Source organism: Pelophylax lessonae (genome assembly GCF_965119305.1).
Source record: "Pelophylax lessonae genome assembly, chromosome: 2".
In the NCBI taxonomy this organism is placed as follows: Eukaryota; Metazoa; Chordata; class Amphibia; order Anura; family Ranidae; genus Pelophylax; species Pelophylax lessonae.
In genome coordinates, this window is record NC_138769.1 from 648,690,152 (window position 1) to 648,834,330 (window position 144,179).

The 144,179-nt window shown below is 43.4% G+C and overlaps 1 protein-coding gene across 1 annotated transcript; it reads left to right on the forward strand.

Annotated features, from left to right (window-relative positions):
- The first annotated feature begins 41,243 nt into the window (after positions 1–41,243).
- UFM1 (ubiquitin fold modifier 1) lies at positions 41,244–110,855 on the forward strand. Its single transcript, XM_082246784.1, has 6 exons — positions 41,244–41,372; positions 58,333–58,389; positions 66,745–66,802; positions 82,241–82,280; positions 87,719–87,751; positions 110,005–110,855. Coding segments are annotated over exons 1-6 (258 nt in total). The 5' UTR covers positions 41,244–41,370; the 3' UTR covers positions 110,073–110,855.
- Positions 110,856–144,179: the final 33,324 nt, after the last annotated feature.

The following is a 144,179-nucleotide window of genomic DNA, read 5'->3' on the forward strand; positions in this document are numbered from 1 at the left end:
AACAGAAAAGACCCTAGTGGTCTCTTCTGCTATTAATGCCCCTCCCGGCCAATCAGCATTAATTAAATCTGCGCATCTCAGACCCCATTTATTGCACCATTGCTGTGCCATGGTGATGTGGTTCCTGCTCATTGGAGTGACATCATTGCTACCTGATCATTCAAGTGCCCCAAGAGATAGAACCCGAAAGGAAGACCGGGCAAAGATGAAAGAACCTGGGACCAGTGAAAATGGTGACAGCACTGGGGGCTCTGTGTTGACAGGTAAGTCTGCTATAATGTGCTAGTATGCAGTGCACACAAGCACATTATAGCATAAAATTGCAGGGGGTGCATTTTAAAAAAAAAAAATTTTTGCATAGTTTAATACTTCTTTAAAAAAAATGTTAAAGTTAGTATTTGTTTTAGCTTTGGATAGATTAGGGAAGGGTTAAAACCCCTGTCACTTTATTGTTGGCTGTGTCTCCTTGGAGGATTTCTCTTATCTTCCTGTTCCCAAGATTCAACAGGAAGTAAAAGAAAATTCCTACAAAATGAGAATTCCCAGCGCTGGACTAGGTCTGCCCTTTGGAACATTTAAAAACTAACTCCAAGTTTTCTTTCATTTTAAATAGTTCATTTGGACAAAGCTGGTCCAAACAACCAATTCCCTTCAACAATACATGTGCAAGTTGTCGTCAACTCAGTATAAACTGTATGTAGCATTTGCTACATACAGTATACAGTACAGCTCTATGTTCTTGTAGCAGTATGGGGAATTCCTGTCCCATACCAGAAACAAAGTCGAGTCGGGCTGAGCTCATCTGCCTGCCTCTCCGCCTCAGCCAGTTAGAGGAAACCTTGAATTCAGGAATGGAGCTGGAGCTGGATAAATACTTTTCAAGAGCCTGTTCATTGTATCCTCCCTCCCCCCGACACACTGACTGCAGGTTCAGTGCCCTGAAGGCTTCATTGCAAAAAAAGTACAGACCAACACTCCATTATTTGCATCTCTGGAGGAGAATATTAAGTCATGGGCTACGTATTCTTTATCGTAGATAGGTAGGATAGCAACGGTATTTTATTTTTTCTGCATGCTGCCCATCCCTATTCCCTCTTCACAACTGAAGAAATTCCAATCTAACATCTTTAAATTCATCTTAGGACCTAGAGGTTGCAGCGTATCCCCAAAAACGTTATATGCCAATAAATCCTCCGGGTAGTTTGAGTGTACCTCATCTGTTGCCATACTAAAGTAAAGAGCGGCTCAACTAGTTCCAATATTCGGTATATAAGCGTATTCCTGCAAACCAGATTGGGTCAGGATAAAATCGGAAGTGGGGTCCCCCCAACCCATAGATCCCCCTCATGTTGTTCCCTTCTAAACACCACAGAGCAATAGCGTACCCTACCCTCTCCTATTCCCTTCAAATCTGGGATACAACATGTAATTTATACCCACTTAAATTTACTCATACACCAGTCGCTCCCATCTTTAATAATCCCTAGTTCTCACCAGGATTAAATTCGCAATCTTTCTCATGGTGAATCAATAAGGGATTATACCAAATCAATCACTTTTTTGGAGTTGCTACCCTTGGAGGGGTTTCACTTACATCAAATACTTTACTTTGTCTGTAATCTCACAAATCACTACATGTACATCACTACATGTACACTATTTGAATCAAGATGTCTACATGACTCTGTCTGCAAGAGTAGCATTTCAATGTTATACAATTTTTTTTTACACCCACCACGAAAATGACCTACCAACTGGTGTGGGAAGCAGATTTGGGTATGGAGATACCAGCAAAAGATTGAACTAGGTGGTTAAAGCAAATTATAAGGTCCTCTTCAGGTGGTACCTGGTCCCCTCCAGACTTGTGAAGACATACCCCAGGGTATCCCCTCTTTGCTTTCAGGGGTGTGGACAGGAGGGCACCATGTATCATACATGGTGGACCTGCCCCAAAGTTTGGCAGTTCTTGATCAGAGAATTCACGCTTATCCACTCTGTGACCAATGTAAATTTACCTAAATGTGCCAGGGTGGCACTCCTGAAGGAGCCTGTTGCAGATTGACTCAAGCACACCCATTTTTTGTTTTTATGTTTCTGGCAGCAAAAATGACGATTGCCAAGTCATGGAAGAGCTCAGTGGTTCTACTGACTGCTGCCAAGAATGGGATTGTGATCCACAAGAAATTATCCAGCATCCTTTTAGATAAATAATTAAAATTTGAGAAGATCTGGAGACCTTGGCTTCAATTTGCAATGCACATACTGATACAGTGGGGGTGGCAGGACTTGGAGCCTAGTCCCGAAGGAGAGTTTACTAATAGGGAACACCCTTTCTACTCTAACTGCTTCTACTCTCCCCCCCCTTTCTTTCTTTTCTCCCCCCCCCCCTCCTTTTTACTTTTTCTTTTATCTTTCTCCTTGAGTTTTATTTTGACGATTGTTTATGAGGCATAGATACACCTCAAATTTTGGGCTGTAATTCCTTGTTTAGGAGGCTCTTTATATACAGATGTTATAACACTTTCTTTTTGGCTTAATTTATAGTGCTGTTTTGAAAACACAGTTTATGCCCCATTTAGGTGAACGTATTGTATGCAACGCTAGGGGGCTTTGAAACTTTGGATTTCGTACAATTTGCATACCCTGACGTTCCATGGCATTTTTACACATGTGACTCATATGGTTTAATGCTATATTCAGAACTATGTCTTCCTTTACATTTGTACTTTTTTGTACTTTTTCACAACAATAAAAAATATTGAAACAAAAAAAAACTAGCAGTGGCTTGTAGCCATCACAATTTATAGTCTATTTTAAAAAGGAACCCCATATTTTTTTCTATCCCTTTACCCGCTATGCAGTGTTGTCATTTATTCATATGCTCTCCTGGACAAATTAATCCCTGTTGCGAACCACCTCACCCCTGCCACATGCTGGGTCCTGCACCCCCTCTTCCTGGTTCAGAAAACAGCTCCCCTCTCTGGCTGCTCATTGTCTCTGCTCTTGCAGCCTCCTGGGATATGTGAAAAATATCCAGGGACTCGTCATTCTTGCCTAGGTGAGAATAGCAGCTGGAGTGGTGCGATATTTAAAAAGGAAAGATTAAAATGTAAGCAAACAACAGAAAAAAAGTCAGGCATTTATACTTTGGGGAGGGTTTTAACAAGAAACTTACCAAGCCGGGCTGTTAGATCATAAAAGTGTACAATAGCTTTTGTTTTTTTAAGGGTAACTCCACTTTCTTAGGAAAAAAAAATTTGCAAATTAAAAAAACAAAAAAAAAAAAATATATATATATATATATAACGTATGTAGGCCCACCCCGTATGCACGTATGTAGGGGCCGCTGGAAGATGACTGTCCCCAGAGGTTGCTCTGACCTTCAAGCCTCCTGACACCTCTGACACCCTGGGTTCTGACACTATTCAAAGAGAGGTTACGAATGTAAAAGACACCAGAGAAATATCAGAAATTACAAATGGATACTTTACTGGATATCATTGAGTTAACAAGGGAAAGAAAATGTAGAATGTGGGTTTTCCCCAAATTTCAACTTCCTTTGTTGGGCTGATTCCTTTGTGTGTTTGTGGGGGGCGGGGGGGGGGTGAAGAGTCCTTGAAGTTAAAGTATCCAAAATCTTCAGCTAGCTTGGAAGGGGCCCAAAGACGTTGCTGTGCAATGACGACCAGCAAAGGCGAATAGCATAAGCAAAGTGTTTTCCAGGGGAGGCCCTATAGTGTAGAAAGGGTAGGGTAAAGGTATCTGCATGTAGTGTCTTTGAATGTAATAGTTAGGTTGGGCTTCTGCCTGCTCACCAATCCTGGGGATACCAAGGTTTGTGGAAATAGGGTATCCAGGAACAGGCCCTTGAAGGATCTGCAACCATTTGAAGATGCCTGGCTGTCCACCTGACTATCCAAGGATTCAGCAGCGTCTGTGTGGGCGTAGGTGAAAGTGGCGCCAGATAGGCACTCTGCGATTGAGAAGCTGGAAACTGCAGACCTGCCTCCAGGAAAAAAGCTCACTAATGCAAAACAGTCCACTCACACCAACCTGGGGAGCCTAGCCCCTCGCTCCTGTAGCTGCAGGCCTCATGTCCCAAGAGAGCGAACCCCTTCCCAAACCATTCTATTTATCTGTTCACCCAGAATTCTTCCTCCCTCCAGCTAGCTGGAACTTGTAGTTTGCAGCAGCATTATATCCACTGAAATCTTGGCTTTCCGGATTACATGTCCCCCGATCCCATGCTTTCAGTAGTGGTCTCTCTCTCTTTCTCCAGTCAGGCAATGATGTCATAATCCCCTTGCTTGGCACTAGAGGGAACAAAGCTCAATGCAATCTTCTGTTAGGGAATGTCCCATGATGGCAAAAGCAATATAGCCAGCACTTAGCTAAAGTTATTTTTTTGGTGAGAAACTCCAAAAGGGCAATCATGTCTAAGGGGATATAGACCTTGCAGTTTTCTTCATTATAGCCCTGCAGGTGTAGTGACTGATAATTACATAACCACTCCCATTGGACTCACTCTGCACACGGACACAGCTTTGTCTTCAGAATAACAAAAGGTAGGAATCTGCAGCAAAGTTTGTTAAAATCCTTGCAATGTCCATAGATCACCCAGAGGGGAATGTTTTTTTTTTTCCTCAACAAAAAATGCAGAGAGGAAGGAGTGAGGAGTAAAAAGGCTATTCATGCTTGATTGACCTCCTTTAATTCAGTAGTCCATCTGACCAGGTGAGAGCATTGCCAGGAGTATGTGATGGGGATTTGGAGAGTGGACTAAGAAGAGTGTGTGCATGCACACTGGAAGATTGGATTTTTTTCTTGACACTCTTTGCACCTATTAGACTATTTGGACTATATTATGTCTCATAAAATGTTATATTTTGTGCACTGTGCAATTATTTTGTGCATCATATTATCTCAATCCAGCGATGGCCATGTGAGCCTTGCCTCTCCCAGGACTCACACTCCTGATTGGCTTTTGGCAGCTGTCAATCACAGTCAATCACAGGCAGTGAGCCAATCAGGAGATGGAGGGGGTGGGGACGTGCTGCGGCTCCATGTGTGGATGGACACACAGAGCCGCTGATCAAGAGCGTGCCTGCTTGGGTGCCCCCATTGCAAGCTGCTTGCTGTGGGGGCAGGAGGAAGGCAGCAGGGATTGGCGGGGGACCCAAGAAGAGGAGGATCCGGGCTGCTCTGTGCAAAACCAATGCACAGAGAAGGTAAATGTATCATATTTGTTATTTAAAAAAAAAGACTTTACAATCACTTTAATCACTGGAAGACTATCTGATTATATACATGTGCATATTTATATTTCTATTATTATACAGGATTTATATAGTGCCAACAGTTTGCACAGCACTTTACAATATAAAGGGGGACAGTACAATTACAATACAATTCAATACAGAAGGAACAGAAGAGCCTGCTAATGGAGCTTACAATCTAAAGGAAGGGGGAGGTGGTTCAAAAGGTGATAGCTGCAGGGGATGATCTGATGGAGGTGACTCAAGTACAGTCCTGAGGTGGGGTAGGCTTCCCTGAATAAATACGTTTTCAAAGATTACTTAGGACAGGGTTGGAGCTGACCGGACATTCTGGGGTAGGGAGTTCCAGAGGATGGGAGAAGTTCTGGAGAATTACTGGAGGCAAATATGGGAGGAGGTGACAAGGGAGCTATAGAGCAAGATGTCTTGGGAGGAGCAGAGAGGACGATTTGAATGATATCTGTAGATGAGGTTGGTGTTGTAGCTAGGGGTAGTGTTGTGGATGGCTTTGTACATTGTGGTTAGTATTCTTAATTTTATACGTCTAATAAAAGCCAGTGAAGGGATTGGCAGAGAGGGTTTAGCAGTAAGGCTGCATTCACATGTCAGCTTATAATCGCGGGCAGAACCGCCGCGGTTCCGCCCGCGATTCGGAGATTTATTGCAAATCGCGGGACGCCTAGCGTTGCCCGTTGATTTGCAATAGCCCCCCAAACGCCGAGCGATGTTGCCGCGATTTACGCCCGCCGAATCGCGGCAACATCGCGCAAACAAAATCGCGGGACGCAATACGCTCCAAAGAAGCTCTTGTACTTTTTTGGAGCGTATTGCGTCCCGCGATTTTGTTTGCGCGATGTTGCCGCGATTCGGCGGGCGTAAATCTCGGCAACATCGCTCGGCGTTTGGGGGGCTATTGCAAATCAACGGGCAACGCTAGGCGTCCCGCGATTTGCAATAAATCTCCGAATTGCGGGCGGAACCGCGGCGGTTCTGCCCGCGATTATAAGCTGACATGTGAATGCAGCCTCAGGGTTTATGTTTTTTTATGGCACTTATTGATACATGATTAAAGAATAATGGTTTAGGTATGGGTAGAGGGAGAGCTGCATTTGTTTATTCAATAATGTTTGGTTGTTTGTGTGAAGCACAATTTGCTGGTAGCAGCTCTCATTTAGGCTCCTTTCACACGGTCCGCTGTCCGGTGTGGACCGTTCTCTGCTCAGCGGGGATCGATCCGCCGATCCCCGATGAGCAGGTGGATGACAGCTCCGTCTCCGCACTGTGTGCGGAGTTGGAGGTTTCAGAGCCCCGCTGCTCTCTATGGGGGAATCAGATGAGAACGGACCGCCTGTCCGCTCTCATCCGATCCGATCCCCTGGACAGATGGAAAATAGGGTTTCCATCCATCCGGATTTCACGGACAGGATCGGATGCAGATGGCAGCGGGTGTCAGCGGACATGTCTCCGCTGACATCCGCTGCCCCATAGGGATGCATTGAGGATCCGATCAGATCCACCTAAAAAACTGACAGGTGGATCTGATCAGATCGTTCGTGTGAAAGGGGCCTTAGGGTGGATATAGAAGCGCAGAGATTCGTGAAGTTTTTTATTTTTATTTTTGTTAAGCTATAATGTCAACCAACATAATGTGATGAAGGGTGTGGGCAGTGATCATAGATATGTAGAGTGTGTTTCAAGACTGATAAGGTTGATCTCCAAAGGCAAACAGCTAATTACTTGGTGCCAAACCTGTGGCCTAAGGTCCATGTGGACCTTTGCTACTTACTGTACAGCAGGCACTTAGAGGCAAACAATACATTTAATAATGTATTCACTTTCACATAGATTCATTTATTTGCATATTATACAGCTACATGGAGTTTATTTTAGTTTTTTTCACACACAAATTGTAGTACAGAAGCATGCATTTTAGGCCCCCATGGACTTTTAAATGAGTGCCCCTGAAAAACTTGTGTTAACACCTGTTTTAAAAAAAACCTGCTGTGTGTTTACATTACAGGGATGGCAGGCTGATAAGATTCTGGCCTCCACAAAAAAAAAAAAAAAAAGGGGAAAGAAGACACGATTTCAGTGCCTCTATTGTGAATTTTGAAAATTCATTTATCCACAATGCCTTTTTCTGCATAGGTAAGTGGGGGCTCCTTTCAAAGTGCTTTTGCTGTCTGTTCAGAATAAATAAATATTTTATTGTGCATAATCTGGACATCCATTTACTTTAACTGCTGAGCTGCAAATCAACTGCTTTCCCATAACAAAGTGTTCAACTACTGCATTTCCTTTAATTTATTACACTATCTTGGCTTCAATAATTTAGAGTTCATCTTCTAATTATTGGCATAATTTCCTATGTAACTAAAGCTCCATGCCAGCCAACACACATACATCTGCTAGTACACTGCTGCATTATCCCAAGTGGTTAACAGAAGCTGATTTAGTATTCCATTCCTAATAATGCATTAAAATGTAAACTTAAGCAATGGAAGTATTGCTAAAGGTGATTTAAAAATGTTTCTTCCTAATGCAATGTGAAGTCTGCAGAACTGAGCTAGAACATTGCAGTTATCATTATTCTCTACTGTAGCAATGTTATATCACAGAAGTAAGAGGAAAAGAAAGTAATTCTCAGAGTCACTAAGATAACAAGGAGCAAGTCTGGGTTATCTATTGGCATTAAACCTAAATAACTTTTCTGCACTACACATACTCCTGGATTGGCCTGTCTTCTGGTATTTATTGCTGAGGCATAGGACATATGGCTGCTTCCTTTCAGCTAGCTTAAGAAAATGCTTCTAAATGAAAAATACCCATAGGATAAAACAAAAAAAAAATCCTTGAAGGGACTTTTCCTCTACATATAGTTTTCTCATCCTAAATGTGTTTATAATTAAAGAGCTCATGTCACCAGTTCACACATCTGAATTAGAATCTTTAATAATACATATTTGTGACCCCAATTGTTTTCTGACCTGTTTGTTCTCAGTTCATTTAAAAGTGTTTCAAAGTTAATAGGAATATGGCACCTCTGGGATCGTCAGATACTATTATCTGCCACTCCTCACCCTTCACTATGTCGCATCTCCCAGCAAAGCCTCGTGTTGAGACTGACAGTGGGAGCTTTCTTGCATATAGCTATAATGAGACAGAATTGTGTGGTAGTGGCTCTGGATCTCACTGATACTTACAGCCCTAAAGTGATATTAAATTCAAAACCAAAAAAGTAATATATTGCAGCTTACTAATTTCTTTTTTTTTTTTTTCTAAGCCCGTAGCGTGTGAAACACACTCAAAAGACTTCACCCGGTGCATAAAAAAGTGCACACACACAAACGTGAGGAGCACAAAAAGTGCACAGGGTGTGCAAACAAATGGTCTTCCCTCCGAAGAGGTAGGACCCGAACCTCGATCCCCCGGGGCACAAGACTCCTGACAGGGATTTAAGGTACTCATGGTCTGTCTGGCCGAAACCAGACTGACCCCGTTCTTCAGGGGGACTGCCGAAACAGCCCCCACCGAGTACTAAGTGGGGCTCCCCCGAAGGGAGACCCCATGAGAGAGGGCGGACCAAGCCAAAAGGCCATATCCACCCCCTCCCAAGACTCAAGGTAGGGCCCGAGGACCCACACCCTACAAGTCGTGCAGGTGGAAAAAAAAGGTGATAGAAAAGTGACAAACTACAAAGAAAAAAAACACACACAAACAAAAAGGTGGGGAAGGGGAAGTGGAGAGGTGAATTAGTGCCTAAGTGAAAAACAAAGGCAGGCCTTCCGGCCGGAATAAAAATTCCTCTGGTCGAAGCCAAAAGGCCTTGCCCAAGAGGCAGGTGCTTAAAAAAGTGTGCGTAGGTGCAGTGACCATGGTGCCGAAAAACTCAAGGCGAGCTGCCCCTCACCAGTGAGAATTAAGGCATCCCTGGGCTGCCACCCCAGGGGCACATACACTACGGGCTTTCTCTACCCCGGCCCAAAGGCCAGACCGAGTGTAGCCCTATCCTACCAGGAGGCATCAGAACTTTGGACAGCTTAGGGAGAACCTGCCTTCAACTGGGGACAAGCCTTTTGCAAGGCCAGATTCAACCCAGGAGGAAAGGCTCCCCCACCGCCACCGCCGTTCCTTACCAATCACATCCAGGAGCAGTACTAACTGGCCGCAGATCCAGTTTTCTCGCTCCCTTCAAACTGGTAGGGGCGGACCCATTCAAATCAGGAAGGCATTGGAACCCTCCGGCTTTCTCTGGTTTGGCCTACTCCGGTCCTCCAGTTACGCCCAGAGCGCCCCGGTTAACTTCGGCCACCACCGATACTAACCTTCAGGTTCCATTCCAACACTGATAAGAACAGATACTACACTTGATCTTAGCCAAAAGGCCGAGAAGCTTACTAATTATTAGATGTGGTGGCTGCATCTGTTTTCTTTTCTTTGGCTTTTGTCCCTCCGTTTTCACCTAGTGATCTAGTAACACACCTCCAGTATTAGTGAGACACCACTCTTGAGGAATGAGCACAGGGGGCACAGCAGACAGCAGTATTTTCAGTCTGGGGAGAGGGTATTGTTAAATGCATACAAAACCAGGAAGAGAATCTGAAAGAAGAGGTACTTAAAGGATAAGCAAAACCTAATTAACGCTAAACCTGCTCAGTGCCACATTCTAAACTTAATCTATATAACCCTATACAGCAAAAATCGCTGTACTTACCTTTTCTTCACCCAATCTGGTCCAGTCCGGTCCCCAGCGTTGGAAGCTGTGGGCAGGAGAGGACTGATAACCGCTTTGAAATTAATGGGAAGTGACATCACCCATAGACTTACTATGGGGCTTCCGTTGTCAAGTGCCTCTCCTGCACCCACCTCCACGCTGAAACCGCTGCTGACAGCTCAGCATGGAACCGGACCAGATCGGCTGCAGAATAACTAAGTACAGTGATTTTTGCTTTACAGGTTTAGAAAAATTAGGTTTAGAATGTGGCACAGGGCAGGTTTAGCGTTAGTCAGGTTTTGCCTGGACTTATCCTTTAACGAGATCCAAGTAGTTTGACTTCAAAAAATGTTGAGCCTGTTACACACTATTAGTTTTTCCATTCAACTCAGTGGGTTGAGCGATAAAAAAATGTTAGCTCCAGTCGGAGCCGCTGTACTAATGATCCGACGTTAGTGCAGCGATCTCCACTGCTGAGCTTTTGTGTTCTGACAGGGAGGCGGTCCCTCTCGCCAGAACACTCCGATCAGAGCTTTCCGCCATTGGCTGAGAACAATGATCGGGAGTCGGTTGGCCGCTGGTTTTTCAGCATGCTCGTCCCAGAGAAGCTGAGCAAACCGACCAAATGTCTTACAAACGGGCTGAAAGTCAGACAGTTTTTATTGAATTGGCTGATGTCGGCCGGCATTCGGCCCATGTGTACGAGATGTATTGAATCAATATGCAATATAACTGTTAATTAGGAAAAGCAAAACAACATAAGCCATAATTGCAAATACATCTCCACCCAACACTGGTATCGGTTCCTCAAGCCCCAGGTTCATATTGAGGTACAGATCTTTAGGTATGGAACTGGAGGAGGTAAACAATGGACTACAAGGTAGGTGATGTCATCACAATTGTGCTACATTATGATCTACCAGTCCCTCTGCCGCAGTGGTGGATAGGACTTGGAGTTTTTTCATTCACAGATCCTATAAATGACTGTGAATGAATAATGTGTCTGTGCAGGTGGAACCATAGAAAGCTGCACTAAATTTAAATAAAAAGGGGGCTCTGCAGAGAGAAGAACCTTGCAAAATCCTGGTCAGGGGTAGAGGACAGTTTAAAAATAGGGGGCTGGGAGTGTGAATGGATGTAACTAGAATACCATGATGTGTTTTAGCACAGTACAATGCCATATTTGTACCATATGTGTGTACTGGGTTGGAAAATAGTGGGCTGCACAGTGGCGAAGTGGTTAGCACTTTCACTTGGGAGCACTTGGGTTGCTGGTTCAAACCCCAAAGAATGGCACTACCTGCCTGGAGTTTGCATGTTCTCCCTGTGCCTGTGTGGGTTTCCTCCCACACTCCAAAGACATGTTGGTAGGTTAATTGGCTCCTGTCTTAATTGGCCCTAGTATGTATGGATATGAGTTAGGGACTTTATATTGTAAGCTCCCTGAGGGTGGGGAGAGTAAATGTACAATATATATGTGATGCACTGCATAAATTATTGGTACTATGTAAGTACCAGTAATAAATAATGGGAATTGATAGCCCATTCAAAATAGATACGCTGCTGTACAGCAACACATGATACCACAATAGTCTTTATGGGTCCTTACATACCCACACCTGCATTTGCTTATACTTATTTCCGTTTGTTCCCCCTCTAATTCATCATAGCCCTTTGTAGCTGCAGCTGGATAGACATGACAGTACCCAACATGACTATACTCAGGCTTGGGACTGGTACCAGGTATGTGAATAAAAGGGAAGTATATATGGATGTGGAGGGGTGAAGGTAGTAGTGAAGTGAACTTTTTACTTTAAATTTTGAGAAAGAAAAGGGCAACCAATAAATTAAGTCAAAGTAAATTAAAGCAATAGATGCATCTTGCCAGCAAGCTTAAAGTATAACTAAAAGGCAAAACTTTTTTTTTATAGTTTTAGATGGAGTGTAGAGGGATTAGAACTCCTGTCATTTTATATTGCTGTCTGTGTCCCTGTTAGGGAGATGCCCCCCTCTAAGGCTCCGTTCACATAGGGGCGACGCTACTTCGCACCGCGACCTCCGAGGTCGCGGTGCGAGCAGCGCGCCGCGACCTCGGAGCGGCCGCCACGGACTTCATAACATTGAAGTCTATGGCGGTCGCCTCCTGGTCGCCCCAAAGAAGCTCCGGACCCTTTTTCTAAGTCGGAGCGACTTGTGTAGCTCCTATTAGAACGGGTCCGCAGCTTCCCTATGGGAGGCGACCTACGGCGACCTGTGAGGCGACCAGGTCGCCTCACAGGTCGCCCTAGTGTGAACGGGGACTTATTGTCCTGTTTACTGTTATCATTGAAAGTGAAAGTAAAAGAAAATCCCAAATTTTTGGGTTGTCCCCAGAAAAGTAATAGAGGAGAAATCTTACAATAGGAACACTAGTTCTGGTGACCTGGGGGTCCTCAAGGAATTCCCTTAATTTGCTGGGATTTCTTCTCACTTCCTGTTTGACCATGGGATAGGAAGTGAAGGGAAATCTATGATATGGGACACAGATGGTGGAAAAAAAAATTGACAGGGGTATTAACCCTCCCTTATATCCAAAATGAGAAAAAAATAAAAAAGGTTTTGCCTATAGCTCTTCTTTAACATTTGGGCCTATGCTAGTAGAGAAATTCATGTCAGTTAAGAAATCAAAAACGTTTATTGCCCCTGACGAAGTCAATCATTACATAATGCAAAGGGCAGAGTAAGGAGACTGCGTGGGTGGAAGGACTCTTGGTATCTGCCAGAGGAGACTGTGAAATGATCTAGGAGTAGTTTTTGGGTATGTGGGAGATACTTGCGGCTTCCTGGAGTGAGCACTGACAGATACCTATGATTGTTTTATTACATCATGTGAGTGGGATGTTTATTTTTATTTAATAAATATATATTTTTAAGCATATGGAGAGCACTATGTTTTGTTAATATTTCTTTTTGAGTGCATCACTTGGTTAAGATCCATGTCTGGGGTGTTTTGATCATATATTGGCTACCATTGCATTTAAAGGGGACATGCTGTTTTGGCCTTTGGCAAGTCAAAGCTCCAAAGTGGTTGTAAGCTCAAAAAATTTAAATTAATTTGAATATTGTATCTAACTCAACAAAGCAGCAGAACCCTACTGTTCTCAGTTTGGCCAGAAAAAAGCATAATGTGAAATCCTCCCCGCTTTTCTACAGTAGTACATTCGACACCTGAAAAAAAAGAAAAGGTGATACCAAGCCCCCTTTCATTTGAGTGACAAACTCAAGTCCAGCTGCTAATTCACACTAGGGAGAATTCTAAGGGCACAGCAGAAGTAGTGAGACAGTCAACAGTAAATGGCTTCAAACATGCTTGGGACAAACATAAATCTATACTCAGATAATAAAGTTACCAAAAAAAAAAACACAAACAAAAACAAAAAAATGGGCAGACTCGATGGACTACTCTGACTTTTTTGCCGTCACTTTTTTATGTACAGTAAGAAAGGCAGCCCAGAAATTTCACTACTCTGCCGCCAGACCTCTGGACCATGTACGCACCCATAGATCGGTATATTTTCAACAGGCAAAGACAAGAAAAAGAAGAACACAAACTGTAAAGAGAGGTGAGTGATATTTGTTAGACATGGGGTTTACAACCATTTTAAGGTAAGACCATGCCCCCATGAGGATGGTGGAGGTCATTAGGAATATTAGCATGTTTATCAGCATAACAAGAAGAATTTTTTTTTTTCGCAATGCGGTTTACTGATTTATGGACAATGATTGGTTAAGCGGTTTTATTTACTGTGGATTTTATTGATTTTTGCACAATTATATAATTATTAGTAATGTGTACGCATTATTGTTTGTTTTATTTTTAACACCAAGACTAGGTTTGATAATTTAGACAAAGACTGCATACACACAAGCATGGCACATTTATTATCTATATATTTGGTAGAGTAGATGATCTAAGTAAACTCTTTAAGACTTTAAACTTTAGATCATAAGGAAGACCACTTTTACTTTTTCCTGAACATCTTTTGTGCTCTGCATATCCAAGTCACTGGTCACTGGGAGGGAGCACCCCCCCCCCCCCCCAAAGGAGGCGCAGACAACGATAAATACCTGACAAAGATTCAAACCCACTCCCACTTGACCAGAAATTAGAAAATAAAGTTTTGGCTAGTCTTATTCTTTCAAATAAACTGCGGACTGCTTAAAAAAACAATCACTCATAATAATTCCTAATAATCAGATTCTAAATTCCAATTGATAACCAGTACTAGGAAACCACCAGCTAGAACATGGGTGTCCAACCTTTTGGCTTCTCTGGGTCACATTGAAGGTAGAGAAATTTTCTCAGGCCGCATATAAAATATATACTATAGTTAAGGTTATTAAGTAATAAAACGCAGCCGTGCCCTTACCGTGCCACCGCGCCCCCCCCCCCCGCACTAATTTAACACAACTAGAGGATGATCAAATGAAATGGAGTCAGTATACAGAGGTTTACTTCTTCTGAGAGATATTAAAGGAACACTCTAACCACCATGACAACTTCAGTGATTTGAAGTGGTCATGGTGGTAGGAGTCAGAAACACTGCACATGCTGGGATATTTACAATTATGTGCTGGGGGGCTAGTTGCACCATGGGTATTTCTGACTGGTGCTGGCGGGTATTGCTGGTGGCAGGTACTGTTGGTGGGTATTGCTGGCTGGTGCTGGCAGGTATTGCTGGCTGTTACTGGCGGGTACTGTTGGTGGGTTCCCGACTCACCATTCCTGAGAATCAGCGTGACAGTTACAGGAGCCGCACTGTAGAAAGCAGAGCGGATGCTTCCTGTATAGCGCCGGCCGGCTACTGTCACAGGCGGAGTGCATTTGGTATCACTCCACCTGTGACAGGAGTCGGCAGGCGCTATAAAGGAAGCATCCGCTCTGCTTCCTCTAGTGCCGGCTTTGTTATTTACAGTGGTGTGATGCTCGGGGAAGGTGGGTCGGGAATCCGCAATCTGGGCTTTCCGACTCGCCATCCCAGAGCAGGAACGAAAGTCACCAAAATCTTCTCGGGGGGAGCAATTGCCCCCCCCCCCCTGGATCCGCCCCTGGTTGGACATGCCTGAGCTAGAATCTGAATGGCTTTCATACACTTTTAACACTAGTAGCTACTACTTTTCTTTCTTGCAGTCTGCAGCTGAGATGCGTTCAATCTGCCCGGTCAGTCATTTCCCCAAGATCCATTGTGCTTGCTGAGATCCTTGCCATATTGACCATGATAATCTAAAGTCCATGGCCAGCTTAAGTTATCTGTACTATCTATCACTCTAGAAATGTATAAATATGCCACACACACACTACAAAAAGAGCTAAAACAAATAAACCATTTTAAGAAAACCTTGAAAACTTTTTTTTTTTTTTTTTTTCCATTTTGAATAGAGCAAGGGAAGGTTTTTTTCGCCATCTGTGTCTCATTGCACATATTTCCCTTCACTTCCAGTCCCATAGCCAAACAGGAAGTGAGAAGAAATCCCTGTAAATCAAGGGAATTCTCTGGGGACCCCCAGGTCACCTGAACTAGTGTACTCATTGGAAGATTTCCTGGGAACAACCCAAAATTTGGATCATTTCTTTTACTTTCACTTTCAATAATAATGGTAAACAGGACAAATAGAGAGGTTGAGTCCCGGTTCAGACACATGCAATGCGAGAACCCTGCGAGTCCACTCATACCTTAAGCCCCCGTTCACACTAAGGCGGCCCGTGAGGCGACCTTCCATAGGGAAGCTGCGGACCCGTTCTAATAGGAGCGACACAAGTCGCTCCGACTTAGAAAAAGGGTCCGGAGCTTCTTTGGGGCGACCCGGAGGCGACCGCCATAGACTTCAATGTTATGAAGTCCGTGGCGGCCGCTCCGAGGTCGCGGCGCGCTGCTCGCACCGCGACCTCGGAGGTCGCCCCCCCGAAGTCGGATCGCCCCTATGTGAACGGGGCCTTAAAAATGTGTTTTAAATACCATTTATACATTGTTATTTAGTTTCCATCCAAAAATCTCACATACACAGAATAAATGTAAAAGAAAAAGATGTACAGATGTTACTTGGCAAACGCAAAGCGGTGTCTGTTCAAAGTGTTTACTCTATCGCCCCAGAAGCTTCTGAAATAAAATTTAAATGTCATCAACATCATTAGGATTGAAAGCATTGGTTTTAATTATTCCTAAATGATGAAGACATATGGTATAATAATTTTGTTATCAGCAGTAGCTGGTGTTCTCAGGCTTCAGGTTTTGCATATTTCAGTTCTACTATGATCCTGGTTATACATTACAAAAAAACTTCCTTATTTCAAACAATAAAATGTCAACTGTAAATAAATCTATGAGATTTGTATTTTGTAGACAATGATACATAATGCTGGAAGTGTGAAACAAAAATTAAAATAAAAGAAAAGTGAAGCATAAGCCCATACCCATCAGGCTTCATCTAGCAAATTAAATAAGGAATCTGAGTGTTTATATATGTTGGTGCATCTAATAATACTTAAAGGAGATCTATGGTCACAGCATACAATTTTATTTTATAGCATCAGCATTGTAAAGACAATATAAAGAATAATAATATTTGACAATCCAATATAATCTTACTTGAAAAATCTTTCATGTAGTGAGTGCTTCCTGCCTCTCCTGGCCATCTCTTTCCACTTCCACTTCTGGGATTCCCTGCATGCCTTGCAGCTTTTCCTCTGCTGTGTTCTTTCAGTTTATAAGGACTACATATCCCATGGTACCATCCCGCCTGAAAGTTGTGGTTCCTGTACTGACTCCCCCTCCTGAAACTACTCCTCTCAGCACCTCTTTAGAACAGAAGACAGGTTCTGTGAAATGTGTGACACAGCAGTGCCTACACACAGAGCATAGTGAATATGTGTCACAGAATTCAGGAAAGTAAATTTGTAGGAATCCTAACAAAGTAACTTTGCAAACTTCATTATTGTTCAGATTAATAGGAATATGCTAGAAACAATTGAAATACAACATAGAAATTAAAGTGCCATTAAGTCCAAAACCAAAATGTAATACAGTATCAGCTTACCAATTATAATATGTGGTGGCTGCATTCATTTTCTTTTCTTAGGCATTTTCCCTCTGCTTTTATTTGGTGATCTAACCAGTAACACACATGTATGCACCTGTATTAGTGAGACACATCTCTGGAGGAATGAGAATAGGAGGCACAACAGCACTGTCAGTCTGACCGGAAGGGGAGTGTTAAATGCGCTACACTAATTAAAACCAAATTGTAGGTTACCTATGATAAGGCTTACCTATAGGTACTGTAAATATCTCCTAAACGTGCACCGTTTAGGAGATACTTACTATTAATGCAGCTGATGATGTCATTGGCGCATGCGCTCTGAAGGAACGACCAACCCGGCCGTTCCTTCAGAGCCCCGTACTGTAAACTGCAGCTCCCCTGCGCATGCGTAGGAGTGACGTCATTGCGGCTCTGGCCAGTCACACAGCCAGAGTCCACGGACCTGGAAGAAGGACAGGTGAAGATGGAAGCTGTCTCCAGCGATGACATCCCATCGCTGGATTGCATTGTTTTCAGGTAAGTTACACATAATGTGCTAGTATGTGATGCATACTAGCACATTATTGCTTTACCTTGCAGGCCTGAAAATTAAAAAAAGGCACTCGGGTTTACAGCCTCTTTAATACAGCCATCACATCCAAGGATTGGTACGCTTTCACTAACTTTATGATTTTGCATGAATAACTTCCTGATATGTCACAATATACATGAACCGTATCTTTATTCATAAAGGTGTACTTTTTAGAATTAAAAAGTAATCCTTGAGCGCCAGTGACTTCACGTAGAAAATGATGTCATCAGTATACCGCAGGCAGGAGAAATCTCCTCCCAGTCACTCATCAGACTGCAATATCATAACTTTGTAGAAAGTCACAAGGTTAAAAGCTGCAGCAGGAGGCTGATCTGTGTCAGAGATCTGTGGACATAGGCAGGAATAGCAAAGGTACCAGTTTTTACATGATTGTTTTATCCATGAGCCAGTCCATAAAAAAACAGCTTCCACCATGCGCTTTATGAAAAACATGCACCATTTACTGTGTCTGCTGCAACAGTTCTAAACTTTGGGAAATGCCTGCAACACTCCTACAGTGCAGATAGGAAGGTAACAAAGTTTTGTATATTGAACCAAAAAAGTATGTCAGTGCTTAAAAGGATTGTAAAGGCAGACAGACTCAGCTGTCTGGGACACTCCCTTCTGATTGGCTGAGACAGCAGTGTGGTGCCATTGGCTCCCGCTGTTATCGATCAAAGTTGTCCAACCAATAAAGAGAGAAAGGGGGCAGGGCCGGGCTGCGGCTCCATGTCTGAATGGACATGGCACAGGTGCCCCCATAGCAAGCTGCTGGCTGTGGGGGCACTCAACAGGAGGGAGGAGCCAGGAGCACAGGAGAGGGACCCAAGAAGAGGAGGATCCAGGCTGCTCTGTGCAAAACTAACTGCACAGAGAGGTAAGTATAACATGTTTGTTATTTAAATAAAAAAAAAAAAAAAAAAAAAAAAAGACTTTACAATCAGTTTAATGGTACAAACAAGAGCTGCATGCAATAGGTGTAGATCCACAGAAAACATCCTCATAAAAAAATACATTTAAAAAATTGCAACACTCAAAAGGAACAAAAAGGATATTACACCCATACAAAATAAAAATGTCCAATTATACTGAAGAATAAAATAAAATAGTGCTATAAAAGTCCCGTGATGAGGGGATTCTAGACATATTGAGACGATCCTTTATCACAATAATTGATCCACCGTGTGTTGCCTTCACCTGTCCAGTCCCGGTTCACACTGAGGCGACCTGTGAGGCGACCTGGTCGCCTCACAGGTCGCCGTAGGTTGTCTCCCATAGGGAAGCTGCGGACCCGTTCTAATAGGAGCGACACAAGTCGCTCCGACTTAGAAAAAGGGTCCGGAGCTTCTTTGGGGCGACCAGGAGGCGACCGCCATAGACTTCAATGTTATGAAGTCCGTGGCGGCCGCTCCGAGGTCGTGGCGCGCTGCTCGCACCGCGACCTCGGAGGTCGCCACCCGAAGTAGCGTCGCTCGTATGTGAACGGGCACTAAGTAGGAATGTAAACTCGCTAAACACTGTTGCTGGCTAAGAATACAAGAATATGAGACGCAACCTGGAGTAGGAAAAGCAAAAAAATAAAAAACATCTTTGCAGGTGAGTATTGCGATCAGTAGCAGGAAAAAGCCCGGTATTGGTTACAGAGCAAGGCTTTCATACCACTTTAAGGGGGAGGCAACACACAGCAGATCAATTATTGTGGTGAAGGATTGTCTCAATATGTGTAGAATCACCTCATCACAGGACTATTATAGCACTATTTTATTTTATTCTGAAGTATAATTGAACACTTTTATTTTGCACAGGTGTAATACAGTGGTGGCCCGCCCATTGGGGGCGCAGGGGCGCCGCCCCCCCTATCCATGCGTCCGGATGCCTAATCTACATGCAGGGTGCCGGACGCATGTAGTTCAATGGGACTTTTTATTTTTTTTGAGCATGTAGTAAGAGCCAGATGCTCTAATAGGTTAAAAAATAGGGTGGGCCCTCGGGGCGCAGAGCACTGCACCCTGAGCCCACCCAGTTGTGTGACAATAGTGAATGAATATTCGCTATTGTCACACGGTGTGACGGTATCACTGTATCTCACCGCCTTGTAATTCCTTAATCCCCAATAGTTGAAGAATCCAAATAAGAAATCGCTGGTATCGCTGAATAATTCCACACATGAGCCAAAGCTGAATGCTGGAACACGACTTTACTGGAAGCCACACCAGGCATTCAAAAACTACAATTTCTTTTATGCCCTGCTCCCATGCAAGGGAGACACCCACAACAAATAAACATTAACCAATAACACAAAGGTTACAATGCACATAACCCCCCCCCCCCCCCCTCTGTCTGGGAGGTAATTATGGTACACAATGGTTAACATAATTATCACAGGCAGGGAAAAATGCAGTTTTACCCGCATGTAAAATGGCACGAATCAGACCAGGGGTTCAAAAGTTAGTAAAAAGTCTCTTTGGTCTGGCTGTACACATGGCTTGTCTGCCCAACACCAGTTCTACAGTCTTTTGTCCTGGAGACAATTGAGAGGTGATCCACTCATCTCCCAAGGACAGAGGCAAGACTCCATTAGCCACACTGTAGCAACAGACAGCAAAATACATGAAACTATATAACTATGCAGCTATTGCATAAAACAGGTACATATCCCCAGATAGCTTAGATCTGAGCGCACATTATTACTGAATGGCGCTCAGATCACATACGTACAGATTCAACAGCAGGGGAAGACAAACTGTTTCAACATGGGACCATAATCACATGGTAAGAGGCTGACAAGTAGTCCTCTCCAGGTACTCGTGGCAACTCAAAAGAGGGTAGTTTGTCACAGACATATAAATGAGTACTCAATATAGTCTTTTAAGCAGGGAGAGGAAACATGCGAACAGACATAGAAGGGCATCCTTCACACACGGATCCTCCTCCTGGCCAATCAGGAAGCAAGTCCCGAGACCCGTTTCCTGATTGGCCGAAAGGAGAAGCCATGAAATTGGCCATGGAGGAGGAGGGAGGAGATGCAGAAGACTGAGGGGGAAGAAGCTGCTGCTGCCTGCCCTCCCTCCACATGTCCAGGCAGGGTGAGTGAGCCGGCAACAGGGGGAGGGGGGGTGGGTATGGTGTGCGGCCTGGTGTGGGGGTGGTATGGTGCCGTCCGTCTGCCGCCCCCCCCCTGTCCCATGGAGCACCAGACGCTACTGGTGTAATATCCTTTTTGTTCCTTTTGAACGCTGCATTTTTTGATGAAGTTTAAAATATGGTAGAACTCTTCAAATAGACAAGGATTCAGCTATAACAGCTTCAACTCTTCTGGGAAGGCTGTCCACAAGGTTTAGGAGTGTGTCTATGGGAATATTTCACCATTCTTCCAGAAGCGTATTTATGAGGTCAGGCACTGAGGTGGATGAGAAGGCCTGGCTTGCACGCTCTGCTCGAATTCATCCAAAAGGTGTTTTATCGGGTTGAGATTAGGACCAGTCAAGTTCCTCCATCCTAAACTTGCTCATCCATGTCCTAATGGGCCTTGCTTTGTGCATTGGTGTGCAATTATATTGGAACAGGAAGGGACCATCTCCAAACGGTTCCCACAAAGTTGGGAGCATGAACTTGTCCAAAATATCTTGGTATGCTGACGCCTAAACTTCCTCTGCAAACACTACCTATAGGTAGTGTAAATATCTCCTAAATGTGTACCGTGTACTGATGTTGGATGAGAAGGCTTGGCTCACAGTCACCGCTACAATTTATCCCAAAGGTGTTCTGTTGAGTTGAGGTCAGAACTTTCTGCTAGCCAGTTAAGTTCCTCCACCCCAAACATACTCATCCATGTCTTTTTGAACCTTGCTTCGTGCACTGGTCCAAATTATTTGGTGGAGGGGGGATTATGGTGTGGGGTTGTTTTTCAGGGATTGGGCTTGAACCCTTAGTTCCAATCAAGGGAACTCCTAAAGAGGTTGTAAACTTTAAAAAAAATGAAAAAAATCCTGTAAGACAAAGACATAATGAGCTAGTATGCATTGCATACTAGCTCATTATGTAATACTTACCTTAGCACATCGGTGTCACTGCTAACATTTTCCACCAGAATTACTTCCGGGTTCGTGGCCTTCGTTGCTGTGATTGGCCGGAGCAGCGATGACATCACTCCCGCGCATGTGCGTGGGAGCCGCTGTTCATGGCACGGGGCTCAGAAGGAATGGCACCTGTGGCCGTTCGTTCAGAGGGCATGCACCAGTGATGTCACTGGCTGCATGTCATGTAAATATCTCCTAAACGGTACACATTTAGGAGATATTTACACAATCTATAGGTAAGCCTTATTATATTAAATGTTTGCAGATGAAGTTTACTTCCTCTTTAAGGTGTCAGCATACCAAGACATTTTGGACAATCTCATGCTCCCAACTTTGTGGGAACAGTTTGGGAGTGGCTGTGGAAGGGACAGAGTCTATCAGCAGGATATACAGAGTGTCACATGACACAAAGCCACAACTAAACTTGACTCTCCTCTGCCCCTCTCCCTCAGCAATGGGTGACATTAGATGACTGATGAGAAATGGAGGGAGAAGAGAAACATTGGAATACTAGTCAGTACCAGTGTGCAAAAGTGTATTTGCTTTGGAAGAATCAATCACCTCTAATGTTGGGTGTCCTATGTGTGGATGTTGCTGCATTGTGTAAAACTATTAGAATAGTTGTTTAAATTTTAGAATGGGGTGCCTCAAGACTGTCCATGATTTTAAAGGGTGCCTTGAGATCATCTAACATTTTAAAGGGTGCCTTGATTGAAAAAGGTTGAGAAACACTGACATAACACACCCCTGAACTCTGCACTCTATATGTAGCACACCGCTGAACTTTGCACTCGGTACGTAATGAACCCCTGAACTCTGCACTGTGTACATGATGAACTCCTGATTTCAGCACTCTGTGCATAGGGCACCCCTGGAACTTCACTCTGTATATAACACACCCCTGAACTCTGCACAATGTATGTAGCAAACCCCTTAGCTATGCACTCCACTCATAATGCACTCCAAGTATTTATTGCCCCATTAAGATCCTCCCACTGTTAGCGCAATTTGGCCAGACCCACTGTTCGATGCAGTTTGGCAGGGGAAGGGTGGTAGAGTGGGTTCCTTGACTTATTCTCTGAGAAAAAAAGCCCTGGATACAATACATTTATATAGTTTTATAGATACAACCGGCCCTTTGAGGGCAACCATAACGCTGATACAACCCACAATGAAATTAGGTTTGACCCCCCTGCTCTAGGGGGTGACAATGAACCAATCTACACCCCATCAAAAGAGCTGAGGGGTGGGAGGTAGGAGTGCTAGGGGGGGGGGGGGGGGGGTTACTGATATTTCAGTGGACCCTTCGCTCAGCAGTTTTCTAACTATACTAATATTTCCTGCTTACCATGATTTATACTCCAACAACCAACACAATTTTGAAGAGATAGGTTTGTTAGATATCAAGCATAACACTCATATGCCCATTCTCTTTAGGAGATGTAATGTTCCCAATCTGCCTGCTGTACATTATAGTGTAGTCATGTCTAATATCAAACTGCTTGTTACTTTTTTAAACATTTGGGTAGACACTTGTTATGATTGTAATTTTGTCATATCAGGATTTATGGTGTATGAATATTTTTTGAGAGCTGGGTTATAAGAAAAAGTAAAATGGGCACTCAAATTGGTATTGCTTAAAGCGGAAGAATACCCATCGATTTGATAGTTTCAAAAAACAGTTAACATTACCGGCATACTGGAAATGCTAGCTGTCACATTGGTTGTGCTCTCAACAAAACTGTCAAACCATCCAATGGCTAGTGTCCTAATGCAGTGGTCCTCAACCCTGGTCCTCAGGGCCCACTAACAGTCCAAGTTTGCAAGATAACTGAAATACATCCCAGGTGATATAATTTGCTACTCAGTGATTGCAGTACTCTAGTCTGCATCTCCCCAAGGTAATACTTAAAATCTGGCCTGTTAGTGGGCCCTGAGGTCCGGAGTTGAGGACCACTGTCCTAACGGATCACATGTGCAGCATCATGGCAGTTGCAGATTAAGCTGAGGCCAGGATAGGAAGGTTTACTTCCATTTTAAACTGCTCAGCTCAAGCAAATGCAACATGTATTAAAGCTGAATAGTGATGGGCCAAACACCCCCCTGTTCGGTTTGCACCAGAACATCTTGAACAGGGAAAAAGTTCTAGGGAACATGCGAACTCTATTAAAGTCTATGGGACACAAACATGAAAAATCAAAAGTCCTAATTTTAAAGGCTTATATGCCAGTTATTGCCATAAAAAGTGTATGGGAACCTGGGTACTGCCCTTGGGGGAACATGAATCAATGCCAAAAATTTTTTTTTTAAAAACAATCGTTTTTAAAGGAGCAGTGATTTTAATGATGCCTAAAGAGAAACAATAAAAATGAAAAATTCCTTTAGATATTGTGCCTGGGGGTCCCCTTAATGTGCCTGTAAAGTGGCGCATCTGTATGATGTATGGAGCCTGCTGCAGCAATACTGACATGTCTAAAGGAAAAAATGTAATTTAAACTTCCTCGCGGTTGTAATTTATTGTGGACTCCCGGCAAGATAGATAAAAAAAAAAATGAGAAAAACAGCGTAGGGTCCCCCCCCCCCCCCCACCCAGTTCATACCAGGCCCCATGCAAATTTAAAAAAAAATGGCATGCCCCCCTCCCCCCAAACCCATGCTAGACCCTTATCCGGGCATACAGCCTGAGAGGTCAGGAAAGGGGGGGGTGCCCTCAACATGGGGGGGGGGGTGCTTTGGAGCAGAGCCCATCCCTGAAGCTGAAGTCCAGCTTGTGTTAGGCTTTACATAGCTTGTTTGGGCCAGCTTGGCCCAAATGAACTATGTCCCTCACTAACATGTGAGACCACAATGTGTTCTAGCAGTGAATACAAAGGTTCCTCTGACTGGCCGAGTCAGAGGTTGTGAAATCAGCAGCCCATCTCTCTGATTCAGCCAATCTGAGGAAGCTTTGCATTCATTGCTAGAATACAACAATTTCTCTGAATGGCTGAGCGCCGCTGTGATAGACTCTACTGTGCTCTGGGTATGAAACAGGAAGTCTTGGCTCGGACCCGGAACACAGTGCGGTATGCTGTATGTTGCCTCAGCTACATACAGTTTATACCGCACATCCAGCAGCCTTACATTTCAGTAAGGGACATAGTTAGTTTTGGCCAAGCTGGACGAACCAAACTATGTAAAGTCTCAAAAAATATAGAGTTCAGCTTTAACCACTTGCCGACCGCCGCACGACTATCTACGTCGGCGGTCAGCCCCTCACAGGCAAACTAACGTAGGGCTACGTTGCTTGCTTGTGAGGGTCTAGGGAGCGAGCGCGCGCCCCCGGAGGCGCGCTCCCGCTCCCGAGTGGTCACGGACCCCCCCGCGCGTGTGACCAGCGGACCCGATGTCCGCCGGCCACTCGGCGATCGGCGGGGGAGAGGGAGAATGTCAGGCAGCTTGTGTAAACAAACTGCCTGTCATTCTCCTCGCTGCAAAGACACTGATCACTCGGATCTAGTATGTAGATCCGTTGATCAGTGTCCTTACAGCTAGAGCCACAGCCAATCACAGTAGAAACCACGCCCCTAGGGACACACACAGCCCCTCCCTTCCAAATAAAGTTAACCCCTTCACTACCAGTGTATTTTTACAGTAACAGTGCATATGTATAGCACTGATTACTGTAGAAATGTCACTGGTAACCCCAAAAGTGTCAAAAATGTCAGTCAAGGGTCCGATCTGTCCGCCGCAATGTCGCAGTACCGCAAAAAAATCGCAGATCGCCGCCATTACGCGTTAAAAAAAAAACAACAAAAATGACAAAAATCTTTCCCTTTGTTAGTAAACGCGATAACTTTTGCGCAAACCAATCAAAATACGCTTTTTGCGATTTTTTTTACCAAACATAGGTAGCATAAAACAAATTGGCCGAAAATTTTTAAAAATTTTGATTTTTACATTTTTTTTGGGGGGAATTTCATATAAAAAAATGTGAAAAATATTGCTATTTTTGCAAAATTGACGCTCTTTTTTTGTTTATAGCGCGTGATCAAAAAATCGCACAGGTGATCAAATACCACCAAAAGAAAGCTGTGTTTGTGGGAAGAAAAGGACGTCAAATTCGTTTAGGTACAGCATCGCACGACTGCGCAATTGTCCGTTAAATTCACGCAGTGCCGAATCGCAAAATACCCCCTGGTCGGAATGGGGGTAAAATCTTCCGGGGCTTAAGTGGTTAAGAGCTTCTGGTTATGGAGGTTTACAGTAGCTCTTAACCACTTACAAGAATATAAGTCCAAATGATGTTTCAGTGACTATTTACTGATTGGGCATCATTAAAAGTCTCTGACTCTAAAGATTTATGACCACAAATTATAGTCAGGATACATTAGAGTCTGTGGAATGCCCTGCTAGAGGTCATATGGGATGCAATTTTTCGACAGGGCTTAATGAGAAGTTGTTTGAGACTTACTGTTCGAGTTGAATAAACGCATTTACTTCCTTGAATTCTGTGACTCGCATTCATTATCTCCTTTTCGAGCTTGAGAATGAAGGACACCTCAAGAACAAAGAAGTGGACATGGATAAATTGTGTTGTATATTGGGCTTGGCTTAAAGAACATATATACAAAAGCCTGTGATATTGATACTTAACTGTGGCAAAAATAAACTAGAACTAGATGAGGGTGCGCTTCCCTACCTACCAAAAAGCCACTTAACTAAAATGTAACCTGTATTGTAAATCATAAAAGTTATGTAATTGATCATAACAGGTATACCTATACTGTAGGATGAGATCAAATGTCATTATATAATATTAACATAATACATATACATAATATTAACATCTACTAAGTTTAAATGGTGAAAATTCTCTTGCTATATACATATAGACAATATGAAGGGAATCTCCTCCTACATTCAATATAAGGGCTCCAGGTGGTTTAAACTCATGGTCTACTCACCAACACCAACTGGTATAAAAAGATGGGGTTATATCTGTCTCTCCTCCCATCTATTATCTATTGGCCACATATAAAAATGAGATGAACAGAAAAAGAGAAAGTATAATAGTAAATATTGTCTTACTGAAAATGTGGGCTTTCTGTCTTCCACCCTATGAAATTATCTATCTTTCAGATACTGTATGTAATGCAGGTACACTCATCCATGTGGACACAATTAACCACTGATGGATGAGCCCCATATATTACCATATCCACAAAAAAAAAAACATCTCTCCTAATCAAGACTGCATTGACACAAGGCACATCTCACCCCACAAAAAAGAAAAATGGCGTGGAGGGGGAAAAGAGGACAAAAATTATATCATTGTTACATAGCTAGTCAGGTTGAAAAAGACACAAGTCAATATGGCTCAACCAATAAATAACAAAAAAACTGTAAAGAAAACCTAACCATACAATCCCATATACACAATCCTATATCCGCAGTTGACTCACATGTGAACCTAAAAAAAAATAAAGCCAGAAGGTGCTCCCAAAAACAAATCACCCAAACCTAACATGTTTCACTCTTCAAATAGAGCTTTGCTGAAGGTAAAAAAATCTAAGAAAAGTGAAGAAAATGAGCAACCAAGAGTAGCTGACTGTCACATGGTGAAAAGAAAATGGTGTCTTTTGTTTGTAGTCCTTCTATTTATATCCTGACCATCTGAAATGGCCAAGATGGTGATAGGATTCCCCTCAGCAATCAGCACGTGGCAGGATTCCCCTCATTTAATGAATAAGAGAGAATTTTTTTTTCCGGCTCCCTAATCTACATGCAAGGCGCCGTATGCAAGGATTCCAATGGGGGGATTTTCTTTTTTTTTTTTTAAAGCACCTGATTAGGTGCCAGAGGCTCTAATAGGCTTCAAAAAAGAGCAGGCTGATCACACTGATTCTCCTCCCAGCCAATCAGGAAGCGGGTTGCGGGCCCCTTTCGCGATTGGCCAAAAGGAGAACTGATCTTGTTGGCCGAGGAAGAGGAGGAGGGAGGAGACGCACGGCCAGTGGAGACGCACTGGAATCACAGACCGAAACACCAGCTGCCACTGTCTCTAGGGATGGCTCACCCACAGCGGCTCAGCCATCCAGCACTCCCTGGTGATTTATGGGGCTCGTCCATCAGTGGTTAATTATGTCCAAATGGATGAGTGTACCCGTATTACACATCTGAGAGATAATTTCATAGGGTGGAGGTCAGATAGCCCACATCTTCAGTAAGACAGTATTTACTAGTATAATTTCTCTTTTTCTGTTCATCTCATTTTTATATGTGGCCAATAGATGGGATGAGAGACAGATATACCCCCATTTCTTTACACCAGTTGGTGTTGGTGAGTAGACCTTGAGTTTATCTATCCTCTAAACAGCCTGGAACCTTTATATTGAACGTACTGTAGGAGGAGATTATAACCTGCCTATTGTTTATATATACAGTATATACACAGTGCCTTGCAAAAGTATTTGGCCCCCTTGAACTTTTCGACCTTCTGCCACATTTCAGGCTTCAAACATAAAGATATAAAACTGTAATTTTTTTGTGAAGAATCAACAACAAGTGAAGTGGAACGAAATTTATTGGATATTTCAAACTTTTTTAACAAATAAAAAACTGAAAAATTGGGCGTGCAAAATTATTCAGCCCCCTTAAGTTAATACTTTGTAGCTCCACCTTTTGCTGCGATTACAGCTGTAAGTCGCTTGGGGTAGGTCTCTATCGGTTTTGCACATCGAGAGACTGAAATTTTTGCCCATTCCTCCTTGCAAAACAGCTCAAGCTCAGTGAGGTTGGATGGAGAGCGTTTGTGAACAGCAGTTTTCAGTTCTTTCCACAGATTCTCGATTGGATTCAGGTCTGGACTTTGACTTGGCTATTCTAACACCTGGATATGTTTATTTGTGCCATTCCATTGTAGATTTTGCTTTATGTTTTGGATCATTGTCTTGTTGGAAGACAAATCTCCGTCCCAGTCTCAGGTATTTTGCAGACTCCATCAGGTTTTCTTCCAGAATGGTCCTGTATTTGGCTCCATCCATCTTCGCATCAATTTTAACCATCTTCCCTGTCCCTGCTGAAGAAAAGCCGGCCCAAACCATGATGCTGCCACCACTATGTTTGACAGTGGGCATGGTGTGTTCAGGGTGATGAGCTGTGTTGCTTTCACGCCAAACATAACGTTTTGCATTGTTGCCAAAAAGTTCGATTTTGGTTTCATCTGACCAGAGCACCTTTTTCCACATGTTTGGTGTGTCTCCCAGGTAGCTTGTGGCAAACTTTAAACAACACTTTTTATGGATATCTTTAAGAAATGGCTTTCTTCTTGCCACTCTTCCATAAAGGCCAGATTTGTGCAGTATACGACTGATTGTTGTCCTATGGACAGAGTCTCCCACCTCAGCTGTAGATCTCTGCAGTTCATCCAGAGTGATCATGGGCCTCTTGGCTGCATCTCTGATCAGTCTTCTCCTTGTATGAGCTGAAAGTTTAGAGGGACGGCCAGGTGCTCGCAGTTTAGGTAAAAAAATCAATGAACTTGGGTCAATAATGGCATCTGAGAATGTAGATTTAGTGGCTGTTACGGAAACATGGTTTAATGAAAGAAATGACTGGGACATAACCATACCAGGATACTCTTTATACAGAAGAGACAGAGAAGGCAATAAAGGAGGAGGAGTGGCCCTGTATGTGAAAGATAGCATTAAATCTAACCTAATACAAGTTGGTGAGGCCAACATAGAGTCAGTTTGGGTTACGTTGCAGTTTGCTAATCATGCAGTAACTCGTGTAGGTGTGATATATAGACCACCTGGTCAAGTTAAAGAACTAGATGATCTACTAGTTGAAGAAATAGCTAAAATGACAATGAAAGGAGAAGTTATCATTATGGGAGATTTCAATCTTCCAGATATAAACTGGAAAACCAAAATAGCAAGTTCTACCAGGAGTACAGATATTCTAAATTCCCTACTGGGGTTGTCTCTGCAACAAGTGGTTGAGGAGCCAACCCGGAGGGAGGCCATTTTGGATTTGGTATTCACAAATGGGGATTCGGTATATGATGTCATTGTAGGCGAAACCTTGGGATCCAGTGATCACCAGTCAGTGTGGTTTAATATAAGAACTGTGAAAGAATCACACCACACAAAAACAAAAGTTTTAGATTTTAGAAAAACAGACTTTTCAAAAATGAAATTAGTCATAAATGAGTCCTTATCAGACTGGAACGGATTACATGGAGTCCAGGAGAAATGGGACTACTTAAAAGGTGCACTATTGAAGGCAACAGAAAATTGCATTAGACTTGTCAGTAAAAGCAAAAAAAGGAAGAGACCACTGTGGTACTCAGCAGAAGTGGCCCAAATCATTAAAAATAAAAAGCTAGCATTTTGTAATTATAAAAAAACCCAGAGCAATGAAGATAAGGAAATCTACAAGATTAGGCAGAAAAAGGCCAAGCAAGTTATAAGAACTTCTAAAGCGCAGGCAGAAGAAAAACTAGCTCAGTCTATGAAAAAGGGGGATAAGACATTCTTCAGATATATAAATGAAAAAAGGAAATTAAAACAAGGAATAACTAAATTAAAAACAAAGGACGGAAGGTATGTAGAAGAGAATAAAGGGCTAGCCGACTGCCTTAATGAATACTTCTGTTCAGTTTTTACAGAAGAAAAAGAAGGAGAAGGACCTCCACTTGAAAGGATGACTAATGAATCGTTTGATGCATGTGTCTTTACAGAGGAAGACGTTCTAAGATTGCTGTCTAAAGTGAAGACAAATAAGTCACAGGGTCCTGATGAGATACACCCAAAATTATTAAAAGAGCTTAGTGGTGAGCTGGCAAAACCATTAACAGATTTATTTAACCAATCATTAGTAACAGGAGTCGTCCCGGAAGATTGGAAATTGGCAAATGTCGTGCCCATTCACAAAAAAGGTAGTAGGGAGGAATCGAGCAACTATAGACCAGTGAGTCTGACATCAATAGTAGGCAAATTAATGGAAACCCTATTAAAGGATAGAATTGTGGAACATCTTAAATCCCATGGATTGCAAGATGAAAAACAACATGGGTTTACTTCAGGGAGATCATGTCAAACAAATCTTATAGATTTTTTTGACTGGGTGACTAAAATAATAGACGGTGGAGGTGCAGTAGACATTGCATATCTAGATTTTAGTAAGGCTTTTGACACTGTCCCACATAGAAGACTTATCAATAAACTACAGTCATTGAACATGGACTCCCATATTGTTGAGTGGATTAGGCAGTGGCTGAGTGACAGACAACAGAGGGTTGTAGTCAATGGAGAACATTCAGAACAAGGTCATGTTACCAGTGGGGTACCTCAGGGATCTGTACTGGGACCAATTTTGTTTAATATCTTCATAAGTGATATTGCAAAAGGCCTCGATGGTAAGGTTTGTCTTTTTGCTGATGACACAAAGATATGTAACAGGGTTGATGTTCCTGGAGGGAAATGCCAAATGGAAAAGGATTTAGGAAAACTAGAAGAATGGTCAGAACTCTGGCAACTGAAATTTAATGTGGATAAGTGCAAGATAATGCACCTGGGGCGTAAAAACCCAAGGGCAGAATATAGAATATTTGACACAGTCCTGACCTCAGTATCTGAGGAAAGGGATTTAGGAGTAATTATTTCAGAAGACTTAAAGGTGGGAGGACAATGTAATAGAGCAGCACGAAATGCCAGCAGAATGCTTGGATGTATAGGGAGAGGTATAAGCAGTAGAAAGAGAGAAGTGCTTATGCCGCTGTACAGAACACTGGTGAGACCTCACTTGGAGTATTGTGCGCAGTACTGGAGGCCATATCTCCAGAAGGATATAGATACTCTAGAGAGAGTTCAGAGAAGAGCTACTAAACTAGTACATGGATTACAGGAAAAAACTTACCAGGAAAGGTTAAAGGACCTTAACATGTATAGCTTGGAAGAAAGAAGAGACAGAGGGGATATGATAGAAACCTTTAAATACATAAAGGGAATCAACTCGGTAAAGGAGGAGAGCATATTTAAAAGAAGAAATACTACCACAAGAGGACACCGTTTTAAACTAGAGGGGCAAAGGTTTAAAAGTAATATGAGGAAGTATTACTTTACTGAGAGAGTAGTGGATGCATGGAATAACCTTCCTGCAGAAGTGGTAGCTGCAAATACAGTGAAGGAGTTTAAGCATGCATGGGATAGGCATAAGGCTATCCTTCATATAAGATAGGGCCAGGGACTATTCATAGGATTCAGATATATTGGGCAGACTAGATGGGCCAAATGGTTCTTATCTGCCGACACATTCTATGTTTCTATGTTTCTATGTCTTCATAGATTTGCAGTGGTCTGATACTCCTTCCATTTCAATATTATCGCTTGCAAAGTGCTCCTTGGGATGTTTAAAGCTTGGGAAATCTTTTTGTATCCAAATCCTGCTTTAAACTTCTCCAAAACAGTATCTCGGAGCTGCCTGGTTTGTTCCTTGTTCTTCATGATGCTCTCTGGCAAAAGGTCGAAAAGTTCAAGGGGGCCGAATATTTTCGCAAGGCACTGTGTATATATATATATATATATATATATATATATATATATATATATATCTATCAAGAGAAGTTTTACCATTTAAACTTGGTAGAAGTTAATATTACCACATAGAGATAGAATGTTGATTCATATATAATGGCTTTAACCTCATCCTACAGGTATACCTGTTATGATCAATTACATACTTTCATGATTTATAATAAAGGTTACGTTTTCATTAAGTGGCCTTTTGGTGCGTAGGGAAGCGCACCCTAGTCTAGTTCTAGTTTATCTTGGCTTAAAGATGCATGGTTAAGTAGAGTCTTAGGCTGCCCGTATAATGGTAACTTCTTTATTGATCAGCTAGCAAGCTGGATGCAGGAATTCTCACCGCTGTGATGCTGTATTCTGATGACAGGAATCCTCCGTTGTCAGAATGCACTTATCAGCGCTGCAGCCAGTTGGCTGCAACTGCTGATCAAATGAAAAATGTTCAACATTCCCATTCAACAGAGGTCAATCGTTGGGTCAACTTCTGTAGAGCAGGAATGGTCATAGACCGATTAAAATTCGCCATTCGCCAAAAGTCTCATCTTAACCAGCTGAATTTTGATCCACCTGTGGCCAGCTTAAACCTACATATGGTATGCACTGTACAAAGTCTGCAGGCCTTGTACCCACAACATTCTCCAAATTCTGTCATTTTGTGACAGTCTTATTTATATAAACCTTAAGGATCAATAAAAAAAATCCTGCCACATGTATAGACATCCACAGTGACAGAGAACAGTACATGTCCTTCCACGAGTGTAGATACAAATACAGTCAGTAGCTGAGGAACACTTTGTTGCCAATAAAAAAACATTCAGTGTGAAGTGTGAAAGGTTGTGCTATCCCCCCCCCCCCCCCCCCATTGCTGTCCAGCTGTCAGGAACTGGATCACCTGCTGATGGCACTGTGGTTCCTTGGGAGGAGAGTTGAAATTCAAGTGTCCACCAGCGGGTGTCTCCCAGTAATCATTTTGCAGCTGATGCTGGCTGTTGGGAGGGTATTTAGGTCATCCCCAGTTAGTGTCTCTTGCTCTAGTGTTTTTCTTGCTGACAGATACCTCTAGGAATTATCCAGCTCCTGCTCCTGCCCTTTATGCTGTACACCATATCATGCCGCCTTGTACCTGCTCTCTCTTGTTCCTGATCCTAGTGTTGGTTCCACTTCCCACCTTCTCCCTACTATTACATGACAGTATTAGGACAAAACTCCAGGCTCAAAAGCTTTCATTTTAAAAAAATAAATAACCTACTACAAAGGATAGAATTTTTTTTTGCGTGTACCAAATTACTTTAAAACCTCAGATATTACTTTGTAAAGGTAGCAGGGACATCATCACTGTGCCTAACCTATGAAGAAAACAGAGCTGTGGGAGGGGAACAGCAGCTCTATCAACTACAGGCTGTCTGCGGAAAACAACAGGAGGAGGTGGAGACAGGACCAGTCACCCTGCACAAAGAGAGTGCAGCAGTGACCAGTCTTTATTCCAGGAAGCTCCTGCACAGAGGTAAAATCCACACTGAAATACTGCAAAAATCTGGAAGAAATACACAAAGTACACAAAGATTTAAGGAAGAATACGTGTGAGTCTTGTATTTAGCAAATATTTGTTCAACATGGAGGTCAGCATTAACAAATTTCGGCTGTCACATCCCCAAATGGTTACACAGAATCTGGGACTGTGGGAGGTATGTCAATGTGGGGGGTTACAGCTTAAAGCCCTCAAACATTATATATTTTTAGGCAGAGGCCATGAAGAATAAAATGGTAGGTGTTGCAATTTTTTTTCGTCACAATATTTGCAGAGCCGTTTTTCAAACGCACATTTTTTGGTAAAAATGCACTTTAATGAATTTTAGTGAACACAAGCACAATATAATACTCAATTCTTTGATAAAATATAAAAGATGATGTCATGCTAAGTAAATAGATACCAAACATGTCATGCTTAACATTGAGCCCGCCAGTAGAGCAGCGACAAACAAACTACAGTACATTGAATTATCCATAGGCAACAGTTTAAAAGCCTTTACAGGTTACCAGTTTAGAGTTACACAGGAGATCTGGCCCTAGAATTATTGCGTCACTCTGTTGCGATTTCCGTTTACATATGCATGCGTGACCTACATGTGCGCTTGCTATTGCACATGAGCACAGGGAGTCAGGGGCACTTTATTTTTAATTTTATTTTACACTATCCCTTTATTTATCCTTTTTAACTTAGACTTAAAGCGAGGTTCCGGCCTCAAATACCTTTTTTAAATAAAAATACCCCTATAATACTAATCCATCGCCCTTTACAGAACCGCTATTCTCATACTTACAAGGTGTACAGTATTGGATTTTAGTCAAAATCTTACTTTTAAAAACACTGTCTGGGCGTGACCATCTTAGACGTGGGCATCTGAAGCCACGGTGTAATCTGCTGTGTCCTTCTTCCTGATTCCAGGGAGTGTTCTGGGAGTTCTTCCTGATTCCAGGGAGTGTTCTGGGAGTTCTTGCTGATTCCAGCCTCCTGGGAGTGATGACAAACAGCTCCCAGGATGCAATGCAAAGGCGGAAGTGATGTCGGTGGCCGTGACCACAGAGGGGGGAGGAAGGAGGAAGTGTAATAAAAAATGCCCTGAAAATAAGGTAAGGGACCCCCGAAATAAATTGAAAATGCCAAATTGTTGGTCAGCATAGCGAGCACTCCAGGAATCACTAAAGTTGCAAAATAGGCCGGAACTCCACTTTAACTGCAGACATGACACAAGAGACGGTTAGAAACTGCAGACATCCTGCGGGAGACTTTTAGAGAATGTGAGTATGCAATAGGAGTTGTTGAAGACTGGGGAAATACTTCAGTAGACAGTCATAGAGTGGAGACATAATAAAAGAGACTGTTAGTTAGCACACATTTTGCAAATACATGCGTAAGCGGCAGAGCCGCTCCAAGGCACCCTGATTTTTCTAAAGTCCTAACTCTTGTAAATTTTTGGAAGCACTTTTCTTTGATTTTGTTTTTGTAAATGACAAAAGCATTATATACAGCCATTTGAAATAAATAGACACCATTTTGTACCAGTGTCAAAAATAGTAAAAATCCCATCTCTGCCTTAAATATAACTTTCACCTTGGTTGTGCCCTTAACCAAACTATCAAACCATCCATCGGCTGGTGTCATAACTGATCACATGTGCACCATCATGGTAGTTGAGGATCAAACAGAGGCTAAGATAGCAGCTTCCTTGACTGAAAACGATAGGAGTGTTTAGTTCAGCTTTAAATAGTTTGTCTCAACCCTCAAACTGACACTTTTGTTTGGACATCTTGGTTGGTTAAAGGAAGTTGAAAAATAACAGACTTACTGGTAAAATCACCAGGTGAAATTTACTGAAAATAAAGATTAAAAGGATATCTAATGCAGCCGCCATCTCAGAACTGGCAAGAAAGAATATATATCACACTTTAAGGTTTAATACTTTTCTCAGTGTTGGGGCTGGTTTGCCCTTCAAAACATGGCTTCGGACACGCTTTATTAAAGCTCTCTTAACGCCAGTAAAAGCCCCTGTCACTAAATAAAATAGTTCGCTTACAGTCCTGTTTATACCTTGCATTTGGTTTGCTTCGGCTTCACTTTAAAAATGATAGCCCATGTCGCTTTAGTGATGCTTCAAAGTGTCTTGAAAGCCTCCAAAGAAGTCTATGGCAAAGCTTGCTTCAAGCACCTGCAGCTTTTGAGAGGCTTTAATTCAGCTTTAGCTTTGCTTTGTTTTGGAGAAATTGCAGGTATGAGATATCAACACACACAGGGAATCTGCCAAGCTTCATTAAAGCTTCAAAAAAGCACCACCGAAGCATCATTGAAGCACCACCAAAGCATCATTAACCACTTAAGCCCCGGAGGATTTGGCTGCTCAAAGACCAGGCCCTATTTTGCGATTCGGCACTGTGTGACTTCAATGGACAATTGCCCGGTCATGCGACGCTGTACCCAAATTAAATTGATGTCCTTTTTTTCCTTCAAACAGAGCTTTCTTTTAGTGGTATTTGATCACCTGTGCGATTTTTTTTTTTTGTGCTTTTGAAAAAATAACAATATGTTTCACATTTTTTTATATGAAATTCTCAAAAAAAAATGTCAAAATCCAAATTTTTTAACATTTTAGGGCAATTTGTTTTCTGCTACATATTTTTGGTAAAAAAAATCACAATAAGCGTATTTTTATTGGTTTGCGCAAAAGTTATTGCGTTTACTAACTACGGGAAAGATTTATGTAATTTTTATTGTTTTTTTTTTTAACTAGTAATGGCGGCGATCTGCGATTTTTTTTGCAGGACTGCAACATTGCGGCGGACAGATCGGACCCTTGACTGACATTTTGGACACTTTTGGGGGTACCAGTGACATTACTACAGTAATCAGTGCTATAAATATGCACTGTTACTGTAAAAATTACTCTGGAAGGGAAGGGGTTAACTTTATTGGTGATCAAGGGGTTAAGCGTGTCCCTAGGGGCGTGATTCTAACTGTTAGGGGGCGTGGCTAGTGAAGTATTTACAGAGACAAACGATCCTACATAGCAGGATTGCATAACCTCTGTCATTACTTCAGGGAGAATGACAGACGGCTGTGTTTACATCAGCCCACTGCCTTTCTCCCTCTCCTACGGGAGATCGCGAGTGGCCGCCGGACATCGGAGCCGCTGGTCACACGCACTGGCTAGGCAGGGAACAAGCGGGGGCGGGAGCGCGCCGGCGGCGGTGCGCGCTCGCCCCCTACAGGCTCGTGGGTGAGCAACATAGTACTACGTCACTTTGCCCAGGAGAGGCTGACTGCCGCAGTAAATAGTCGTGCGGCAGTCGGCAAGTGGTTAAAGCACCACGGAAGTATCACAGAAACATTGCAGAAGCATCAGATACGCATCAATAAAGCATGCTGAAGCGGTAGGTGCTTAGTTAGCTTATTTAGTAGAACACAAATCAACACAAGGGACATGACTTACTATCAGTGTAATGTTTTCCGTGTGCTGCTAACTTCAACCTTAGTAGAAATCTTGTGTCCATGCCCCCCGTACCCTCGGAAGCTGTAATCTTCTGTTGTGGCAGTGGTGACCAGAACTGGGCGAGCTGTCACAGACTCTCATCCAAAGTGCCAACAATGCCACCTTTTCCATCACCTCCTCCTTCATTCATAGCAGCCGTACTATCACTTACATTAATGAAAAGCAATCTTTTAATTGAGGATAGGGAAATTAATTATAGGCCCACCTCCTCCATTCATATATTTTGTTCAATTTTCAAAATCTGTAGTAGCGGCTCCTTTGAATGGAGGAGGGGGTTGAAAAGGACGGGCATAATTGGGCACTCTTGATGAGAGACTGTCACAGCTCCCTCTGTTCTATAAATCCTTGCCACTCTGGAAGATTACAGTAGTGGGGGCTCAGAATCAGGAGATATCACACTGAAGGTCAGTCCTGTCCCTTGTGTTGATTTATTTATTTTTTTTAACTTAGGCTTTAAGCTTAACGGTGCTGCAAGACAGCTCTCACGACAGTATCCAGCAGCTGTGAAGGACTTTAGGGAAGATTTTTAGCAGTAGCAGTCACCTGCATACAATTACACATTACTAATATACACTCACTGCCCACTTTATTAGGTACTGTACATCTGCTCAATTGGTTGGTAGCACAAATTGATAATCATCCAGTCACATGGCAGCAACTCAAAGCATTTAGTCATCTAGAGGTGGAGAAGACAACTTGCTAGAATTCAAACCAAGCATTAGAATTGGGAAGAAAGAGGATTTAAGTAACTTTGAACATGGCATGGTTGTTGGTGCCAGGCACACTGGTCTGAGAATTTCAAAAACCGCTGATCTACTGGGATTTTCATGCACAACCATCTCTAGCATTTACAGAGAATGGTCAAAAAATAAATAAAAATATCCAGTGAGCCTCAGTTGTGTGGATGAAAATACCTTGTTGATATCAGAGGTCAGAGGAGAATGGGCAGACTGGTTGGAGATGATAGAATGGCAACCGTAACTCAAAAAAGCACTTGTTACAACCAAGGTATGCAGAATACTATCTCTGAATGCACAACACATTGAGCCTTGAAGCAGATGGGCTACAGCAGCAGAAGACCACACCGGGTGCCACTCCTGTCATCTAAGAACAAGAAACTGAGGCTACAATTGGCACAGGATCACTAAAAGTGGACAATAGAAGATTGAAAAAAGTTGCCTGGTCTGATGCGACATTCAGATGCTAGGGTCAAAATTTGGCGTAAACAATATGAAATTATGGATGCACCTTTGGGATGTGGTGGAATGGGAGATTGCTATCATGGTTGTGAAGCCGACAAATCTGCAGCTATGATGCTATAATTTCTATATGGACCAAAATCTCTGAGGAATGTTTCCAACACCTTGTTGAATCTATGCCATAAAGAATTAAGGCAGTTCTGAAGGCAAAAGGGGGTCCACCCCGGTACTAGCAAGGTGTACAGTAAAACCCTGGATTGAGCCTCGGTTCACATTACTGCGGCTGCGGCGTTCGCATGTAATGTCGGAGCGCACTGCTCCTTTATTACATGCGATCGGCTGTGCGGTGCGAGTTTAGCCATACACTTTGTATGGCTAAATTCGCACCGCACCCGCAGCAAACACGCACAGGACCCTTTTTGGCAGCCGCATCAGGATCGGATCGCACAGCGGTTCACACTTGTGCGATCCGATCCTGTGCGAACTGCAAGATCGCACTGCGATATGCGATCAAACTGGGGGTGTCGTTAAGATTACATTGACACCCCCAGCGTATCACATATGGCAGTGTGCACTGCCGGGGGTGCATTTGCAATGCGGGAACAGGCTGCGGATTCGCAGCCTTCCCGCATCGCATAAGTGTGAACCGGGGCTAAGAGTAACTTGATTTGAAAGCATGTTGCAAGACAAGCAAAATGTTTTGATACATTTTAACTTGATAAACAAGTGATGTCTTGATATACAAGTAGAGCGTCACATCACAACTGAGTATAAAAGAGAAGAGCGGTGCCTCTAAGAGCCGGTTCACACTGCCACGACTTGTCAGGCGACTTGGTCGCCTGACAAGTCCTGCTCCATTCTGTGCAATGGACCCGTTCTAATCAGAGCGACTCAAGTCGCTCCGACTTAGAAAAAGGTTCCTGCACTACTTCGGGGCGACATCGGAGTGGCTTGCATTGACTTCTATTATAGAAGTCATTTGCAAGCCGCGATGAAGTCATACTGCACAGGGCGGCTCAAAGTTGGGACAAAGACTTTGAGTCACCCCAGTGTGAACCGGCTCTTAGTGTAGCAATATGGTTACATTTAATGGAGGTTCAACATTTAGCAGCTCACATGGTTGATGATTAAAACAGGCACATCTGAGTATGCAGGCATCCGGGATAAAGCTGTCCCCATAGACCATCCTCTGCACCACCATCAACGTCATCCCTTCCACACTGCGCTCCACGAGCGCTTCAAGCCTCACTTTCAGATTGCTATACTGCAGGGTCGTCTTCCCGGTCACGACTGCAGACGGTGGTGAGAGCCGGCTTGCAAAGGAACGGTCTTTGTGGACAGCTTTACCCTAGATGCCGTTGTAACGTTAGAAACCCCTACCTCATGAGAATTCCATACCCTCGTCACTTCCTGTTTACAGACATCAATGAACAGCTGAGCAGCATAGCAGTGCGCATGCCCACAGCTCCGGAGGGTAGGGAATTCTCACGGGGTAGACCGCATCAGCTGTTGCCGCGGTAACATTAAAACAGCTCTGCTGCAACATAAAATCATCTCCGCTCCTACCCCTGTCAGTTCCCTGATCTTGGCTACAAAATGTAAAAGCGGCAGGTGTATGAAAATATAAATCACGGAGATCTCGGTACCGTGATTTATATTTTCATAGACCCGCCGCCGCTTTTACATTTAGTAGCCGAGATCAGGGAAGTGACAGGGGTATGAGCGGAGATGATTTTATGTTGCAGCGGCAACAGCTGATGCGGTGTAACGTTTCAAAACTCTACCCATGAAAATTCCCTAGGAGCTCTGAGCATGCGCACTAGTAAGCTGCTCAGCTGTTCAATGACGTAGGTGCACCGGAAATGACGAGGGTAGGGAATTTTCACGGGTATGTTTTTTTCACAGAACACCGGCATTCTTCATCAGTTGATAAATTTTGTACCTTCATTAAATGAAACCATATTGCTACACCTCTCTTCTCTTTTATTGAGGCGCCTCTCTTCTCTTTTATACTCTGTAGCTCCTGTGGGATTTTGCTTCTAATTCTCTTGTGGAGGCGCCATTTGTGGATGCACATTTTATGGTTACACAACCTATCACATTGCAATAATCTTTTTATATGGATTATAAACTGAAGGACTCATAAATAAATTGTTGTGGAGCAAATCATCTGAGTTTACATTATTTCTTATGGGGAAATTTGCTTCGATATACACGCATGTTTCCGGAATGAATTTTGCTCGCAACCCAAGGTTTTACTGTACTTAATAAAGCAGCTGGTGAGTGTATATGGTTCTGTGTTCCAAAAAAATATGAATAAGAATAATACACTTCAACTTTTTTTTGTTTTCCAATAAACACTTTAGCTTTAAGCTGCCTTAGCTAGTATTAACTTCTACAGGTTTGTATTGAATATATATCTCCTCATTAAATCCTCTTCTACACAGATACAACTTCTGCCCTTATGAAATATGGCCGCGCCGTTCACACTGCTGTTGACGTCATGCCTTACAATGATTCATATTCTTATGAACACGTAGAAACATAGAAGGACCCCATGGGTCTTTCCGTGCCGGGTGCTGTTCTATAGCGCCTGCCAAATTGAAAACATATTGCGTTTTATTCTATTAAAGCTAAGCCGGTTGGAGAATTAATATCAGTCAGAGTATAGTACGATGAAGCTGGCGTGATAGGAAACGTCTCTTGTTATTGCAGTTATGCCGATGAAATAGGTCAGGCGTGTTTATGGGCAGCCCTGAAGTGAGGAAGCCTAGGCGGGTGACGTCAGTCCCGGTGTGGCAGCATCTTGTGTAGAGTGAGGAGAGGAGTGTGTACAAGATGTAAGTAATGGGGGGCTCTGAGGGGGAAGCCGGGCTGCTGTGGTGGATGAATGGAGGGGGGCACAGACATTCAGGCACAGCTGGGTAGGAGTGGAGCTCCCAGTCCGGACATCTGCTGCCTGCCCATGTCCTGGAATGTGGTGAACCTGCCAGGGGGCTGCCATTGCTATTTGCTCCTGTACTGTCATCTCCTTCCTTTCCAGCAAGCCCACATCCTGCAATTCACCAATGGCAGCCCTCACATTTACACTCACACTATGGTGGGCTGTGCTGGAGTTTATATGCAGCTGCAGATTGTTTTTATAGTTTTGAATAGTGTATGGAAGGGTTAACCCCCCCCCCCTTTTTTGTTTGTTTGTGCTGTCTGTGTCTATTTGGGAAATTTCCCCTCATTTCCTGTCTCAGATGCCACAGGAAGTTAGAGGAAATCAGGGTTGCACCGATGCTGTTTTTTCATCGGCGAGTACCAGTACCGACCGATACTTTGCAGTGCGATTTGCGTCAATACAGAATAAATGGGTGCAAATCACACTGCAAAGAATCGCTTGCGATTTGAACAGGAATGCGGTGCGATTCCTGTCCAAATCACATGAGATTTCCCCCACCGCTCCTGTGTGTATAGAAAGGGAAACGCCATCTTCAGCCCCAGAAAGGTTTCGCCCCCTTAATGACCAGGCCATTTTTTGCGTTTCGGCACTGCGTTGCTTTAACTGACAATTGCACGGACGTGCGACGATGTACCCAAATACAATTTATGTTCTTTTTTTGCCCACAAATAGAGCTTTTTTTTGGTGGTATTTGATCACATCTGCGGTTTTTAGATTTTGCGCTATAAACAAAAAAAGAGCGACAATTATGAAAACAAACAATTTTTTACTTTCTGCTAGAAAACATTCCCAATAAGAAAATGTAAAAAAATCAAATTTTCTTTATCGGTTTAGGCCAATTTGTATTCTGCTACATATTTTTGGTAACAAAAAGTCCCAAAAAGCGTATATTAATTGGTTTGCGCAAAAGTTATAGCGTTTACAAACTATGGGATAGATTTTTGGACTTTTTATTTTTTTGCTTTTATTAGTAATGGCGGCGATCAGCGATTTTTAGCGGGATTGCGGCGGACAAATATGACACTAAGTGACACATTTTGGGGACCAGTGACACCAATACAGTGATCAGTGTTAAATAATATGCACTGTTACTGGATAAATTATACTGGCAGGGAAGGGGTTAACACTGGGGGTGATCAAGGGGTTAAGTGTGAGCCTAGATTGTGCTTATTTAACTGTGGGGGGGGCTCTTTGAAAGGCACACAGAGACCGGTGTTTCAGCTTAGCGGAGACACTCAATTGTGCCTGTGTGACAGAAGAGCGGCCTGCTTTGTTTACATAGGCAGGCAGCTCTCCTGTCAGTTTCCCTGAAGATTGCGGGAGGCTGGTGGCGATCGCGCCCGCTCCTCCCGCTGTGTCTAATCACAGCGGGAGTGCGGCTCCGGCGGTGTGCGCGACGCTGAGACCACATTATTATTATTATTATTTCAGGTACTTATATAGCGCTGTCAATTTACACAGCGCTTTACATATACATTGCACATTCACATCAGTCCCTGCCCTCAAGGAGCTTACAATCTAAGGTCCCTAACTCACATTCATACATACACAGTAGGGCCAATTATTTTATACAGGATCCAATTAACCTACCAGCATGTCTTTGGAGTGTGGGAGGAAACCGGAGTACCCGGAGGAAACCCACGCAGGCACAGGGAGAACATGCAAACTCCAGGCAGGTAGTGTTGTGGTTGAGATTCGAACCAGCGACCCTCTTGCTAGGTGAAAGTGCTAACCACGACACTACTGTGCCGCCCACCACATGCACATATTCACTTAGATCTACGTGATTTTGCGCAGCCGAGCCGCCCTGCCACAGTAAATCTGCATGGGGCGGTCAGTAAGTGGTTAAATTTGTTGTAAACTGCTGCACTTTTTTTTTTTTTTTCTCTTACCTGCAAGGCAAAGGCATAGTGTCCTAGTATGCATCGCATACTAGGACATTATGTGAAATTTACCTCAAAACGAAGCATTCCAGCAATATAATGTCATCGCTCGAGATGGCTCCCATCTTCACTCGGTCTTCCTTCCGGGTTCGCAGACTCCGGCTCTGTGACTGGCCAGAGCCGCAATGACATCACTCCCGTGCTAACATGGTCATGGAACGGGCTGCCGTTCCTTCAGAGCGCATGCGCCAGTGATGTCACGTGGCTGCATGTACAGTAAATATCTCCTAAACAGTGCATGTTTAGGAGATGTTTACAGTGCCTATAGGTAAGCCTTATTATTGGCTTACCTATTGGTAAAACGTAAAGATGGAAGTTTAATTTCCCTTTAAATAATGTTATAACTCACATTAAGTACATATCTGCTCAAATGCAAAATCTGCATAGGTGTCCCGATCCCGCCGATAATAGAAAATGTAGGCGCTCACTATAGATGGGCTCAGGTGTGTTCGGGATCCCACCTGTCTGATCCTCCAGGAAGCCGGCACTGCACACGGCAATCACAGGCAGTTAACCCCCATACACACGATCAGATTATGGAACGATCTGTCGTCCGTTTCTTGTGGCATGCTAGTCTGATGTGGAAAGTGAAGTGGTTATTTTCATACGAATTTTCCCGTACGACAGAATTCTACTTCAGAAGTGATGTCATGTGTTGGATTGTTTTGTATGTGTTCTTTCATCTCTGAGCATGCCTAGTCTTGCTCATAAGATTTTTTTCCATCGAAATCTGTACTAATGAGACGAAAATCGGACGTTGTTTTGACGGACGACAAAAATGATATAGCCTGCACATCAGGACTTTGTCGGCCGAAAAGTCGGAGTCGGCTGTCGAAAGCACCATACTAACAATCCGAAAATCGGCAGATCGGTCGTCGGACGAATTTATCCTACAGATTTTCTTACTGTGTGTACGGGCCTTAAAGAGGTTGTAAACCCATACAACTTTTTTTTTTTTTTTTTTTTTGCAACCTGTAAGAGAAACACATAATGAGCTAGTATGCATACTTACCTTAGAACGAGCCCCCGCCATGCCGCCCGCTTACCTGTATCTGTCTTCCGGGATCGCTGCATCCGGCCATCTGATTGGCCGGAGCCGCGGTGACGTCACTCCCGCGCACGCGCGCGGGAGCCGACAGTCACGGCACGGGGCTCTGAAGAAACGGCACCAGCGGCCGTTCCTTCAGAGCGCATGCGCCAGTGACGTCACTGGCTGCATGTAAGGTAAATATCTCCTAAACGGTACATGTTTAGGAGATATTTACAGTACCTATAGGTAAAACTTATCATAGGCTTACCTATAGGTACAAGTGTCAGAGGAAGGTTTACTTCCTCTTTAAGACATTCCCTGATCTGTGCAGCTTTGGACCAAGAAATGTCTCCCTGCCTGTGATAAGCCATGTGCAGTGTCAGCTTCCTGGTGGAACCCTGAACATTCCCAAGCCCAATCCTAGTGCTCACAGGGCTGGAAGATAAGTTCTGGGACCCCTGTGGGTGTAGGGCGGAATTGATGTCAGCTTGGGGTGGACCACCTTTACATCTCCTCCAGCCCTGTGAGCGCTTAGAGCCGCTGTGATTTTCTATCAGCAGCAGGATGGGGATACTATGCAGATTTTGCATTTGACCAGATATGTACTTAATAGGAATTAAAACATTTTTAATAAACTGCCCACTAGCTTTCCATATACTGTGTGTGTGTGTGTGTATATATGTATGTGTATATATATATATATATATACACACACACACACGCGTACGCTGGGGTGAATCGCACCACATTTCTGATCAAATCACATGCAATTCTTTACAGTGCGTTTTGCGCCCATTCATTTTGTATTGACACAAATCGCACCCCAAAGCATCAGTAGCATTTGCTCAAGTATCTGTACTCGTGCAAATGCTCCCGAAATGGATACTTTGTGGTGCGGTTTGCATCAATACAAAATTAATGGGTGCAAATCGCACTACGTTGATACTCGCGTAAATGCTTGGTATCTGCACTGATACTGGTATTGGTGGATCCCTAGAGGAAATCTCCCACAGTCAAGGGAATGCCCCTCTTAGACAGGTGTCCCCATCCACAGATCTCCCCCAGAGTTCTGGAAACAACTCTAAGGTCCCTTTCACACTGGTGTGCTTAAAAACGCGGTATGCGTTTTCCAAAAACTTTTTTTTGATGAGTTTTCTGGATTCCTGACTTTTAGCATGCACCTGTGAAGCTCAGACATATGACAAAAAATGCACCGTGAGTGCATTTTTGATGTGTTTTGCATTAACTTCAGTGGGGAGGTGCGTTTTTGATGTGCGTTCTAAAAATGCAGCATGCAGAACTTTTGCATTGGTGTGAAGGGTTCCGTAGGATTTAAAGTAGGGATCGACCGATTATCGGCAACACCGATATATCGGGGGCCGATATGCACTTTCCCTGATATATCGGAATCAGCCCCGGAGTTTTGGCAAAGTGCTTGTACCGGAGTGATGCCTGCAGCTAGAGGCATCACCCCAGTACCGGTGTCCATAGCCGACAGTCGGATGACTTGTAATGACAACCGATGGGGCTGAGAATCCGCTCGGCTGTCATTACAAGGAGCGAGAGGGGACGTCCCCCCCTCCCGCTGCGGCTTGCCCGGGTCTCCCCTCCCACCGGGAGACCCAGGCATCCTTCCTCCACGGCCACCGAAGGGAAGACCCGATAAAAGCCGCATTCGGCTCTGATTGGGTCTCCATGTAAAAAACCTGGAAGTGATGTCATGACATCACTTCCGGGTACTCGGCGCCGAATTAAAAAAAAAAACAGCATTCAAAACAGCCAAACTTGGCGTTTTGAATGCTTTTAAGTGCAGAGGAGGGCTTTGAGGGTCTTTTACCCCCAGATCCCTCCACAACAGTACCTGTGAAAAAAAAAAATGTTTTAAATGTCTGAAAATATCAGCCGATACCGATATCGAATGACCAAAATATCGGTATCGGCATTAAAAAAAACGATATCGGTCGATCACTAATTTAAAGGATACATTTTTCATGCATTTTAGTTCAGCTTCAATACCAGGCACATTCACCCCCCCCCCCCTCCTGCCCAGGCCAATTTTTAGCTTTCAGTGCTATCGCACTTTGAATGACAATTGCACAGTCATGAAACACTAATCTCGTATGACATTTTTATAATTTTATTTTTACATACTTTCTTTTTCTTTTAAACACCACTGGGTTTTTATTTTTTGCTAAATAAACAAAAAAAGACCACACATTTTGTAAAAAGGTGTTTTTGTTAGTTTAGTAAAATTTTGCAAATAATCTTTCATCATAAATTTTGGCCAAAATGTATTCTGCTACATTTCTTTGGTGCATGTATAATATTTAGACTGTAGGAAAGGTATAGGGTCCACAAACTATGGTATATATCTGAAAATTGATCAGTCTTGATGAACTGACGGCCTATCTCATTTCTTGAGGTTCCAAAACGCCATGACAGTACAAATGTCTCCCAAATGACCCCTTTTTGGAAAGTAGACAGTCCAAGGTATTTAGTAAGAGGAATGGAAAGTTTTTTTGAAGTTGTCATTTTCTATCCCAATTTTTGGATAGCAAAGACATTTTAAGAAATTGTTTCCCCCCCCCCCCCTTTTTTTCTTTTTTCTTTTTTCTTTTTATACATACTGTCACCAGTGCAGTGCAGCATCATCATATAACTGGTGTAGTGGTGATCAGGAATACTGACTGGTGACAGTATGTAAACATTTTTTTTTTTAATACTGTGACCAGAGCACATTATGAATTCACTGGTATAAGCAACCATTTTCACTGAATGAAATGGATTCATTCAGTGTGTGTATGGTTGTGATTGGCCACGTTCAATCATATGGTACAGATGGGCTGTGATTGGCCTTGTATGTATCATGTGATCACAGTGACCAATCACAGATAGCAACACAATTGTACATAATTAATGGCATGAATCAAAGCTATTCATTGATCTGTCGTAATTGGTCACAACGTTCACATGGTACCAGCAGCAGGCCGGTACAGGGATCAGCCATTGGCTGTGTCCACTGACAGATCGTGCCGCAGCGCAACCCTTGGGGAGCGCGCGAGGTGCGTTCCAGGAGGACATCACATGATGTCCATCTGGGACGACAAAGGTACCGCTCAGCCATCGTTTCACAATAGGCTTGGTGGGGAGTGGCTGAACACCAGAAGCACATCAAAAACATCAATGGGAAAGGGCTCTAAGAGCTCATTTACACTAGCAGTTGGGGGACAGTGAAATGACACGACTGAGCCTTGTTTTTGCTTCCCCTCTACTGCCCCCCCCCTAGCTGGAAAGGCAGCACCGGGGGTGTACACATTCTGCAGCCACAAATCAAGTTATACTACAGATGTAAACACAGCTTTGGCCCTTACCTCCTCTGCCACCAATCCTCCCAATCTTTTTCCTTTTTCTGGAGCTGGTTTTTCTCCTGACTGGTCCTGTAAATCAGACTTCTCTCTCTGACCACCAACTAAATGAGGGAACACAGAGATCACTATTAAGCGGAGATAAGAGGGGCTAAAATATTAATAGAAAATCTGTAGAAACATCAGCATGTTTAGTTTTTTTTTTTTTATTGTAGAAAACTAAACTTCCAATTTACACTGATCAGCCATTACTTTATGACCACAGGTTAAGTGAATACCGTTGATTATGGCCTGACTGGGTCAGAGCTAATCCAAAATAGCATCTCTTGTAGGAAGTTCCCGGTCTGCAGTGGCCTGGGCCGACCGAAAGTGGTCTAAGGAAGATAAACCACTGACAGGGTCATTCATAGGTGGCCAAGGCTCATTAAAGCACACGTGGAGTAAAGGCTGACTCGGGTAGTCCAATGCAGTAGAAGAGCTACTGTGGTTCAATTTGCTGATTCTGAAAGAAAAGGTATCAGAACACACAATGCATTGTTGTTGTGTACGCAGTCACAGAGTGGTCAGGGTGCCCATGCTGACCAGTGTTCACGGCCAAAACCAGCTACAATGGGCACGTGAGAATCACAACTGGACCACAGAGCAATGGAAGAAGGTGGCCTGGTCTTCTAAAACACATTTTCTTTTACATTATGTGGATGGCTGGGTGTGTCGCTTACCTGGGAAAGAGATGGCACCAGGATGCAGTATGGGAAGAAGGCAAGCTGGCAGAGGCAGTGTGATGCTTTGGGCAATGTTTTGCTGGGAAACCTTGGGTCTTACTATTCATTTGCTTGTACCACCTACCTAAACATTGTTGCTGACCGACTACACCCCTTCATGGAAAGGATACTTCCCTAATGGCAGTGGCCTCTTTTAGCAGAATAATGCACCCTGCCACACTGCAAGAATGGTTTGAGGAACACAACGAGTTTGAGGCGATGACTTGGCCACCAAATTCTCCAGATCTCAATCCAATTAAACATCTGCGGGATATGCTGAAAAAAAACAAGTCTGATCCATGTAGGCCCCAACTCACAACTTAAAGAATCTGCTACTGATGGCTTGGTGCCACTTCAGATACCACAGCATACCTTTAGAGGTGTAGTGGTGTCCATGTCTCAATGGGTCAGGGCTTTTCTGGGGGGACCTACTCAATATTAGGTAGGCGGTCATAAAGTTATGGTTGATTGATGTATTTCAGTGTCTCTGATCATAAATAAATATTTTATATCTTTACAAAATCTTATTTTGTGGTAATAAAGTGGCTAGCTTTTAGACTGCAGATAATACAACAGCTAACACTTTATAAACAGTCACAGCAACAGTTTTAATGGACAGTTTGTTCACTTAACCACTTGAGCTCTGGAAGGTTTTACCCCCTTCATGACCAGGCCATTTTTGCTATTTAGCACTGCGCTACTTTAACTGGTAATTGCTCGGTCATGCAACACTGTACCCAGAGGAAATGTATATCATTTTTTTTTTCACACAGAGCTTTCTTTTGGTGGTATTTGATCACCACTGTTTTATTTTTTTTTTTATAGCGATATAAATGATAAAAGACAAATTTTGAAAAAACAAAACCAAAAAACAATACTTTTTTTCTTCCTGCTATAAAACATATCCAATAAAAAAAAATGTCTTCATAAAAAATTAAAGGAACATTTTTTAATCAGAGTATAGCAAAGTCAATTAAACTCCTGGGATATTGATCTGGTCAGTTAACCACTTCACGCCTGCCCTATAGGCAATTAACGGCGGAAGGTGGTTACCTTATCCTGACCTGCCGTCATATGACGTCAGCAGGATAATGCACTCTGCGCGCCCCCGTGGCGCATCTCCAATCTCGGTAAAGAGCCTACTGATGTAGGCTCTTTACCATGTGACCAGCTGTGTCCAATCACAGCTGGTCACATAGTAAATAGGAAGAGCCGTTGATCGGATTTCCTCAGTTCGTGCCTGACAGGCACGACTAGAGTAGAGCCAATCGGCGTCTCTCCTCACAGGGGTGGGTCTGCACAGGTAACCTCACAGGGGTGGGTCTGCACAGGTAATCGGAGCATTGATTACCAGTGCAGACCCTGGGGGGTGCCACTAGAGCCACCAGGGATGCCCACCATGGCCACCAGGGATGGCAATCAGGGCTCAGGGAGCCTGCCAGTGGTGCCCTCCCTATCATTGCTGCCCACCATTGCCATCTATCATTGCTGCCCACCAGTGCCTCCTATCAGTGCCCACCAGTGCCTCCTATCAGTGCCGCCCATCAGTGTTGCCTATCAGTGCCCGTCAGTGCCACCCATTAGTGCCCACCAGTGCTGCATATCAGTGCCACATATCAGTGCTGCATATCGGTGCCACCCCATCAGTGCCTCCTCATCAGTGCCTGTCAGTGCAGCCTCATCAGTGCTCATCGGTGCAGGAAAAACTTATCTATTTAGAAAATTTTATAACATAAGCAAAAAAAAACTTTTTTTTTTTTTTTTAACTTTTCGGTCTTTTTTTGTGTACCAAAAAAGAAAAAACCTTGCGGTGATCAAATACCACCAAAAGAAAGCTCTATTTGTGGGGAAAAAATGACATAAATTTGGTTTAGGTACAATGTTGCATGAACGCGCAATTGTCATTCAAAATGCAACAACGCTAAAAGCTGAAAATTGGCCTGGGCAGGAAGGGGGTGTAACTTTCCTATATTGAAGTGGTTAAGTATCACAGGGGGTTGTTAATCTGTAATTGATTCATATATTCATTATCAGGGTGTTCCTGGGGAATTGGATAACAAATTATAAACCTACTTAACTTTTGAAGTGTAATGCAAGGCAAGTGGTATGGATTAAGTAGTTGGACCCTGTAGAAAGCATTATAAAGTTTTGCTTTGGCTAAGTTACACATAGCTATGAGCTGACAAGCTTGAGCACTTTCTTAGCACCCTTGTACCTGTGAGCAAGGCTGCCATCATGAAGTATAAATGTATATTGTGCATCTCCCTACTTGGCTTGCAGGTTGACTTCTTGCAGTGTTGGAAATAAGCAGACACTTGTCTTATTTTCAAGATCTCTTCCCTGATTAGCTGCACTCAGTGGTCTAGAAAAGAGAGATTCAAATGTACATAGTAATCAGCAGAAGTCATCAAATTATATTTTTTATGTAATGTTGGATCTGATTGGAATATTTTATTAAAAAGTATTGCTTTAGGACAGACAGAAGGCATTTATACAAAATTGGATGCTGTTATGTTAACTACCAGCCTGTAAATCCCCTTCATTACCAGGCCAGAATTTAGTCTTTAGTACTTTGGCAGTTTCACGAAATATTACTTGTTCGTGCAACAATGAACCTAAATACATTTATATCATTTTTTGGAGACCGAGCTTTCTTTTGATGGTATTTAACCACTTGCTGACGGCAGCTCTGTGCAGAATTACATATATTTCTATCATATATATATATATATATATATATATATATATATATATATATATATATATATATATATATATATATATATATATATTCCAGCACTTCCGCCTGCAGGGGCCGCACGCGCACCGCCGGCTGACCGCTTCTGCTGTGATTTTTCACAGCAGAAGCTGATTTTAAGGTGCCAGGCACTCAATGTCCTACAGCACCCGCCAATGGTCGGTAGACAACACAGAATGGTGACCTGACCTGCCTAGGTAAACAAGGCAGAACTCCCTTCTGACAGAGGGGAAGGGATGGGTACTGTCACTGTGTTCCTGCAAAGCAGAGAATAAATTCCATCTCTTACCCTAGTAAAAGCAGCACATACAGTACATAAAAACACTGGCTATACACACAGTTAACCCTTGATGTTAACCCCTTCCCAGCCAGTGTCATTAGTACAGTGAAGGTCCATATTTTTAGCACTGATCACTGTATTGGTGTCACTGGTTCTTGCAAATTGTCAGTTAGTGTCCAATTGTCTGCTGCAATATTGCAGTGCCACTATAATTTGCTGATCACCGACATTACTGGTATAAAAAAATAAAAAATTACATAAATATATCCCACAGTTTGTAGACGTTATAATGTTTGCGTAAAACCAATCAGTTTTTTTTTTTTTAATTGTCTGCCTTTTTTTGTTTATAGCACAAAACATAAAAAATGCAGTGGTGATTAAATATCACCAAAAGAAAGCTCTAGTCATCAGAAAACAAATGACATACATTTTATTTGGGTACAGCGTCGCACTTCCGAGCAAATTCTCGTAAAAAATTGCCTGGTCATGCAGGGGAGTAAATCTTCCAGAGGTCAAGTGGTTAATAACTGCTGTTCTGTTTTTTTTCTTGTTTTTGTTTTTTACTGTATTTGGTTGTTTGTATCAAAGTCATAGTTTGACAGTTTGGTTGAGGACACAAGCAAATGTGACAGTTAGCATTCCAGGAATGTAAATTTTTTTGAAACTGTTAATTCGATGGGTTATTTCCGCTTTAATGTGCTGGTCACATACAATTTGAGGATAGTGGTGAAGGGGATAAATGACAGATGTGCAGGATAAGGGAGTTGGGGATTAATTTACAGGTCACATAGAGAGGCAAACTGAAGTTTAGATCTATAGGAGCCATCCGACTACAGCTCGCTTCACTGACAATAATAAGGTCTATTTCTGGAGAAGCGTTTATAAACGTCGCTCCAAAAATACACATCCACCTCCTTGCTACAGTGCTAGAAAAGTGGCTAAGAGTCCATTCATACTGCCGCCACTTGTGAGGCGACTTGTGTGCCCTCAAGTCGCCCCAAGTTGCTTGACATAAAAGCAATGTTAATCAATTAGTGCCGTCTTAATTGGCACTACTGAAGTCGCTCCGACTTCAGAAAAGGGTCCTGTACTACTTTGAGGCGACTTGTATCCGACTTGTCCCATAGACTTCAATGGGAGTCGCCTCCTTATCTTATTTGAAGCGTCTTGTGATCCGACTTTCCAGGAAGAAGGAAAATTAACCATGTATTCCCCACATTGCAGCCATGCCTAGAGTTCCTATATACCATTATCTCTGCCTGGTCTGTGTGAGTGGCACTGGTGGACACTGATACGTGGCACTGGTGGACACTGATACGTGGCACTAATACGTGGCACTGGTGGACACTGATTCGTGGCACTGGTGGGCAGTGGCACTGGTGGACACTGATTCGTGGCAATGGTGGACACTTAGTGTGAGGAAAGGGATATGCAGTGTAGTTAGGGTACTATATACTACTATTGTTAGATTCAATAATCTAGTTTCTGCATGGAAAGTGTTAAGGTGTCAGGGTGACCGTAGTGTAGTTTAGGGTGAACTGACTCTGACTGCTATGCCAGGGTGACCGAACTCATCCATGTCAGGGTGACCGCCATAAGAAAAAGATCATTTTTCTTAGAATTATTAATAGAGCAGGGTAGTGGCTCCGCTCCTTTTACACCTGGGCGTTTTTTGTTTCAGGCGTTTAGTGGAGCTTTTTTGTGGACGTCTTTGGAGGCAGGCATGACATCTGAACTTCTGTATAGGGGTGTATATATACACACACACATATATCTATATATACACATACACATATATAGGTTTTAAAAGGAGCGGAACCCTATCCATGCGCTAATTAAGTAATTTGCAGGGATATGGTTCCGCTCCTTTTAAAACCTATATGTGTGTATGTGTATATATACATATATGTGTGTGTGTACTGTATATATACCCCCCTATACAGAAGTTCAGATGTCATGCCTGCCTCCAAGGATGCAAAAAAAATGCCCAATAAACACCTGAAACAAAAACGCCCAGGTGTGACAGGAGCGGAGCCACTACCCTGCTCTATTAATAATTCTAAGAAATATGATCTTTTTTTTCTGGTTCTGGACATGCTACAGAGCTGAAACTTCACAGGTACACTTTTTAGACCCCCCAGACACTAAATCCAAAGAAATCTCTCTTTTTTTTTTTTTTTTTTTTAATTTTTTTCAATAATTATCTCTCTATCAAAAATGACAATTTTTAAGAATTTTTTTTGGTGGGCAATGAGGAAATGACAACACATCATATTCTGATTGGCCAAATACAAAGTCGTCTATCATACAAGTCGCGCTGAAGTAGCGCTAAGTCGCGCTAACAAGTCGCCCCTTAGACTTAGAGGTCGCGGTAGTGTGAACTGGCTCTAAAGCTGAACTTTTTACCTTCATGCGTTCTATGTGTGCGGCTCCTGAGTGTGAGTATCCCTCCTCATTGGCTGAGACCACAGTGAGAGCTCCCATTGCTGTCAATCAAAGCCAGAAAGCCAATAAGACGAGAGAGGGACAGGCTGAGCTATGGCTCTTTGTCTGAATAGACACGCAGACCAGCGGCTCGGAGCCCCCACAGCAAGCTGTTTGCTCTGGGGGCACTTGGCAGGAGGGAGGGGCCAGGAGCGCCTGGCAGCGGACCTGAGAAGAGGAGGATCCGGGCTGCTCTGTGCAAAACCATTACACAGAGCAGGTAAGTATAACATGTTTGTTATTTAAAAAACAAAGAACCTGGTTGACATACAACGGTCTGGAGTAATAATAAACATTCAGCTCGATGTTGACGAATGATATGTTTTTCCCTCAGATTTTATTTTCTTCAACTGAGCCTCATTGTTGTATGTTGTCCAAGTTGACACCATTTATGGTTTTTGTCAATCTATTTATATCTCTTTTTTGTTCCTTCTTAGCCCCCGTTCACACTAAGGCGACCTGTGAGGCGACCTGTGAGGCGACCTGGTCGCCGTAGGTCGCCTTCCATAGGGAAGCTGCGGACCTGTTCTAATAGGAGAGACACAAGTCGATCCGACTTAGAAAAAGCGTCCGGAGCTTCTTTGGGGCGACCCGGAGACGACCGCCATAGACTTCAATGTTATGAGGTCCGTGGCGGCCGCTCCGTGGTCGCGGCGCGCTGCTCGCACCGCGACCTCGGAGGTCGCCACCCGAAGTCGGATCGCCCCTATACGAACGGGGCCTTATATTACTTTGTTTTTACTTTTGAAAAATCAATAAAATTGTCAGTTTTCAAACAAAACCTTGCCTATAATATCACTTTAAAGAAACTCCGTTGCCAAAATAAAACTTTACAATCATGTGCATTGCATACTCATCTCTCTTGCTGCCCATACCGCTGATCTTTAAATTGGACCCATAGTACTACCCTGTGAACTCTGAGATTGTTATTGGTGATGGATGGCACTAAGTGTAACAATTTTACTTTTTCACTGACCCAGATCAAGTATGCAAAATGTGGACGCAGGCCGTCCTTATCTGCATTTTCATTCTGAGTTGAGGATTTAGAAAGACACCGTCACCAGATTATTCATTTTCAGCATCAATACTCTTATTATATTATTATTTGCACATTTGCCATATTTTAGGAATATCATTTTACCTGTAAAAGCCTCCCTCATTTACACATCCAAAAGCCCTGACACTGCTGCAATCGTGAATGATGTCAGCAGACTCAGCGCTGTACCTGAAATGACACTCTGTAGCATTTCCCTTCACTTCTCCCCCAGCAGCTATAGATGTGTGTATATATATATATATATATATATATATATATATATATATATATAAAGTTATGTAGGGAGGTGAGGGGGAAGGTTGGCCAGCACAGAAAATATTCAGACACTTCTAGAAGAGGACTATGATGTACAAGAAGGGAAAAGCTGTGCTAGGGAATTGACTCTTCCTGGGATATTCAAAATTTCCAGCAAGTTCAGAGGCACGTTGCAACTCAATAAAAATGCTTATGGAAATAAAAAATACTGCAAGTAACAATTTAGGCTACATTCACACCTGAGCGTAGCGTTTTCGCGCGATTTTTACCGCGATTTACAGGCGTTTTTTGTGCAGGCGTTTTTTGATTGAATAGATACCAATGGAAAACACCTGTAATCTGCCCAAAAAGAAGCTCATGTACTTTTTTGAGCGTTGGGCGTTTTGCTTACAGCGTCAAAACGCTCAGATGTGAACAGGGGCCATTGAAATGAATAGGATTTGTCTTGTTGGGCGTTTTGAGAGCTGATCCTAGAGCAGAAAAACTCCCCAAAAACGCCCCAAAACGCCTAGATGTGAACGGAGCCTTAGAATACTTGATTGAAAATCAAAGGAGCCAGGAAAAAAACTTGTGACTGAAAAGAGGTTGGGTCCGATCAGATGCAGCCACTGTTTGTAAGTTGGCTGCCAGCAGGGCCGACTTTTAAAATATACGAGGCACAGCGGGAGATGCGTTCATCTGAGCTGTATAGTGACGCTAGAGAAATCGTTTTTTTCCAGCCTACAGATGTATGGCCAGCTTTACTGGTTTCTTTTGAAACAAGAAAATACATGAAACAAACAAAAGTAAAATTCCCATTTCAATTTGCTAGCCAGTTTGCTTACCAACCAGATTAACCTGTCTAACAGTTTGCATCAAAACAGGGGTTTAGTTAGCACACATTTGCAAATGCATGGGAAAGCTGCAGGGCCACTTCACGGCTCCCTGTATATCTGCAGTCCTAAAGCCCCGTACACACACGCAGATTGTCGTCATACAAACGTCGGCGGACGAAAGATCTGCCGATTGTATGCGTGTTAGTATGGTGCCTCCGACAGATGTCTGCACACAATCCGCGGACAAGAGTCTTTCTTGCAAACATGAAAATTTTTGTCTGCAGACACCAGAACGGACGATTGTTCGCCTGTCAGTACAGAAATCAGCCGACAGACCGCAGATTTGCAAGACTGGGCATGCTCAGAAAATAAAAAACACAGGGAAAGTTAACCATTACATGACATCACTTCTGCAGTCAGCTGAAGTCTGCGGACAAAATTCTTGTGCTGTCCTTGTGCTGTCTTTGCACTTTTCAACAGACACCGACATCCCGGGGAGAAAAGACGAACATTTGTATGACGACGATCTGCGTGTGTGTACGGGGCTTTACTCTAATGAATTTATAAGAGTCTTCACAGTGGAAGCACATGCAAGCTAATGGATAGATAGGGGGCAGGTGAGCCTGGAGGTGGCCCATCCCTCCTAAAGGTAATTGGGGGCATAATGGAAGCCCAGCTGATAGTATTACAGCAAAGGCATCCAGTATGTCCACTCACCAGTACACATTAACAACAAAGAAAATGGCCTCTGCCCCCACCTATAACTGGCCTTCATAGCAAAGAACACATGGAAGGGCAACACATATGAAACAAACAAAAGTAAAATTCCCAGTTCAATTTGCTAGCCAGTTTGCTTACCAACCTTATCTTTTGAAAGAAGAAAATACATCTTTTATGATGCATGCATAACTGTTTATTTCTTGTTTTCTTTTTTGTTTGGTGATATAACTATCAAAATATTTTTCCTTATCTTATTATCCCCTTTTTTATTTTTTTATTTATTTTTTTAATGCACGCAGAAATCAGACTTAAAATGGAAGTGTATGATTTAGGCCTTGTAGAAATGTGGGCTTTAGGTTGTATAAGGGCTTTATTTACAAAGCATTAGAAAGCTTTAGACAAGCTACATAGTTCACCACCAGTCCTCTGCCCTCCACCCTGATTCCCCCTTGAGCCATGCCAAGCTTACAGAGGAGCAAGGTGAGCCCGAATACCCAAGGGGGGGGAGGGGGTTTAAACAGGTTGGGCAGGGCTGCTTTTGTCAGGTAGCTGGTAGAATCCCCAAGGGAGAACACTGGGTATAGCACGAGTGTGTGAATCACATAACAGACTGAGCAGAATTCCAGATGATTTGACAGGTGTACATTATTTCTGCCATGTGTTTAGCTGTTTGGTTCAATGTTGCATCACAAAACAAGATTGAAATGCCGCATTGTGGCAAAATTCTGTATAATATATATATATATTTTTTCTTAAGCAAAATGTTTTTGTATGTATATATTTTTTTTATATACGGTATGTCTTTGTGCTGATAAAGTTTTCACTGAAACACTTTCAATTAGTCAGGCTGTTCTAGTAGGCAGATGGTTATAGAAATTCAACAAAGTGGAGTCATTTTACACCTGTATTTGTTCTCTAAGTGTCGGTTCACACTATAGTGATGTCACATGCGATGTCTGTGCGCAGCAAATTCAGCCATACAAATTGTATGGCTGAACCCACATCGTATTCGGACCAAAGTTGTGCAGGACCCTTTTTTTTGGTCCGTACCAGAATCGGATCCCATGGCTGATTACATGTAATCCGATTCATGTCCGAATTGACAGTTCACACTGCAATATGTGAACTAATCTGGGGGTGTCATTAACTTTGTATTGACACTCCCAGCAGTTCGCATATGGCAGTGTGACCTGCCTTCGAGTCGCAGTGGATTTGCAGGGTTCCCGCATCGCACCAATGTGAACCGGCACTAAATTGCAGGTTTATAGTAAACTATGCAATGTTTGAGTTTTAAATGCCAGTTTATTTCAAGATTTTAGCACACAAGTGTTTGAAATTGTAGTTGACAATTGTCAGTCTAATGTATATTTTGTTTTTAATCTTAGGTCAAAAGTAACATTTAAAATTATACAAACTGCAGACCCCCGGCTTCCTTACAAAGTGTAAGTGTGTTTCTCTGTTATTCTGTTTATATATGTAAATTAAATATAATCTGCTATGGGGGCCAGATTAGTTTTTCCTGAGATGTGAATTATTACTGGGAATGCTAAAGGAACACACAAACTAGATAAAGGTGTAAGTGCCGGTCACATTTGTGTGATGCGGGAACGCTGGGAATATAAAGCGTGTTCCCGCATCACATCCGCACCCCTGGCAGTTCCCACTGCCATATGCGATACGCTGGGGGTGTCGATTAATAGTTAAAGACACCCACAGATCAGATCGCATATCGCAGTGCGATCTGAAAGTTTGCACAGAATCGAATCGCACTAGTGTGAACCACCATGCGATCTGATTCTGCTCCGGACCAAAAAAAGGGTCGTGTGCGTGTTCAGCGCGATTGCGGTGTATGGCTGAATTTGCACCGCACAGACATCGCATGTAGTTTTAGGAGCAGTGCGCTCCGAATTACATGCTATCTCTGTAATCGCATAAATGTGAACCGGCACTAAAGGTTTAGTTTAGGGCTGCAACTAATGAATTATTTTCATAATCGTTTAGTGGGCCAATTATTGTTTCGATTAATCGGATAATAACCTTAAAAAAAAGGGTGGTGTATAATTAAGTTAATATGTGAGGTTAAAAAAAAAAAAAAGGCAAATTATTCTTGCATATCTATATGCAGTGGTAAGAATAAATAACTAGCTATATGGTTAGGGAGCAAAATCTCTAATCCACTCTGAGAATATATAGGATATAGTACTATTAGAGGTTGAATCTGGTAAATATCATCAGACTCAGGGATCACATTTTTTATTGAAAGAAAAAAAAAAAAAAAGGAATGGCTGTTTTGCCGATTTTCAGACAGAGCTGTAATATATAATATGTATGACAGGCTCTTGTCATAGGCAGGTGGCTTGATAAAAGCTGCGCCTGCTGACATGTATGCTGGCCATACAAAAACAATGTCTTACTTCAAAAAGTACTTCATTTTAAGAACGTTTGCCTGATTTTCTAATCAGTAATGGGGTCAAATTGACGTTCGTTTTTAATCACAGTGACGGGAATATTTGAAGGAGCAGAATAGAAAACTTCTTGGTAGAAGGAATTTTCAGTCAGTGTATGTGGTTTTCGTTCAGAAATTTACAATCATTTTAAAACTGAATCTTAAAAGCAAGTGAAATTTTAAAAAAACATTCTTTCCTTCAGCGAATGTACAAAGATTTTTCGTATGAGTATTCTCGACCGCAAATCCATGCGTATATGGCCAGCAAAAGGCTCAGTTCACACCTATGCAGTTTGCTTTTGATCCGTTTTCTGCAGGTGCTTTTTGTTGTGCGTTTTTGTACATGCAATTTTTTATGCTTTTATTTTGCCCAGTTTGTTAGGCAGATTAAATCGCTGCAAAAGCACACTACATGTATTTTTGCAGCTTCTCCATTGAAGTCTATTGAACAAAAAAAAACACCATTTTGCATTGAAAAAAGTCCGCGACCCTTTCCAAATACGCAGCGGCTGAAAAAAGCATAGATGTGAACGTGCCCCATAGGAAACCATGTTAAGTGAACTGTAGTGCGTTTCTGCAAAAAGAACCAAAAAACGCATAGGTGTGAACCAGGCCTAAGACGTTTAGTACGGTAGCAGCAGCAGCATGTCTTTTTTTTTTTTTTTTGTATCACCTGTCATAATGGGGTTAAAAAAAACTAAAATGGTCCCTTTATAGTATAAAAAGAGCAGACAATCGCTTTTATAAGGGGTTCATTTACACTGTGAAACAGTGAAAGTAATAATATATATATATATGTGTGTGTGTGTGTATATATATATATATATATATATATATATATATATATATATATATAATACACCCAGAAGCAGGATATATGGGCATTTCAGCTATATGAAGGGTGGAAGGGAAATCTATATCTTTTATTTTAAATTAGTACTAAAAGCTGGGACTTTTTTTTTCCATGGATATGATCATTTTAAATACGAGGTACAATACTGGTAAAAGTTTACTTAAAAAAGAAATTGTAATGCCTTATATTACCTCCAGTCTACCAGCCTTCACCTTCTCTGGGTTCAGATGCTGATCTTCCCTGCACAGAGTCTTTAAGCAACAAACATGCCATACTTACCTGCTCTGTGTAATGGTTTTGCACAGAGCAGCTCTTATTCTCCTCTTCTGGGATCCCCCACTGACTCTTCTAGCTCCTCCTGCCTTCAGAGTGCCCCAATAACAAGCCGCAAAGTATAGTATAGAGTGCCCCTATAGCAAGGTAAAACAACTTCTGCCTTTAGAACCACTCCCTTTCTGCCCAGGACTACATGTCCCATGAGGCATTGCTTCTCACACATTCACAAGTTCTCAGGCACTTCCTGACATGTATGGACGGTGTACTGAGCTGTATGTTTGCTTCACTGTATTTCCTGATATGTAAACAAATATTGCATCCTGTATGCAGGCCAACTAATCGATTATGAAAATTGTTGACAACTATTTCTATAATTGATTAGTTGTTGATTAATCGATTAGTTGTTTTGGCCCTAGGTTAGTTCAGCTTTGCCAAAAAATTGCCTATGCAGGTTTGGGGCGTCTGTAGATAAAAATAAACTGCAGCTTTGACTAAGGTTGTATAATGTGCTTGTTATAGGTTTAGCCCATTTTTGTACCTCCCGAAGCCCAACTGAAAACTTCCTAAGATGGCATCATCCCATCCTGCCAATTGCTTGGATGTTGCTAAGACAACCCCAGTGGTTACTGCTCACCCCCTCCATCACAGGGGCGAGCTCTCGAACCCTTCACATGTGTGGTCCATTTCAGCATTGCTGAGCGCAGAGCTACTGCGTCCAGTGAGAGAGGACTTGCAAGGGGGGGTTGAATCAACTGGGAGTGTTTTAGCCTTGTCCTAGAAACAAAGCAGGACAGGATGATGCCATTTGTGGAAGTTTTTTGGACAGGCTTTAGGAGGTAAGTAAATGGCTTACACCAATAGCATCCTTTAACCTAGGTCAAAACTGCACAGTTTATTTTTCATCTACAGGCACCCCTTTCTGTATAAGTCAGTATTTGTCACATGTGAACTAACCCTTTAAAGCAAGGGTCTTCAAACTACGGCCCTCCAGCAGTTCAGGAACTACAATTCCCATCATGCCTTGTCATGTCTGTGAATGTCAGAGTTTTACAATGCCTCATGGGATGTGTAGTTCCGCAACAGCTGGAGGGCCGTAGTTTGAGGATTCCTGCTTTAATGGATAAGTTCATCTTCCAGGAACATGTTGCAACCTCTGCTGCAAACACTCCACTTTACTCCTTCATTAGAATAAGGCATAGAATCTTTTATATTAGCGAAATACTGGACAAAGTGATATTACATTCTACGTCGGTACTCCAGTTCATCCTTGCCTGTTTTCATTTTGTTGAATTTTACTTGATTATGTTATTTACTGGTTTCATATTCTTGCATTTTACTTTCTACCACAATAAAAAAAATATTTAACAAAAAAAAAAAAGAATAAGGCATATATAGAGGAAGTGACTCCACAGGAGACATAATTAAAAGGTTCCATAGTGTAGTATTTTATTAATTGGTGTTCAACTCATAAAACAAGGTTTTGCACTCACATGTATCAGTCCCTGTATGTGCCTTGTGTACAGCTTGTGTGGGTGTTTAAGGTTCCTCCGGCACTGGCGTGTAGTCCAAGCTTCGTTCTCACCACTATCCAAAAATTTTCACATGAGACCCGGCAGTGACGATTCCCCCTCACCGACCTAAGTTTCACTTTACGGACAAGCTTGTATGCACCAGTGGCGGTATACAGGCACCGATACATGTGCGTGCAATTTCATAATTTATGATTTTAACACCAGTTAATAAAATACTACACCGTGGAATCTTTTAATTATTAAACCAAACAACCAATGTAAAAGCCGCTCCCCGGAGCGCACACTGACAGCAATGGAATTAGTCTAAAAACGACCACGATTTATGTAAATGCACCTATAAACGGTGAGAAGCCCCTTTAAATTCCTCTGTACGAGAAAAAACCATCAAACTTAAAATACAACATATTTCAGCAGCGCCCAAAATTTAGCAAAGAATAAACAAATGCATAAAATAGGACATCTAACAATCGGCATATCTATCACTCTGTTGCACATAGAGTTAATAGTGCAACATATGTGTGAAAAGACAATGCGTGGAATGAGTAAAGTACAGCCGTGATCCAACTCTGAAGTCACCACCAAACATTACAAGCACCTACTTGGAAGTGTGTACAGGAAAAGACAATGCTTGGCTAACAGTGAGACACCAGGGCTATCAATAAGGAGTTGAGCTGAATCTACCCCCTGCATGGGAAGAAACTTGCTGTACAATGAAAGTAAGGTGTACAGTACTTGAATACCCAGAACTGAAGTTTGATTTTTCCCTCTCCTTGTTCTCCTGATGAAGCTGGATCTGTAAAAAAATTATTAAATGGAACCCCTGGATTAATTAACACATGTTGTAGCTAAACATATGGCGCTTTTCCACTGCATGGAACCGTACCGGTTCGGCGCGCTTTTGTGCTTTTCCACTGCTGGTACCGCATGGTATAGGGTCGGAACGGTTCGGTACGGTACGGTATAGGTTTGCTTTTCCACTGCATGGAACCGAACGGTACGGTACGGCTCTGAAAAAACAGTACCTACTCGATTGTGGTTCCAACAGGTACCAAACTGGTACCATATCCCACAATCCTTTGTATGCAGTCACTACTAGCCACTGATTGGTCAAAGAATCCCACCCACCTCGTTGTTATCCCGCCCACTTAACTTTAGTACTACTTTAGTGGAAAAGCAAACCTATACCGTACCGTACCGAACCGTTCCGACACTATACCATGCGGTACCAGCAGTGGAAAAGCAAACCGGGCCAAGCAGGGCCGAGTAGAGCCGAGCCGGTACGAGCCGGTACTTGCAGTGGAAAAGTGCCAATAACTACCCCTTTTAATCGATGAGAAGCAACTGGCATGGAAGTGGCTGAGACTCACCATTGTTACATGCCTGACACTTGCCTAATCGGGGTAAGAGATTAGCCTATAGGGAGCAGAACGCACTTGTGGTGTTTGGTGGTGACTTCACAGTTGGATCACGGCTGTACTTTACTCACAGATATCACAATTCCACAGATTGTCTTTTCACAGATATTTTGGACTATTAACTTTATGTGCATCTGATTGATAGATATGCCGATTGTTAGATGTCCTAATTTATGCATTAGTTTATTCTTTGCTAAATCTTGAGCGCTGCTGAACTATGTTCTATTTTAATTTTGACCTTTTAATTACGGTATGTCTCCTGTGGAGTCACTTCATCTATCTATGTCTTATTTGAATGAAGTAGTAAAGTGGAGTGTTTGCAGCAGCAGAATTCCAGCCTTGGGCATTCTAAGCACATTTTGACCTACCTGTAACAAGAGATCAAACACCTCTGGTGAGTGTACATCTACCACTTGAGCACCAGCAGTGAAGATAAAAGGGAACCTCCATATTAAAGCATCCTTATTGTTTTTTTCCTGATCTTTGTTTCTATATCATTTCATCATATTGTTAGCATTTCATCTATGCATTTATTTTTCTTCACTATGGTTGATTATACCAACATTGTATTCCACAACTATTCATGAGTTTTTTATTAAGTTGGCTTGGAAGAGCCAACTTACTGATATTGTATTTAAACTTATTATTATTCTTCTTCTTCTTATTATTTTTCTGGCCGGTAAATTTTTGGACACTATCTCCTCCTAGACCGTTCAAGCTACATACTCCAAACTCGGCACAGACCTTCATACTGTTCTGACTCGGTGTGCTATATCTTTTCGGACTGGTGTGAGTTACGGTTTTCCTAAAAATTCAAATTAAAAACCCAAAAAATGCCCATAGACTTTCATTGACAGGATGTTCAGATGACCCAAGCTCCAAATCCCATTAGACTCAATCAACATGCTAGTAACTTTGATAATCATGCTTGTCTTTAAAAAAACAAAAACAAATCCCATGACTTCTATTGCTGTCGCAAGGCAGACAGACAGACAGACAGACAGACAGACTGACCGCGGGTGGGGGGCGGTAAAAAATTTTTTTGTTTTTTTTGTTTTTTCTATTTAGCTTGTCTTTAAAAAAACAAAAACAAATCCGATGACTTCTATTGCTGTCGCAAGGCAGACAGACAGACAGACAGACCGCGGGTGGGGGGCGGTAAAATTTTTTTTATTTTGTTTTGTTTTTTCTATTTAGCTTGTATTTAAAAAAACAAAAACAAATCCGATGACTTCTATTGCTGTCGCAAGGCAGACAGACAGACAGACAGACAGACAGACAGACCGCGGGTGGGGGGCGGTAAAATTTTTATTTTTTTTTTCTATTTAGCTTGTCTTTAAAAAAACAAAAACAAATTCGATGACTTATATTGCTGTCGCAAGGCAGCCAGACCGACAGACAGACAGACCGCGGGTGGGGGGGCGGTAAATTTTTTTTTTTTTTTTTTCTATTTAGCTTGTCTTTAAAAAAAGCAAAAACAAATTCGATGACTTATATTGCTGTCGCAAGGCAGACAGACAGACCCCGCGGGTGGGGGCGGTAAAATTTTTTTTTTTTGTTTTTTCTATTTAGCTTGTATTTAAAAAAACAAAAACAAATTCGATGACTTATATTGCTGTCGCAAGGCAGCCAGACAGACAGACCGCGGGTGGGGGGGGCGGTAAATTTTTTTTTTTTTGTTTTGTTTTGTTTTTTCTATTTAGCTTGTCTTTAAAAAAACAAAAACAAATTCGATGACTTATATTGCTTTCGCAAGGCAGACAGACAGGCAGACAGACAGACCCCGCGGGTGGGGGGCGGTAAAATTTTTTTTTTTTGTTTTTTTTTTCTTTTTAGCTTGTCTTTAAAAAAACAAAAACAAATCCGATGACTTCTATTGCTGTCGCAAGGCAGCCAGACAGACAGACCGTGGGTGGGGGGCGGTAAAAAAAATTTCAAACCTTTTCTATCTATCTATCTATCTATCTATCTATCTATCTTCAAACCTTTTCTATCTATCGATCGATCGATCTAAACTTTTCAAACTTTCTGGTCAGGCTTTCTCAAGCCAACTTAAAGTTTGTCTCGACGAACTTTTTTTTCTAGTTATATGTATTGTACAACTACCATCAGCCACAGCGGCTGATGGCTCGTAGTTCTGAATGGACTGTGAGGGCGCTGATGAGAACTCTTGTAGTTTATTCACAAGTCCTGCAGCTTTTAAAAAGTCGGTCCGTATCGGAGGTATGGGCTGAAAACTGCAGAGCTTGCCTGCAGATGCCTGTCATTGTACCCCTGAGATCAGGGGTGCACTGCTATCCGACTCCTGCAGGGAACACAAACACAAAGAGATATTTGTATTGATGATGACATATGTAATTGTTTTTCTTTGGCATCATGTTGTGGATCCACCTGTATACAATTATACAGTCATTTCACCATTGTACATCCCAACCTTTTGCATGCACTTCACATAAAGTCCCAATTTTTCCCCCTCTTTTCCTTTATTCCCCTAGTGTTAGGGATGCTAGGCAATTGGCCTCTTGTACTATGTTACTATGTTGTGGAGTCCTTACAGCATTTGTTTTACCATATGCTACATATTATGCCGTTTGCCCTATGTACCTTTTAATCAATATTCCTTCCCCATTTTTTTCTTCCTGCAGGAAACAATAATGAATGCACATTGTTTTCTGCAAAAAATATGTGCATTTATTATTTTTTCCTTAAAAGTTAACTTATCCTTTAAATATTGCTGTTTAGTAAGTTTGACTAACTTGCAACTAGTTAGAACATTAGCATGTTTACATGGCTACACCATCCTTTAGCCATTTGCAGTGATTAAGGGCCATGTCACATTAGTCATCCTGATGCTGGCAAGAACTCGTCTTCAGCAGGATAGCTTTGGAGGACACATGCGGGCGGTAAAACACTAACCTGCATGTATGTGTTTCTCCCTCACCAGCTGGATGTGTAACACTGCACTCTTCTGCTGTTATTGCAGTAGTAGGAGAGCAATGCCTCACAGCTGATGCCAACAGGAAACCAACATATACCAAGTAGGCATGCATTGTCTTTGGATTTTCTAGCCATTCTATCACTTGCAAATTCTCGTTAGTTACTGGATCACTAGTGTGACGTGGTCCTAAATCTTCAGAGTCTGCAGGACATGACAGATGTTAAAAGCTAACAACATTACAGATGGTGCAAGAGTGCACAGACCTCCGCAAAACAAAGCAAACAATTACATGTCTGAAGTTAAATGTAATTATTATTTTTATTTTTTTTTTATTCAGCCTAAGTGTTCCTGAATGTACGCCGTTTACTGCAGTTTTAAAGTTTGCAGCAGAGGAGGTAAGCTTGTGTCTGTAATTGTATTAAACAATATTGCTTCTAGTTTTAGAGGAAAGTTGTCCCTGCCAACAGTTATAAGTTTCAGTTCTCACTGATGAATTTAATTAAACTTATGGAGAGTATATATATATATATATATATATATATATATATATATATATATATATATATATAAATGTGTGATATGGAAACGCTCAGAATCCCTCCTGTGTATATTGACAAGTGGCAGTACAAGGTGATGCTGAATCCTGAAAAATGCCTTGCAGCCATAAGAAGTGTCTGCAAAGAGGTCAAGAAGTCACTTATGAACTGTGATAGGTCTTCTCTTCTTTTTCTCTCCCAGAACAAGGAGGAAGGGTAATATGAGTAGAAGTAATAAGAATAACTGGAAATTGCATGTATTATATTGTGCATTATCAGTATATGGAGCAGTGAATCTTCCGATTGTCATTACTTATGCTGACATCTACATCTGAGAAATGACTGGCTTTATAAAGCCTTCCCTGAAAGGTTGGCTTGTGAATTTTTTGTGCTGTAAGCAAATATGAGTATTTTGACTGCACTGAATGTCATCTGCTCTGCCTCAGGCATCAGAGGGTTTTCTTCAGGAACTGTGCAATATATATGTACATTATGCAGCTTCAAGAGCCTCCATAGGAAATTCTGCATTATTAAAGTAATACTAAAGCCAAAAACTTTTTTTTTAACCTTAATTCATTCTTTGCATTAAGGTAGAAAAATGTTTTATATTTCTCTGCCCACCACCATCCCTATGTGAAGGGAAAGAGAGGGGAGAAGAGATCCAGCGCTGTGCATGGCTGCATCTCTTCTCCCCTCTCTTCCTCTTCACACAGGGACACGAAAAGCAGCAGGAGTCATTGGCTCTTGCTGCTGTCAATCAAATGCAGTGGTTAGGACGTGGGGGTGCAGATCTAAGCTCCGCTGTGTGTGTGTCTATGAAACGTGGCTCACTAGGCACACAACTCAGCAGCCATAGCAAATGGCTTGCTATGGGAACGCACAAAGAAGAGGAGGAGACAAGATCGCCATGGAGAAACCCGAGAAGAGGAGTATTGGGGCCAGAAGAGTATAACATTTTTGTTAAAAAAAAAAAAAAAACACATTTAGTAACACTTTTTAACAATTTTCTTTGCTTTAATGCGGTCAGAGCTATCGGGTTCATTTTAAATTTAATTGATTACTACATATATGAATAATATATCTTCTTAAGTAGGTTTATGTAAGTAAGCCTGCCCAGTCCTGCCATATTTTTGTTGTGGTGAGATGGTGATGGTTTGAGCCAACCACTGATTTTTTTTTTTTCTTTTGAGAGAGAGAGGGTACTACAGAGCTGACATTTTTTATGTTTTAGATGGTAGCTGTCCTACCTTGGCTATGGTATACGGTAATTCTCAGTTGTGAGAAAATATTGTAACAATTTTTTTGTATTTCTTTTTAATTGGATGCAGTCGTGTGAAAAGGTAAGTACACCCCATGGAAATTGTTGACTTGTTTTAACAAATTTGAACAGACAAACATTAGGTCTTCATTCAAACAGTTACAGAAAAAAAAAAATGGGTATAGAACCCAAAGAAAGTTGGTATAATGTGACCCCAGACGATGATACAGTATCAAAATGTATCAAATTTTATTGGACTCAATACAAAATAACTTTACAAAAAATCATTACATCCCTCCACCTATCACCACTATAACAACGTTGTTATAATATAATCCGCACACACTAGGGCCCATTGATAGCACACAGCAAGTGAGGGATAGCTTGTCTTCTATTCATGATGGGGACAGCGGTCACGTAGAAAGCTCAGCAGAGCAATATCAATCTACATTGCAAGCATTTAGCATAATTCTGTCCCTTCAGAATAGTGACAACCTTATAATAAACACTGTTCGGTTCAGGGGGGGGGGGGGTCAATAAATCTCAGTATCAAGATGAAGAGTAAGGTAGTCTAATAGATAGAAAGGACCCCCCTTGGGGGTGTGGGTAACAACAGGTTAACAGTTCATCCAGGAGTAGCATCTTAAGGAACTCTTAAGTGAATACTGCACAGTGGGATCCATGGGAATGATAACATCCTCTGCAGGAGATCACAGCGTCTATTAACTTGGCAGACTTACAGATAAGGACCAGACTGCTGGGGAATTTTTCACCCAAAGTGTGTGCAAGCATTGGTAGGAGCAGTGCTGCTAAAAAGCAGACTGGGAGTCAGTGACCGTAGCAGAAATCAGCTGGGGAATATTTATCAGGGATCTCAGAAGAAAAGACTTGCAGTTCGTTGATTAACCGTCCACATTGGGGGATCACTGTAGCCTGTGAGCGGGTGCCCTCGGCTGTTTGCACTGTCAGTCTCAACTATAAGACACCGATGTGTAGTCGATGTTCCTCTTGTGCAGTAGACTACTAGAATCCACGCTTATGATACATCTGTGCAGCCTTGAATCCTGCATGACTAACAGCTGTGATAGTTCCTAGAGTTCCTGGTTCCCATCACCCTTTCCAATGTAGTTGAGAGTGCTTCGTGGGCCGTAGGTGGTGCATCCCTTAGTTTACATGTTTCACCCGCCCATTTTTTGGCAAGCTTCTTCAGAACCACAAAAAAGTGGGCGGGCAAAACATGTCAACCAAGGGATGCACCATTTACGGCCCATGAAGCACTCTCCAATACATTGGAAAGGGTGATGGGAACTGGGAATTCTAGGCGCTATCACAGCTATTAGTCAGGACAAGGCTGCACAGATGTATCATAAGCATGGATTATTGTCCACTACTGCACAAGAGGAACATTGACTACACAGCGGTATCTTACTTGTCAGAGACTGACAGTACAAATAGCCGAGGGCACCCGCTCACAGGCTACAGTGATCCCCTGATATGTAAGTCTTTTCTAAGATCCCTGATAAGTATTTTCCAGCTGACTTCTGCTACACTCACTGACTCCCAGTCTGCTTTTTATCAACACTGCTCCTACCAATGCTTGCACACACTTTGGGAACAATTCCCCAGCAGTCTGGTCCTTATCTGTAAGTCTGGCAAGTTAATGAACACTTTGATGTCCTGCAAAGGATGTTATCATTCCCATGGATCCCACTGTGCAGTATTCACTTGAGAGGTCCTTAACCTCCTAGGCGGTAATCCCGAGCGTGACTCGGGGTTGAATTTTCATATCAAGAGCGGTAACCCCGAGTCACGCTCGGGGTAGAGTTGCAGAGTGCCAGCGGAGCCTCCCTTGGCTCCCAGAAGCATTCCACTTACCTTGTCCCGTCGATCCAGCGATGTCCTTCGCTCCGATCGCCGGGTGACCGGCATCTGACTTCCTGGTTCCGTTCCCTGCGAGCAGAGGCGGCGCACGGGAGCGGAACTGGGTGGGAGTTTTGAAAGTGAAACAAAATAAAAGAGGTGATACACTGTAATCTGATAGGATTACACTGTATCACCACAGATCACCTCAGATCTGACATTACAGTGCCCCTCTCTTCAGTAAACTTGTGATTTGTGCCCAAAAAAAAAAAATATATTATGGCATCAAAAAAGCGCCAGTCTAAACCGCTTTTGGACCAGCTGAGTGACAGCGACAGCGACCCAGAGGTGCTCGCGGAAGTGAGCGATAGCGAGTCATGCGGTGATTTGTCGTCCGACACTGACACTGACACGGATCTGGCAAGTGAGAACGGCGATGACCCTGACCTCAGCGATGTGCGCACCTTGTGCGCTATTGATTGCGATGCGGACCAGGTAGCGCCCCCAAGATTCCCCTTCACCGGATCACCTGGGATGAAGGTAGATGTCGAGCGTGACAATCCTCTGGCCTACCTGCAATTATTCCTCACTGAGGAGGTAATTGAATTAATTGTCGCCGAGACGAACCGCTACCAACAGCAGCAATCCGCAACGCTGCATGCCAGGCTTTCCCGAAGCAGAAGGTGGGAACCGGTAATGAAAGAGGACATGTGGCTGTTTATGGGACTCCTCTTTCTTCAGGGGTTGGTGGGGAAACCGTTCCAAAAATGGTACTGGACCACCAACAGGTTACTGGCCACACCGTTCTTTGGGACCGTGATGTCTGAGTATCTCTTCTCCCTGATTATGAAGTATTTCCACTTCACAAACAATGAGGAATTTGATGAGGCCACGCATCCTGCGCCCAAACTGAAAAAGATCTGGGAGGTATGGCAACTTATTGTGGGAAATTTCCAGCGGACCTACGTGCCAGAAAGGGACGTCAGCGTGGATGAGAGTTTGATGGCATACAAGGGTCGCCTAAGTTGGATTCAGTACATCGCATCAAAAAGAGCGCGGTTTGGCATCAAAACATATATGCTCTGCGAGTCATCCACGGGGTACATATGGAATTCCATAATTTACACCGGCAAAGGCACTAAATTCGACCCCAGGTACAGCAACTATGGGATTGCCACATCATCCGTCCTGACACTTCTTGACCCCTTGCTGAACCAGGGATATTGTTTGACGACGGACAACTTCTATACCTCCCCAGAACTATATGATGTTTTGCTACAAAATAGAACCGACGCATATGGTACCGTTCGGCCTAACCGTCGAGACATGCCATCTTTTTTTGCCAAAAAAAAACTAAAAACCGGAGAAATGGTTGCCTGGCAGAAGGGAAAGATGATGGCAATGAGATGGAGAGACAAGAAGGATGTGTGTCTTATGAGCACTGTTCACACTACCTCCACTGCCACGGTCCATACAAAACGTGGGACTGATGTGCTGAAACCACAGGTCTTAATTGACTATAACAAAACAATGGGAGGTGTGGACAGAGCCGATCAGGCCATGACCTTCTATCCCGCTGTACGAAAACAGCAAAAAAAATACTATAAAAAAATATTTAGACATCTTCTGGAACAATGTCTATGGAACGCTTACATCCTGCACAAAGCCAACAGTGAAAACCCTCTTGCTCATTCCGAGTTTGTCTGGAAGGTGGCTGAGCAGATTTTTGCAAAGTACCAGACACCATCAGGAGTTGAAAATAGACCTGGACGTCGCGCTGTTGACGTGGTCAACCCAGAGCGTCTGACCGGCCGTCACTTTGCAGACTATATTCCGCCAACTGCAAAAAAGGCAGCACCAACCAGGATGTGTGTTGTTTGCTGCTCGAAACGCGATAGAAATGGAAAGAAAGTCCGAAAGGAAACTAGGTTCCTTTGTCCTGACTGTGACGTTGGACTTTGTGTAGTTCCTTGTTTCAAGATTTATCACACGCAGCATTTGTATTGAATTTTCTTTCTTTGACAAATTTCCTTATTTACTGCATTATTGAATAAAATTACATTATTTATGAGATTATAATTCATGATTTTGTGTTTCAAAATTTATCACATCTGGGATGTCTACTAGAGTTTTGTTTTGCTCAAGTTTAAGTCAGCAATTAAGAATTGTAGGCCTATAATACATAACACCAAATTTCCATGAAAATAATTGTACCGCTTTTGGTATGAACTTCCAGACATAATCATACCGCCAGGGAGGTTAAGACGCTACTCCTGGATGAACTGTTAACCTGTTGTTACCCACACCCCAAGGGGGGACCTTTCTATCTATTAGACTACCTTACTCTCCATCTTGATACTGAGATTTCTTGAAAAATTCCCAAGAACCTAACGGTGTTTATTAGAAGGTTGTCACTATTCTGAAGGGACAGAATTATGCTAAATGCTTGCAATGTAGATTGATATTGCTCTGATGAGGTCTCTACATGACAGCTTGCCCCATCATGAATAGCAGACAAGTTATACTTCACTTGTTTTGTGTGTTATAAATGGGCCCTAGTGTGTGCTGATTTTATTAGAACAACGTTGTTATAGTGGTGATAGGTGGAGGGATGTAATGATTTTTTGTAAAGTTTATTTTGTATTGAGTCCAATAAAATTTGATACTTTTTGATACTGCATTATCATCTGGGGTCATATTATACCAACCTTCTTTGGGTTCTATGCCTACTTTATTTTCTGTAACTAGTAGTGTTTTGTTATGTAGACCCATCCTCCTCTGAGGTGGAATGGCGGATGCATAATTTTAGTCCCTCACTAATTCCCCTACTTAAAGGGTGAGTCTGTTCCTTTTTTAGTTTTGTTGCTTCGTTCAAACGGTGCCTACAAATAATGTTGATGTTTCCATGTGGTTTAGCTTTTTTTCACATGACTGTAAATGTGAAATCTAGCATGTTCACATTTGATATTTATCACTTATGCCCAGCAGGTGGTGAGCTGTGTGCTTTTTGAAGGCTCTTCCATACAGATATTGTGCAAAAAATAGGCTGCTAAAGGAAATTACAACCTGTGAAATGGGCCGGGACTTCGAAAAGCATGTTGGCAATGATGGACCTTCTAATTAGGCACGTCAGTTTTTTATTAAGCTGAGTGTCATTATCACACTCTGTAATGATTTTTTACTTTTTATTTAATAATTATATATGGCCTCATTTAAGCCTTCCATAAATTATGTGATTTTCTTTCCTGCAACCACAGAAAATTATTCGATTCCCCCATCAATACAGTCAGTTTTGATGGAGGAATCCCTCCCACAGAGCCACCCTGGCGATCGATGGTGCGGTGTGTTGCTCCGACACACCACATCTCCGATCTCAGTAAAAACCCTATGACGTATGCTCTTTACCACGTAATCTGCTGTGTCCAAGCACAGCTGATCACAGTGTAAATAGGAAATGCCAGTTATCGGCATTCCTCTACTCGCACTGACAAGGTGTGAGTAGAGGAGAGCCGATAAGCGGCAATCAGTGCAGCCCCATCAGCGATGCCTGCCAGTGCCCATCAGTAATGTCAATCAGTGCCTATCAGTGATGCCTGTCAGTGCCCATTTGCCAAATTTGTCATTTGTCAATTTTGGTTTATTGCTAGTACAGAGGAAATCTAAAATGAAAATGCCAGAAATGGAGGCTGCATTTTTAATGCACAGCTGACTTCTTGTTCAGGAATTCTATAGCCGAAAACTACCAATTAGCTTACTACCTTCTTTTTACTGACGTGGATGCTTCTGTACAGGTGTAAATGTTTAATACATGGTTTACTTATTTGTAGATGGTAATAGTGACTTTAAGTACAACCCCCCCCCCCCCATATCACTACGACATAAAACAAACAATGTGGGGGCCCCAGTTGACACCCCCAAAGCTGTAATCTGCCTTATGAGAATATCTTCCTATATCATTTTCAGCAGTTGTCAGCATGGTAAACTTTTTCATTTTATGCCAGTATTTTTTACAGCATTACTGTTCAAGTGACGCTGATTTGGTTTAGTCAGCTGTTAGTGGATACTCCTGCTATTCCTCTGTGTGCATTCCCTTTTGGGAACCCAATTTTCAGGATTATTTCCTATTGCATATTTGACTTTCTGTAATGTGGTTTTCTATGCGTACTTAGTAAATGAGGGAAGTCGGCTGTAAAGAATTGCTTCCTGGTCCCTTTTTGCCCGGCTGATTAAAATGTCAATGCAGGAGCGGGTTTCCATAGCAACCTCTATTGTGATGATGACATGAAGAACCCTGACAGCCTTCTCTCTACTTGCTCTTCCTGGGTTTGAATTTGTAACCTATTTGCCGTATCCAATTCTGTGCCTGTAATATTGTTACCGTGTCTATTCTTTGTGAATCCATGCAGAGCTTTATTCTCGTTGCAGGCTTGAACTATATTCCAGAATAAAATGTAATTTTTTTTTTCCCCCTGAAATATTTGCTACTTTAATTCTCATTTTATAAAAATGATCAAATCCTTACAAATATCAAAAGATTTATTTCTTGCGTTAAAGAAAATAATTCTCTAGTATAACAGAATAGCACTAAAAGGTACCATATACAACATTTTCATGCCTCTACTGACCATCTGAGCACAATAATTAAAATAAAGAATAAAAAATAGGAATGTTCCAGTTTTGGAACTGACTACACTGGGTTCCAGAGGATGGGCTGCTCACCTACCAAAAAAAGTTAGTGTATGTCTAGACAAAATAAAATAAAATGTTCGGCATGTCTCTGAAATCTGTACTCTTTCCTCTTTTTTTTTTTTTTTCTTTTTTTTTTTCTTTTTTTTTCATTCAAATTCCTGCAAGTACAAAAATATACCTTGTGATCCTGCCAGAAAACCAGTGAGTGTCTTCCTGTAGTGAGCTGACGTGTCTACCTCTGCTGCACTCAAATCACAAGCTACAATGCATCCAGATAGTACCGTATTTATTGGCGTATAACATGCACTTTTTCCCCTTAAAAATAGGGGGCAAGCTGTGTGCGCATGTTATATGCTTATATTGTACCTGGCTGCCTCGGAGGGGAAGGGGATGGGGCGAGCGCCGCGGCATAATACAAAGCCGGGGTCTCCTGCCTACCCGACGCTCGTAGTCACGCACAGTCCCGCCTCCTGGAACGGTTTTTAGGATAGACGTCACATGTCCTAGCATTGGACTAGTGTTCTGTCTATCATAAGAGCCGGCCAAGGAGGTGGAACTGTGTGTGACTGTGAGCACCGAGTGAACAGGGGATCCCTCTGTGTAATCTGGCACAGATAAGGCTGCAATGATGGGCACAGATCAAGCTGCAATGATGGGCACAGATCAGGCTGCAATGATGGGCACAGATCAAGCTGCAATGATGGGCACAGATCAAGCTGCAGTAGTGAGGCTGCAGATGGGCACTGATAAGGCTGCATTTATGGGCACTGACCCTATTTTGCTTCAAAGTCTTTTATTTCTGATGTACAGTACAGACCAAAAGTTTGGACACACCTTCTCATTCAAAGAGTTTTCTTTATTTTCATGACTATGAAAATTGTAGAGTCACACTTCAAGAGGTAGTCACCTGAAATGGTTTTCACTTCACAGGTCTGCCCTGTCAGGTTTAATAAGTGTGATTTCTTGCCTTATAAATAGGGTTGGGACCATCAGTTGTGTTGTGCAGAAGTCAGGTGGATACACAGCTGATAGTCCTACTGAATAGACTGTTAGAATTTGTATTATGGCAAGAAAAAAGCAGCTAAGTACAGTAAAACGAGTCGCCATCATTACTTTAAGAAATGAAGGTCAGTCAGTCCAAAAAATTGGGAAAACTTTGAGTGTCCCCAAGTGCAGTCACAAAAACCATCAAGTGTTACAAAGAAACTGGTTTACATGCGGACCGCCCCAAGAAAGGAAGACCAAGAGTCACCTCTGCTGCGGAGGATAAGTTCATCCGAGTCACCAGCCTCAGAAATCGCAGGTTAACAGCAGCTCAGATTAGAGACCAGGTCAATGGCACACGGAGTTCTAGCAGCAGACACATCTCTAGAACAACTGGTAAGAGGAGACTGTGTGAATCAGGCCTTCATGGTAGAATATCTGCTAGGAAACCACTGCTAAAGAAAGGCAACAAGCAGAAGAGACTTGTTTGGGCTAAAGAACACAAGGAATGGACATTAGACCAGTGGAAATCTGTGCTTTGGTCTGATGAGTCCAAATTTGAGATCTTTGGTTCCAACCACCGTGTCTTTGTGCGACGCAGAAAAGGTGAACGGATGGACTCTACATGCCTGGTTCCCACCATGAAGCATGGAGGAGGAGGTGTGATGGTGTGGGGATGCTTTGCTGGTGACACTATTGGGGATTTATTCAAAATTGAAGCCATACTGAACCAGCATGGCTACCACAGCATCTTGCAGCGGCATGCTATTCCATCCGGTTTGCGTTTAGTTGGACCATCATTTATTTTTCAACAGGACAATGACCCCAAACACACCTCCAGGCTGTGTAAGGGCTATTTGACCAAGAAGGAGAGTGATAGGGTGCTGCGCCAGATGACCTGGCCTCCACAGTCACCGGACCTGAACCCAATCGAGATGGTTTGGGGTGAGCTGGACCGCAGAGTGAAGGCAAAAGGGCCAACAAGTGCTAAGAATCTCTGGGAACTCCTTCAAGACTGTTGGAAGACCATTTCAGGTGACTACCTCTTGAAGCTCATCAAGAGAATGCCAAGAGTGTGCAAAGCAGTAATCAAAGCAAAAGGTGGCTACTTTGAAGAACCTAGAATATGACATATTTTCAGTTGTTTCACACCTTTTTGTTATGTATATAATTCCACATGTGTTAATTCATAGTTTTGATGCCTTCAGTGTGAATCTACAATTTTCATAGTCATGAAAATAAAGAAAACTCTTTGAATGAGAAGGAGTGTCCAAACTTTTGGTCTGTACTGTAAGTTTCTTTCTTTTTTTTTTCATGAAACTTCCCTAATAAAATTAGGGTGCATGTTATGCCGATAAATACGGTAATCACAGCACTTCGCTTTTTCCATATTTTATTATGTTGCAGCCTTATTCCAAAATTGATTAAATTCATTATTTTCCTCAAAATTCTACAAATACCTCATGATGACAACACGAAAGACGTTTGTTTAAAAACTTTGCAAATTAAAAAAAAAAAAAAAATCCCATGTACATAAGTATTCACGGCCTCTGCTCAATACTATGTGGAAGCACCTTTGGCCACAATTACAGCCTCAAGTCTTTTTGAGTATGATGCCATAAGCTTGGCACTCCTATTTTTGGGCAGTTTCTCCCTTTCTTCTTTGCAGGACCTCTCAAGCTCTATCAGGTTAAATGTGGAGCACCTGTGCACAGCCATTTTCAGATCTCTCCAGAGATGTTCAATTGGGTTTCATCCTGGGCTCTGGCTGGGCCTCTCAAGGACATTCAAAGAGTTGTCCCATAGTCACTCCTTTGTTCTATTGGCTGTGTGCTTAGGGTGGTTGTCCTGTTGGAAGATTACCCTTCACCCCATTATGAGGTCTAGAGTGCTCTGGAGCAGGTTTTCATCAAGGATGTCTCTGTACATTGCTGCATTCACCTTTTCCAGTCCCTGCTGCTGAAAAACATCCCCACAGCATGATGCTGCCACCATCATGCTTCACTGTAGGGATGGTATTGGCCAGGTGATGAGCGGTGCTTGGTTTCCTCCAGACATGATGCTTGTCATTCAGGCCAAAGAGTTTAATCCTTGCTTCATTAGACCAGAGAATTTTGTTTCTCATGGTCTGAGAATCCTTCAAGTGCCTTTTGGCAAACTCCAGGTGGGCTGTCATGTGCCTTTTACTGAGGAGTGGCTTCCGTCTGGCCACTCTACCATACAGGCCTGATTGTTGGAGTGCTGCAGAGATGGTTTCTTCTTCTGGAAGGTTCTCCTGTCTCCACAGAGAAACGCTGGCGCTCTGTCAGAGTGACCATTGGGTTCTTGATCACCTCCCTGACTGAGGCCCTTCTCCCCCGATCGCTCAGTTTGGCCAGGCAGTTCCCTCTAGGAAGAGTCCTGGTGGTTCCAAATTTCTTCCATTTACGGATGATGGAGGCCACTGTGCTCATTGGGACCTTCCCCAGATCTGTGCCTCAATACAATCTTGTTTCGGAGGTCTACAGACAATTCCTTGGACTTCATGGCCTGGTTTGTGCTCTGACATGCACTCTAAACTGTGGGATCTTCTATAGACAGGTGTGTGGAAATCCAAATTATGTCCAATCAACTGAATGGGTGGCCTCCAGTCAAGTTGTAGAAACATCTCAAGGATGAGAAGTGAAAACAGGGTGCACCTGAGCTCAATTTTGAGTGTCATGGCAAAGGCTGTGACTACTTTTTGTACATGTGAATTTTTTATTGTTAATACATGTACAAAGATTTCAAACAAACTTCTTTCACGTTATCATTATGGGGTATTGTAGAATTTTGAGGAAAATAACAATCTGTTTTGAAATAAGGCTGTACCATAACAAAATGTGGAAAAAGTTAATAGCTGTGAATACTTTTATATGCACTGTATGTTATCAGTCCTGTCCGAGTTATTCCTGCTGGACAGAAGAACATTCTTTGTTATGTTTCAGAGATGAGGAGGAGAGGGATAGGAATAAACCTCAGAGAGGGGTGAAATAACTTCTTGCATTTTCAGTGCAGCAGGGGGCACTGTGTTGTCAGCTCCCTATGGGAAGTTTGAAACTCTCTGCATTTCTAGCAGGATCAACAGGAATTTTTCTGTACTTGCAGCATATTTTAAAGAGATAAAATACTGGGAGTTGTCTGTATTGCATAAATGTACTGAGTATGTTTTCCCCAAACAATTTACAGTGCATTGCGAAAGTATTCGGCCCCCTTGAACTTTTCGACCTTTTGCCACATTTCAGGCTTCAAACATAAAGATATAAAACTGTAATTTTTTGTGAAGAATCAAGAACAAGTGGGACATAATCATGAAGTGGAACGAAATTTATTGGATATTTCAAACTTTTAAAAAAAACTGAAAAATTGGGCGTGCAAAATTATTCAGCCCCCTTAAGTTAATACTTTGTAGCGCCACCTTTTGCTGCGATTACAGCTGTAAGTCGCTTGGGGTATGTCTCTATCAGTTTTGCACATCGAGAGACTGACATTTTTGCCCATTCCTCCTTGTAAAACAGCTCGAGCTCAGTGAGGTTGGATGGAGAGCGTTTGTGAACAGCAGTTTTCAGTTCTTTCCACAGATTCTCGATTGGATTCAGGTCTGGACTTTGACTTGGCCATTCTAACACCTGGATATGTTTATTTGTGAACCATTTCATTGTAGATTTTGCTTTATGTTTTGGATCATTGTCTTGTTGGAAGACAAATCTCCGTCCCAGTCTCAGGTCTTTTGCAGACTCCATCAGGTTTTCTTCCAGAATGGTCCTGTATTTGGCTCCATCCATCTTCCCATCAATTTTAACCATCTTCCCTGTCCCTGCTGAAGAAAAGCAGGCCCAAACCATGATGCTGCCACCACCATGTCTGACAGTGGGGATGGTGTGTTCATGGTGATGAGCTGTGTTGCTTTTACGCCAAACATAACGTTTTGCATTGTTGCCAAAAAGTTTGATTTACATTTCATCTGACCAGAGCACCTTCTTCCACATGTTTGGTGTGTCTCCTAGGTCAGTGGTTCTCAATTCCGGTCCTCGGGACCCACTAACAGGCCAGATTTTAAGTATTACCTTGGGGGATGCAGACTAGAATACTGCAATCACTGAGCAGCAAATGAGATCACCTGTGATGTAATTTAGTTATCTTGCAAACCTGGCCTGTTGGTGGGTCCCGAGGACCGGAGTTGAGAACCACTGTCCTAGGTGGTTTGTGGCAAACTTAAAATTACACTTTTTATGGATATCTTTAAGAAATGGCTTTCTTCTTGCCACTCTTCCATAAAGGATTTTGTGCAGTATACGACTGATTGTTGTCCTATGGACAGAGTCTCCCACCTCAGCTGTAGATCTCTGCAGTTCATTCAGAGTGATCATGGGCCTCTTGGCTGCATCTCTGATCAGTCTTCTCCTTGTATGAGCTGAAAGTTTAGAGGGACGGCCAGGTCTTCGTAGATTTGCAGTGGTCTGATACTCCTTCCATTTCAATATTATTGCTTGTACAGTGCTCCTTGGGATGTTTAAAGCTTGGGAAAACTTTTTGTATCCAAATCCGTCTTTAAACTTCTCCACAACAGTATCTTGGACCTGCCTGGTGTGTTCCTTGTTCTTCATGATGCTCTCTGCGCTTTAAACGGACCTCTGAGACTATCACAGTGCAGGTGCATTTATACGGAGACTTGATTACACACAGGTGGATTCTATTTATCATTATTAGTCATTTAGGTCAACATTGGATCATTCAGAGATCCTCACTGAAATTCTGGAGAGAGTTTGCTGCACTGAAAGTAAAGGGGCTGAATAATTTTGCACGCCCAATTTTTCAGTTTTTTATTTGTTAAAAAAGTTTGAAATATCCAATAAATTTCGTACCACTTCATGATTGTGTCCCACTTGTTGTTGATTCTTCACAAAAAATTACAGTTTTATATCTTTATGTTTGAAGCCTGAAATGTGGCAAAAGGTCGCAAAGTTCAAGGGGGCCGAATACTTTCACAATGCACTGTAGGTCCTTGGTGCTGGAAAATGTTTTTGGCTGATGAGTACTCGGGGAACCCATTGCTGTCCATTGATTTCCAATAATCCTATTAGTTAAAGAAGAGTGACAGAGAATGTGGTTTGCTCACTACAGAACATTGCTCTGATTATACCACACTGGACATATTTTTTACATTTTATTAAATACAGAGTACAGTGCAGAGCCTGCAGTTTCCTGCACAGTGTTCTCTGCATAAATAATGCTGCAGAGAATCTTCCCAAATAGGAGGAGAATCCTATGAAATCCCACCTCTATTAGTTAGAATGAACGAGTCTTCTTCACCTACCTGTACTTTAGAGCCATGAAGCAGGCCAGGTGCAATTCATATTGGTGAAAAATATAGTTGTGCTTTTAAAATGTGCCAGAAATATTTTTTTGGCCACATAAGCTAGGAGCATTGATGATTGATTGGTGTATAACAACTAGCTGTCAAGTGAATGAAAATAAAGACTACTTTAAAGTTTGATTTAAAGGGCTAGTGGTACTAAAGGCTGAAGGTTTTGTTTTGTTTTTTTACCTTTTACGCAGTCTATGCTTGGAGGTAAAAAATCTTCATTGTTCAGCTCCCCTCCTTATACTCACCTGAGCCCGATCCAGCAATATGCACGAGAGAAGAAGATCTCCTGGATCTCCGCCTTCTTATTGGCTGAGACACAGCAGCGGGAGCCATTGGCTCCCACTTTTTTTAATCACAGCCAATGAGGAGAACGCAGAGGGCGGGGACAAGCTCTGTGTCTCTCATAGTGTGTGAGTGAGCATGCGCAAGTGCCCCCAGAGCAAGCGGCTTGCTATGGGGGGCACTCAGCAGAAGAGAGGGACCAGAAGCTCCAGAGAGGAACCCGAGAAGAGGAGGATGTGGTCTGCTCTGTGCAAAACCACTGCACAGAGCAGGTAAGTATAACATGTTTGTTTTTTTAAAAATGAACTTTACAAACACTTGGGCCCCTTTCACACAGGTGGACCGTTCAGATCCGCCTGTCCGTTTTTTTGGCGGATCTGAACAGTCCCCCCATGCATCTCTATGGGGCATCCGATGTCAGCGGAGACATGTCCGCTGACATCCGACCTGTCAAATCTGGACGGATGGAAACCCTATTTTCCATCCGTCCAGTGGATCGGATCGGATGAGAACGGACCGACGGTCCGTGCCCATCCGATTCCCTCATAGAGTTGCATGGGGCTCTGACAGCTGTGTCTCCGCACACAGTGCGGAGAACAGCTGTCATTCTCCTGCTCAGCGGGGGATCGGAGGATCGATCCCCCGCTGAGAAAAACGGACAGTGTGTGTGAAAGAGCCCTTAAGTGTTCCAAATGATTATATGAAACCTCTGTTCTTCATTTGATTGGATCTGGAACTGGGCTATGAAAAAATGTGATCCTGTTTTATTTTTCCTCTGGTAAAAATGAAAAAGCACATTGTGTTTATATTTTCTAAGTTATGTTTTTTGTTTCTTTAGTTTAAGGTTCCTCCAGAGACAAGTGCAATCATTACAAATGGTAAGTTGCTTTCCTGCCCTCTTGGTCACTGAATGCAGGATATCTCATTTGTAACCACTTATAGTAGATCTTGACCTCTAATGAGGTGACTATTTATTCCTAGTCAATAGTCTTGGTGTTGAACACATCAGATATTATATGGTGATCCCTGTCACGCCAAAATGCAGCTGTAAACATATCCCAATAGACTGTAAACCATAAAGATTGATTTTTTTATGTAATTATAATTTCATAAGTAGTGTTACCTGCTTGTACAATTATGAGAAAATACATTTTTCTCCTCACACCCTCCAAATTGAGAATTAATAAACATAAATTCTGTATCACCATTTGTAGGCATTTTCTGGTTCCTGGTTGGAAGCCGTCACATGAATTGATTTTCCCATTAGCCACACATGAGTACACTGTTATACATTTTTGAACACATTATTGCAGTTTGATAAAACACAGACATACATGACAATATATTTCCTTTTTACTACCAGCCGTATGGACCTGTAGAATAAAATATACAGAGCTGGGACAGGTGGTATGTTACACCAATACAGTGGACTTGCAGCTCCAGGACTTGGCTTCTGATCCAACCTAGGATACCATATGCATGGAGTTTGTAGTTTTTTCCAATCTGTGTAGGTTTCTTTCCACAGTCCTGAAACATTGTTACATTTTTTTGGCTTCTTCTCAAATTGCCTTTTGTGTTCATACAACTGTAGCAGTGTTCCTACATTGTGAGCTCCTAGGGGGGACAAGTGCTGATGCAAGTACTTCTATCATATGTTCTCTGGACACCACTGTGTAACACATCAGGGCTCTAATACTACTATAAATAAATATTCCATCACATCTTAGATTTTTTGTTACAACCCTCAGCACCTCCCCCCCCCCCCCCCCTCCGCTCCAACAAGCACACTTTTGTAAGTAAAATTTAAAGCCCAATTGTATTGATTGCTTGTTGTAAAGACTCACATATACCCAGTGAACTGACTGGTTTCAGGTAACTCACAGAGGGGAAACAAATCCTCCTACATAAATTGTACATGTTTATCTGCAGTCTTCTCTTCTTTACATCTGTTCAAAGTCCAGAATTTTTAAAGCTTGAGCTGTCAGAAAAAAAAGGGGTGGAGAGCTGTAGTTACACTAGGAGGAGAGTGCTGAGAGCTGATTGGAGGAAATGGACACACCCCCCTCCACACAGGAACAGAACTGAGGCAGTCAATGAGCTGGAGATCCCTTCCCTGTCACAATTTGTCTCTTGGTGTCAGGAAAACTTGTCAGAAGTGATTCATGCTGATAGCAGAAGAATGAAGTAGCAGACAGAAATTACACATAACGCTCTTATTTGAGACACACTATAGAGGGATATGCTTTATTCATATTTCATATCTGAAGTTTACAACCACTTTAAATGTCTGCTTTTTAAGGGCTCTTCCCACACCTTGCTAAAAGCCAGCAAACCCATTGAAAACAAACCCCTAAGGGGAGAGGGTTGGGGGAACAAAATCTTATACCTTCATTTCCTCTGGCTTCCATGGTGTCATCCTGCTAAAGGAGATCCTGGGGAATGGCTGCAGCACAATGCTGAGATTGTCTTCTCAGCAAGATTTGTAGTACTCGCCCTTCCCGATATCTCACCAGAAGAAGGATGATATTGACCTTACTTAGGTGCTGATTGCAGAAGTCAAGAGAAAGGTAAGTATGCTAACTTTTTCCCTCCTGCAGGTGTTTTTTTTTTTTTTTTGGTTTGCTCTTTAAGTTAAAGCTGTTTTTTATAAAGGGACAGCAGTCCTGTGCAAAGTCCACTTTGATGTCTTTTTTTCATAGTGCAAATAAATGCTGACTTTTTCCATTGTCTTATCTAATTACCATTAATGCAGTGGTATTGATTTGTGGCTGCTTGTATGAGAGATTAAGCTTAATCTACAAAGTGATGAATGTAGTTGATAATACATTGTAATTGAATAGTTAATTAGAGAGGAATGCATTTTTTTCAAGCTAGACATACGCTATACAATTTGACTATACAATCTGCTTTGGTCTGCCATCAGCTGTGTAGTACAAGGGCCTGTCTGATTTCATACTAGTTGAATGGATTGTTTAGATTTGTCCTCAAATTACATTTTTGTTAAAGCTGAAGTTTAGTAATTTTTTCTTCTTATGCTATTAAGCAGCAGGAACATCTAATGAATCATGTATGTCCATCTTCCCTTATTGATGACTGTTCCATGTCTGATTGGCTGCTGCATTGTTTGGAAATCATCTCCCCACTGCCTCTGGGTCCTCCTAACAATGCTGATCTTCTGCCCGGCATCATCCGCAGTGAGTATAAAAGAGTTGTGCTGCTTGCCATTTCTACCCTCCTCCTGCATTCGTATAACTCATCATAATCTTTCCCAGAATGCAGAGTGTTCTGTAATTGGAAGAGAAAGATCCTGTCATTCACTTTCCACTACTCCATTCACAGAATGCTTTGTATTCTGGAAAAAGACTAGTATGAGTTCTGTGAATGGAGGACGTGAGCGGAAGGGGTGGGCAAGTGTCGCAACTGTTTTACACTTACAGAATCTGATGTTAACTCTCGCAGTGCGTGAGGATCGGCGCTGTGGGCAGAAGATTTTTACAGTATGGAGCAGTCAGCTGGATGTGAGACACACTTCATTAGAGGTAAGTTACAGTGCATCCGGAAAGTATTCACAGCACTTCACTTTTTTCCACATTTTGTTATGTTACAGCCTTTATTTCAAAATGTATTAAATTCATTATTTTCCTCAAAATTCTTCAAACAATATCCCATAATGACAAAGTGAAATAGGTTTGTTTGAAATCTTTGAAAATGTATTAAGAATAAAAAATGAAAAAAATGCCATGTACATAAGTATTTGCAGCCTTTGCTCAATACTTTGTTAAAGCACTTTCGGCACCAATTACAGCCTCAAGTCTTTTTGCATATCCTTCAATGCTGCAGAAATGTTTCTATACTCTTCCCCAGATCTGTGCCTCGATACAATCCTGTCTCAGGGTCTAAAGACAATTCCTTGGACTTCATGGCTTGGTTTGTGCTCTGACATGCACTGTTAACTGTGGGACCTTATATAAACAGGAGTGTGCCTTTCCAAATCATGTCCAATCAACTGACTTTACCACAGGTGGACTTTAATCAAGTTGTAGAAACATCTCAAGGATAATCAGTGGAAACAGGATGCACCTGAGCTTAATTTCGACAATGTCATGGCAAAGGCTGGGAATACTTATACATGTGATTTTTTTTTTTCTTTAATAAATTTGCAAAGATAACTTCTTTCATGTTGTAATTATGGGGTATTGTTTGTAGAATTTTGTGGTTAATAATAAATTTAATCCATTATGGAATATGGCTGTAACATAACAAAATGTGGAAAAAGTGAAGCGCTGTGAATATTTTCTGGATGCACTGTATGTCCCTGGTGCTGTATAACAAAGGGAAAAATGTTTTACTAAACTTCAGCTTTAATCCAAAGTGTGTTGCCAGCTTTAGATTTATCAGTACAGATGTGGTTATAGCTGAGAATTCCAGTTTCATTCGATCACATTATTTTGCTTTTTTGTGTCCATTAAAGAAAATGAATTTGTGTTGCCATGAAATTGCAGCTTCTCAAAGGGCTCATTTACACTTGTGTTGATTAGTAACAGACAATAAAGCTCCTACTGCTCTAACCATCATTTTTATGTGTTTTTGATGTTTTAATGAAGCTTGCCAATTGCCCTGTGTGTATTGGCTTTCTATATTCTCCAATACATGAAATACAAAAAAAAAAAGATACGTCTGAATAAGAGCCTCACTACAGCCTTTTTCACATGGTGCTTCAGCTTCTATAACAGCAGTGTAAACCGCAAGCTTTGAAAAAGCATTTGCAGGGCTTTCAGCAAGCTTTATTGAAGCTTTTAATGCACCATTTAAAGCAGTAGTATACCGCTTTTTGTGATTCTTAACTACAGGTAAGCCTATAATAAGGCTTACCTGTAGGTACAATTAATATCTCCTAAACCTGCACGGTTTAGGAGATATTTGCGCTGCATGCAGCCGCTGACGTGAGCGGCGCATGCGCTCTGAAGGTCCGGCGGAGCTTCAGAGTTCCTTGCCGGGAAGTTGCCGGAAAATCACTCCCGCGCGCATGCGCTGGAGTGACATCATCGCGGCTCCGGCCAATCACCGCGCTGGAGCCGCCGAACTCGGAAGAGACGCAGAGGGATCATGTCCGCTCCCACAGCAGTGTCCGGGGGTCCGTGTCGGGGCTTCGTTCTAAGGTAAGTGTTTCATAATGAGCTTGTATGCGATGCATACTAGCTCATTATGCCTTTGTCTTGCAGGGTTTTTTTTTTTTTTTTTTTTTTTTTTCTTTGGGTATACTACCGCTTTAACTCCAGTTTGAAAATGTTGAACACAGATCCTAATGGTGATGTTGATTGCCACTTTAAGAAAGTTGCTAGCAGGCTTCAACCAGCTTTCAACAAGCTTCAATAAATGTGGCGGATGAAAACGGCAGGCGGTCCATTTTCACCTGATCTCCCATAAAGTAGAGCTGGGCTCTGACAGGTCCGTCTCAGCACAGTGAGAGGAGACAGACCTGTCATCCACCTGCTCATCGGGGATCAGCGGATCGATCCCCGCTGAGCAAAACTGAGTCCACCGGGCGGAAAGCCCGTGTGAAAGGATCCGAAGGGTCCTTTCACACGGGGCAGCCATTTTTTGATTCGCTCCGGCACTTTTTTTTTTTTACGGACACGGATGACACTTGTGTCATCCGGTCCATATGTCTGTTTATCATCCCATCCATTTGCGGATGATAAACGGAGATAATGCATGTCAATGGGATTGCGGATGTTAGCGGATGACACCGCTGACATCCGTTTTTGCGTCCGTTCCATTTTAAACGGAAGAAAAATAGGGTTCTCTTCCGTTCCAAGAAACGGAACTGATCGGAAAGGACGCAAATCGGATGTCAGCGGATGACCACATGCTTACATCCGCAATCCCATTGACATGCATTATGTCCGTTTTTCATCCGCAAAAAAAATGGGAGGAAAAACGGACATACGGACCGCCTGTGTGAAAGGACCCTAACTGGTATTTTATATCTTCACTGGACTAAATTATTTTCCCAGGTTTGTTTGCATATGGACTTGTAAACACTAGAGGTTTCAGTAATTTCCCATAAACGGTTAGTTGAGCAGGCATTTAATTTAGCTTCAGACTAGATGTTATGGGTAACTGCGTATCATTGCTCTTGAACAATGCATGTTTAGCAAAGCCTGCATTGTCTGAAAAGCTACACAGCCATAAAGAGAATTCAAAACTGTCAGTGTTGCAACCATTTTCCATCATTTTCTATTTTTTAGAACTTTAATTGCATATTTATTGTTTTTAATTTCAATGTATTTAACAATTTTAATTTATCTTACAGATGGAGTAGGGCTAAATCCAGCACAGACAGCTGGTAAGTAAAATTGTTTGTAATGAAGACATATTGCAAAGTAAATTGTATAAAGCTGTAATCACAAATTGATTTGAAGCAGGCCATACTCCAGTCGTTTTAACCCTTCCCCCACAAATTAACGAAGTAGGATAGTATCTCAACTGGTATATAATTAAAATGTGTTATTGGTACAGTATTGAGCACAGTAGAAGTATTTGGGTACATAGGGTTATGACGTTGCCTTTAGGAGATGTAAGAACAGCCCAGTATGACCCCTCCCATTCCCAGCATACCTGCTGCCCTAGGAGATTGGGCATCTTCTCTCATCGGAGAGAACCAAAACTCTTTTTATTTTTTTTTCTATTACCAAGTTACTATAGTGACTCTGGAGCTTAGTTTTGCAGCTTCCAGGTCAGCTAATCCTTGGCTTACCATGCACTCCATACACGATCCCCAGTGTAAAGAAGTAGAGCTGGTCTGTAATGTGCTTTCTGGGCACTAGACTCCACTAGACTAACTGTGTTAGGTACTTACCTAGGCAGCCTTGGTGTAGTGTGCTGAGTTAGGCACAGGAAGATTTTCAGGCTTAAGGCATTGGTACACCCACCTAGACATGGAAGTTCTTTTTAGAGCCGTGTTCTTTCTCGCAGGTCCTGTACTGCAATCCTCCATTGTAACCATGCCCATCTGCCAAATCTCAGGTCCATTGATACATTAGTTCCTGGTTCTATCCTGCGAACCCTTCTGTCTTCAGTCTCAGAACTTTCCCTTCTTTCTTCTGAGCAAATAGTTGATGCTGACAGCCAACATCCAACAGACTGTGCAGACCCCCACAGTTTTGGGTAGATTCTAAACCACAAGGAATTGGCTCTTGAACCATCTTATTGTTTTGGATATCTGGGTCTGGTCTTAAATATGGCCCTCTCCAAGGACTTTCTTCCCCTGGACAAACTGTAGACTCTCCATTCCTATGTTCAGACACTACAGTCCAGGAGCTTACCAACTCTCCGCTTTACGGAAAGGTTTTAAGCCTGATGGTAACCAATTTATTTCCATATGCCCAGATCCTCTCTAGACTATTGCTACTCAGGTTTTTGGCGGTGTGAGACCAGAATGCTAAGTCTTTGGGTTGGTCCCAGTCACCTGATAAACAAGACCAGACTTGCCCTAGCATGTTGGGTCTGAAGTTTGGTGCTGAAATTGGGATAGTCCCTTCTTCCAGTTGTTTGTAAGATTCTCACGACAGACATTGGCATGTTAAACTGCGGATGGGTTCTAAAAACCATCTCAGTATAAGGCACCTGGTCATGGGAGGAAGCTCATCCTACATTTATTTTGGGACTCAGGGTGCATTACTTATCCCTTAAACTCTTGACATCTGACCAGGATTCAATCAGACAGTGCCAGAGGGCAAATTATTGTCTCTGGGTTCAGGGAAGGGGTTCTGATTCTACCTTGAGCCGAAGGTTACAATACAGCAATGTTTGCTGTCCACATCTCAATCATGGAAAGTTGACAGGTACTTCCCCAGTTGACAACATCTGGGCTCCAAAGAATGGTCTCTTCACCCCCAGGTGTTTCAGCATCTCTGTCGCAGCTGGGGGACATGCCAGGCTTGGGCCTCCTGGCTTCTAGGTTCAACAACAAACTGAGCAGTCTTCTGATCCAGGTGTCCTCCGGGCCTTTGCAGTAGTTGTTGATGGTGAGTTAGTGGGATCAGTTCTACATGATCTATGCATTTCATCTGCTAAAACTCTTTCCTCACCTACTGCATAGAATCAATCTGGAGGGCATTCCAGTGAAACTGGATTGCTCTCCATCTCGGACTTTGTCAGTCTTCTGCCAGACTCTGTGGGCTCTTCTCTGTTGCTTGGTTTAATGGCCTAGCCTAGTGGCCTATCAGATTAGTTCATCCCTATGCTCTTGAAGGCTAGGAAATAGACTTCTCGCAAAGTTTACTATTATACTTGAAAGGCATATTTCTGCTGGTGTGATGTAAGGCAAGTTCATTCCAAGCAAGTTCTTTATGGGACAAACACTGTGTTTTCTCCATTCTGGTCTGGATCAATGTTTGGCATTGAGTACCCTCAAAGGTCACGTCTCGGCTTTAACTACTCTTTTTCAGAAACTTCTTGCCTCTCACTCCTTAGTTTTGGGCCTTCGCACAAGGTATCACTCACATTGTTCCTCCCATACCCAGTGTGGTCATGAGATCTCACTCTGATTGATTTTATTGCTGTCATTACTTCTGTGAAGTGGGTCTCTGAGTTAGCAGCCCAAAATGTGAACTCCATTCAGTCTTGCAGTTGTACAGGTCCCTCTGCTGTACTGAAAACATCTTCTGATTTCACTTCACTGTGAGTTTTTCACAATGTGAATTAGTAGCTGCAGCAAGTCAGATAGATCCCATCTCATTCCCTGGCTAGAGGATGCCCAGAATAGTTTAGTGCCCTTAGCCCCACCCCCTTAATTTATTGGGTTTCAGTTCTTTCAAATATCAAATATTACATCTGGTTGTTTCCTAGGATGGTCTTCTGTTTACAGGAAGCTTTCTACAGCCCTTTCCACCAGCCATTATGTGCCAGAATCACAGAGACCCAATGAGAATGTCACTGGGTCTAAAATAAGGCATGCCCTGAAAAAGGAAAGGTTTTATTTAAAAGGATCATTTGCATGTTGCTTAGGGGAGAGGGAGGGACCATGTAACTGAATACTTCTCCGGTATCCTGTAATAAACTCCAGAAGGGATTTTAGGTTAAGTAAAACATTTTTCTCTTACGTCCTCCGACAGTCGCCGCCTCTTCATATTCGTCACATATGGGGTATTAGACTTTGCTCCGAAGGAGTAGCTAGGCAACAGAATATGTTAACAATAAAGCTTTAACATATCCCACCCTCAAGGGGTGGTCCCCTCAGTCAATACCCTCCTACTTCCTGCAACCATATCTCAGTTTTAATGTCTAGCTTGTCAGGAGTGGCTGGCTCTCTCTGTGCTGGGACTTTTTGTCCCAGACTCTTTCTTCTTTTTAATATTTTATTTGAGTTTTTTCTCTACCTTTACTTAGCTATTGTTTTTGTCAGCATTAGTTAGTTCTTCGGACGAAGAGGATCATGCGGACTGGGTCTCGGGCTGATCCCCCTGATCGCAGGTCGTGGGTCAGTGGCTTCCCAGTCTGCCATCGAGCGTTCAGCCAGGTAACGCTCCTGGCACGGTGAACGACCCATCCCTGTTCGGTGCAGGGATGTTTGGTGAGGTGGCTACCTCACTGGACGCTGTGCGGTTTCTTAACCGCCATTGTGGGCGTCTTGAATTGCGACTCTCCCTGCCTCATGTGCAGCGGCTTGTTCGCCTGTGCGGGTTCCCCACGCCATGTGAGGTAAGTGTGTCTATGTGGGGACCTGTCTGTCTGGGGGGGGTCTCAGTCTGGGACTGTGTAACCTGCCTTTACATCACACTGCTTGTCTCCCTATCTCTCGGCTGCATGCTGTGGGCTGCAAGGGGGGGGGGAGCTGTATGACACTGTGTGTGTCTGGCTGGGCAGTGTGGGAAGCTGTGTGCTGTGGGGCATGTTTTTAATGGCATGTTGGGGCATATACAGCGATCGCTGCGGCGATCTAACATGTATCCATATAATGGGATGAAATTGTGTGTGTTTTTATGCACTGTGGAGCGGCGGTTTCGGCGCCAAACGACGCCATTTTACCGGCGCCCGCTCCGGCCGCATGGTTTACATGCACGGCGGCCATTTTCTTGTAGCCTCCATAGGCTTACATAGAGCGCCCTGGCAGCATCACTTCCTTTTTCCTGGAACACCGGTCGAGGCAGCAGCAGCAGCGGGGTCTCCTCAGGTTTTATCCTTCTATTCCTGTTGTCCATTGCCTGTATTCAGTCTGTATATTCCCTGTGGGGGTCTCATTGTGCCTGAGTGTGTGCGGTGGGCTGCGCTTACCGCGCTTGCTGAAAGGGGGCAGTTAACCCTTGGTTGTCTGGCGTACAGGGGCAATGGATTCTCAGGAGGGCAAGTTTCCCACAGTATTGGTGGAAAGCCAGGGGACCGCTGTTTCCCCCCCAGGGGGGGATTTAGCCACTATTGTGGCTGGCCTTGCTGCCCAGGTGCAAATGCTGGTGGCTGCTCAATCTACTAAACGGCCCAGAGTTACTCTGTCCTCCGATTCTGAGGGTGGAGGTGATGGGGCTGTTCTGGCAGGGACCTCCCTATCGGGGTCCCGCTCCTCTCTTGATCTAGTGGGGTCTGAGGTAGAGGCTGAGGTTGAGGGGGTTGATAATTCTCCCCCTGGCTCGCCTGAAGAGCTTGCAATCATGGATGAGTTGATTGCTTCCATTAAGCAGACGCTACGTTTGCAGGACGAAGTGTGTCCCCCCGCTGCCTTGGCGGCTTGTGGGACGCAGAGAAAACGCAGGACACCGCAGGTTTTTCCCTGCAATGCTGATTTTCAGCGCGCGGTATAGGATCAATGGCGCGATCTGCGCAAACCTTTTGCGGTACCAAGTAAATTCAAGCTGCGTTATCCTTTCTCCCCTGCCACTGATGAACGGTGGTGTGTGCCTCCACCAGTGGATCATGCAATTGCGGTTTTGAACAAAGCCACTGCGATTCCTGCAGAGGGATCCCCTGTTTTCCGTGATGCCACGGATAGGAGACTGGAGTCTCTTGCCCGTCATACTTATTCTGTTACGGGTTCTATGCTTAAAGCTCTATTTGCTTCTCTCATGGCGGCCCAGGCGATCGCAAGTTGGACGCAGATGCTTAGGCGCGTCCTAGTGGCCGATTCGGCCTCGGCGGCGACCCTGGACATGGTGGATCAGATCCACCAGGGTGTCATGTATCTGTGTGATGCGGACCTGGACCTGATTCCGTTGGCTGCACGTGTGCACAGCGTGGCGGTGTTGTCTCGCCGCCTGGTTTGGTTGAAATGTTGGTCGGTGGACCAATCTTCACGTAAAACCTTAGCCAATCTGCCTTATGATGGGTCTCGCCTTTTTGGGGAGTCCTTGGATGTGTTGATTAAGGGGATCACCGGGGGTAAGAGCACTCTCTTGCCCCATTTCCCCAAGGCTAAGGGGGCTTCTGGGAAGAAGCATGCGAATTTTCGGCCCCCTCAGGGGTCCTTTCGTGCCTTTCGGCCGCACTACAAGGGCAAACCGTTCAAGGGCCAGGGCTCTCAGAAGAAGCCCTGGTCTGGGAAACAGAAGTCCGGCCAATCCGGACCTGCGGCCCATAACAGTTCGGCCTGAAGGGGCGCCCTCACCCAGTTTTGGGGTGGGGGGACGCTTGCTCGGTTTTCTTCAACCCTGGTTGGCCCGTGTGCGGGACAGATGGGTTCTGGAAATCGTTCGATCTGGTTACAAGATCGAGTTTCTCTCTCGGCCGGAGAGCAGATTTTTTCCCTCAAATCTACAACTGTCTCCAGAGCGCCTGCGGGATCTGCACCTGGCGGTGCGGGACCTGAGGGCTCAGGGAGTGGTGGTTTCGGTGCCTCATCGGGACAGATTTCGGGGGTTTTATTCCAATCTGTTCACCGTGCCCAGAAAGGAGGGCAAGGTTCGTCCAATTCTGGACTTGAAAGCTCTGAACCGCTCTGTGCGGGTTCGCAAGTTCCGCATGGAATCCCTGCGCTCGGTGGTGGCTGCCCTGGTTCCGGGGGAATTCATGGCCTCCATCGATTTGAAGGATGCGTATCTTCACATCTCCATATTCGAGGGTCATCAGAGATACCTTCTATTTGCCATTGCGGAGGATCACTACCAGTTCGTGGCGTTGCCCTTTGGGCTCGCCTCGGCTCCGCGGGTCTTCACCAAGGTGCTTGCACCGGTTCTGGCATTATTGAGGGCCCAGGGCATTTCTGTCCTGGGGTATCTGGACGACATTCTGATTCGGTCTGCGACCAGTCAGGGTCTGGGGAAGGACCTGTCTGTCACGATGCAAACTCTGCAGGAGTTCGGTTGGACGATAAATGTTCCAAAGTCGACACTGAGTCCGTCGGTTCGTCTTCCCTATCTGGGAATGATACTGGACTCGGTGCAGGCGAAGGTCTTCCTGCCGGAAGACAAACTCAGGACTCTTCAGGAAGAAGTCAGGTCCCTCAGGGACGTTCCGAACTCGTCTCTGCGGACGTGTATGAGATGTCTGGGATTGATGGTCTCGGCTTTCGAGGCGATTCCTTTCGCGCAGTTTCACACGCGGGGTCTCCAGGCGGAGATCTTGTCCAAGTGGGACGGGCGACCTCAATCTCTGGATCTTCAGATCTCGTTGAGTCATCGCACCAGGGAAAACCTTCTGTGGTGGCTCCAGTCCCCGTTGGTGTCCGGGGGCAAGTCGTTTCGTCCGATCTCGTGGACGATAATCACCACGGATGCCAGCCTGTCGGGCTGGGGTGGTGTTCTGGGCGTTCTGTCCGCCCAGGGGACCTGGTCGGAGGGGGAGTCTTCCCTCCCGATCAACATTCTGGAATTGCGTGCGATAAGGCTCTGTCTTCATCGCTGGACGGACCGGCTGCAGGGCTGCCCGGTTCGGGTGCAGACGGACAATGCCACGGCGGTGGCCTACATCAACCACCAAGGGGGCACCAGGAGTGCCCGAGCGGCTCGAGAAGTGGCCGACATTCTGTCTTGGGCCGAGACTCATGTCCCGGCGATAACGGCGGTTCACATTCCGGGAGTGGAGAACTGGCAGGCGGACTATCTGAGTCGCCAGACCCTGGATCAGGGGGAATGGTCTCTCCATCCGGCTGTCTTCCAGATGTTGTGCGCGAAGTGGGGTCTTCCAGATGTGGACCTGTTCGCGTCCCGCCTCAACTACAAGGTGAAGAGGTTCGTGGCAAGGACGCGCGACCCTCGGGCAGACGCGTCGGACGCGTTAGTGGCCCCGTGGCATCAGTACAGGCTGATGTACGCGTTTCCACCGATTCAGTTGCTGTCCCGGTTCCTTCGCAGGTTACACTCGGAACGCAGCACGGTGATTCTTGTGGCACCGGACTGGCCTCGCCGGTCCTGGTACGCAGACCTCGTGAATCTGGCGGTCGACGCCCCCTGGCGTCTGCCTCTTCGGGACGATCTACTGTCTCAAGGACCGATTTACCATCCTGCTTTACAGTCGCTGGCTTTGACGGCCTGGCTGTTGAGACCGAGGTCCTGAAGGAGAAGGGTCTCTCTCCAGAGGTTGTTCATACCTTGATCAACGCGAGGAAGTCTTCCTCGGGAAAGGTTTATTACCTTACTTGGAAGGCCTATTTTGCCTGGTGTGAGTCCAGGGGGTTTTCACCCCGCACGTACTCGGTTTCCCGTGTGCTGTCTTTCCTTCAGACGGGTGTCGATCAGCGTTTGGCGCTGGCTACGATAAAGGGTCAGGTGTCTGCGCTGGCCGTTCTGTTTCAACGTCCCGTGGCTTCCAACTCCTTGGTTGGCACTTTTATTCAGGGTGTGCGGCATCTGGTTCCTCCTAGGAGGGATCCTTTGCCCCCTTGGGACTTGAATCTGGTCCTATCTGTGTTACAACGTGCTCCTTTTGAACAGATCAGGGAGATCTCGTTGTCTATGTTGGCCAAACAGGTCGCCTTTTTGGTGGCGATCACTTCGGCTCGCAGAGTGTCGGAACTGGCGGCTTTGTCCTGCAAGTCTCCGTACCTGGTTGTTCATTTGGATAAGGTGGTCTTGCGACCTAATCCTTCTTTTCTGCCGAAACGAGTTTCGGAATTCCATCTTAACGAGGATATTGTTTTGCCTTCGTTGTGCACGAAGCCTACACATCCAAAGGAGGTGAGATTGCATTCTCTGGATGTTGTTCGGGCGATTAGGGTTTACCTTAAATCGACTGAGTCTTTTCGAAAGACGGACTCCTTGTTTGTTCTTCCAGAGGGTCCTCGGAAGGGCATGGCGGCTTCCGCCTCTACCATTGCCAAATGGATCAGGCTGACCATTGAACAGGCCTATGCCTTGCAGGGGAAGGTTCCCCCTGTGCCTGTGAAGGCGCACTCTACTAGATCTCTGAGTACGTCTTGGGCCTGTCGTCATGGGGCTTCTGTAGCCCAGGTGTGTAAGGCGGCGACTTGGTCGACCGTACACACTTTCACAAAATTCTACAAAGTAGATGTTCAGGCATCGGCGGATGCTTCCTTTGGCCGCAAGGTTCTTAGTGCGGCTGTTCCCTAGGGTCCCTTGTTGGGGACTCCTGGCTGTTGGGATAAGTTTTGTATCCCCTGGTTTTTTGTCTTTTCCTGGGTTGTTGCTCCTGTTGAGCACTTATTTTTGCTGTTGCCCAGCTGGTTTCCTTCCTTTGGTAAGGTTCCTTTCTTTGATGTGGAGACTGCGTTGCCTTTCGGCGCGGATGCGTTTCCCACCCCTCATGTTTGCACTGCTTTGGGACGTCCCCATATGTGACGAATATGAAGAGGCGGCGACTGTCGGAGGACGTAAGAGAAAACGGAATTTTTGTAAAATCTTACCTGTAAAATTCCTTTCTCTGAGTCCTCCGACAGTCGCCGCCCCCGCCCCTCTTTTGGGGTTTGAATGTATACTCTACTGCTATTCCACTAAAACTGAGATATGGTTGCAGGAAGTAGGAGGGTATTGACTGAGGGGACCACCCCTTGAGGGTGGGATATGTTAAAGCTTTATTGTTAACATATTCTGTTGCCTAGCTACTCCTTCGGAGCAAAGTCTAATACCCCATATGTGACGAATATGAAGAGGCGGCGACTGTCGGAGGACTCAGAGAAAGGAATTTTACAGGTAAGATTTTACAAAAATTCCGTTTTTTTTCTATTTTCTCTTTCGTTCATTGACGGACACAGCTCCTGTCATTCTTGACCATTGGGTTATGCTGCCCCCTACAGGAGTAGGACACTAGGAAGAAAAACTTCTGGCTCCCCCCGGGCAGTTACAGGGGGTATACTCCCTCTTTCTGCTATAGTCACTGTTTTTTTTTTTTCTGCCTACCAGACGATCAACTGGTGGCAGCTCCTACCAGGCCCCCCCTGTCCTGCCTGACTCTGTCCTGAGGCCTGATCTCCCATTTTATGGGTCCCTGTAGGCCTTGTGGCGCCGCGCGGAGCTGCCATTTTGTTGTAACCTTGTGTATCCCTATACACGGCGGCCATGTTTGTGTAGTCTGGCCCTTTTCTTGTTGTTTGCATTGAAAATAGCAGCGACCATGACAGTGGAGCCGCATGGGCGGCATTTTCGGCAGCGGGAGCCCCTCCTTATCCCCCGGTGCTGACTCCTGGATCATTTAGCTTCCTGATTGCTGTATGTGTAGTGAAAATTCTCCTGGTGATTGCAGGTGCTTGTGTCGGCGGGTGGTGAGTCTAGTGGGGTCCTCTCCCTACAAAAATTTACATTGTTTGTCGCCATTGCACGGCGTGCACAGTTTTAATGTATCACGTGTTTGGTATCTATTTATGCAGTGTAACATGTTTTATATTTTTGCAAAAAAAAAAATAGGTTATGTGTTTTTTTTTTTTATATACAAAAATATTTTTCTCCAAAAAATTGCGTTTGAAAAACCACTGCTCACATATCGTGTGACATCAATTGCAACACTCACCAATTTATTCTCTAGGGCCTCTGCTTAAAAAAAAAAAATGTGTGTGTGTGTATATATATATATATATATATATAATGTTTGGGGGTTCTAAAAATGTTTCTTGCAAAAAATACTGATTGTTACATGTAAACAAAAAAAAAGTGCCAGAAATGGCCTGGGGGTAAAGTGGTTAACTTAAAGAAGTTGTAAAGGCAGAAAGGTTTTTGAATGCATTAAGATAAAAAGCCTTCTGTGTGAAGCACCCTCTAATATTTACCTGAGCCCAGTCTCTGTCCAGCAATGTCCATGAGTCCCTCGGCCGTCCAGGACTCTCCCTTCTGATTAGCTGAGACACAGCCTCTGCGCCATTGGCGCCCTTGATTGTCAATCAAAGTCAGTTAGCCATCAGGAGAGAGAGGGGGCGTGACCAAACCGCAGCTCTGTGTCTGAATGAAAACACGGAGCTGCAGCTCGGGTGCCCCCATAGCAAGCTGCTTGCTGTGGGGCACTCGACAGGAGGGAGGAGCCAGGAGCAGCGAAAAGGGACCCAAGAAGAGGGGGATCGGGGCTGCTCTATGCAAAACCACTTCAGAGGAGATAAGTATAACATGTTTGTTGTTTTTTTTTTTTTTTTAAATAAAAAAGATACTTTACAATCACTTTTCTCTAGCGCTCATTGACAGACGTAGTCCTCGGTGATACACCACCTTCGGGTTATGTTGCCTCCACAGGAGCAGGATTAGACAGGAAATTAAAAAGCTCTGGCCACACCCTAGGGGCAGTCCCAGAGGGTATATCCTCTCTCTCTCTGCCTCAGCAAATCAGTTATTTTCTGTCTAGTTAGGAGTAAGGACCTAGATACCTTGCTGGGATCTTAGGTCCTGGCAAGATTTTTTTCTTAAAGGATTTTTTAGACAGCTTTTTTTCTCCAGTGTTCCTGTGAGATCTTCAAGCAAGAAAGCTGAACTGGGCGACGGGCTGGATGTTGAGATCCGGTGGTCACCCCAGTTCAGCCTACGAGCGCGTGCAGGCCATAGCTCCGCGCTGGGTCGGCCGCAACAAAGTCCCATTAAAGGACTGACCCCGCGAGTTAAACGTCTCGCTGAAACGCCAAAGACCATGAGTCACGGCGTCCATATCGGTCGACAGCCCTCCCGCCCCGGTGGAGAGGGGTACTGTCAGGAGTTGGTGCCCGCCTGGTTCCGGTATGGTGAGTAGTATGTTCCCCCTTTTCCCCTGACGGGTCTTGTGGTGAACGCGGGCCCCTCTCTGTATGGTAAGATAGAGTCCCTCTCTATCCTATAAATGACACAGATCCTCCTACTTTGAGTGTGATTTTATGTGCAAAAAGCCAGGAGGCTTGGTTTGGGAGCTAACAGTCTAATTGTATACATGTTAAAAAGATTATAATCTGTGGCATTCTGGGAATCTTACGGTGATAAGAATAAGCTACCTACCAGTCAGAAGCCACGGACATGTAGACTGCCTTCCTAATCAGATCTCCAGCTATTAGCAGGCCTCCCGAATGGCCATGCGGTCCGCCAGGGCCGGTACCGCCAACCACGCCAAATCCCCATGCAGAGAGAGTGTTGTGTGCCCTGCAGCACACCGCTATTCAGTACAGGCCGCCGCCATTTTTTTTGCTGGATCGCACGAGCCGCCATTTTGGCGTAGCCTCGTGTCTCCAGCATGGGGGCGGCCATGTTTGAGGTGATCCAAACACCTCGTGGAGCTAGGGAAGGCGCCGGAAGGCGTGCAGAGGGGCGGAGCCGCCTCCTTTCTTCCTGGGCAGCCAGCCAAAAGACTTCCTGTTTGTCAAGACAGCGCTGTAACCTGTTGCAGTTAAACTCTGAGCATCAAGTGGTGAGCCTGGGGGTCTATCTCTCTCTCTCTCTCGATCGATAGGGATCCCTAGCAGGTAACACTAAGGGGCTTTTTGTGGCGCTGGGGGTCTGAAAAAAAAAAAAAAAAAAAGTTTTTTATTTTTGAATTATATTATCCAGGAAGTGACTGGAATTATCATGGACCCTGCCACACATATTCCCCCACCTGTTTCCCTCGAGGGGGCCACGGGACCCGCCGGTGCACAGAGTGTAGAGTCATTTACAGCAATTTTGGAGTCTATGGTGGCTCGGGTGGAGGCGGCCTGTCAGGGACGGGGGTCAAGGAAGCGACCCCCGCCTACCCCTATATTATCTGACACCTCTGACTCAGATTCAGAGATGGTCACTGCAGTTGCAGGTTCCTCTGCAAAGGCTGTTATCCCAGGTAAAGCCCCCTCAGACAGTGAGGAGGACGCTTCTTCTCCTGCTATAATTCAGGAAGAAGCATTGGTGGACGCACTAGTTGTGGCAGTGCAGGAAACCTTAAAACTTGAGGCTTTACCGGCAGAGGCAACTGAAACAGAGATTCCTTTTGGTACTAATAAGCCCATCAAAACGGTGAAGGTTTTTCCTGTACCCAAATGTTTCGGTAATCAGATTAAAGGAGAATGGGAGCATTCTAAACGTACCTTTACTATTTCCAAGCGTATTGCTAGACGCTATCCGTTTGAGGAATCCATCATTAAGAAATGGACGGTACCACCAGTGGTGGATCCACCTATTTCCAGGCTGAATAAAGCCACGGTTATCCCAGTGGAGGACACTTCGTCCTTTAAGGATCCGGTGGATCGAAAGAGGGAAGCAGAGTCCCGCACCATCTTCTCTCTGATAGGTTCAGCATTTAGACCAGTAATTGTTATTGGTCTAGTTTCCCAGACACTTACGGAATGGGCGAAAATGGTACGCCAAGACCTTAGGGGAAAAGATATTCCCCAGGAGACATCTGATTTGATGGAACAGATTATACAAGGGCTACAGTTTATCTGTGACGCAGCCTTGGACACTACTCCCTTATTAGGGCATGCATCTATGTCAGCGGTGATCCTCAGACGTGTGCTGTGGTTAAAATGCTGGTCAGCTGACCTAGGTTCCAAAAAGACCTTGACAAATCTCCCTTTTCAGGGGAATCGTCTATTTGGGGCCAACCTAGATGAAATCATCAAGGATGCCACTGGGGGCAAGAGCACTTTTTTGCCACAGGCTGCTAAAGCTAAGGGACCTCGCAACAAGCGAGGACCTTTCTTTACCGCCCATAAAGGGCGCCCGGCTGGTACTAGCGGGAAAGGCAAGACTCCTCCAGGAGGGTTCAAGAAGGGCTGGTCGGACAAGCAGAGGACCAACCCAGCCAAACCCGAAGCAAAGGAGTACACAGCCTGAAGGTGCGCCCCCACCCGGTTTCAGGGTGGGGGGACGTTTTCACCGGTATTCAGGACATTAGATCGAGCTTCTACCACTACCACCGGTGCGATTCTTCCCTTCCAACATTTAAGTACTACAGGAAGCGGTAGTTACCGTTCCCTGAATAGATCTTTTCCTTTACCTTTTCCTAAGATTAGTCCCTATACCTCACAGGAATCGGATCTGGTTGACCAGATAGGCCAAGTAGCCTCTAGTCGGGTGACTTCGGTCCCTGAGGTTCAACCAGAAAAGATCACCCTTCCTGATAACAATCAGGTATCTGATAAATGTGTGGGAACAGAAAACGACCAGACTTTCTCGGATGGTCGGGGCCAGATACCTCTAGGGACGCCTGGTTCAGATTCTATCAGCGCCAGTGGTCCTAGAAATTCTAGGCTGGCCTCCTCAAGCCGGCCTGGCCGACTTGGACATGCTAGTCGCAGACGTTCCGTGGGAACTTCATCTCAGGGAGTGTCTGTGGTCTCAAGGACCAATTTACCATCATGCTTTACAGTCGCTGGGTTTAATGGCCTGGCCATTGAGACCCAAGTACTGAAGGACAGAGGTTTGTCTACTTCAGTCATTCCTACCCTTATTAAAGCAAGGAAAGCGACTTCCAGCAAGGTCTATTATCACACATGGAAGACTTATATTGCGTGGTGCGAATCTTTAGGATTTCCTCCACGTACCTATTCGGTGACTCGAATATTGGCCTTTTTGCAACAAGGGGTTGAGCAGAAGCTAGCCTTGAGCACCATCAAGGGTCAAGTTTCAGCATTAGCAATCTTCTTTCAGAAACCTTTAGCTACCAAGTCCTTGGTGCGGAATTTCATCCAGGGGGTGTGGCACCTGGCTCCTCCAGTCCGCGCGCCCTTACCGCCCTGGGATCTTAATTTGGTTTTGTCGGTTCTACAGAAACCTCCCTTTGAAAACATCAGGGAGATTCCCTTGCTTACTTTATCCCAGAAGGTGGCCTTCTTGGTGGCTATTACTTCTGCTCGCAGGGTGTCAGAACTGGCTGCATTATCATGCCAGTCCCCATACCTAGTGATTCATAGGGATAAGGTAGTACTTCATCCTAAGCCATCTTTTCTTCCTAAGGTGGTTTCAGATTTTCATCTGAATGAAGATATTGTACTACCTTCCTTGTGTCCTCAGCCCAAGCATCATCGGGAACATGCGTTGCATTCCTTAGATGTGGTTCGGGCAATCAGGGTATACCTGAAAGCTACGGAATCATTCCGTAAGACGGATTCACTTTTTGTGATCACGGATGGCCCCAGAAAGGGTTTGCCTGCATCTGCCGCGACCATTGCCAAATGGATTAGACAAACGGTGGTACAGGCTTATTCTATTAAGGGTCAGAGTCCTCCGTTCCCTGTTAGGGCGCACTCCACTCGAGCGCTCAGTACTTCCTGGGCCTTTCGCCATCAGGCGTCAGTGGTCCAGGTATGTAAGGCGGCCACCTGGTCGTCGGTACATACCTTTACAAAATTCTATAAAATTGATGTGACGGCATCGGCGGATGCCTCATTTGGCCGCAAGGTTTTGCAGGCCGCAATTTAGGGAGACCGGTGGTCTACCTCGAGGGTTTTTTTCTGTTTGAAAAAAAAAAAATTTTTCTCTTTTTTGTTGAGTCTCATCATTAAGGATGAGCATTGTAAACTTCTAGTTGGCACCGGTTGGGCCTTCTAGATTGGGATTTGATTTCCATTTTCCCACCCCTCATTTGTGATACTGCTCTGGGACGTCCCGAAGGTGGTGTATCACCGAGGACTACGTCTGTCAATGAGCGCTAGAGAAAAATGGATTTTTGTAAAATCTTACCGTAAAATCCTTTTCTCTTAGCTCATTGACAGACGTAGTCCCCGCCCCTCTGTTTTTGAGTTGGGTTGGGTTAAAATCTCTAAAGACTGCTTTTTCACATAACTGATTTGCTGAGGCAGAGAGAGAGAGGATATACCCTCTGGGACTGCCCCTAGGGTGTGGCCAGAGCTTTTTAATTTCCTGTCTAGTCCTGCTCCTGTGGAGGCAACATAACCCGAAGGTGGTGTATCACCGAGGACTACGTCTGTCAATGAGCTAAGAGAAAAGGATTTTACGGTAAGATTTTACAAAAATCCATTTTTTTTTTTTTTTTTTAGCTCCCTTGGTCCTGGGAGTTATACAACAATATCTTGATCTGTTGGTGATATTTAAAGGGTCAGTCCATACAAATTTAAAATTATATTTGTAGTTTTATGTCAGGGAGTTCCCACTGATTTCTTCCATCTCCCCGTCTGGTTATATCCGCTCCGCCATGATGCCTTCTTCATTTTGTGCAACAATTGAAAAAATCTTTCATAGACATCAAGACTCCATTGGATGACTGTAATAGGTGGAAGATCTTAGAATTCAGGTGCAGCCTGTTAGCACTTTCTGAAATGACTGGTCAGTTTCTGGTGGGCTGTGTCCTAATATCATAAATATACATTTTGGTATTATACCTATCCAATTAGTAAGGGAACAGACATTTTTTTATCTGCTAGTGGCTCCTGGCGTGAACTGCCATGATTTTCCTATTATCAGCAATGCAAGAGGGGTCATTTAATTGTCTTTAATAGAGGCGTAGTGTACACGCGTGTTGCCAGTATTAATTGAAAACAAACATTGGATAAATTAAGACAAGCACATTCAATTACTTGTGTGTAGAATTGTATACTTTTGTAGCTTGTTGGAGGACATGGTAATTGACTTTAGCCGACACTATTTCCCTGAACCCACTAGTTGGGAGAATTAATTTTAGACCTTCTTATCTTGGATAATCTAAAATTCCTCCTGATGGTTTCTGCATATTGCTATTAAATATTTACTCTCGGCAACAGGGTGCAGCCTAGCAACAGTGGGCAAATGGCCCTGCAGATCAGATTAAAATGAAGATGTAATTTCAACATGCATGAACCAATTAATTCAGGCTTCTTGCTGGGTAATTAATATACCTGTCATTTAATTCCATAATGAACCTACCCGGTATTAAATGTACTGTAACGGATGGTATTTTTGTTCAGAAGAAAAGGTACAGGCAATAAAATATGTTTTTGTGCATAATCTTCCCCAGTACAACTGTTGTGTCTTTGCATACCATAATAATTATAAATGCTTGGATAGTTAAATGAGAAATGTTAGCATTTTTAGTTGGTATTGTAGAGTATAGACGTGGTAGATAATTGCCTGTAGATATATGCTTAATTACCAAGCTTTGCATTTCTATATCCTATGTGCAAATGAAAATTAAAATGAATTTGGAGCTTGCTTAATTCGATAATGTGATGTTTTAAATTCCCTTAATGCTTATGTTTAATCGTACATAATAGTTGTGTTATTGAATGTGGCATCCATTCATTTGGTTGTGAATAGGAGAATATGTGTAAATACAAACGATATGTAAATACAAAAAATTCTAGTAGCGCAAACAAGAATGATCAGCTCACTCCCCAATCACAATCACTGAAAACTTGATAAATCCAGTAAAGACTGTATAAAAATATAAATATATAAATAATAGTCCCAACATGGATCAGTCCACCAAAGCAGCGTAGAAAAACGTATGGCAAATAACGATAATCCACACTGATGTATCCCTTGAGAAATCCTAATCGGTGCAGAAATAAAGGATCACCTTGACCACCACCACTGTGCTCTGAAGGGGGGAAGGTATTGCACACTCACCGACTTCACTGGCCCAGTGATTCTCACCACTGAGCAAACAAGCCACAATACAGCCACTTCCGCTCAGGACTCCGGATTGGGACCAATCAGACCAATGAAAGGCTCTGCTGCATCCACTTGGGGTTCCGGGATAGGACCGATAATGGGCTCAATCAAATACAAGAGACATGCAAGGGAAGGAAGGAATAGAGCTCCACTAGTGTGATAACGTATAATACTGGCTTTATTCCAAAATACACAAAATATCACACTCACATGACATCAGTTGGATAATCGCGTCTGCCTGGTTGGGTAGAAGTGAGCTCGGTGGGCGTGTCTATGTTCGGGCAGAGTCTGGTAGAAGTTGTGTGGTAGTTTCCGGTGAGAAGTCTGAGGAGAACGGTGGTATCGATAAGCGGTTGGGCCTGGATTTGATTAGGGAGGTAGGTAAGCCTGGAGCGTGGAGTCAGGATACGGGTCCCGATGGGTACACACCTCCGGTCATGCGATTATCCAACTGATGTCATGTGAGTGTGATATTTTGTGTATTTTGGAATAAAGCCAGTATTATACGTTATCACACTAGTGGAGCTCTATTCCTTCCTTCCCTTGCATGTCTCTTGTATTTGATTGAGCCCATTATCGGTCCTATCCCGGAACCCCAAGTGGATGCAGCAGAGCCTTTCATTGGTCTGATTAGTCCCAATCCGGAGTCCCGAGCGGAAGTGGCTGTATTGTGGCTTGTTTGCTCAGTGGTGAGAATCACTGGGCCAGTGAAGTCGGTGAGTGTGCATTACCTTCCCCCCTTCAGAGCACAGTGGTGGTGGTCAAGGTGATCCTTTATTTCTGCACTGATTAGGATTTCTCAAGGGATACATCAGTGTGGATTATCGTTATTTGTCATACGTTTTTCTACGCTGCTTTGGTGGACTGATCCATGTTGGGACTATTATTTATATATTTATATTTTTATATAGTCTTTACTGGATTTATCAAGTTTTCAGTGATTGTGATTGGGGAGTGAGCTTATCATTCTTGTTTGCACTACTAGAATTTTTTGTATTTACATATCGTTTGTATTTACACATTCTCCTATTCATGGTATTTTATTAAGTAGCAGCATTTGTTATCACACCGTATTAGAGGTAGCTATCCTCTCTAAGCGCTTGGTTGCCTGCAAACTAGTGTTGGTTCCGGGTTGTGTGTAAACAATTTATACATTCGTTTGGTTGTTGTGTGGTGACTTTGCTGTATAGTTACTACATAAACAATGCAATTACAAATGCTTTTTTTTTTTCTTTTTTCTATAAATGGGGACATGTATTTAAAGGTTCTCATTTATACAGGTCATGGTAAAGCTAGTAATAGTAATTATATTTAAATGGGTTTGTTTTGTCATGTTAAAGCCATTTCAGTCATGTTTCTGGACGATCAGTGGCTTCCCTGACACATTTAATCGTGATTTGATTAACCGCTTCTATACTCTGCAAATTTCCGGCATTCCTCTCTTACAAAATCATAATTTCTTTTGCTAGAAAATTACTCAGAACCCCCAAACATTATATATATATATATATATATATATATATATATATATATATATATATATATAATGTGTGTGTATTTATTTTTTTTAACAGAGACCCTAGGGATTAAAATGGTGGTCATTGCGATTTTTTTATGTCACGCGGTATTTGCAAAGCAATTTTTCAAACTTACATGAAAAATAAAACAAAACAGTGAAGTTAGCCCAATTTTTTGTTTAATGTGAAAGATGATGTTACACTGAGTAAAAAATTACCTAACAGGTCACTCTTTAAAACTGCGCACACTCGTGGAATGGCGCCAAACTTTGATACCTAAAAATCTCCATAGGCTATGCTTTAAAATATATTAAATTTATTACAGGTTACCAATTTAGAGTTACAGAGGAGGTCTTGTACTAGAATTATTGCGCTCTCTCTCTAACGTTTGCGGCGGCATCACCTCACATGTGGACACTACCTACATATGCGTTTCCTTTAAATTTTTTTTTTTCTTTGATCAGTTTTATTCCTATTACAAGGATTGTAAACATCCCTTGTAATAGGAATAGGGCATGACAGGTCCTCTTTATGGAGAGATGTGGGGTCTATAAGACCCCACATCTCTCCTGTAGGCTGAAAGCCTGAGATAAAAAAGAAAAAAACTGCCGGGATTGGACGTGACGTCATAACATACCGCCTGGCCTCTGAGAGTCATAGAGATGTCTCGGGACCATCTGGCCTTTGGTCATCTCTTTGGTAAACTTCTGCTGTCGGCTGATTCCCTCTCCAAATCGCTTATTGCACTGGCGAGCCAGTAGAAGCACCAGAGGGCGGTGGGGGACGTTCCCCTCCTGACGCCTGTAAAATCAATCAAGCGGCTTAACTGCCACTATGATTGTTTTTGCTGTGCAGAGAATCGACGGCAGAAAAAAAAAAAGCGATCTGAATGATGCCCGTAGCTGCACCAATCATTCAGATATCCCCACCGAAAGCCCAGGACGTCACATGATGATCAGCAGTAAGCAGGTGGTTAAAGTAGTATTAAACCTCTCAACCCACTGGACAGATGGCGAATGTATCGCCATCTGTCAATTTTCAGCGGATCTTGTCGGATCGGATTCCAGACCGCCTCTCCATAGAGGAGAATGGGTGGCCCAATCAGGTCTGCCTGAAAAATGGACAGATGGACCTGATCGGTCCGATCGTGTGAAAGCGGCCTAACTGTCAGCAAACACTATTGGTTTGTCCCAATAAAAAGTACAAGAGCTACAATTGGCCACAAAAGAAAAAAATATATATTTTATTTGTGTTTGTATATATATATATATATAACTGGGAAATCTCTATTAAATGTTTGAAGCAGCTAGAAATGTATTAAAGTAGATTTCAGCCAATCCAACCTTTCCAATTCTCGTGGATACCATGGAAAGAATGCAGGGTCTTTACTGTGGCTTTCCTGATTGTGGCCCATCTTAAAATGGTAGTAAACTCTGTTTTATTATTTTTATCTACATGTAAGCTTATAATAAAACTTACCTGTAGGTAATATGAATCTCTCCTATACGTGCACCATTCAGGAGGTATTCTAGTGAGCAGCAGCTGGTGATGTAATCGGCGCATGCGCTCTCTAGGAACAGCATACCCATGCTATTCCTTCAGAGCTGTGTTCCGTGGCCGAGACTCCCGTGTGCATGCACAGGTGTGACGTCATTGTGGCTCCGCCAGTCAGAAGGCTGGAGTCCGCAAACCCAAAAAGGAGACCAGGTGAAGATAGAAGCCTCTGCAGTGGTGACAATGCGCCACTGGAGGGCTTTGTTTTAAAGGTAATTCTTTCATAATGTGCTAGCAAGCAATGCTTCCTGGCATACTATGATATTGCTTTGTAGGATGAAACTTTTTTTTTTTTTTACTTTACTAAAGCTTTAATCCCTTGGTGCTGGCTGCATGGTAAATATGCGGCCTCTCGGTGCTTGGAGCCGAGGAGCCGCATATTTGCTTTAATTGCTGCCCAAACAGCTGTGCCAAGAGCGGAAGAGTCCCGACACAGCCAGTCAAGGTGGGCACGTGCTCTTAAGCCGTCTTGGCTCCCAGTGTCATTAAATCAGAAGGCACTGGCGTGAAAAGGTTAAGTAATGTTGCTGCCGCCTCTCCTTTGTGAGGTTTCCATATACTTGGCTCATCTTATTTTAAGGAAATATTTGAATTTGTTTCATGTGCTCCTCCTGTGGCTTGCATATACCTCCTGGGGCTCATTAAGTGCATGAAACATGTCAAGATAACTACATCTAGCAATTTACTCTGTGGTTTAACTCAAAGCATCAAATAAATCCTAGAAATCATCATATATGTCTGTTTTTATATTTGGATGATTTTAACCACTTGCCTACCGGGCACTTTCACCCCCTTCCTGCCCAGGCCAATTTTCAGCTTTCAGCGCTCTCACGCTTTGAATGACAATTGCGTGGTCATGCTACACTATACCCATATGAAATTTTTATCATTTTTTTCACACAAATAGAGCTTTCTTTCGGTGGTATTTAATCACCTCTGGGTTTTTTATTTCTTACAAAGAAAAAAGACAGAAAATTGAGAAAAAAAAAAAGTTTTCTTATTTTCTGTGAGTAACTTTTGAAAATAAATACATTTTTTTCTCCTTCGCTGATGTGTGCTGATGAGGCGGCACTGATGGACACTGATAGGCTGCACTGATGGGCACTGATGAGGTGGCACTGATGAGGAGGTACTAATATGCCGCACTGATAGGTGGCACTGATAGGCGGCACTGATGAGCACTGAGAGGTGGCACTGAGAGGTGGCACTGCTGGGCACTGATGGGCGGCACTGATGGGCACTGAGAGGTGGCACTGATGGGCAGCACCATCAGTGCCCACACTCAGTGCCCATAGTGCTGCTAGTCAGTGCCCATCAGTGCCTAGATGAGCAGGCACTGATGGGCACTGACTGGCAGCACTATGGGCACTGATGGTAGGCCCTTATTGTATTTTATTTACCTCTTTTGTAATCAGGGCACTGGTGATCAGTGCCCTGATTACATTTTTCTGTGTCCCCTAACCGCTGATCGGCTCTGCTCTTCCTCACACGCAGTCTCTGTGTGAGGAAGGAGAGCTGGCAATGAGAGATGATCTCATATGTTTACATATGAGATCATCTCTCATTGCATGGTCCGATCACGTGGTAAATGGCCGCTGTGATTGGCCATTTACCACGATCTGTGATTGGCTGTGTCCAAGGGACACGGCCGACACAGATTTTCCCCGATGCGCGCTCCCGGGAGCGCGCGGGGAGCCTGTTACTGGGAGGCCGTTTAAAGACGGCCTCCCGGAAATTAGAGCCTGCGCTGTAGCCGTCTTTCGGGCGGCAAGAAGTTCAAATGTTGAATTGTTCTTATTGAAGGCTTAAATAAAATTCTTTAGTTTTTAGTGTGTTTTTTTTTTTTCTCTTATGTATGTGTTATTGACTGGCGCCTAAAAAATCCCACAAAAATATCTTTGTTCATTGGGGCCATTTATTGGGGATGTGACATAAAAACTATAAACAAAATTTTAGTTTTGGATGGACTGACCCTTTAAATAAGATCACCAACAAATCAAGATTCTGTTGTATACTGTAACTCTCAGGACGCAAAAAAAAAAAATTCTGTCTTTGTTAACCACTTTAACTTAAGGCCTTTTCTGGCACTTTTTGTTCACATGTAAAAATCTGTATTTTTTTTACTAGAATATTACTTAGAATCCCCAAACATTATGTATTTTTTATAAAGCGAAGGCCCTAGAGAATGAATCGGGGCATGTTGCAGTTTTTTTATGTCACACGGTATTTGCGCAGTGGATTTTCAAACGCAATTTGTTAGGAACAAATACACTTTCTTGAATTTTAATGCAAAAAAAACCACAATACATAACCCATTTGTTTTTGTAAAATATAAGAGTTTATGTTACACTGAGTAAATTGATACCAAACATGTCATGCTTTAAAATGTTGCATTGCCTTTACAGGTTACCACTTTAGATTTTCCCCATGAAAGCAAGTAAGCGGAAATCTCTAATGGAGTCCCGACTAGCAGCTAAAAACCTGACTGGAATTCTAATACTTCTCCACTATCCAAAACGAAATGATAAACATTTGACTGAATATGCACTTTAATTTCTCAAAGAATTCTCGTTGAATCTAGAATGTGTTGTTTTTGACCTACATTTTGTAATTCATTTTCTTTCCAGGAAATGTTTTCCTCAAACACGGCTCTGAACTCCGGCTCATTCCCAGGGACCGAGTGGGCAGCTCTTAATACCTTCTGGACGTCTTGCTTTCTGGAACATGGAAAGAACATATTTATTGAGGGCCTAAAAAAAGATCAGACTCTGAATTTTAATTTAGGATTTAATTCAGTCAGGCCCTGTTCTCCTTTAAAATCAAAGTGACTTTGAAGATTAAAGATTTGGAAGATTTAATTATGGCTTCAGATGTCTTTAAAACCATATAGCCCTGGCGCCTCTATATCTGTCAATGTTAATGTGTATAAAGAACGTACAGAGTATGTTTAAACTGTAACACTGACTGTGTACAGTAAATTGTAATACAGTCGACGAAGAGGAATATAACTTTTTATCTTGTGAAATTGGGTTACGTTTACTTATGTTTCCTTTTTCTTTTTCTTTTTTTTTTTTTTTGTTTAACCTACTAAAACTGCGCTGGTGGCACAGTTTTAATGATCCGACTTTCCACATTGATAAGTTGAGATCACTCCAGTTTTTTGCTGCTCACTAAATGAAAGGACCCAGAGATTAAATGATTTCTGTGTTTGTAAGGGACTATATATGTATAAAAATTGTGTCAGAAAATGTTGAAAGCAGGACTTCGAAATTTGTTCCTCAACAGTCAATATTTCATGCATTTTCCCTTATAGTCTTTGGTGTATTTGCCATTAATAGGATGTGAGTGTATTCTGCCTTCCACAGTTTTCTTCCACAACTTTTTAATGTGATTGGTTCACATACATAATTTAGAAGCTACTTTTCCACTGTTTTTGCTGTTCAGTTTTTTGTAGAGAAATAAAGTGGTGGAAAATAACTAGTTCTTTAGTCCTGCATTTGTTAGCATAGGATAAAAAAATCAGCAAAGCAAAAATATACAATTTCATACCCTGTATATGATACCCTATTGTCATTTAAAATACGTATGTCGCTATTACACAAAGAAGTGTCACCTGTAGTTCTTGAAGAGAAGGAATATTTCACTTACCATCCCCCAGACTGCATATTCTTTTAGTGGGTGCCTTGTCTTTAAAGGCTAAGTTCATTTAAAAATGAATAAATTATAATAAACTCACATTTTTTCCATGTAAAAAATGTGCATTTATTTATTTTTTTCTTGGGAGCCTGTAAAGCATTGCACCCCCAATCAGCAGATCTCAGGTGCAATGCCAAGCTCTTGCCTATACAGGCAGGCAGTTACTGAAGTCCAGGAAGCTCAATGGACTATGAGAGCACTCACCTGCATCCTTGCAGTTCATTGACATCTCTTTGAATAAATGACAAGACCGTGTGGGTGAAGCCCCCCACAAATGCGCTGTTTTCAAATTGTGACAGTGAGTGCGAGAAGGTCCCCCGCCCAATGACACATGGAGGGGGCAGATTGTGGTGAGGTGGTGGATGCTTAATATGTTACACCCTAATTATGAGTGTAACACGTTGAGAAAAGTGAACCCTTTAATCTTGTTTATGCTAGCGACAGTCACTTTAGAAAGTTTCATGCATGCAAAATCAGTCACTTCTAGAAGAATTTGCAAAAAAATGAACTTGTTGGAAGTCACATCTTTAATCCAGTAGAACATACCTGCATGTGTACTCCCCAATATAAATGATGGTTCGAGGATGAAACTGAACCTTCCCTTGATTTTTCCTTATTGTAGAAAATGTACTGTGTGAGGTACAGGGCTTAAAATTAGATTTCTTCTCACTTAAAGTATAAAAGGAGGAAATGGTGTTATCTGGATTTATTTTATGATTTCAAGAGTTCTTTGGTAAAAAAAAAAAAAAAAAAATCAGTTTTTTTCCATTAGACCAGCTTTCTTCTTTAATGCTTACAATACATTTCATCACTTGTATAAAGCAAAGCAATATATATATATTTCTCAAAGTAAGCAGCCCTTAATGTATTTGCTTCTAACGTGCTAATATGATTGAACATCTTCATAACCGAATATTATTACTTCTGCAGTATTTTCTTCTGAACTAATACCCATGAACACGGAGAAGGATTAGTAGGTGATTTTACTTTTCAAGTGACTCATGCAACTGAAATGATATAGAAAAAACATCTACCAGTAAAAGAAGGCTTTTAATACTTAACTATTCTGGCCACACTGACAATTTTTGTTGTCCTAAAGAAGCTTAATTGTCCAGTGTAATGACATAGGGGTTGGTAGGTGCTGAGCCCCGATGCCCAACCTGAGGCACTTTGATACTTATTGGGGTTGATTTACTAAAACTGGAGAGTGAAAAATCTGGTGCAGCTCTCTATAGAAAACAATCAGCTTCCAGGTTTTATTGCCAAAGCTTAATTGAACAAGCTTCATTTCTACGAGCTAAGGGGGGGATATGATCAACATGTATAAATGCATAAGGGGTCCATATAGTGAACTTGGTGTTGAGTTGTTTACTTTAAGGTCAACACAGAGGACAAGGGGGCACTCTTTACGTCTAGAGGAAAACAGAATGTTTGCCGTAATTAGTAGACGCGATAACTTTTGCGCAAACCAATCAAAATACGCTTATTGCAATTAATTTTTTTTATTTAAAATATGTAGCAGGAAAACAATAGACCTGAAATGTTAAAAAAAAATTTGGGAATGTCCTATTTCAGAATGTGAAAAATATTTTTTTTTTTTCAGAACTGTCTCTCTTTTTTTGTTTATGGCGCAAAAAATAAAAACCGCAGAGGTGATCAAATACCACCAAAAGAAAGCTATATTTGTGGGGAAAAAGGGATATCAATTTTATTTGGGTACAGCCTTGCACGATCGTGCAATTGTCCGTTAAAGTAACACAGTGCCGAATCGCAAAAAATGGCCTGGTCATTAAGGGGGCAAATCCTTCCAGGCCAGAAGTGGTTAAAGGAATATTTCACTTTATTATAATGTATATACATATATTTTTTACATAAATGTTATTAAAATTCTCAGTTTAATCTTCAGCTGTTGTAGTTCTCTAAAACGTTGCAAAAATGTGAATGTCCCCTCCTTGCACTATACAAAACCGCATGGAACACACTGACACCGAATGACAGCTGAAGCTGTCCATACTGGTAAATTTTCAAATAATGTTTGTTTGAAAAGTCTCATTGGTACATTTGATAATGCCAACAAAGACCCGATGAACATCGTTCTAAATTACTTCAAAATTTTGTTTGCTTTTTGCATTAGGATTTTAGATTATATGGAACTTTCCAAATGATAACCACATACACTGTTAGGAAAAGATTTCAAACCTGTTCCTTTGAGTTTTTCCACCACCACAGTCGATAGCAAATGTTGATTTGACCCCGCTGACCATGCAAAAGTTGAACAAAGGTTCTGGAAATAAACATTTTCAAACAAAATTCCACTAGTTTATGACCAGCTTGAAGAGGAGTTCCTCCCCGCCTCCGCCCCCCCAAAAAAAAAAAAATCAGCAGCTACAAAAAACTGGCATTTCGCAGATATTTTACAAGCAATTGTCACCATGTTGATTGCAGGATTTGTTCTAGCATTACCATTTGAATAACACTTATTTCATTTAGTCACTTGTTATATGATAAGCAGTCATCTCATTGTCTGCAGCGTGTTCCATACACTTTTTAACATGTGTTTGTCAGTTGCACATTGAAGTTTCAAATGTCACCATATGGAATCTATTAAGCAAATGTGTTAAGTCAACTGTAAACAGAATTACTTCCTGGTCCTTTATTCCACCTGCTGATTATTATTTCAGCAGTGGAGCCGGTTCCCTTGGCAACTCACACTGTGATGGTGACATGGAGGATGAACCCTGACAGACATCCCTGTATACATTCTTCCTGGGTTATAGTTTGTTAGAACTGGTTTGGTTCTAGTCATACAGACACTTTTTATCCATGATATTGATAGAACATGACTGACTGTCTAACCCATATTAGTTCATCATTATGTGATCTAGAGGAATGCAGGTACTGTCAGCCTTAAGAAACATCACTTCAATGCAATTACATTTTTGACCTGTCATTGTTAAACTATAACAATATAAACCTATCTCAATCTCTTAAAGGGTTTGGATGGAGGATGGAATATATCCTGTTTGTTATATTTCCCCTCTGGATATCTATTAAAATCAAGTGGTCGCAGTGGTATTTTGTAAAGCAAGATATTAAAGTGAATTACAATTTTGCCTGGGTATTGTCATGCCAAATGTATTCAGACCTTTAAAGGAGTTGTAAAGTCAGAAGGTTTTTTATTTTTTAAGGCTTTAAGATAAAAAACCTTCTGGCAGTGGCAGCCTGCCCTAATACTTCCCGGTACCCCATCTCTCTCCAGCGATATCCATGAGTCCCTCAGCCGCAGGGGACTCTCCCTCCTGATTGACTGTGACAAAGCAGTGGCACCATTGGCTCCTGTGGCTGTCAATCAAAGTCAGCCAATCGGGAAAGAGAGGGGGCGGAGCCAATTGGCAGCGCCCTGTCTGAATGGACACATGGCGCTGAAGCTCGGCTCGGGTGTCCCCATAGCAAGCTGCTTGCTGTGGGAGCACTCGATAGGAGGTAGGGGCCAGGAGCAGCAACGAGGGACCTGAGAAGAGGAGGATCCAGGCTGCTCTGTGCAAAACCAACTGCACAGAGGAGGTAAGTATAACATGTTTATTATTTAAAAAAAAAACAAGACTTTAAAATCATTTTTAAATAATTCTCTCACTTTCCTAACAACAACCCCTATACTTGAATGGTTTTCTTTTAATATTCTTATTTTAGAGCAGTGAAATTTAATGATCCATAGAGAAAACTTAGTAGAATGTTGTTAGCTTTAAAAAAATATAAAAATAAGGCCGCTGTTGCGGACCTCCTACTGCCTCCACATTATGCTTTTCTTTTTGCATCAAATGAGTTAAAAAGTATATGTATTTGGAAAGTCACAAAGTCAGAACTCCTTGTCACAAATTCTCAGTCTAGGTTAGTGACTCAATGTGTTCAAACACTAAAGTCAGCCATAGATGGTTCAAACCATGTATGGACAGGGTGAATGAACCCAAGTTGATTTATTGATCAACTTGAATACAACCAGCCTGCCAGATTTAACATGTGACACACCTGCTCCATGTGCTGTGCACTGTGTTGAATGGCACCCCAAGCATTATAAGTAGAGAATAATGCACCACAATGTGTCCACTGTGAGTTGTGTACTATGCTTTCAAACACTTCATCTCCGGAAAGGTTTAACCCCCTTTATGACCAGGCCATTTTTCTCTTACGTCCTCCGACAGTCGCCACCATCTTCATATTCGTCACAATGGGGTATTAGACTTTGCTCCGTAGGAGTAGCAAGGCAACAGAATATGTCAATATTAAAGCTTTTAACATATCCCCACCCCAGGGGGTGGTCCCCTCAGTCTATACCCTCCTGCTTCCTGTTTCCTGCTTCAGTTTCAATGTCTAGCTTGTCAGGAGTAGCTGGATGTCTCTATGCTGGGGCATTTTGTCTCAGCCTTCTCTCTTTTTTGATTTTATTTGAGTTTTTTCTCTCTTTCTTTATTTAGCTGTTATTTTTACCAGCAATAGTTAGATCTTCGGATGAAGAGGATAATGCGGGCTGCGTCTCGGGCTGACTCCCCTGGTCGCAGATTGTGGGTCAGTGGCCTCTCAGCCCACCATCGAGCGTTCAGTCAGGTACCGCTCCTGAGTTTTCTGAACGACCCATCCCTGTTCCGTGCAGGGATGCTAGGGTGAGGTGGCTACCTCACTGGACGCTGTGTGGTTTCTCAACCCACCTTCTGCTGCGTCCTGGATGCGACTCTCCCTGTCTCATGTACAGCGGCTTGTTCGCCTGTGCGGGTCCCCCACGCCATGTAAGAGGTAAGTGTATTCATGTGGGGACCTGTCTGTCTGGGGGGTGTCAGTCTGGGACTGTGTTACCTTGCCCTGTGTTCACACTATTGATGTTTCCCTATCTCTCACACTGCATGCTGTGGGCTGCAAGGAGGGGGGGCTGTGCTGCACTTCTGTGTCAGTCTGAGTGTGTGAACGGCTGTGTGCTGTGGAACTTGATGCTATCATGTTTGGGGCACATTACAGCGCCGCTGCGGCGGTCCACCATGTTCTTTATAACTATGTGGTGTATTTTTATTCCACCTTCATGAGGTGGGGGAGCGGCGGTTTCGGCGCCAAACGGCGCCATTTTGGCTGTACTCGCTCCGGCCGCATGGTACACATGCATGGCGGCCATTTTCTTGTAGCCTCCCATGGGCTTTAATGGAGCGCCCTGAATATCAGCAATTCCTTTTCTACAGGAGCACCGATCTGGCCAGCAGCAGCAGCGGTCTCTCCAGGTTTTTTCCCTCTATTCTCTGTATCCTTGCCTGAGTATAACTTCTCCCTGTGGGGGTCCCTGGTGTGGGTGTGCTTGTGTGGCGGTGGGCTACGTTCGCAGCGCCTTATTTGAAGGGGCAGTCACCCATTTTATTTTACTCATTTTGGGGCATGGATTCTCAGGAAAGCAAATTTCCTGTCACATTGGTGGGAAGCCAGGGGACTGCGGTTTTCCCCCACGGGGGGGGGATTTGGCTGCGATTGTGGCTAGCCTTGCGACTCAGGTGCAATTGCTGATGGCTCAATCCTCAAAAAGGCCCAGAGTTTTCAATTTCCTCTGATTCAGAGGGTGTTGGTGATGGGGCTGCTGTTGCTGGGGTCTCCTTGTCGGGGTCCCGTTCCTCCCTGGACCTTGTAGGGTCAGAAATGGAGGCTGAGGTTGAGGGGGTTGATATTTCTCCCCCTGGCTCGTCTGAAGAGCTTGCACTCATGGATGACTTGGTTGCTTCTATCAAGCAAACACTGCGTTTACAGGATGAACCTTGTCCTCCTGATGCCTTGGCGGCTTATGGGACGCAAAAAAGACGCAAAACATCGCAGGTATTTCCCTGCACTGATGATTTTCAATGCGCTGTAAAGGAACATTGGCGTAATATACGCAAGCCTTTTGCTATACCAAGTAGGTTTAAGCTGCGCTATCCTTTTACGCCCGCTACTGATGGGCGTTGGTGTGTCCCACCTCCGGTGGATCACGCGATAGCGGTTCTGAATAAGCCCACTGCGATTCCTGCTGAGGATATCCCGGTGTTCTGGGATGCCACGGACAAACGGACGGAGTCCCTTGCCCGTCATGCCTATTCTATTATGGGTTCTATGCTGAACGCTTTATTTGCTTCACTTATGGCGGCCCAGGCTGTCGCGAGCTGGACGCAGGTGCTTAATCGCGTCCTGGTGGCTGATTCTGCCCTCCAGGCGACTTTGGATATGGTGGATAAAATCCACCAGGGTGTCATGTATTTGTGTGATGCGGACCTGGATATGGTTCCGTTGGCTGCACGTGTACATGGTGTGGCGGTATTGTCTCGCCGTTTTGGTTTGGTTGAAGTGTTGGTCGGTGGACCAATCTTCGCATAAGACCTTGGCTAATCTGCCCTATGATGGTTTTTGCCTTTTCTGGTGAGTCCCTAGATACGTTAATTAGGGGGATCACGGGTGGTAAGAGCACGCTCTTACCCTAATCCCACAAGGCTAAGACGGCTCCTGGTAAGAAGCCGTGGACTGGTAAGCAAAAGTCCGGCCAGTCCGGTTCAGCGGCCCACAACAGTGCGGCCTGAAGGGGCGCCCTCACCCGACTCTGGGGTGGGGGGACGCTTGCTCGGTTTCCTTCAGCCATGGCTGTCCCGGGTTCAGGACAGGTGGGTTCAGGAAATCGTTCGATCTGGTTACGAGATCGAGTTTCTCTATAGGCCGGAGCGCAGATTTTTTCCCTCAAATCTTCTACTGTCCCCGGAGCGTTTGCGAGATCTGCATCTAGCGGTGCAGGACCTGAGGGCTCAGGGAGTGGTGATCCCGGTGCCTCATCGGGACAGGTTTCGGGGGTTCTATTCCAATCTGTTCACCGTGCCCGGGAAGGAGGGCAAGGTACGTCCGATTCTGGACTTAAAGGCGCTGAACCGCTTTGTGCGGGTGTGCAAGTTCTGCATGGAATCTCTGCGGTCGGTGGTGGCTGCCCTGGTTCCGGGGGAGTTCATGGCTTCCATCGACTTGAAGGGTGCGTATCTTCACATCCCGAATTTCGAGGGTCACCAGAGGTACCTTCGATTCGCCATAGCGGAGGATCACTACCAATTTGTGGCGTTGCCCTTTGGTCTCGCCTCGGCTCCACGGGTGTTCACCAAGGCGCGGGCACCGGTTTTGGCTTTGTTGAGAGCCCAGGGCGTCTCTGTCCTAGGGTATCTGGACGATATTCTGGTTCGGTCTGTGACCAGCCAGGGTCTGGAGAAGGCTCTGTCCGTTACGATGCAGTCTCTGCAGGAGTTTGGTTGGACGATAACTTTTCCAAAGTCAGCACTGTGCCCATCGGTTCGTCTCCCTTACCTGGGAATGGTTCTGGACTCTGTCCAGGCGAAGGTCTTCCTACCGGACGACAAACTCAGGACTCTTCAGGAAGGAAGTCAGGTCCCTCCGGGACGCTCCGTCCTCGTCCACTCGGACGTGCATGAGATGTCTGGGATTGATGGTCTCGGCTTTCGAGGCGATTCCCTTCGCCCAGTTTCACACGCGGGGTCTCCAAGCGGAGATCCTGTCCAGGTGGGACGGGCGACCGCGATCTCTGGATCCGGATTTCGTTGGGCCATCGCACCAGAAGGGTTCTTCTGTGGTGGCTCCTGTCCCCGCCGGTGTCAGGGGGCAAGTCTTTTCGTCCTCTCTCATGGACGGTGGTCACCACGGATGCCAGCCTGTCGGGCTGGGGTGGTGTTCTGGGCGTTCTGTCCGCCCAGGGAACTTGGTCGGCAGGGGGAATCCTCCCTTCCGGTCAGCATTCTGGAATTGCGTGCAATGATTCTCTGCCTTCAACGTTGGCCGGACAGGCTGCAGGGCTGTCCGGTTCGGGTGCAGACGGACATTGCCACGGCGGTGGCTTACGTCATTCGCCAAGGGGACACCAAGAGGGCCCGGGTGGCTCGGGAAGTGGCCAACATTCTGTCTTGGGCCGAGACGCATGTCCCGGCGATATCGGCGGTTCACATTCCAGGGGTTAGAGAACTGGCGGGCGGATTATCTGATGCCGCCAGTCCCTGGACCAGGGGGAATGGCCCCTCCGTCCGGGTGTTCTCCAGATGTTGTGCGCGACGTGGGGTCTTCCGGAGGTGGACCTGTTCGCGTCTCGTCTGTACAGCAAGGTGTACAGGTTCGTGGCAAGGCCACGCGATCCTCGGGCAGACGCGTCAGACGCGTTGGTAGCTCCGTGGCATCAGTACCGACTGATGTATGCGTTTTCACTGTTTCAATTGCTGCCCAGGTTCCTTCGCAGGTTGGTCTCGGAACCAAAACACGGTGATTCTTGTGACACCGGACTGGCCTCGCTGGTCCTGGTACGCAGACCTCGTGCATTTGGCGGTCGACGCCCCGTGGTGTCTGCCTCTTCGGGAAGATCTCTGGTCTCAAGGGCTGATATTTCATCCTGCCTTGCAGTCGCTGGCTTTGCCGGACTGGCTGTTGAAACCGAGGCCCTGAGGGATAGGGGTCTCTCCCCTGAGGTCATTCACACTTTGATCGACGCAAGGTATTTTTTCCTCGGGGTAGGTCTTTTACCGTATTTCGGAGGCCAATTTTGCCTGGTGTGAGTTCAGGGGGTCTTCACCTCGCCCGTGGTCGGTGTCTGGGGTGTTGTCCTTCCTTCGAAAGGGTGTTGACAGCGTTTGGCGCTGGCTATGATCAAGGGTCAGGTGTCTGCGATGGCCGTTCTTTTTTCAACGTCCTATGGCATCTATCTCCTTGATTGGCACTTTTGTTTGGGGGCATCTGGTCCCTCCTAGGAGGGTGCCTCTGCCTCCTTGGGACTGGAATCTTGTTCTGTCCGTGTTACAACATGGTTCTTTTTTGAACGGATCGGGTAGATCTCGTTGTCTATGTTGTCCTAGAAGGTCACCTTTTTTGGTGGCGATCAATTCGGCTCGCAGAGTGTCGGAGCTGGCAGCCTGTCCTGCCATTGTCCGTATCTGGTCAATCACTTGGTTAAGGTGGTCTTGCGACTTAACCCTTCTTTTTTTCCGAAGAGGGTTTCGGAATTTCACCTCAATGAGGACATTGTCTTGCCTTCGCCTTGCGCGAAGTCTAAACATTCGGAGGAGGTGGTGTTGCACTCCTTGGATGCTGTTCATGGCGATTAGGGTTTACCTAAAATCGTCTGAATCTTTTCACAAGTCGGATTCTTTGTTTGTCCTTCCGGGGGTCCTCGGAAGGGCGTGGCGGCGTCGGCTTCTGCCGTCGCCAATTGGTTCAGACAGGCCGTTGAACAGGCCTATGCTTTGCGGGGAAAGTTTCCCTTATGTCTGTGAGGGCGCACTCTACCAGATCTCGGAGTACGTCTTGGGCCTGTCGTCATGGGGCTTCTGTGGCCCAGGTGTGTAGGGCGGCGACTTGGTCGACCGTGCACACCTTCACTCTGTTCCACAGAGTGGATGTTCAAGCATCGGCAGATGCTTCTTTTGGCCGCAAGGTTCTTAGTGCGGCGGTCCCTTAGGGTCCCTGGTTTTGGTCCTTTGGGCTGTTTGGGATTTCTTTGTATCCCTGGGTTATTTGTTTTTTTCCTGGGTTATTGCTCCCGTTGAGCAAATTTTTTCTCGTGTTGCCCAGCTGGTTTCCTTCCTTTGGTAAGGTTACTTTCTTGATGTGGAGACTGCGTTGCCTTTAGGCGCGGCTGCGTTTCCCACCCCTCATGTTTGCACTGCTTTGGGACGTCCCCATTGTGACGAATATGAAGATGGCGGCGACTGTCGGAGGACGTAAGAGAAAACGGAATTTTTGTAAAATCTTACCTGTAAAATTCCTTTCTCTGAGTCCTCCGACAGTCGCCGCCCCCGCCCTTCTTTTGGGGTTTAGGTACTCTACTGCTATTCCACTGAAACTGAAGCAGGAAACAGGAAGCAGGAGGGTATAGACTGAGGGGACCACCCCCTGGGGTGGGGATATGTTAAAAGCTTTAATATTGACATATTCTGTTGCCTAGCTACTCCTACGGAGCAAAGTCTAATACCCTATTGTGACGAATATGAAGATGGCGGCGACTGTCGGAGGACTCAGAGAAAGGAATTTTACAGGTAAGATTTTACAAAAATTCAGTTTTTGCGGTACGGCACTGCATTACTTTAACTGACAATTGCATAGTCGTGCAACGCTGTACCCAAAAAAATTTATGTCCTTTTTTCCCCACAACTAAAGCTTTCTTTTGGTGGTATTTAATCACCACTGTGGTTTTTATTTTTTGCGCTATAAACAAAAATGTAACTAATTATAAAGGGCTTCTCCCTAAGGCCTTTTTCACACTTGCTGCTCCGTCGGCGGACTCAATTTATCTCAGCGGGGAATCCATCCGCCGATTCCCCGCTGAGCAGGTGGATGGCAGCTCTGTCTCCGCACTGTGTGCGGTGACAGAGATATTATGTCCCCACTCTTCTCTATGGGGAATCGGATGAGAACGGGCCGCCTGTCCGTTCTCATCCGATCCGCCAGACGGATGGAAAATAGGGTTTCCATCAGTCCAGATTTGAGGGATCGGATGTCAGCGGACATGTCTCCGCTGACATCCGATGCCCCATAGGCATCCGTTTAGATCTGCCTGAAAAACTGACAGAGGGATCTGAACGGTCCACAAGTGTGAAAGGGGCCTAAATTCCAGTGAGTAAAGCTGTCATCAGATTTGGTAACCCACCAAACAATAAATACGTGTTGGTTATTCGTTTTTTCCAAGATAGATCAGCAAAAGACCATCGAGCAAGACCCTGGGCTGGGTATCAGGAAGTATAGATCTCACATCCACAGCAGGATGTTTACTTGCCACATGATTCCCAAAAATACAAAATGTGAAGCCAAACAATCGTGCAATATCGTTTTATTAATTAAAAAGTATAAAAGTCAAAACATAAAAACTCACATTTAAATGTGCATCGAAGCGGCACTCAATGAGCCAGGATCATTAGAAATGCTGCTCGACTTCCGTGTGCATTCCACCTGCGTTCATGACTTCCTAATGAAGCGATATTGCGAAATGCATTGAGGTCTAACACAGCGACATCATTTCCAGTTTGGTCACATCCGCCCCAGTGGAACGCAGGTGGAATGTACGCAGAAGACCTGAGCGATCCCTGTGAGAGCTGGAAATCACTGTTGTAGACGTCGCTATTACAGAGATTCCAGGGCTGAGAGACTGCCTTTTTGCACAGAGGGTCACTTGCTTGGCACTATTGCCATTCACAGAGTGCCTTGTATTTTTTTGGTATTCTGTGATTGGATGAGATAGAGACTGTGACGTCACCATCCCACCACTGATCTGGTCCATTCAGAAAATGGCTTGTGTTTGTTAAAATACAATACAAGTTCTGTGAATGTATTGTTTTCTCAGCGCAGTGCTATCTTATGATATGTGATCAAACGTGCTCAAAATATAAAACAATACCAAATTCCATCAATAAGATATTCGCTTTAACAACATGCCTAATGTCCTTCTTTATAAACAAATGTCATTAATCCAACCATAAGTGCTGTATAGTCCCCCTATGTAGTCTGTGTAGCTCAAACAATTAGTGCTGATATATAAACACGTGTAAAATAATGTTATTCATATCCTAATTAATTCATTCAGATTGATCAATTAATGTGCAGTTCATATATTTCACTCTTGATTGTTCCACCAACTGTAGTGCTCTTCCCTTCACAGACAAATATTCATACCCTCACCTCCAGTATTTGACCCCAAATAAAATTAGGTCAAATAACACCTTTCCCTTTAAACTGGGTAAGTGTAAGTTCAGATGTTTCTCCAGATCCAATTCTCTCAGGAATCCAATCCATCGCCATCCTTTTTCATCATATCATATTTCTTCCAGCAAAATTCAAATGAAGATAGAGTATCATAGCGTAAAATGTTTTCCAATAGTATTTACTAAAAAGTTAACTAAAAACTCAAATTTAAAAGTGCATATGTGATGCACTGCAAACAAGCCTCTTTTCCTTTAAGGGTCCTGGTCTCCAGACCCTCACAAGATGGTAGATTGCGTACTTCTTGTTGTGCGGCTTGACATCATCAGCCCCTCCCTATGTGTTACATCACTGAAGACGTGACTTCAGGGGATCAGATTTAGGAATTGTTCTGTGAATGGCGGCAGTGCACCGGACCTGGAATATCAATGCAGTAGTGGCAACTTCTACAGTGATTTTCTGCTCTGGTATGAGAGATGCATTCTTACATTGGTCTAAGCCAAGAGTCTCCAATCTTTGTAAACAAAGTGCCAGTTTACTGTCCTTCAGACTTTAGGGGGTCTGGACTGTTGGCAGTGGAAGTAAATAATGCCCCATCTTTGATATTAGGGAGTGAAATACTGCCCCATCATTGGCGTCAGTGGGATGAATAGTGCCCAGTTGTTGGTGTCAATGGCAGGAATAGTGCCTCAAGGGCCGGATAAAGGCAAGAAAAGGGCTACACCTGGAGCGCAGTTTGGAGACCACCGGTCCAAGCTGTATAAAATTCATACTTAAACATTAGCTTTCATATATTTCCAGACTTAGAGATGCATTTTCTAAATGGGTATTTTAAAAGTAACCTATGGCGCTTTTCCACTGCATGAAACCCAACGGTTCGGCTCGCTTTTGTGCTTTTCCACTGCTGGTACCGCACGGTATAGTGTAGGAACGGTACGGTACGGCTGCACTTTTCCACTGCATGGAACCGAACGGTACGGCTCTCAAAAACAGTACCACCTCGATTGTGGTTCCAAGAGGTACCATACCCGGTACCATATCCCACAATCCTTTGCATGCAGTCACTACTAGCCACTGATTGTTCAGAGAATCCCATCCACCCCGTTGTTATCCCACCCACTTAACTTTAGTACTACTTTAGTGGAAAAGCAAACCACACCGTACCGAACCGTTCCAACACCGTACCAGCAGTGGAAAAGCAAACTGGGCCGAGTAGAGCCGAGCCGGTACTTGCAGTGGAAAAGTGCCACTAGAGATCAGGGCTACAGTGACACAGAAAAGTATTTTAAAGTGCTAGTCACATTCCAATGATCCATCAATTGCTACGTTAAAAGAAAAAGGTCACTCTTCTTTTCAGATTGTAGTGGCTGGAAACTGCCCTATATATAAGAACAAAAACAGAAAAATGTTTCCAGGTCTGGCATCTCCTTTGCTAAAGCACATCACAACAAATTAAGCACCACATAATTGTTTTAAATATAAAATGTTGTATTTTACCGAGCTATCTTGTGGATATAATCGGAATGACAGATAATGATAATACAGTGGACAATGGTTAAGGTAATCCTATTATTTGAGCCAAGGACATTATTGGGAACCTAGGGCAAAGATAATGGAAGATAGGAATAAAATGTGAATTTCTGAAAAAGCATTCCTACATCTTGAAATCTCAGTATTGTAATTAAAATAGGAAGCTAATCAAATACAAAAAAAGACTTATTACCAAGTTGGAACAAATTGTGTATCTGAAATCACAGGAGTAGATATCATCCCTTGCCTGGGCTCAAGAGATTAATGATTGGTCAAGGAAAGTGACGTGAGTTGCCTGAATGACAAACTATGCACTATATTGCACATGGAACTTTTTTCCGGTAAAGGCAGAGTAGGCAGCAGTAAGCAATGTACATTTGTTCTTATTTTGAATAAACATATTATTGGACATTGATATGACATACACTGTGTGTGTGTGTGTGTGTATATATATATATATATATATATATATATATATATATATACATATACACACACACCTCATTCAACGACCTACATGTTCAATGACTGCATGGACTTACAGCCAGCTCTCCGACCAGTTGTTCTTGCATGGTGCACAAGAACTTTGGTCATGGAAATGGCAACACAGTGGGGAATATTTACTAAATCTGCAACACTAAGAATCTGGTACAGCTGTGCATAGTAGCCAATCAGCTTTTAACTTCAGCTTGTTCAATTAAGTTTTGACAATAAATTGTGAAAGCTGATTAGTTTCTATGGACAACTGCACCAGATTTTGCATTCTCCAGTTTTAGTAAATCTCTCCCAGTGTCTCAGCATTAAGCGTCTCATCTTACATCACCCTTTGGTCTCATGCACACTGCAGCTCCAAAAAGAAAGCTGATTTTACAGACATTTGAGCTTTTATTTCTCTGCCTAAAAAGCTTAAAGAAGCTTGTGGTTTTTTTTTTTTTTTGCTCTTTTTTAATTGAACTTTTTTGAGCATACGCATTTTTTCCACAAACCCTCCCCTCAGCTTATTTTATCTTTTTTTTTTTTTTTTTTTTGGTACATTTTGGAGCTTCTTAGTGCTTTTTAATGCTTTTTGGATACTTAGGCGTCTTTTCTGTTCAAAAGCTCCTCTCAGAAACATCAGGTTGGTGGGGGGTTTTTCTGCCTGTGAGAACATATGCCTGTAAACTCCTTAAAGACCCCCAACTCACTTAGCCATGTCTTTATGGAACTTGCTTTGTGCACAGGTCCAAATCATTTGGTGGAAGGGGGGTTATGGTGTAGGGTTGTTTTTCAGGGGTTGGGCTTGGCCCTTTAGTTCCAGTAAAGGGAACTCTTAAGGCATCAGCATACCAAGACATTTTGGACAATTTCATGCTCCTAACTTTGTTGGAACAGTTTGGGGAAGACCCCTTCCTGTTCCAACATGACTGTGCACCAGTGCACATAGCAAGGTCCATAGAACACCTTTGGGATGAATTAGAGTGGAGACTGTGAGTCAGGCCTTCTCGTCCATATCAGTGCCTGACCTCACAAATGCGCTTCTGGAATAATGGTGAAACATTCCCATAGGCACACTCCTAAACCTTGTGGACAGCCTTCCCAGATGAGTTTAGGCGGGTATAGGTGCAAGGGGTGGGCAAACTCAATATTGAACCTATGGATTAAGACTGCGATGCCATGTTCATGTGCGTGTAAAGGCACATGTGCCAATACTTTTCGTAATATAGTGTGTACATATAGTTACATAGTTACATAGTTAGTGAGGTTGAAAAAAGACACAAGTCCATCCAGTTCAACCCATGATGCGTGTGTGTTTGCTTTTAACCGTACATTGTGTACCCCTGTATGTTGTGGTCTTTAAGGTGTACATCTAATAGTTTTTTGAAACTATCTATGCTCCCCGCTGATACGACTGCTTGTGGAAGAGAATTCCACATCCTTACCGCTCTTACAGTGAAGAACCCCTTACGCACTTTAAGGTTAAACCGCCTTTCCTCAAGTTTTAGTGAGTGGCCACGTGTCTTATTGTATTCCCTTTCTCTGAATAGTTTGTTCCTTATGCTAGGGTCGCCAGTACAGTATTTGTACATTGATATCATATCCCCCCTCAATCGTCTCTTCTCCAGAGAGAATAGGTTCAGTGCTTGTAGTCTTTCCTCATAGCCGATGTCCTCCATTCCCCTAATTATTTTTGTTGCCCTCCTCTGGACTTTCTCCAGTTCCAGCACATCCTTCCTGCGGACCGGTGCCCAGAACTGGACAGCATACTCCAGATGTGGCCGGACCAGAGTCTTGTAGAGCGGGAGAATAATCTCTTTATTTCTGGAGTGAATCCCCCTTTTTATACATCCCAGTATTCTGTTGGCTTTGCTTGCGGCGGCTTGGCATTGCATGCCACTGCCAAGCCTGTTGTCTACCAGTACCCCCAAGTCCTTTTCCATCCTAGACTCACCCAGAGGTTCACCCCCTAGTGAATAGCTTGCTTTCTGGTTTCTGGCACCCAAGTGCATTACTTTACATTTTTCTACATTAAACCTCATCTGCCATGTGGTTGCCCACCCCGTTATTTTGTTCAGGTCTGCTTGCAAGATTTCCACATCCTGCATAGAAGATATTGGCATGCCTAATTTAGTATCATCTGCAAATACTGAGATTGTACTAGATATCCCCTCCTCTAGATCATTTATGAATAAATTAAACAGGATTGGTCCCAGGACAGAACCCTGGGGGACCCCACTTTCCACACCCGCCCAATCCGAGTACTCCCCATTAATCACCAATTACATATATGTAGCACCCTACAGATAGGTGCTAGGTAAAACTATAGTGGGCCTTGTCTGCCTAACAGCAGGACTGTGATTTATCTAGTCAGGGTTTCCAGATGTGCCTGCTGAGGGGAGAAGTATCCCCGCTGGCTCCTGTGAGAGGCTTATCATAGGGCAGTGTGGGAAGCCCAATCAGGGGACACATCCCAGCTTGTAACTACCCCAGAAGGCAGATTACGCTGCAAGGGATTCTGGGAGTGGGTATAAGTTTGGGGGGGGGGAGTGTGCGTGGCACGATGTCTTTGGGGGGAGCAGAGTCCCAGGAAGGAGAGTGCGACTGTCTCTCCTCCTGTCTGAGGAAGGTGGATATCTCGGGGTGTCGCCTGAGTGTCCAGAAAGTGCTGAGTTGAGCTGAGTGGATCTGGTGTGCCTAGAGCCTGCGGAGAGAGAGAGGGGTCAAGTCCCAGGAAAACCTACACAGGTCATGAGTACTGCCTATTGCCCCTGGGGGTCTGCCTAGAGTCATAGGGGACCACTCCGGAAGGGGTTCTGGGATCCAGTGTCAGCTAGCTGTAAAGGGGGTACCTAGGTTGAGGACCCTGAAGTTGTAAAGGGGGTACATAGTCAGTGGACCCTGAAGAGTTCAAGGAGTAAAGGGGGCACCTGCAGTCTGGACCCTGAATTGAATTGCGTGTGCCAGTTACAGTGATAGTTATTTGGAGTTCTACAAAATACTACCTTAAGCTGTGCCAGGTGGGGGAAAGTATTCAGAGACTTAAAAGGTGTCAGGAGTACTACAGTTCTCAGTCTTGGATCTACTGGACTACAAGTCGGGAATTCAACACTTCATCTGTTATACAGAGTGTTCTCAGAGCCAGTGAGCGTTGGCTGGCGCCGGCTGTCGCCAAGGAAGCGCCAACGGGCATTTTCAGGATCGAAGTCCCAATTGTAATTAGTTCAAGCTGAAAGGAGTATCCCACTCATTCCCTTCTCCCACCCCCTTAATTTATATATATATATACTGCTTATCAAGCAGGGGCCTTATTTCATCTACATGCAGCATGCTTAAAAAAGCACAAAGGATGCTTGTATATAGAGTTCTATTTCCAGCCCCATCATTATTTTAGTGTTGGCCGCCTTCCCCCTGAAAAAACTTTTCATTGCTTCTTATTTTAAAAGAACACAACAGCCCAGGGGAAAATTGTTTGTAATATTTTCATAAGAGAACCATGTAGAAAATCCAAGCTAAGCTTTGCTAAAACCCTCACTATTACTTATTTATATAGCGCCGTCATGTCCCATGGCGCTATACAAAGTACACATTATAACAAAGAAGGTTAGTAGAGGTAATACAATACATTGTTCCAAAGGCTAGTACATACAGTTGTTAAGTAAAATGTAGCAAAAAAAGGAAGCAGCACTTTAAATATTTAGCACCGAAGAGAAATACAACAGATGATTATGAATGTCAATGCAAGCATTGTGTGTTGTTTTGTAGTATAGCCTGCTAGGGGCATGTATTAACAATGTGAAATTAATGAAAGCCAATTGCACTCAGTTCTTGTGAAATGGTCAGCCAGCTGTGTAGGATTGCATTGTCTGCTCTCGTCTCTGTACTCATTCGGAGCATTTTCCCCAGCAGTCAAGTGATTTAATAAATGTTCCGAGGCTATTGAAATGACAAAGTGATAAGCAATCTTCTTGACAGGTGTTCAGTTAAAGAAAGCTAAACGTTACACAACACACGATCGAGAGAAAAAAAACAGAATTAATCAGACAAATTGATATTTTTTTTTTTCATAAGATAGCTTTTTGGTTGCAGGCTGTACCAGCATAGTCCTTCATAAAAGAAAAGTATTGATTCTTTCTCTTATCTAAGTATTCTGACTGAATTCTTACCTGAAAGGATGGCACAAAAGAGCAATAATTCACGATCTCTCATGATATGCTGGTCATGACCTAATGAATTATTAATGTTTTCTTTCCAACTGAATAGTTTTTTTTTTTACAAACTTTGTTGTTTTTGAACTTTGTAAAAGGAAAACTCTACTTTTACTACAAGAAAAAAAAAACTGATACAATTGCTTCACAAGCTACTGTGTAATTAAGGCCTCATGCGCACAGGGTGTTTTTACAGCTGCTGTTAGGAGCGTCAGACATTTTTTTTTTGTTTGCAGCTTAACTACTTCTGGAGCGGAAGGATTTGCCCCCTTAATTACCACATCTTTTGACAGGACACAGGCCCAGTGTCATTAAAGATAACCAGAGCAAAGGCTAATAGTGTAGTGTGTTTAAAAAAGTGTTTATTGTAAAAAATAAATAATAATATGAACTCACAAATACAGTCGAGGTGCAAGGCAAATAACCACTAGGGCAGAATGGACCACACAAGCATTGCAGATACCAGAGATAAGTAAACTGCGCAGGGATGGAGCAGGATGGACAACTCTGCACAAACTAAAGCTGTCGAGTTGCAGGAAGAGGAGGAAAGCCTCTGGCCAGTGGAAGTGTGCCCACCAAGAAGAAATAATGATGGAGTGGTATCGGGGGTCCAGAGGTAGGCTGAGGAAAGAGGCAATCCCTCAGAAACCTGTCCCGATCTTCAGCACCAGCATGGACAGCATAAGGCTAAACAATATCATGTTTCTGAGGTTTTTAGGCCCCATTCACACCAGAGTGTTTTGCATATTGAAGCTCGAAAAGGCTTAACATACAAAATCTAAGGCTGCATTCACATTTTACGTTTTTGCACCATATATATAGGGCAGCCCATTGTTTTTATTGCTTCAAGCTATTTTAGCCCCAACAGACTTCAAAGAAGGCACCTTAAAAACACATGAGAACACCTTTATAGCATGTTTTTATTACCTCGTTACATGCTTTCCATCTGCTAAAGATAAAAAAAAAACCTCAAGCCTCAGACACCCACAAAAATTAGCAAAAATATTTGTACAAACACTCGAAAAAAGTCTGCAAAATGATCAAAGGTGCTTAACTCATGTATAAATACATACAAAAAAGGAGAAAGGCTGGTGCCATGGACATCAGCTAAAACATTGTTTTATTGTAGCATGTACACAACAGTTAATAAAAAATCCAATGTGTTTCAGCCATCAGGCCTTTATGGCTCATGACAAAATGCGTTGGCTTTTTATTTGACTGTTGTTCACATGTCACAATAAAACAATGTTTTAGCCAATGTCCATGGCACTAGCCTTTTTCCTTTTTTGTATGGATTACATTGAGGTTTATATAGACCTTACAGGCTGGGTGCTGTGTTCTTGAGGCTCACCAGGCATTGCACATGGGGAAGTAACTCGGATGCACCTGTTCCATGTATGAATACAACCTTATGTATTTTGAAATATTCTAACTATAACTGCCTATAGTCTGTTTTTAAGTTCTGTCCTTACAAATTACATTCTGAGATGTCTTAGCATTGTTAAGCTAACATGCAGTATTTAATTTATTGGCATTAGCAGCTAGACAGAGAAATGAGGACTCAAAACTGATGCTAATGCAGTTTATAGGGTAAAAAAAAAATTATCTACTGCACAGAAATGCAATTATTATGTCAGGTAAGTAATTCTAAGTGCTGTATGTATTTCAGCTGTGTATTTAGCTTTTTGGCTGGAAGTCTGCTTTAACACAGAACAACATTGCATTTGAGCACCAGAAAATCCCAATTTATTTATTTTTAATAGTCAAAGCAATCTCACCCACCCATCCATGTCTCCATGCTTTATCTTGCTGAGAAATCAACCCCCTAGCATTTCTGTCTGTGGTCATCTTGAGTAAGGGCATATGATTTATGTTGCATTTAGTTCCTGGAATCCATCTGCCCTTAGCTCACGCATGCAAGCAGGAAGGTATGCTTAGCTGAGAAAACCCCTCCTCCCCTCCTGAAGACTCCTGGGATGTATGACGTAATTTGCCTAGGCATGGAAACCAGAAAATAACTAAAGAAAAGTAAAAACAAACATTGAAACAAGTACATATAATACATTTTCCTATATATTTACTAGTGCTAGCAGCATAAAGGATTACAAAAAGTCAATGTTGATTGAGAGAGTGAAGCACTTTACCCATGGCCTCAGAAATGTCTTGGCTCAGATTTCACATTATACAGTGTAATTTTGGTGTGCGTAATAGTTGGAGCTTGGAATCTTATTCCTTTAGTAGACTGGAAGGATTTCACATATGTGTGCCCATCAGAGAGATGTAGAATTGAAGGTAATTATGTGCCTTCTATACAATCAGTACAAGCGTTTATACAAAACAAATGTACAGGTGTTACTGGTAAACGTGATTGTAAAGACAGAAGTTTTTTTTTATCCTAATGCATTCTATTCAAAAGTTCCTCGTAGGCTGAAGAAGTGCCGGGTTCCAGGCAAAATGCCCCACTCCCAGGATCCAAGAATAGGCAAAGTGTCCCACTGCCTGGGTCAGGTGGCTGACTGGGGACCCCACCACTAGGGTCAAGAAACTAGATGGGTGTCCTGCTGGCCAGATCCACTGAGATGTGCAGAATTTGATACTCCAAGTCCCTTAAACAGCAGGTATCCCAATACTGGGGTCCCACGAGTTATCTGCAGACTGAGCCCTGGGGTCATGTGACAATACCAGAACTCTGACACCGAAGTGTCTCATAACCAAGTAGCTTGCCTTTTTTCCAGGACTTATTCTGCACTTCAAAAGCCACCTAGGTATTCCTGAGGCACTGGTTACCCAACCCGGGTCCCCTAGTGCACCCAGAGCTGTGGCCATTGCATCCTGACCATGGCAAGGCACAGATAATACTCTGCCATTCCCTGGGAGCTTACCATGACCAGGGCCATGAAGGCAAATGCAGCTTCTTGTTACCAAGGAAAAGCCTGGACCACCAGGCTTGGAGCCATAGGAACAACACGCTGCCAGTTCAACTGAGCAACTGGTATTGAGTCAGTAGAACCCGACTGGGTGGTAGGTAGAAGAGAATTAAGATCGGGCTGGTCAATGGTAAGAAAATCATCAGAGGCAGGCTGGACATCTGGCACTGGATCAGAGGCAGAGGAAGGGGGGTCATCAGACAGCAGATCATCATGGGTAGATTTGTCATTGAGCAGCAGACCATCAAAGGCAGGCAGGTTGTTGGGGACAGGACCTCTAGAAGCAGGCTGGGCATTGGGCACCGGCCCATCAGGCTGGGCAGAAGGCACCCGATCATCAGGCTGGGCAGCAGGCACCGGATCATCAAGCTGGGCAGCAGGCACCTGATCATTAAGCTGGGCAGAAGGCACCGGATCATTAAGCTGGGCAGAAGGCACCCGATCATCAGGCTGGACAGCAGGCACCAGGTCATCAAGCTGGGCAGAAGGCACCCGATCATCAGGCTGGGCAGCAGGCACTGGATCATCAAGCTGGGCAGCAGGCAACGGATCATCAAGCTGGGCAGCAGGCACCAGATCATTAAGCTGGGCAGAAGGCACCTGATCATCAGGCTGGGCAGCAGGCACTGGATCATTAAGCTGGGCAGAAGGCACCCGATCATCAGGCTGGGCTGCAGGCACCAGGTCATCAAGCTGGGCAGCACGCCCCAGATCATTAAGCTGGGCAGCAGGCACCGGATCATCAAGCTGGGTAGCCGTCGACAGCTCATCAAGCTGGGCAGCAGGCACAGGATCATTAAGCTGGGCAGCAGGCAGAGGCACATCAGGCTGGGCAGCAGGCAGAGACACCTCAGGCTGGGCAGCAGGCAGAGGCACATCAGGATGGGCAGAAGGCACCGGATCATCAGGCTGGAGCAGATCAGTCGGCTTCCAAGCGGACTGTGCAGATGGGCTGGCGTGGAAGCAGGATTGGATAATGGCAGGATTGTGCAAGTTGTGAAAAACGTTTGTTTCTTTTTGGTTTTAGCCACTGAAGTTCTGCATGTGAATGCAGGGCTGTGAGTAGGGGGAGCAGCTGATGAAGGAGAAGAGAAGAGCTGAGGAATGGTGAAAACGAGGGAGAAGTTGCTAAGGAGGGTTTTTTGTGGGATTGTCGCAGACAGCGGTGAAGGAGGTTATCTTCAATGGTTTAAAGGCAGGGTAGGTGCAGCAAATGGGAACAGTGAACTGACAAATAGTTTGTAGCAGGGTATACCGGACTGCAACTGTGGTTGCTGTGGGTGATGGAGAAGGAGATACTTGAGAAAGTGGGTGTCTATCAGCAGGAACGGGTTGTTGAAAGCTGACTAAGGCGCAATATTTCTGACCATGCGTGTAGTAATGGTTGAACAAAATTCAGTTTTCACTCTACTTTTCTGACAAGAGACTGCACTGCGTTAATATACTCTACTAGCACCTGTTGAGAACACGCTGAATAGTGCTCAAAGAAATAAGCTGAGTCATCCTACAATTACCATACAAGCTGTGACGGTGGCGGGTATCAGACCCCTGGCCTTCTCATCCAACTCATGACCAAAGACTAGGCAATCTCACACCCTGCCGTCACTTGCGTAACAATGCCACTCTCAGCTGCACCCGGCAAACATTTTCTAGCTTGCGGAACCACAATCTAGATGCCAGCAGGCTGAGAGTGATTGTCACCGGGCTAATTAAGCAATTAACCCTTTCTCTGCCACCACCTCTACGTTATGATGAGCCCAGAGGACGCTCGTAATTTTAGAAATGCCCATTATGATTTTAGAATTATCATCTGTAACCGCAGACAGGAGTGTCCAGAGGATTCTATTCTAGACAGTAGCGCTCTTCAAGAGACAGGTTCTTTGGGTAGCTTGGCATTAAGAGCTTAGTGACAAGATTAACACTTTTCAAAATAAGGTTTAATAAAAAGGTTAAAATTGGTGCAAATAAAAATATTTACAGAAAAATGGGTTACAAAGAAATAGAGACACGATTCAGCAATTTAAAATAGATAAAGAATTAGAAATGAAAATACTTGCAGCCAATGTCCTTGTATTATCAGAGTTCCAGAAGCTGAGCATGTGTGATCGGTTCTTCCCTTGAGCGATGTTACTGCTTGATGTTAAAATGAGAACTGAGAACTCCATCAGCTTCTCTCTTTTTCTCTGACCCGCAGGGGGTGTCACCAGAGGTCCTTGACCAATAAACACAGGGGCCATGGGCGGTCCTGAGGCTCATAAACTGCTAAGGGACCTCCCGTTTAGACAGATTTATAACAGAATTCATATCTTGAAAAATGTAAGGGTTACATTCTTTAAACTGTGAATTCCTCACTCCGCATGTGATTTGCTTTCAGACAATATCAAACATGAATATTTTTATCATACCGGGAATATCTTATCGCTCTTTTATATCCCATGTGTGATAGGGGGATCATGCACTGTCTCGTTTCGTTCAGTATTTTATTTCTCATACAAATATATACTTTCTAGAGACCTATCTTGGCTGAGTTTACAATTATGAATTTGAGTGTAAATGTGTTACAGTTCTAATGGCAAGCTGGGCTGTGTGGTATTTACGACCCAGCCTGGTCAGTCTTAATGGCTTGCTCAATTATGGCTTTACAACCTGGCCTGTCCTGTCCTACCATCTCCCAGGATGTGCTTGAGATAAGGCGTTCTTTTGAAGCTCTGCATACTAATGTTAATTAGGGTAAGGTGGGGGCTGGTGAATGAGTGGCTTTTTGGTTTACCTGTGATGGCTGCTCTCTGAGATGGTTGCTTGTCAAAATGGTGTCCCAGTGCACGATACCATTACACAAGCGATTCCAACTGAGCCATACTGAAGGGGGGAGAAAAGTCATCAATGCCTTTAGGAGTACTGGACAAAGCCAACTCCTCACAAACCTGAATCAATAGCTGAACATCTCCAAACAGCATCCTGCATGATCAACTAAGGAATGAGCAAGACAAATGCATTCTAACAGCTGATCTCTAGCCCACTCCTTCAATGTCTGGCAGCAGTATTCTTTTTCCTCTGTCACTAGCAAAGAAAAGTGTACAATCTCCTCAGGAAGCATCTTGCCACAAACAGCAAAGCCAAGATGTCTTCCCTGTGCAGCCACTTCTGGTCAGGACTGGCCTTGGTGTTATGTCAGCTGCTGGTGTGACCAGAAATGTGTGGACTGCAACAGAGAATGTCAGACACAAATTCAGTGTAAAAGAATATAATTTATTTAACAATAAGTAAACAACATACATTTAAACGCAACTCAAATAAACCAAAGTGTGTAAAACTAACCAGATAACCAAACAAATAGTGACACACAATGCACAACTGTCTAAACCAAATATATACAGCAAATAGGAAATGCAAGCACAATCGTAACAGTGCCAGGGTCATACACGGGAGATTAAGCAGAGGAAGCTGGGAGCAGGACAGGGAGAGGGTAACAGGAGACGGAGAAAGCAGGTGGGAAGGGATCAGGCAGCAGGGTCGGGATCAGGGTCCAGGAACAGGAAACAGGATGAAAGACATAGGAATGCAGGTCAGCAGCACATGGAGACAACACAAAGGGAACAAGAGAAGGACAGACAGGACTTAACCACTTAAGCCCCGGAGGATTTGGCTGCTAAACGACCAGAGGGCATTTTGCGATTCGGCACTGCGTGACTTTAACGGACAATTGCGCGGTCGTGCGACGCTGTACCGAAACGAATTTGGCGTCCTTTTTTTCCCACAAACAGAGCTTTCTTTTGGTGGTATTTGATCACCTGTGCGATTTTTTGATCACGCGCTATAAACAAAAAAAGAGCGTAAATTTTGCAAAAATAGCAATATTTTTCCCTTTTTTTTATATGAAATTCCCCCAAAAAAAAATGTAAAAATCAAAATTTTTTAATATTTTCGGCCAATTTGTTTTATGCTACCTATGTTTGGTAAAAAAAATCGCAAAAAGCGTATTTTGATTGGTTTGCGCAAAAGTTATTGCGTTTACTAACAAAGGGAAAGATTTTTGTCATTTTTGTTGTTTTTTTTTTTTAACGCGTAATGGCGGCGATCTGCGATTTTTTTTGCGGTACTGCGACATTGCGGCGGACAGATCGGACCCTTGACTGACATTTTTGACACTTTTGGGGTTACCAGTGACATTTCTACAGTAATCAGTGCTATACATATGCACTGTTACTGTAAAAATGCACTGGTAGTGAAGGGGTTAACTTTATTTGAGAGGGAGGGGCTGTGTGTGTCCCTAGGGGCGTGATTCTAACTGTGATTGGCTGTGGCTTCAACTGTATGCAGAGTGATCAATGGATCTACATAGTAGATCCATGTGATCAGCTCTCATACAGAGAGGAGAATGACAGGCAGCTTGTTTACACAAGCTGCCTGACTATCTCCCTCTCCCCCGCCGATCGCAGAGTGGCCGGCGGCGATCGGGTCCGCCGGTCACGCGCGCGGGGGGGTCCGTGACCACGCGGGAGCGGGAGCGCGCCTCCGGCGGCGCGCGCTCGCTCCCTAAACCCTCACAGGCGAGCGACGTAGACCTACGTCACTTTGCCTGTGAGGGGCTGACCGCCCACGTAGATAGTCGTGCGGCGGTCGGCAAGTGGTTAAATATGCTTCCTACAATGAGCTTTAGGTGATGACTAATGATATGAGCTTCTGGCTGCTGAGACACCCGCTGGTGGACGCAGGAACTGCAGCCTATGGATCTGGGAGCTACAGTGCCACCAGCAGGTGAGCCCTTTTCTGACACCAGGTCCATATGGCGTATGGACCTACAGCACTGCCTGCAGCTGGCCAGGTCCATACGCCGTACAGACCTAATTTCTTCCTCTCCTATAAGCTCATGGTCACTTCAATGTCCATGAACTTATAACAGAATTTTTCAGCACACTCAGCTTAACAATTCTATAACTTTGATCAGCGGATCCCCATGGTGCATCTCTGTGTAGCCAGTCCCATTGATGTCATTTGGGATGTAGCAACTGCACGTATAGAGCAGTTGCTTCCAATTTGACATCCATGTAGGTCCACGTGCATGTCCCTGAGCTCACACTGTCTGCGTTCAGGGTCGTGCACCCACACCCACATAGATGCTAGATTGGGGACAGCAGATATGCCTATACAGCCGTTGCATCCCAATTGACATAAATGGGACTGCCTATAAGGGGATGCACAGAAAGCCTGCGTATCCTTGAGCGGGTAAACATGGCCCTCCATGAGCGTACACTTTTGTATGCCACATGTGAACGATGCTTTAGTAGTAATTTAGCAGGAATTTTATGTATGTTGTGTTTATGTGCACTATTAATGATTTTAGTGTATTTTTAGTGAAAATAGTGATATGATGAACATTTTTGCAATTATTGCAAGGCCCAAAAAATCAGTAGCACGTTTTTTTTTCTACATGTGCTTTCAGAAAATGTATGGTTTGGGGGGATCTTTTCAAATTATGAAATTATGTAAGGGAAAAATGGTAACCTCCAAAGTAAATGTTTTTATTTACAGTTTTGCGTACCTTCAGTTTTCACTATTTCACAAAAAGGCGCAATTTAAAATGTACAAATATTTGTTATTTATTAACTCAATATAGGTTTAACTTTTATATTTCACAACCAAAAAAGGTTCCCCTTGGGTGGGACTTTTAAGGCACCAAATTTAGACGACAAATAAAGTAGGTAAAATGTAAGAAACTTTATTAACTTATACAAAAGAATAAAAACAATAGGCAAGCTGTAAAATACTCCACATGAACCAGTGCAACTTGGACCACTGAACCCCCGGGTTTGACCCGACGCGTTTCGGAGTGTGAATTAACTCCTTCCTCAGGGGTGCCCTTGGAGGGTGGTCTGTAGATAGTTATCATATAACAATTAATTATCACATATTGCAAAAAACATACAATGCATTAAGGGTTAACATGTGTAATCTACTTACATAGTTCACTGAAATGGGAGGTATAGATAGCCTGCCTCAGGGTTAAAAACAAAGGGTAAGCATGCCAACGTTGTCCACTAGGGGTGCCTTCTGGTTATCCTAGAGAGTCTAGGGGTCTTGGATGAACTCCTGGATCCAGGTGGTCAGCAACTGCCCGCTGGCTAGTCTCGGTCAGAGGCTAGATGGGAGCAGCTGAAACCTATTTACAGCAGTTCTGCTGAACAAAAATTCGAGCAATTAATCAAAATGTATGCTCAAGCAGAAATAGAAAAATATGTATCAAAGAGTGCCCAAAGATAGCTCAAAAACGTCCATGAAAGCAGACAGCCATCAGTGTTATAGGGTACATGGAATAAATGCTGGACTGTAATGTCAAACGCATAGAAAAAATCCCATATGGTCAAAAAGCTTGCAACATTGTCACAATGGAGCAGAGTATCTTGTTTGTAAAGGCATTGCAATGTATCTGCTTGGTACAAGTAACTAGAGGCTGTCATCATGGATAGAGCTGGGCAGAGTAATATTGAAGGGCAGGCTAAATTTCTTACCTATAGCCAGAGCAGTTCAAATATCCCCGATGGATGTTGGAGCATGAAAGATCCTGCGTGTCCGGCGAGGGAGCAAGCAGCTCTCATGCCGGACAGGCAGGACTTTAAAGGTAGCGCCATCAGCTGAAACGATCATCAGCTGGGTGACGTCGCTTGCTCAGCTGATTGCCAGTAAGGTTCCCTGAAACGCAGCCGCCGCACACGCCCCCAACCGGAAGTGATCCGGCGGGAGTGCGGACGGCCGATGCGTTCCACCGGCACGGAATACGCTCTGTCTGCGTGGAACGCAAACAGAGTGTAATGAGCATGCGTCACCAATCTCAGCTAGAGATCGGGATGGAAAGTGCATGCATCTCAGGCGGACGCCACTAGGTGGTGTCCGCTGTCACCGTGCCAGGCTGCTACCAAAGCGATTCCAGAGAGCAAGACCTGCACTCTGAGACCAATGGGATTTATTTCTTTTTTCAAATAATCCTGAAAGGATTTTATGTGCCAGAAAAAGGCAGACTTTTTTTCTAGCGTTTTTGATAGTTCAAAGAAAAGAGCCGATAAATCTGCATCAGTGTATTCCTTATCTCCAAAATCCTTTAGGTACCTGGACATAAGGAGTTCCCACTCATCACCGACGTACACAGACATGATGTAAATGAGACCAAGGCCCGTGACAAGACTGTCTACATTATACTTGTGGATAAATCTGCTTTATCCCAAAAGTGACTTTTTAACAGGCTTAAGAAGTGGGCCCTTCTTTCTTGTTTATTCGTTTTCCTATCTTTGGTTGTCTACTCTTCCCTTTCCCCCTTTCCTTCCCCTTTTTTTGTCATATGTCTTTGATGTATTATCTGCATTCTGTCTTGATATTCCCGCATTTGTAACAAATGGTATAGCATGTCCCACTTTGCCACTTTAGAGGATAAGTCCCTTGAATATGTTCTGGTTACACTTATGTATTTATATAGTCGATATCTATGCATATTTATGAGAGGACTACTGAACCCTGGACAATTTTAGGTTCAGTGGACTGTAATCTCCCTTGCTTTAGATTTCTGACACAAAGATATGCCCTTTTTTCTCTTCCTGGACACTCCTGGACGCGATCAGCAGTTGCCTCCTAGAGAGAATTCTCCTTGCTCTCTGGAATCGCTTTGGTAGCAGCCTGGCACGGTGACAGCGGACACCACCTAGTGGCGTCCGCCTGAGATGCATGCACTTTCCATCCCGATCTCTAGCTGAGATTGGTGACGCATGCTCATTACACTCTGTTTGCGTTCCACGCAGACAGAGCGTATTCCGTGCCGGTGGAACGCATCGGCCGTCCGCACTGCCGCCGGATCACTTCCGGTTGGGGGCGTGTGCGGCGGCTGCGTTTCAGGGAACCTTACTGGCAATCAGCTGAGCAAGCGGCGTCACCCAGCTGATGATCGTTTCAGCTGATGGCGCTACCTTTAAAGTCCTGCCTGTCCGGCATGAGAGCTGCTTGCTCCCTCACCGGACACGCAGGATCTTTCATGCTCCAACATCCATCGGGGATATTTGAACTGCTCTGGCTATAGGTAAGAAATTTAGCCTGCCCTTCAATATTACTCTGCCCAGCTCTATCCATGATGACAGCCTCTAGTTACTTGTACCAAGCAGATACATTGCAATGCCTTTACAAACAAGATACTCTGCTCCATTGTGACAATGTTGCAAGCTTTTTGACCATATGGGATTTTTTCTATGCGTTTGACATTACAGTTCAGCATTTATTCCCTTACATTATGTTTTCCATGTACCCTATAACACTGATGGCTGTCTGCTTTCATGGACGTTTTTGAGCTATCTTTGGGCACTCTTTGATACATATTTTTCTATTTCTGCTTGAGCATACATTTTGATTAATTGCTCGAATTTTTGTTCAGCAGAACTGCTGTAAATAGGTTTCAGCTGCTCCCATCTAGCCTCTGACCGAGACTAGCCAGCGGGCAGTTGCTGACCACCTGGATCCAGGAGTTCATCCAAGACCCCTAGACTCTCTAGGATAACCAGAAGGCACCCCTAGTGGACAACGTTGGCATGCTTACCCTTTGTTTTTAACCCTGAGGCAGGCTATCTATACCTCCCATTTCAGTGAACTATGTAAGTAGATTACACATGTTAACCCTTAATGCATTGTATGTTTTTTGCAATATGTGATAATTAATTGTTATATGATAACTATCTACAGACCACCCTCCAAGGGCACCCCTGAGGAAGGAGTTAATTCACACTCCGAAACGCGTCGGGTCAAACCCGGGGGTTCAGTGGTCCAAGTTGCACTGGTTCATGTGGAGTATTTTACAGCTTGCCTATTGTTTTTATTCTTTTGTATAAGTTAATAAAGTTTCTTACATTTTACCTACTTTATTTGTCGTCTAAATTTGGTGCCTTAAAAGTCCCACCCAAGGGGAACCTTTTTTGGCTGTGATTTGTGATTTCCATTTTGGGGATGTGGCACCTTGGGGACTATACAGCATGAGCAACATTTCTTTGTAACTTTTATATTTAGTAGGAATTTGGAAGGAATTGTTTACATTTTGCCATGTATGAATCCATCCAATTAATGATTTTAGTGTATTTTTAGCGAAAACATTGGTTTGATAAACATTTGTTCAAAAATCAGTAGCACCTTCTTTTTATTCTACTGGCCATGTGTTTTCAGAAAATATATGGTTTGGGGGGTCTTTTACAAACTCTGAAAGCTTTAAATGAAAAAGATAAACCTCCAGATTTTTAGAGAAATTTTTGAGTACGTCCGATTTTCACAATTTCTCAAAAATGCGAAATTTAAAATTTACAAATATTTGTTATTTATTAACTCAATACAGTTTTAGCTTTTATATTTAGAAGTAACTTATCATAAATTTGTAAAATGTGCTGTGTTTGTATCTGCTAATAATGAGTTTAGTGCATTTTTAGCAAAAACATTGTTTTGGTAAACATTTGCGCAAATATGGCAGGGCCTTCAAAATCAGTAGTACCTTCCTTTTTATTATACTGGTTCTATGCTTTTAGAAAATATATGGCTTGGGGGGTCTTTAACAAACTCTATAAGCTGTAATGGAACAATGAAAACCTTCAGACTTTTAGAGAAATGTGGTTATTTTAATTCTGCGTACGTTCAATTTTCACCATTTTGAAAAAAAGGCATACTTTAAAAACTACAAAGATTTGTCATTTATTAACTTGATACAGGTTAAGCTTTTATATCTAGTAGGAATTTAGCAGGAATTTTGTAAAATTTGCTTTGTTTATATCTGCTGAAAATGATTTTAGAAAATATTTTGCGAATATATTGTTTTGGTAAACATTTGCACAAATATCGCAGGGCGTTAAAAACAGCAGAAACATATTTTTATTCTACAGGTCATGTGCTTTCACAATATACATGGTTTGGGGGTCTTAAACAAACTCTGAAAGCTGTAAGGGAACAATGAAAAGGGGGACCCCCACCCCAAAGTACCTTTTTTTCCTGGTTGTGGGGGTCTTAAGGCAGGGGGCTCATCAGAATCTGGAAGCTAAAGAGGGCCCTCAGATCCTGCAACACCCCCCCCCCCCATGTGAAAGAGTATAGGGTACCCATTAACGAAAAATGTGTAAAAAGTGAATAAAGACAGTAAAAAGTACAAAGTTCCCTGATGTAGATCCATGGAACCCCACCCCCTGCACCCGGAAAAAAGAAAAAAAAAAACTCTCGCCTCGTCAATTGCTTCCCATGGACTGCCTGCTCCTCCATCTGACATTGTTTTTTATAGCTAAGGGGCGGATCACTGGATAACGCCAGCAGGTGACCCGCCCCCCCCTGACATCAGCGACCGGGGAATGCTGGGTCAATGATGTCACAAGGAGGCGGGGTCACAGAAATATCAGCCAGTGGAACAGGCAGTCCGTGGGGAGTGTTCAACGAGGCCGGAGGTTTTCTTTTCTTTTTTTCGGGTGCGGCAGGCGGTGTGAGATTGATCTACATCAGGGGACAATTTATTTATTTTTTTAAATAAAGGATTTGTCAAAAACTTGTTTATTGTTGTTTCTCATTTTGTACACATTTTTGGTGAATAGGTAGGGGGCTTCCAGATTTTGATAAGGCTTGATAATGTTGAGAGCATGTGGGCTAGTATGGTTCAGGAGGGGGGAGAACTCGCTTATCCCCCCTTTCCTGGCCTGTCAGGTTGCATTCCTGGATAAGAGTCTGGTATGGATTTTAAGGGGGAAGCTGTTTTTTTAACGCAGGGTTCCCCTTAAATCCATATCAGACCCAAAGGGCCTAGTACGGACTGGGGGGGGGGGGGAGCCCACGCCATTTTTTCTTTGTTTTTTGTTTTTTATTTAGCCGGGCCCACAAATGCAACCGTGAGTCAAATGTGATTCTTTAAAAATGTAATTTTTGCTTCACCAGGTTCTATGCATGCTACGGATGTACCACTTTACAGGCAGACTAAGGGGACCTCCCAGGCACTATATTTAAAGGAATTTTTTATTTTTATTGTATCATCTTAAGTGTGGCTTCCCGCAAACTGTCAGTTAGTGTCTGATTGGCTGCCACAAAATTGCAATATAACTATAAGTCGCTCATCGCCGCTATTACTAGTATAAAAAATAAATAAAAAAAATTCCATAAATATACCACATAGTTTGTAGACGCTAGAACATTCGTGTAAACCAATAAATTTCGCTTATTGAGTTTTTTTTTTTTTTTCCAAAAACATGTAGCAGAATACATATTGGTCTAAATTTATGGAGAAGTTAGATGTTTTACATTTTTTTATTGGATTTGTTTTGTCATATCATAAAGTATATGCATTAAAAGCATAAAAAAAATATTTGTTTATTTTTTCAAAATTATCAGTCTTATTTTGTTTATAGCGCAAAAAATAAAAAATGCATAGGTGATCAAATACACCAAAAGAAGGCTCCATTTGTGGGAAAAGTGTTGAACGGCCGCACAATTGTCAGTTAAATTAATGCAGTTCCGTATAAGAGGGGTCAAGTGGTTAAACTAAGAGTTTGACTGGGCTCTAGGCATTAACAACTGTAGCCATAAAGCAGCAGATGCTGCATGTATTGTATGTTATTTTGTATCTTGTAGGATTATTGTATGCCTTACACAATGGTGAACATTTATACATATACAATTCCTTGTTACATGTGTAGATGTTGTGTTCCTGAAATAGGCCAGTCATTTATCTGTCATATAGTTAGGGGGTGACTGACATTTATAAAATGCAGAGATGAACAATCAATCTTTAAATTGGGCAGGTCTATGGAACTAGAAGGGTTTTTTTTTCTATAACAAATTGTGATATATTGATTTACCCAGTAAAAATGGTGTAATTTGTGAATCCTGACTGGATTGAATGGATGTGTGACTCTCTGCATCAATATTTGCTTTTTAGTTCCACATCAGTATAACAGTTAATAACTTTATTATTTTGGTTATCCAATACTGTTTAAATAAAGCTATCTATGGTTAAAAAAAAAAATAGAAATCTGTTTACATTTGTCAGAATGTTTTATGACAAGAAAATTAAAAAAAATAAAAACAAATTCCATTCCAACTAACATTGGAAACAACAATAAATGTATCCATAATAAAATATTTAATTGCTTATTTAGCAGTTTAATCTCTTCTTAAAATGATAGAATACCTCTAGCACATGTAGTTTTAAATTTTTCCACCCACCCCAAAATAAATGATTTAGGTTTATTATTACACTGAAAT

What these genes read in the sequence shown, in the direction of transcription:
- UFM1 (XM_082246784.1), top strand. An exon ending in TAAAGTTTGCAGCAGAGGAG is followed by an intron (nt 66,803 to 82,240) that starts GTAAGCTTGTGT and finishes TTGTTTCTTTAG; the next exon opens with TTTAAGGTTCCTCCAGAGAC. An exon ending in AAGTGCAATCATTACAAATG is followed by an intron (nt 82,281 to 87,718) that starts GTAAGTTGCTTT and finishes TTTATCTTACAG; the next exon opens with ATGGAGTAGGGCTAAATCCA.